This window comes from Cupressus sempervirens, chromosome 4 (genome assembly GCF_028749045.1).
Source record: "Cupressus sempervirens isolate cs-2001-9-10 chromosome 4, ASM2874904v1, whole genome shotgun sequence".
Classification (NCBI taxonomy): Eukaryota; Viridiplantae; Streptophyta; class Pinopsida; order Cupressales; family Cupressaceae; genus Cupressus; species Cupressus sempervirens.
The window spans coordinates 691,420,001-691,564,179 of record NC_143121.1 but is presented as its reverse complement, the minus strand read 5'-3'; the positions used below and the strand labels follow the sequence as shown (position 1 = coordinate 691,564,179).

At 34.9% G+C, this 144,179-nt stretch overlaps 1 protein-coding gene across 1 annotated transcript; it reads left to right on the top strand.

Annotated features, from left to right (window-relative positions):
- The first annotated feature begins 107,348 nt into the window (after positions 1 to 107,348).
- LOC149563160 (cysteine-rich receptor-like protein kinase 19) lies at positions 107,349 to 142,634 on the top strand. Its single transcript, XM_089826554.1, has 12 exons — positions 107,349 to 108,180; positions 108,285 to 108,419; positions 108,610 to 108,755; positions 109,072 to 109,282; positions 109,371 to 109,605; positions 109,711 to 109,861; positions 109,961 to 110,166; positions 141,025 to 141,187; positions 141,313 to 141,523; positions 141,611 to 141,845; positions 141,945 to 142,098; positions 142,198 to 142,634. The coding sequence occupies exons 1-12, from the start codon at positions 107,385 to 107,387 to the stop codon at positions 142,564 to 142,566; spliced, it is 3,012 nt and encodes a 1,003-aa protein (XP_089682680.1). The 5' UTR covers positions 107,349 to 107,384; the 3' UTR covers positions 142,567 to 142,634.
- Positions 142,635 to 144,179: the final 1,545 nt, after the last annotated feature.

The following is a 144,179-nucleotide window of genomic DNA, read 5'->3' as shown; positions in this document are numbered from 1 at the left end:
CATTAGCCCCATGCAGCATCATTGTGACCATGTCTTTATAGGTGTTTGTACCTCTTCCTCTCTCGTCGTTCTTGATTCTGTCTGCAGAGGATTTTGGCCCACCTTCTCAATTGCCTATCATCTCACCCTATCTACATTAAGGGGGGGTTATGCTATTTTTCTATACATCCTTGGTTTAATGGTTCGATAGTGTGAACTATGTATTCAATGGTTGATCCTATATATGAGGCAATTGTAGTGGCTGGCTACCTATGCATTTTGGTGAGATGGATCATCTACCATATAAACATGCTCGATTCATGCCTTCTTCTTCCATGAAGATTCTTCATATCAACAATTTCTTTTTGATGGTAGATTTTGCAACTTCTTCATGCTTCAGTGATGCTCTTCATGATCACTTCTTGTTCCTATTTTAGGGGACATTCCCCTAGTTGGAGGCTTCTTTAGTTCTTCACTAGGTTCCTTCCTCATTTTCAGAGGTTGCATCTCTTGCATTATACATGGGTACCTAACATGGCCTCGTTGTTGGGACCCATTCTGCATTTTCATCTTAGTTTTGTGAGCTTAAGGCATTCCCCTAAGTTGCACTTAAGGGGGGGTGTTAGAGTAAATAATTAATTACTTATTACTTATTTATTATTTTACTTAAGCTTACTTAGGTTAATGCATTTATTTAATATTTAGTAGTTAATATTTGTAGTGATGAGTTGTTGACAACATAGGAGTTTGTTCCCTTCTAGCATGTTCCACCTTTTTGTGGAAGTGTGCTTAGTTGTCAACCTTATCTTCTACCACTTCCTAGCTTATTCTACAATCCTCTATGAGGCCTTTATATTTGGGATCTCTCTTTGTATTTTCTCATCGCATTCTCATTGTAAATACAATTTCATTGTTTTGCATTATTTCTCTCTCATGTCCATTCAGGGTTTTTCCAAGCTCCACCTCTTCCTTCTTGGTTTCCCTTCAACAGGTTATTTGCATGTAGGTGATCTTGGTGACTATGGAGTTGGATTTCATCAACTCCTACATTCACATTCAAAGAAACTGGTTAAGGCCTCAATCCAATCTAAGGCCACATCAACATTCATGTCTTACCATTGAGAGTTGGTAGTTCCAACTTCCCCTCCATGGTTCTTTTCTCCATGGACATGAGAGCATTTGAGAGAGGTCTCTTTTCTGTAGGAACTTCATCATCCCTATCAAGTTCTTCAGCCTCATCATTCTTGACATCTTCAGAATGTGTCTCCTTTTTCTTACCCAACTTGCTTTCAATTTCCTTCAACCTCTTTGCTAGAGCAGCATTAGTTGCTCTTTGTTTTCTCATGATTTTTGCAAGTTCTTCATTAGTTACCCTTGTATGTTACTTCTTATTCTTCTTTAGTAAGAGACATGTCTTTGATATCACTTGATGCAATGGAGCCTAGTGGAGTGATTCTTTAATGATCAAGTAGTCCTTAGACCCTCTTCACTAAAGATATACCAAGAAAAAGTGTCCTTTGATCATACCAAATGTGCTTAATCACCTATCACAAGTGATCAAATAAGGATGTTAGGTTAGTACAACCAATCCTCTAGACAAGGAAAACCCAATCATAAGGAATACCCTTCAAACTAGACAACTTATCACAAATTTCCCAAAAGTGCACAAATTGACAATTTTTGATACAAGACCCCAAAAACACATAATAAGACTAGGGGAGACTCAATGATGGACTTATAGTCTTTTTAGGTCTAACATAAGGTAGATTGATGGTTAAAACCAAACTATGTAACATTTTCCTTATGTTTGCTTCACAAGTCCACCATAATAGGCTTGTAGCGCTTTTTCATGAAATTAAAGGTTAACTTTGGCAATATCCACATAACCTTATGAGTAATTCACACATTTAGATACATGTTTTGGGTTTACTAAACAAACACAAACACCAAGTTAAGGGGTTACATACAAATTAGGTTTTTGCCCATTTCTCCCTTAGGCAATTAGCCTTGTTAGGTCTCCAAATACCAAGGAGGTACACTTTCCAAAGGCCAAAAAATTTAACCAACAATTGGAACATGAAGAGGCAAACATAAAAATATAATAAACCTGATTTCAAGATGTGGTGTTACTTTTGGAGCAAGTTATTGGAGACATTGATCAATGTTATAAGCATACACATGGGTCTTGCATGCCTAGGACATCAAATTTCTATTTTCCACCTACACATAAAAACTTAAGACCAAATGCATCTTAAAGTATATAGTCTACACTTAGATTTCACTAGAGGCCATCAAATTCCCATGGTGAAATTCTTATTCAAACCCTAGGTATGAAAACTTCTAAGAACAACTTTTATAAAAATCCCAATATCTTTGAGTTAGTAGAATTATCAAGACCTCAAACAAAACGCATTTGAAAGGTAATTCATCCACCTATTTGTAAATATGGATTTCAAACATTGGTGTAGCTGTACAAGTCTGTTGGAAATATAATAGGAGTAACTGAGAGGGGAGAGGTGAATCAGTTACTACAAAAATGAATATCAAATCCCTTAGATGTCAATAAACTAATTCTGTCAAAACTTAATTCTACCGATGCTTGCCAAACAAAGAAATGTTGTAACTGTATAAAATTTGAGAATGCTTGGTAATTAATTAACATGCAAATCTTAAGATGTTATCTGTGATTATCATTACTTTAACTTAGTTGCAAACATAGAAATGAAATAGTATGAACACATTTGACACCAAGATTTAATGTGAAAACAAATTTGGGAAAATCACCAATTGCAACTAGTTACCGTTTCCACTCTTCTAAAGTGTGCCCTATCAGGAGGCGACCCTATTAAAGGTTACAAAACACACTTTTAGGTGTGAACCTATTAGAGGATTCAATCACCCTATTAGGAGTGGCCTTGTCAAATGTCTTTAGACAATTCAATAGAACTGTCACCTTTTTAGAAGATTTATAAATAGTTATTAAGCCAAATTTGTTAAGAGATTTAGATCACTGCTACAATGGTTAGAGAGCAATAATGAGATAACCTAATTTGGATGCAACTGAATTTTCTAATTAGAGATCTTAATTCTAGCTTTTACTTGATCCTTCTTGATCAAATGTATCCTTTTAGCTCCATAAGAATATTATGCTTATCCTTCTGATTAGCTTTCTCTTAACATCATCAAATCTTCAATGTATTCACACACCACTTCACACATTCTAACCCACAAATTGACCTCATACTTATATCTTTCATATTGTCCAGTCAGCTAGAATACAACTTAGAATAACTAATATTCATCTTCTCAGTCAGCTAGAACCAATAGATAAATTAATTGATCTCAATATGCCAAAGTAAGAAAATCCTTTGATAGCCAACCTTGATCGATAGTGACTAACTCAAAAATGATTTTTTTGTATTAACCAAGTGAAGCTTGGTCGACACTACATATTGCAAACTTCCTTTGGTAACTGAGTGAGTTCGGTTAACACTCATCATCTGCATACTTTCCTTTTCTGCCTTAGTGAACTCGATAGATATTGCCATCTGAACTAGGAAAAATCTAGATTACTCAGTAGCCATAGAAAACTATCTTCAATGCTTGAGTGAGCTTGACATACACCGACTGATAATGATATTACATTTGTTTAACATCAAAGAGAATACACAATTAATCAATTGTATCAAACAATCTCCCTCTTTGGCATTGATGGCAATACAACATGTCATAACACAATGAAATTTTTGGAATAAGAATAAAGTAAGGAACATATTCTTAGTTTCATTTTGATTCATATCCATGAGAACTCTCTCTGATAGTGTGAACTCTTTCTATCTTTAGTTTCTCCCTCTATTAGAAAACTTCCATATGCAGCAAATTCTTCTGATAGAAAACTCTGCCTTTGATATCAAACTAAGTGCAATCTTCTTCTTTGACATCCCTTCATAAAATTTCTATAACAAAAAACTTCTCCCTCTTACAAAAAACTTCTCCCAAAAATATTTCTATGAGATATGACAATAAACTTCTTCCTCTTTGACAACACATGCCAAAGACAATGATTAGTGAATGTCAATCTACATAAAGTACTTATTCATTTGCAATATGCCCTTATCAATACTGAACCAACTAATTGATTTTCAACATGCTCTAGTTGATGCATCACTAATCTTCATTTAGTGAGCTTCACATAGGGGAATGACCCTAGCTTACCTCTTAGATACAAAAATGCATCCTTAGGCAGCGGCTTGGTGAATATGTCTACAATTTGTTCTTTTGTATTTACATATTCCAATCTAACTTATTTACCTTGCACCAATTTTCTCAAGAAGTGATATTTTATAGCAATGTTCTTTGTTTTGGTATGCATCACTGGGTTCTTTGATATATTTATTGCACTAGTGTTGTCACAATATATGACTATTGGATCCTTGATCTCTATCTCCATTCCTATCATCAATTGTTTGAACCAAACATTGTTTGAACAATTGACTATTGTCGCTGCATATTATACCTCTACTATGGATTGAGAGATGTAATTTTTTTTCTTGCTTTTCCAAGACACTAGTCTTTTACCAAGAAAGAATGCTCCACCACTAGTGCTCTTCCTGTCATCAATAGCTCCTGCCTAATCAGTATTAGTAAATGCTTTTAAGTCTAAATTGCCTCCTATTTTGTACCATAAGCCATAGTCTTTGGTACCTTTCAAATATCTCATGATTCTTTTAATTTCCATCATATGATTTTCTTTGGGATTTGTTGAGAATCTTGCCACCATACCGACTGCTAATGCAATATTAGGCCTTGTGTACAATACACTGTAGTTTTTCAATCATTGATCTATATGTGGTCTGATCTACCTCTTTGGAATCATCATTTTTTGAAAGCTTATGTCTAGTAGACATAGGGGTTCCAACTAGTCTTGAGTCTTCCATTCCAAATTTCTTTAGTATCTCCTTGATATATTTAGATTAAGTAATGTAGATACCATCTCTCTTCTGTTGAATCTGTAATCCAACAAAGAATTTTATCTCTCCAAATATAAACATCTCAAATTTCTTACTCATTTCTTCTGGAAATGCCTTGCACAAGTCATCATTTCCTATGAATAATGTATCATAAACAAATATTCCTACCCACACAATCTTTGTGTCTGGTCCTTCTTTGATCTATAGACTATTGTTATCATGTGTTCTTTGAAAACCAATTTGTACCAAGTAATTATGAAGTCTTTCATACCAAGCTCTAAGAGCTTGCTTGAGACCATAAATTCCTTGTGTAATTTACAAACCATGTCTCTTTTGGTAGGATCTACAAAATCTTCTAGTTGTTTAATGTAGACTTCCTCATCGAGAATTCCATTCAAGAATACAGATTTAACATCCATTTGATAAACGTTAAATCCTCTATGAGCTGCATATGCAAGTAAAGTTCTAACACATTCTAATCTTGCAACAGGGGGAAAAGTTTCACCATAATCAGTATCTTCTTCTTAAGAATAACCTTTACATACCAAACTTGCTTTATTTCTAGATACTTTTCCATCTTCATTTAGCTTGTTTCTGAACACTCATTTTGTGCCAGTTACTTTTTTATCCTTGGGTCTAGGAACAAGAGTCTAGGTTTTGTTCTTCTCTATTTGTTCTATTTATTCATTCATTTCTTCAACCCAACTTTCATTGTCTAATGCATCTTTAATATTTTTAGGTTCAAATTTAGCAAGTAAACATGTACCTTTCAATTTTTTTCTTGTCATTGTTCCATCAGATTTGTCTCCAATGATCTGATCAAGTGCATGATGCCTTCTGGCATATCTTGCTAATACAATTCTTTGAATTTGGAATGAGTTTTATTGGTTTCATTATGAACTTTAGTATCAAGCTTGGGTCCCATTGTCTATGACTCGGGTCTATTAGACTCAGTTTACTCTTAAAGTAGCTTAGTAGGCTCGGATTGCAACTCGATTTCTTCAAACTATGACTCGAGTTGAGCTATCTGCAACTTGGTAACTATTGGAGATTTTGGGGTCTCAAGAGGTGAAGTCTCTTTTATTTTCAATAGATTTGGTAGGGTATCAGGTTCATAGTAAACAAATCTTCTATAATCCTCTGGCTCCTTGTTTCTTTCTTCTTCACTCTTTTCTGCAAACTCATCAATTCTCACATGTGCACTTTCTATGATTTTATGAGTAGAAAAACTCAAACATTTGTATGCTTTACTTGTACAGGAGTATCCTAGAAATATGTCTCCATCACCTTTGACTTCAAATTTTTCTTTTCTAGATTCTTTCAAGATATAACATTTTCTACCAAATACTTTCAAGTAACTCACATTAGGTTTGTAACCATACCATCTTTCATAAGGAGTTTGATTTGAGTCTTTCTTCAGTTGTACTCTATTCAAGGTATGAACTGCAATATTGATAGCTTCCTTCCAATATCTGATTGCAACATTCTTTTCTATCATCAATGTTCTTGCACAATCCATAATGGATCTGTTTCTTCTTTTAGCTATACTAGTTTTCTATGGTGTACCAAGGGCTGATACTTGTCTTTTGATTAATTTTTCAATGTGAATTCGTTTGAGATGAATTCACCACCTCTATTTGATCTTAACCATTTTGACTTCTTTCTAGTTTCTTTCTCTACTCTTGCCAAGTCCACTTGAATTTTTAAAAATCTTTAGATTTTTTTTTTAGATACATTACAGTCATCATTCTTGAATAATCATCAACAAAAAGAATTTAAAAAATTTCTCCACTATAACTCTATATTCCAATAGGTGCACATAAGACTGTATGTGCAAGCTTTAAGACTTCTTCAGAATGATATTTTTTGCTTTTGAAACTAGTCTTTCCCATCTTACCAATTTGTCAATTTTTGCATAGACCCATATCAGGTTTCTTCAAACTAGGAATACCTCTTACTCTTTTGTGTTTTCTTATCTTAACTAGATTATCAAAGTTTACATGACATAACCTTTTGTGCCATAGCTATCTTTCTTCTATATGAGAAATAAAACATAAACTTTCATTGAGATAAAGATAAAATAGGTAACCTTTTGTTTGCTTGCTAGATCCAACCATATTTCTTTTTCCATCCAATAGTTTGGCCTTTCCATCCATGAATTCTACCTTTAATCCAATGTTATTCAACTATGCCACACTAAGTAGATTATGCTTTAGTCCTTCAACCCAATAAGAATTATTACATATAATTTCATTAGTTAATGAGATACGACCTTTTCCTTTTATGCAACAATGTTCATTGTTTTCAAATCTTACACTACCTCCATCATAATGTTCCATGTGTTCAAATTTTGTTTTATCTCCAATCATATGATGTGAACATCCACTATCAATAATCCATGTATCATTTTTGCTAACATGAGAGATAAGTGTCATATTATCTCCTTGATCATCATATTCATATTTTACAACAATATACACCATTTCATCTTCACTGTTATCAAAATATTTAGTATAAAACAAGATTTCTTACCTTTGTCCTTGTAGTTCTTGTAATTTTTGAATTCCTTGTTGCCTTTTTACTTATTACTTTTCTTCTCATCCTTTTTTTCTTTATTTGGACACCTAGTAGCAACATGACCAACTTCTTCATAAGAAAAATAGAATAGAGGAATTTTTCCTTTATAATTTCCTCCACCTTTGGAGTATTTCTTTACAAGTAGGGCTTCAAAAATTTCAAAATCACTATAAAAAATTTCTTCTATTTCTTCTTCACTTCTTAATTGATTTTCATTTGATTTCTTTCTCTTTTCCTTGAGTGAGAGTTTGTCTTCAAATATGGACTCAATATTTTTGGAACTAGGAACATGAACATCATAGTTATCCAATTCAAAAGTTGTTAATTTTCCAAATAAAGCATCCAAAGTTATTTTGTTATTTAGATCAAATATTATTTCTTGAATAACAAACACTTTAATTGCATAAATAGGAAGAAGAGTTATGAGTAACTTATTTACAATTGTTTTGTCATCAATGTTTCCTCCAAATGCTTTGATTGCACTCACACTTGCTTTGATTCTTTCCACATATTTTGCAATGTTTTCATCTTCTCTCATTTTCATCTAATCAAAGTATCCTTTGATACTTTCTGCTTTGACTCTTCTTACATTGTAATCTCCTCCATAGATGTCTTTTACTTTAGTCTACATTTCATAAGCAGTTTTACAGTCTTTTACCTCATCAAATTCAACATAACTTATAGTAGATGCAATATCAATCATCATGATGTTATGATTCTTCTTTTTAGCAATATCTTCAACTGATAATGTTCCAGTGGGACTTGTGTATTCAATATCAAGATATTTACAACCTGAATCACTAAAAGTAGCTAAATGTAACCTCATAAATCTTTGCTATGCTGCAAAATTGTCTCTATTCAACTTAGGAATCTCTATTCTGTAAGACATCTTAATCTTTAGCTTAGGTTCTTGAAACCTTCTCTACAAGCACCAATAGATCTGATACCAATTGTTCGAAATATAAGAGGAGTAAGTGAGAGGGGAGGGGTGAATTAATTAATACAAAAATAAATCTTAGATCCCTTAGATGTCAGTAAAATAATTCTATAAAAACTTAATTCTACTGATGCTCAACAAACAAAGAAATGTTGTATTTTGATAATCTCTAAGAATGCTCAGTAATTAAGTAAAATGCAAATCTTAATATGTTATCTGTGATTATCATTACTTTAACTTAGTTGCAAACATAGAAAGGAAATATTATGAACACATTTGACATCAAGATTTAATGCGGAAACCTAATTTGGGAAAATCATCAATTGCAACTAGTTATTATTTTCACTCTTCTGAAGTGAGCCCTGTTAGGAGCCAACCCAGTTAAAGGTTACAAAACACATTGTTAGGTGTGGCCCTAATAGAGGATTTAATCACCTTGTTAGGAGTGACCGTGTCAAAGGTCTTTAGATAATTTAATAGAACTACCACCTTGTTAGAGGATTTATAAATAACTGTTAAGCCAACTTTGTTAAGATATTTAGATCACTGCTATAGTAGTTAGAGAGTAACAATGAGATCCAACCTAATTTGGATGCAACTAAATTTGCTAATTATATCTATCTTAATTCTGGCTTGTACTTGATCCTTCTTGATTGAAGGTATCCTTTCAACTCCATAAGGATAATATGATTATCCTTTGGATTTGTTTCTCTTAACACCATCAAATCTTTAATGTATTCACACACCACTTTGCACATTCTAACCCACAACTTGACTTTATACTTATATATTTCATATTGTTCAGTCAGCTAGAATACAATTTAGAATAACTAATAGTAATCATCTCATTTGGCTAGAACCAATAGATAAATTAATTGATCTCAATATGCTAAAATAAGAAAATCTTTCAATGGCCAATCACACTTGGTAGACACTAACTCAGAAATGATTTTCCTGTGTTAACCAAGTGAATCTCAATTGATACTACATACTAGAAAAGTTCCTTTGGTAACTGAGTGAGCTCGATTAGCACTAGTTCCATCCAATATTTCTTTCATTAACCAAGTGAGCTCGGTTAACACTCATCATTCATATGAGACATTCCTTTTGCGCCTGATTGAACTCAGTTTACATTGCCTTTTGAACTTGGCAAACTCTAGATTTCTTGGTAGCCACAAAAAACTGTCTTCAATGTTTGAATGAGCTTGGCATACACTAACTGATAATGATATGAAATTTTTGTAACATCAAAGATAATATATAATTAATCAATTGTATCCAACAGTCTATACACATTGTTACAACATCAAAATGATAGGAAATCTAAGTTATTTTTATTGATTTGTATACAAAAGTACATCATGATACATACCACCCAGCTGAAAGGGATTATGCAAGAATCCCCAATGGCACAATAGATTTTCAAACCATTTTTGGCTATTGGGGATAAAAAAAAAAGTTTTTGCAATTTTTGCTCAAAAGTTACTCGACAATTTTTGAACAATTTTTGCATTATATGCAACTTTTTTAATTTGTTGTTGTGATGTGGAGCCTAATCAGACTCAGAGGTTTATTTGACATAGTTTCCCTCCAGATTATTTCTACAAGGTTTTGGGAGTAGCTCCTCCAAGACAGGGTCCTGTGAGGTCCTAGGGTAGCACCCGAGGTGCACTCCCTGTTGTAGTACAGGGTGTGCTTGAGGGCCAACACCCTTCACAGGGGTTTTCGGGGTAGCGCCCCCAAAACGAAAAGTGCCCTTACATTATAAAAGGTGTCAATTGCTATTTCCTATTGGATGACTTATTCTAGCCCTAATTTTGTAAGTGAAAAAGGCTTGTATAAAATAACCTTAGGGGTATACATTTCATAATGTAATGGTGATATTGTAGCTTCTTGCGGCAGTATTGAGTTGTAAGGGATTGTCGATTGTAATCATTGGATAATAATAATATTGGACTTGTTGTTGGTGAACGTAGCCCAGGGATTGGGTGAACCATGTTAAATCTTGTTGTCTTGTGTTTTCTTATGTGCGATCTATTATTTTCTAACATTGGTTATATTTGCATGTAACTATTATTTCTGTCTGAGGTTAATCCTAAAATTTGTGAACAAAACATGTTCAAACCTTAATTAAATGATCCAACTAGGATCAAAACATGATAAAAACATGAAAACGTAAAAAATCCTAAGATTTTAAGCCATCTAACCACCGTTGACAATAGTTGACCAAGGGCTTATAATTGTGCCAATCTTGAACTAGATTTTACAAATGGGTCCAAATTCTTAGATGTTGATTCTAACCTATCCTATAGGTTCTTAGGACTTTGAAGATTCCTAATCTATTGTGGGTTCTCCTATAGCACCTTTCCATGTCACTTCTCTTCTTAATCTCCATCTTCACATCTCTATATATCTACTTAATTTCTCTTTCTCTCCCCTTGCTCCCCACTCCCCTCCCCCCTCTCTTTCTATCTCTTTGTCTTCACATTTCTCTATTTCTTCCTCTCTTTCTTTCCTTATGCTTTCTCTATAAATTGTTTCTATATAGTATTAATTAAATTATTATCAAGAAATTAGATCCTATAATCTATATTAATTTAAGTGGCCTTTGCATTCAACTATTTAGATTTTATTTACATCAAATAATGTTTCAAATCATACCCATCCCCTCTCCCTAAATATGCATCATGTCTATCTCCCTCCCTTTTCTCTAAATTGTTACCTCTTGTCATCCCCTCCCCCTAAATAAGTATCATTTCTATCTCCCTCCTTTGTCACTATCTAGTTATGTTTCCTCACCCCTCTCCCTACATATGTACATCCTTTCTATCTACTTACCTTTGCTCTCTCTCTCTCTCTCTCTCTCTCTCTCTCTCTGTGTGTGTGTGTGTGTGTGTGTGTGTGTGTGTACAAACACACACACACACACACACACACAAACATATGTATATATGTGTATATGTATGTAGATACATATATATATACATACATACATATGTATGTATGTATGTATGTATGTATGTATATCTACACTTCATCTCTCTATCACATATCTCTATCACCTCCTGTATCTCTCATTCTTGCCCTCTGATCTCTATCTTTTCATCTCTCCGTCTCCCTCTCCCTTCCACTCTATATCTTATTAGCTTTATATGTCCCTTATTCACTTTATCTCATTATCTACCCCTCCCTCCCTCACTCACTCTCATTTAAGTCTCCTTATATACCTAACTCTATATCTTACTTATATCCTTCCTTTCTATCTCCCTATCTATCTATATTTATCTCACCCTGTGCCTAGAACCCACAACCACATTACTATAGGAGCTTTGAAATGTCAAATCCCAAACACTCTTTGAAAAATCACTGAAAATTCACAACACTACACATAAGGTTTAAGGTAAGGGTATGTGCAGGATCATGGTGTGCCAAAAAGTGGCAATGTGAAAAAAATGGAGTTTTAAAATGTCTAAAAGTGTTTCAAAATCTGCTCTAACTTTTTGCCACCCATCCTGATACCAAAGCTAAAAAGTTAGGACCAAGCCTTTTTGGGTATCTGATCAATAATTAGGTATCTGATTTCATATTGGATACTCAAAACCTGATAGCTCTTTTTACATTGTATTTTTTTGGCTTGAGTGTTGACCTACATTCAGGTATCAGATTCTAGAACAAGTATACCATAAGGGTATTTTTTCTTTCAATGTTTTGAATGAATATTATTATATATTATTTATTTTTAATTGAATTTATTAAAAATTAGGTTTTTAAAAAAAAAAATTGTTGAAATTTAGATTATTTTTAATAGAAATTATGTTTTGCAAATTAATAGGTATGGCTGACCCAAATGATGATACTGAGGCACGAAACAATGTTCCTAGTAACATTCCACCAAACGATCCAGTACCCCTCAAACCCATCCACCAAATGATCCCCTACCCCCTAAAAACCCTCCTTGAATTGAAAATTTGATATTTGAAAATCTAGTTGAATGCATCAAAATGGGTCATAGTCATGAAATGTGTCGACCTATGACACCTTTCGATGCATTTCATGACAACATATGTCCTTGGGGGTCCCTAGTACCCCAGGGACCTATTTGGTTGGTTTGAATGTACCGAAAGGGGTCATACGATAACCTATGACCCCTTTCGATGCATTTCATGATAACATATGTCCCTAGGGGCCCTAGGACCCTTAGGGACCTATTTGGTTTTCTAATGTGTTAAAAGGGATCATAGGTTAACCTATGACCCCTTTCAACATATTTTATGACAACATATGTCCCTAGGGGCCCTAAGACCCCTAGGGACCAATTTGGTTGTTTCAAATGCATCGAAAATGCATTTCATGACAACATATGTCCATATGGGCCCTAAAACCCCTAGGGACCTATTTGGTTGGTTCTAATGCATCAAAAGGAGGTTATTCAATGCATTTCATAAAAACATGTGTCCCCAAGGGCCCTAGGAGCCCTAGGGACTTATTTGGTTGTTTTGAATGTGTCAAAAGGGGTCATAGGTTAACCTATGATCCCTTTCGATGCATTTCATGACAACATATGTCCCAAGGGGCCCTAGGAACACTAGGAACCTATTTAGTTGGTTTGAATGCATCGAAAGGGGTCATAGGTTAGTCATAGGTTAACCTATAACCCTTTTCAATTCATTTCATGATGACATATGTCCCTAGTATTTAGTTGTTTCGAATGCATTTTCGATGCATTTCATGACAATATATTTGGTTGTTTTGAATGTGTTGAAAGGGGCCATAGGTTAACCTATAACCCCTTTCTTGCATTTCATGACAACATATGTCCCTAGGGGCCCTAGGACCCCTAGGGACCTATTTGGTTGGTTCAAATGCATTGAAAGGGGTCATAGGAACCTATGACTCCTTTCAATGCATTTCATGACAACATATGTCACTAGGGACCTTAAGACCCCTAAGGACCTATTTTGTTGTTTTGAATGCATCAAAATGGGTCATACGATAACTGATAACCCCTTTTGATGCATTTCATGACAATATATGTCCCTAGGGGCCCTAAAACCCCTAGGGACCCATTTGGTTGGTTCAAATGTGTCGAAAGTAGTCATAGGTTAACCTATGACCCCTTTTGATGCATTTAATGAAACCATATGTCCCTAGGGGCCGTAAGACCCCTAGGGATTTATATGTTTGGTTCGAATGCATCAAAAGGGGTCATACGATAACCTATAACCCCTTTCAACACATTTCATGACAACATATGTCCCTATGGGCCCTGGGAACCCTAGGGACCTATTTGGTTGTTTCCTATGACCCCTTTTGATGTATTTCATAACAACATATGTCCCTAGGGGCCCTAGGACCCCTAGGGACCTATTTGGTTGGTTAAAAAAAAAGGATCATAGGTTAACCTAAGACCGCTTTCAACATATTTCATGACAACATATGTCCCTAGGGACCCCTAGCACTACTACATTTAACATCATTTTTTGACCAAAAATTTTGACCATCAACTAAATAAATTTAGGGTGGTCAAAATGTAAAGGCAAAAATGTCATTTTTTTACATATAAGACCCGTGTTGGTCAAAATTTTGACCAACACAGGGCTTATACATCCGCAAAGTTCAAAAAAATTTGTCCAATTATGTTTTTTGCGCTCAGTTTCATTTGACATTTTTGGAGCATTTTCGCATGGTTATCTCTGCATTTTCGCATGGTTTTCTCTAAGCCCAGTTTTGTTTCAAGTTTTCTCCACCCACTTGATTAGTGACGCTTGCTAGCCCTGGGAATAATATGAAAGGGGCCCCTGCATTTGCATCAATATAAGGGGGGAAGAATAGTAGTTTGAAACTCTCGATATTGTCTTTCTTTCATTCTTCCTGATGTGCTCGCCTTCAAAAGTTGTTCCATTCACGACCTCCAATCACACCTGCATCTTCGGTGGTTGAGGAGAGGGATTTCTCTTCGAGCATATTTCCATAGGTACATGTGTATTTTTGTTGTAGGCTTTTATGATAATATTGAAGATGGAAGTGAATACTATTACTATCATTATTATTTTTTATGCCAAAGTTCAACCATTGTTGTGTAATATAAATGGGAGAGTCTCCGCTCAAGTGTTTTTTCTCAGTGATGTTTTGATGATAAGTGTTAAAAAGAGTCTAGTTGCAAAAAGAATGTAATGTACTTGTTGTTTCATTTTACTGAAAGTGTATAGATGCAGATTTATCATTTGGAATGTTGGTCTATTGTAACAACTATTATACTTTTTGTTATAGTAATGAAAGAAAAGAAAGGAAATCTATATGTAGAAGTTGTAGTTGTAAAAGCTTAGAAGAAATAATAATGACAAATTTTTTGTTTTATAAATATAGTTGTGTTGGTATCATATTTTTCTTGTATTTTTGTTTTAATAATACATAATTATATTGTATCATTTAGACAACAGTTTCATATTCAAAAAAAGAACAAAAAGAAAAAATATTTGAGTGTGTTTCTCTCTTCAACTCTAGAACATTCAACTTAAACATCAACACATAAAGATAATAATTTGAAATCTGGTGTGTTTAGTGCTTGGAGTTGTACCCTCAATACCTAGGCCATGTGGGCTATAAAAAATGATATTCATGTGATTCTACGTTAGATGATGATGATGATAATGAATAATCACCATCTACTACTAGCTCATGTAGTGATAAAAGGTCTTCAATGCACCTCTAACTACAAGTATGCCATGGAAAACTTGTGATTGAGATGAATCCTCAAACTAATAGACTATCATGGAAATTTTTTGATGGAGATGACACCTACGAATACTGGACTATCTTCAAAAACTTATGATGAAGATGGAACCTAAATTTACTAGACTATAATTGAATTGATTTACTTTGGATCCTTCACCGAAAGTCTCTGTCATTTTCTTAGAAGATGATTTATCTTCTAGTTCAACCAAAAGAATCACTCTCCTATATTTCAACATTACATTTAATTGTTGCATTGCAATTAGGTCTTCCTACAAGAGTTTCCATTTGGATGAATAACAAACTTGTTGGTATTTTAAAACTACTAAGCAACAAAATGCTTAGTACCAAGATGACAATACTCTCATAGTCTAAAGACTAGCCAATTCTTATTATCCATTGTATGTGCACACCATTTGGGCCAAACTTCTACAAAATCAAGGGTGGTTTTCTACTCTTTTGGCTCTGCAAAACCAGGGTGGGTATACCCAAGGATGATACAAGATTGGGAAAACTGTATGAGAATATACTTAGTTTCATTTTGATTCTCATCTCAAATTCTCCAATACATGTAAAATTCTTGATATTTTAATAAACACATCCCATATAATAGATATGGCCAAAACTCTTCTATAGGTCTGCAGATGTTCTCAACAATAATGGCTAACTAAAGCTAAAACATTCCATGCAAACAAGTAGAGGCCAACTTTGAAGATCTATAGGAAATAAAAGTATAGTTGATTATAATTCTGCATTTTGACAATCATGTGTGACACATTTCTCTTTCAGCTGTATTAAATTTGATCAGTGCCTAAATCATTGGGGTTCAGAGTCTACTACAAATCTCTAGATCTAATTTGTTGCCTTACAACAAATTTTATCAGCAATTCTTATCAAAAATTGTCATTCAAAATCCTTTCCACTACTACAACAACCTTATCAAATTCATCAAAGCTTTAACTTAATCCATTGAGTTAATAGCCATGATAAACAGATATACAACCTAATTGAACTGCATTCAATTACACAAGCCTTTACTTAGACAACATCAAGATAACCAAGTAATCAAAAGGAGACAAAGTTCAGAAAGAACTGATATGGGGACAGTTCATAATTTGTATTCATTTCCCTTGAAAATTGTATACAATTTACAATAGACTCAGAATGACCTTCAGAAAGAAACACAGATCATTCTATATTCATGTATTCTCAAGATCTGACAGAGAAAATACATCACAAATTTTTTCTCAAAAATGGTGGACCAAAAACAGACTAAGTGTATCACTTAGCAAATAGAATTTAGACCTTTTCTCTTGCCCTAGAATTTCACTTATATAGTGTGAAATGCAAAAAGCTTCAGGCTAAGACAAACTGACAGGTGTCTTTTACAAGGAATATCTACATACACCTATCACAAAATGACAAAACTATGGGTAACAGAAGATATTGAAATCAAATCATTCCTTTCAGTGGGTCAGCTTTTGTTACATGTTTTGATGTTGCTAAGTTGGTTATTGATCTGATTCATCTTCATATGTAATTGCTAAATTAGCCAACGATGAAGCTTGTTCTGACGAGGGCACATTAACCTCCACCTGCAGGCTTCCACCACCTTCATTCTGCATGGTAAGGACAACTTCTACCTTTTCCTTTTCTTTATTTGTATTGGCATCTTGTGGTCCCGGTTCTACAACTGAAAGTGACAGGTTTTTCTTGTCTTCTTCTTCTGATTAGGTTTGAGTAGTGATGGTATCAATGATTTGGACTTCCTCACCCTGCACCTCATCATTGTCAGTTTCATCTACATCAAACTGTTCACTAGAAGGCATTTCTGCCATCCACCTGTCAAATAATGTGTCATCTGGCCAATTGAATTGCAAAATATCCTTCTGTTTCTTTATTATATAATCAACCTCATTATAAATATCAACAAATTCTTGTTTTAAAGAATCAAAGAATATTTTTTCTTTCACCATTTAGTCTATTGTGGTGGCCCACTGTGCATGCCCTATTTCATTTATGACTTGATTCATTCTTAAACAGAATAAATCATTAAGTTCCTTCGCCCATTCCTCTTTGCTTTTCAAACTATTTTTCTTATCTAGGGCATGAGGAAATAAATCAAATTTTTGGCTCTTATATTTGTCTAAGTAGCCTATTATTATCTTTTGTAAATGTATCCTTTTGCTATCAAAATCAGCAAGATCAAAAACAATGTCAAAGGTTTTATCAATCTAATCACGAGAATTATTTATAATAGATAGACACAATAAGGTTATTGCTTTCTCCCTTCTCACCCATTTGTTCGCAATAGGCTTTAGAGCCTCATAATCTGCTTTTAACTCCTCCCAGATGTTAATTGCCCTAGCCAATTGATCATGGATTAGTGGCCATTCAACCGTGTCTCCTAGATATGTAAGAGTTGTTCTTAGTTTATCTTCATATTTAGATTCCAGCTCTACATGTAAGGCCCACAATTTACTCTTTTCTTCTTCAAAATCCTCAATAGTGTAATACTGTGGACCTTGGGGTGTGTCTGGTATTTCAATGAGGGGGGTAGATTTGAAAGGTTCAACAGGGGGGTGAGGGTATGTTATTTTAGGCCTGGTGGATTTTCCCAGTAGCTTGTTCTCAAGCTCAACTCTCCTTTTTACCTCTTTATTGTAGGCATTCACAACTACCTCATATTTACTTTGTAATTCAAACATTTCCTTTTCCTCCCTTTTAGTAGTAGCCAAGGCAAACTGAGAATAATCCACATTCATGTGGGCTGCCTATACGTGTGAGGTATCAGCAACTCTCCTCACAATAATATTCCCTATCAGTCCTGAACCATCAGGTTGTGCTGATACAATCCTGGATCCTCTTCTTAGTGACCACATAACAAGAGCAACTTGATCATCACTAAAAGCAGTCCCTGCAAATTCCTTTTTATTTGGGTCTTGTAACTCCAATCTATTAGAAACAGAGTTGAAAATCAATGCATCTACAATATCCCAATTAGGCAACAATAGTATGTTAAAAGTTTTTACCATTTGCCTTCCCTCCTCAAGGGTAATGTTCTAGAATTCTTGCATTATTTGCTCCTTTATTTGGTTTTGGATGGAGGCTTCATCCATTTTTGGATGCTCTATTTTCATGTTCTTACATCTTTCCTCAAAATTGTGGATGTTTGCCCTCCAAGCAAATTGATGGAAAGCCCTAGACCTTACAAAACTGTCATCTGACAAAAATTGTTGGCTGGCTTGTTCCAAAATAGGGTCCAATTCCCTTCCCTTAAAATCAGCTACAATCAGCTCCAGGCTTGGCACAGGAGGTTCCTAGGGGTTCCCTTCATCGATCTCTGATTGAGTGACAAAAACTCCCCCTTGTGATCCAATTTGTTCAATTTGCTCAATAGTGAGCTGCTCCTCCCCAGTTCTCAAAGGGGTCTATGAAGGTGAATACTCCTCAACATGAGAATCCTCCTCTCTTATTATTTTCCTCCTCTTAGGGGAGGGCTCAGTAGGCCTCTCTTCCAAAACCCTACTAGTGGACTCAATTATTTGTTTTCCTTTGTCCACTGTATTCTTTTTATTTTGAACAATAGTATATCTCGGCCTTTTTTGGACAGTTAATTGACCTGCCCTTATATTGGGAGTAAAACCCAATCTTCCCATTACTTCCTTGGCCTTATCCGGGTAGAACCTAATAAAGAATTGCTTCTTTTCATTCATTGCCTCTATTATTTCCGAAAAATTATTCATAAGTTTTCTCATCTTATCTACATTTGTAACTGCATCATCCAAAGGACTATAATCTGGATCAAAACAATGAATGAAATCCAAAATTTTAGAAAAGACCTTCCACTTTTCTTTCCTAGTCTCTTGCTCCTGCAAGGAGTACTCATTCCTTATTAAGTCTTCAGGAAAATAAAATTCATGCTCAGTTTTACCAAGCTTAATTCTCTGCCTCAGAGCCAAATGATAAAATCCTTCAGAATCACAAAAACGAGGATGGGAAGTGGCCATCTTATAAGGATTCAAAATCTTGTGCAGAGAAAGCCAACCTCCTTTTGTGATTACAAAATGATGAGCCACTGTGCAAGTAGGAAAAAATGACCCCTTTTGTCTTTTCAATAGAAGTGGCTTCCTCCACTCCTCCCAGCTGCCACAATATCTCAGCAACTCGTACCTTCACAGGCACTTGGTAGGGTAGTACGTGAGGGATTCCTTTAAAACCATATATTCTAAATATAGTAGAAACAGAATATGGAATGACATCTCCCCAATTATGTGAAACTTTCAAACCACTTGGGTTGTCCATAGGCCTAATGAGATTCATTGATGCTTTGGGGATTCTGGGATTGTCCCTTAATAGGAGGCATCTCAGCTTTGAAGCGAAATACCTATCAAACCTGACAAAACTGGCATTCTCTGCATCCCAAGTCATATCTGCACTCCACAATTGAACTGGTAATGCTTCCCCACTCTCTTCTCTGTCTAATTCTATTTCTTTACTAAAATATGTTACTCCCTTGAATAAGAACATGTGCATTAACAGAGAATAATGGCCAATAGTTTTTTCCACCTTACCCTTAGCAATTCCAATCAGTCCAATGTGAATCTCCTCAGCTAAGTAAGAAGAAAAATCAAAAATTATATCCACACCAAAAGAGGAAATATGAGTAATCATATACATAAAATCCACAGGCATGAACTCTTCTTCATCTCTCCCAAAAAATTTACACAAGGACCTATATATTTCTATAGCCCTAGAATTGAAGTATGCCCTTTTGAAAGGCTCCCTAGAGGATGTTGTTATTGCTGGTAGTGTTCCAATTCTACCTATGTGTGCACTCAGCGCTCCTTTCCTAACTGCATCTCTCTTAGACATATACTCATTTTCTAACCCTTTCAAATCAATGGGCACATGATAATCAATGATAGGCCCTAAACTAAAAACTTCCCTAATCTCCTCTGCGCTGATTGTAATCAAGATTTCACCATCAGTTCTCCTCACTACCCTAAGGGCTTGGTCATAATTCTTAGCTACAGATTCCAAAAGATCATAATCCATGAAAACACTGGGAACCACCATTTTCCCTAGACCAAAATTCCAGATGTTGGCATGTGGGGCAAAAAGGTTCCTCTCTGAAAACCATTTTTGGAATAAAACAAGACCAGTTTGTGAAGTTGTTGCATCCCTATCCCAGTTTCCTTTGTCATACAGCCCATTTGCTATTTTCAGCCTATGATTTAATGAAGTTAGCCTCTTAACTTCTACAGTTTCAATAGTGGAAGAAGGGAGCAGTTCAAGAAAATCATCATGGACATTCCTATCCAAATAGTTCTCTTGACTAGAAAATGCTTTTTGTTTTCGAGCCATTTTAATTGACTCTCAAAGGAATTGAAACAACAGGAGGATTATAATGTAAGTACTTACTTTGAATTTTTCTCTAGTTCTTCTTAGTGTTACTGCAATCTTTTTGCGAACAAACTACTTCACAATCTTACAGAATCTAGCACGGTCTTCTCAACAACTATTTCTGCTTAGAAATGCTCTAAATCTTTGTTTGAGTACGGTGGAATTAAGAAAATCTTCTGTGTTATACTCTATTTTTCTTCACATGCAAAGCTTTCATTTCTCATAAATGCATAGGGTGGCATCACCTTCTATATTCAAATTTACACCGTGATTTACGAAAAATCCTACGATCTAGGGATGCAAGCAAAGATGAATCATGTTCCTCTTGACAAGCTGGCAGTCAACCCAATGAAAATTTTCCATGTGTACCTTTCCTTCATTGTTGGCACCTCTGAACTGGACCCACAGAAATTTGAGGACACGTGTCACTTAGGCGCTATCTCGCTATACATAAAGAGTGAGCACCTTGCCATAGCGAGATAGCACTTGTCATTGATCCTGATTTGATCATGCGGATGACATTTGATGCATTGCTCAAAAGAAATATTGTGGGCCCCTTGTCACCATGTCATTATTCGTAACCTTCGTGCAACTCGCCATAGCGAGATAGTGATGATCATGGATCTGAGATAGATCTGACGATTAGTCTTTCATATACTTTGTGAATAGGGCGTGGGTCCAATCATTGATGATGTGATGAAATCTTGGCTATATTACCTGTTTCTTGGGGCCCATATTTGTTTATTTCTCGGTCGGGTACTATGTTGTTAATGACGAGAAGAACAAGTTCCCGATAGCAACATAGTGAATCCCGGTGTCTTTTCTTTTCCCGATCTACACGTGTAGCCCATTAAATGCCAGCGTGTTCCAAAGCTTTATAATTGATATCTGATGGGGTACTTTTTGGGACCCACTTACTCTGAAAAGTTTTCATAATACTACTTTTCGTCTGGGCGCTATATCACTAACGGCGAGAGACACCAATTCTCCGATAGCGACATAGCAATTTTTGGTGACTCATCAAAATTTAGGGTCGGAAAGATAAAGGTGAGTGAAGTCATAACTACCCTCGTTAATGCATCTGACACATAATAAAACATCACGTGCACCACACAATCTGAAAAAACTTACGATCATCGAAAAATTTAAAAGTGACTGCCGGCCATTATTCTTGGTGAAGGCGTCATGTCACTAATGGAAAAGTGCCCAATTTCTCTGATAGCGACAAAGTGACTAATCGAAAAAGCTAAGATTTTTGTTGACGGCTTTTGTACCTCAATGTTGTAATTCCTTTTCATGTTTTGACATGTCTGTTGTAAACATGATGAAATATCTCTGAAACAATACAATCTCTTATCACCGTATTTCCACTTGACGGTACCACTTTCCAACTTAGTGGTGGTTGCTATGTCGCTAAGGGTAAAATACTTGTATCTTTTCATAGCGAGATAACAATTGTTGTAGATCTTTAGGGATCGGGTGGTCAGAAACACAAAAGAAAAGATGTGACTCAGGGCACAGAAAGTTTGAAAAGGATGGGAATCTTCGCATATTTTTATTTTCGTGCTCGAAAAATTTAAAAGAAAAGAAGACCTAGGGTTTCGAAAAAAATTTGCTTCAAAGACCTACAAAATATGACTTTTCTAGAAACCCTATTCACCATAGGTGGATCCCAATCTAAATTCTTCTATACCTTGGACAAAGGAATTTGATTATGCAAAAATTTAGACCAACAAAAGTATCATGGAAAAATTGTGATGAAGATGCCACCTGCAACTATTAGACTATCATAGAAAAATTGTGATGAAGATGACATTAAAAACTATTGGACTATCATGTGTACAAGTCACAAAATGATTCCAACATATGAAATTAAGTGTACTACATAGGATAGTGATGACTAAATTTCCATGCCCTCCAAATTTGGTGGTTGTAACATTTATACCAATTTCATTTGTGGGATACACACTCTTTAAATACTCCAGGAAATTCCTGAGTGTAGATGTTTCAATTCCTTAGTGTCAAAACTTGAATATATTACATGCTTATCATTTCCTCTAGCAATTCTTACTTAAAACATCATTAAAATAATTGTTCCCTTTGACAGTGTCAAAGAGTATATATATACAATATTTTTGAAGTTGTTTTGTGCTAAATGAACCTCTTGTGATCAAGTCTTGTAAATATCTTGGTTGGTACAACTACAGATTTCTTACTGGCTTTGTACTAGTACCCAAGATTAACATTGATGACATTAGTAGAATTCCAAGTTTTGCTCTTGTATTCCTATTAATTGTACTTGATTGTCGAATATGTTAAAGAAGAAACAAATGCCAATTAATTTACAGACTGTAACTGACCCGAATAGCTTGATGTATTTTTTAAATGTTGAGATACATATACTAAGAATTTTTTGTTGCTGCAGGCCAAGCCACAACTGACAGATAGGTCAAAGCTTCCAACTATTGTGGATCTTGTGATTAAAGAGTTGTTGAACTTGAAATATCTTCAGCAAGTAAGTTGCATGCAAAATATTTCTTTTGAAGGGCATTGACATTATTTTTAAAAATACATTCAGTTTATACAATTTTACGCATGTTTTGGTGGATAAAAACTTAACGTTCTTCCACATTTCTTGCCCATTTTATTGCATATCTGAAATAAGACATAATCTTGCCATTTTCCAATAGCTAAATGTCTTTAACTGTGATTGGAATTTGGCATAAAATGTATTTTTTAGGTTAGATTGTCAGCTAGTTCTAGTTGATCGCCATTTGAAAATTAGAGGTGCTAATCCTTTCATTGAAGATAAAATTTATAGTGCACTACATATCATCACACTTACCCAAAAAAGTTGAGCCAAACATTTGATTATCTAGATTGAAAGTCATTGTCCACTTCATAATCTTAGCAAGAAGAACACCATAAGTGCTTGTGAACCAAGTATTTATGATGAAGCAAGAAGGAAAGAAAATTAAAAAATGTGTTGAGTCGAGAGATAGACATTGGAAAGAAAACCATTGATTATAAAAAGTATTAAGATCAAGTTTAAAAATAATGTTTTAATTGACAAGCACAAAGAAAGATTAGTAGCTAAAGAGCAACAAATTTTCCTTGTACATCCATGCACTATCTCCATGATTCCATGTTTGGTCCTTAGCCTCTTTGCAATAACCACATGATCGATGATTGCCAAATAGTGCCAACATACTATGTTGAAAGGCCCTTTCTAGATCATATTTCAATGCAACAATTTATCAAACGATGGCTCTTTGAGGGGACAATGATCATCTTCAACCGTGTGACTTTGGCTCATTGCTTCAAATGTGTTAGAGGATATAGAAAATTACTGACTGTAAACAACAGGTATGTTCTTAGAAAAAAAACCCATACTCATTGTAAACAGAAGGTGTGGACTTAATACATATTTCATGAGTTGTGGTTCATAAAAACCCATACTCATCAGCTTGAATCATTTGTTTAATACCCAATGCAATGAGGTGATGCTTACAATTTGAATTCATAACAACCATTTCTCATCAACTTAAATTGTTTGTTTAGTACCCATTGCATTGACGTGACACTTACAAGGTTGAAGTATTGCAACTTCCTAAAAGGTCTGCCTACTCAATTCCATGATGATCCAACTTTCCTTGATCCTTGGGAGAATGATGTAGGAGCATCAAGGTCAAGGTTGAAGGCATGAGAAGACATTAAGGTCTCAAGATAACCAACATGACCATGTTAGAACAGTTGATGTAATAAGACCGTGTGAAGGTCCTTTTTGATATGTTTGTAATCATTTTAGTTACATTTGAAAACATTAATTAATAAAAACCATATGTGCACATATAAACATTAATCACAACATGTCCAATTTATTTGTAGGTATATTTTCCTATGAAGAAAGACCATGCCTAACAATATGAATCTAGAAGAAAATAATGAGACAATGGCTGCATTGTGGGCTCAATTCTGAAGAACACCTAATAAATGTTATTATCCTTGTAAAAAGTGTAAGGGTTTAAAGTATCAAAGAATTCTAATCACAACAGCCCAGAGTCATTGTAGTCAATATGGTCATGTTGAAGGGGGCCACGATTTTCATCCATTGCTGAATGTGGATTTCCTACTGGAGGAGCATGGAGGTGTGAATATCCAAGTTGAGGATAACGCTCCCATGGAAGAAAATGATAATGTGCCAAAGGACATGATTGAAGAAGATGGTATTGGGGCAAGTGATGAAGAGGCTCACAATGATGGTACTAGTGAATCTGATAATAATGATGAAGATGGTCTTGATATACCTTTACTTGAGAAGGCACACGAGCGCTTATACCCAGGCTCCCAAACAACTCTACTGTCGGCTATAGTGTTGTTGGTGAACTTAAAGGTTATGAATAGCATATCAAATGTAGCAATGTCACGTATGCTAAGGTATCTCATTTTTGTCATCTTCAAGGTTAGCATACAATTACTATTCATTATATTAACAATGCATATTTGTTGTTGTAGGTTGATTAGTGAGTTTTTGTTACAACCATCAAACATTTTGCCTCATTCATACCGAGAATTATCTAACATTATGGATCAGATTGGAATGAAGTATCAGACAATACATGCATGTCCCAATGATCACATTCTATATCATAAACAACATGAATTTGCAACAGAATGTCCTGATTGTCATGTTAGTAGATATCGGTCAGATCAAATAACAAAAAATGTGCCTCACAAGGTTCTTCGGTACATTCCCATTATTCCACGTCTGGAACAGTTATTCAGGGGCGTTAGCTTTGTACAATTTATGGATTACCATGCACGCAATAGAAGTCAAGATGACATTATGCGAATGTCTTTCAATGGTTCTGCATTTAAAGAGATAGAAGAAACATGGTCACACTTTAAAGAAGAACCTCGTAATTTGAAACTTTCATTGGCGACAGATAGTGTCAATCCATATGGAGATATGAGATCTGTTTACTCAGTATGGCCTATTTTTGTTATTAACTAAACTTTCCTCCTTGGATGTCCATAAAGAGGGAGCACATAATGTTGTCAATGATTGTGCCAGGTAATTTTTTCTTTTTTATAGTTATCTAAATTAATTTATAAATAGTGCATGACAATGGTTATAATAATTATGTAATGTTTATGTTCATTCAATTGCTAGGTAAATACCAAGTTAGAGATATGAACGTGTATATTGAGCCCCTAATTGACGAGTTGTTGAAGTTATGGAATGGCATCACTATGTATGACATCTCTAGACTGATAGGACATCGATAATTTCAATTCCATGCAATCCTTGTATAGACAATACATGATGCCCCTAAGCTAACTCATTTTTGTGGTATGTTATATTGTTAAGATCACATATTTTTGGTCTATTATAGTGCTTACACATTACTATCAAATGCTTAAGTTGTGCATGATAATTGTACATGATCCAGTTATACATGATCTTTTAGGTCTTCAGACAACGGGAAAATTTGCATGTCTAGTTTGCGGTTCGAAGATGAAATGTTGTCATTCAAGAAGTTTAGGAAAGTAGGTGTTTGATGAGTTTAGACACTTTCTCCACAATAATCATAGGTGTCGAATTGTCAAAAAACATCTTTTCAATGGGAAACAAGAAAAATCATCAAGGCCACAAAGAATGACACCTCATTTATGGAAGTCGGAATACGATCGACTAAATCATCGAGGTAATGTCCAATTTGTCATCCAAAGTTTACAATTTGTATTTTGATATTGTCTTATATTTACTAATGTTGTAATTGATGCTCGTGAAGGTCATCAAGGCATCAATGACCAACTTCCTAGAGGAATAAAAAGTTATCCTACTCAATTTAGTAGGTTACCATACTACAAGGATCTCCCAATCGTGTATTTGTTTGATGCTATGCATATTGGAAAGAATGTAACAGAGACACTATGAAAAATGTTGGATGGAAAGTGTGATAGAGAACAAAATTGCTAAAATTTGTACATACATTCATGAATCTAATCATGCACTAAAATTTTTCATTGAATCAAATAGGAATGGAGAGCGCATAAATACAAGTGCCCTTCCTTGGTTATTAACGGAGCAACAAAGTGATGCATTAAAAGAAGTCATAAAAAAAAAAAAATTCCAACAGGATTTGCTGCAAATATAAGCACTCTTCTATCAAAGAAAGGTGATTTTGGGCAAGGGTTGAAGACACATGATTGGCATACCTTCCTCAAGGTAAGTCATGCTTTCTATTTACAGTATATTGGTAAGATTGAATGTAGTACCAGTTGCATTATTTAATAATATATTGAAATGATCATTTTTTAATGATTGCAGTTCGTCCTATCTCTATCCCTTCCACAACAGTTTGACAACAGTATTAAACAAGTTATATATGATCTTGGAAAATACATGAGGTTAGAAGAGTGTTTTTTCTTAGAATTGTAGCTTTTTAACTGAAATCTATTGTATAATTTTATTTAAAATCTCCTCTATGTGTTTTTGCGTGTTGAATCTCATTTAGGTGGTTATCATCTAAAGAAATTGATAAAAAAGATATAAAATATTGGAAGAGAAAAATTCCACAGCTTATGTGTGAAATGCAAAAGTGTTTACCTCCAACGTTTTTCAATGCTCAAGAACACTATCTCATACATCAAGTTGAGGAGATTGAATTGTGTGGACCTGTACAAGCTAGATCAATGTGGATGGTTAAGAGGCATTTGAAATTTATGAAGGGCTTGGTTCGACAAAGAGCACGCCCTAAGGGTTCTATGATAGAGGGATATATGATATACCAGATCATGGTGTATATTAGTGAATATCTTTCAAAGTTTGCAGTAGGTATCCATCTAGATCGCATTTGGGATCCCAACTATAATGAAAAATTCAAAGGGGAGTACTTGATGGGGAAAGGTAGATTGAGGAGGGTGAGAGGTAACTATAATTTTTTTTTTTTTAATTTAACAATTCTTATCCATCATCAATATATATAAGTTGTTTCTAACTGGTGTAATTGTCTTCTTTATAGTTAGTCGTGAGTGGGATGCACTACACTTGTATATTGCAAACAATCTTGATTGGATGACAGTGTGGATTGAACAGTCTCAAGAAAATGGTCGCTCATTAACATGGGATGGTGTTACATCATTGGTTAAAGAAGCTCATTGTAATGGAGATCCCAATGTTACGCCAATGGTACTTGATCTAATATATGGCTTAAGAGATACAAAGGTATGCATAAGATTACTAATCATGAGACATAAGTTTAATATCAACTCATAGATCAATGAGAAGATTCTTGACATGTTTGAATAGTTGCAGGTCAAACAACAAAAATCTATCTACTACCATGGCTATAAATTTTGCACAAAAAAGTTAGGTGAAACGAAGAAAACGTGTGATTCTGGGATAAGTGTTGTCTTCGCGGTCACCAATATTTCATCTAGAACTGACATACATCCTCAACAATCTGAAAATTGATACTATGGCATTTTGGATGATATACTTGAGTGAAACTTTAATTCATTCAAAATAGTTCTATTTGTCGTCAAATGGTTTAGGTTACGACTGAATCAAAATGATCCTGATAGGACTGTTATTGAACACGATAGTGGATTTACTATGATTAATAAAAGGTCATTTGAGCCAGTCGAAGATGAGCCCTATGTTCTTCCAAGTCAATGCGAGCAAGTGTTTTACTTTGGTGTTCCAGAAAAACTAGGTTGGTCATTTGTTGTTAGACATGACCCAAGATGAAGGCCGGTAAAGTATAATGTGATCGAAGAAGAAGATATTGAAGAAGCACAAGAGGAAGTAAATGATTATCAGGAGCAACAGTTACCCAATGATGAAGAAGAAGAAGGTGGTGATGATTTTGGTCATGCTAACGATAATGGTGATAATGATGATGATGATACTGATGACGATCATGATCATGGTGACGAAGATGGTGATGATCATGGCGATGATGGTCATGATGATGGTGATGAAGATGGTGGTGGTGACGACGATGATCAAAGTGACGAGTACGATGATGGTGATGATGATGATGACATGGATGATGATCATGATGATCAATGAAATCTTCAGGTAAGATCAATGTCAACTATGATGGGGTCTTGTATGACCAAATATTTCTTTCCAAACCATATGTGCACATATAAACATTAAGTAGAAATGCCAAATATTTTTTAAGATATAAACATTAGTTACGCTAAATTTTTAACTTAAGACAAATGATTTACATATACAATCTACTTTATTATTAATATTTTTTTGGTAAGTCTATTACTTTAATTTCACTACTGATTTCTAAGACTTACTAATTTTTTCACATGGCGATATGGATGCACCATGTCAGACACATTCAGTAGACGTAAACATTAATTATTGTAAATTTTAATGTTAATATAGAAACAAATGTCCTATTATTATTTTCTTTTCTTTATGGCTTTGGAGTTATTTTGATGAAAGTATACGAATATTTGATGTCACAACTGATAGGAAAAAGCTACAATGGCCACTGATCAAATACAATCTGAAATACGGGCATCATATCTACATGACATTGGCCTTAGTACTGACCCTGTATTCATCACCCAAAAAATTACACAAAGATACACTGATGAGCTTGTTGAAATTATCATCAAGGGTGACAGAAGTGAGGAGAAAGAGGCACTGAGAATAGAATTGGACCGTAGAATCCAATCTTTGAAAGTAAGCAGTAATTCGACTAAAGCAGTAATAGAAGTTCAATAGATATTAATATTTTATAGTATCTTATGGATCATGATCTCTAATTTTATGTGTTCTTGTATAAACATATGTGCCAGTTGTGACATCACATGCTGAACATGGTCAGGGTTGTTTCACAGTACCTTCGTGTAAGTAACACTTTGTTTGTTTTGATCAACATTATAACACTTACCTTTTTTTTGTCGACCTTTCTCGCTAGTATCCCATTGATTTTTATCCATTGCAAATTTCTTTGCTAACAATATTCTATTCTTCAGCTCATGATGAAGTGCGGATTCCTCCTTCGGTTGGTGGTCCACTATTGTCTATTGCATTGTCGGCAACAAGGACCATGCAAACATCATCGTCTATGCCCAGTAGAACTAGTAAAACCTTGTTTTTCTATATTTTGTAATGTGCTATATTTTGTAATGTCTTTCTACCAGTTGATCAACAATGAAGTAGCACATTAGTGCTTAAATGATGTCTACAGAAGCTTGCATACACACAAACACATGCATACACACACCACGCATACATACATACACATATATATAGACACACATAGAGAGACATGGACATAGGCACGGAGGTAGACCAACAGAGAGCAGTACTAAAATTGTCATTTAATTGTTATGATGTTTTAGTTGATAGAGCAACAGAGAGCAGTACTACTGAAGTTGATCCATTTCCTAGAGCAGTTCGTGTGATTAGTACTGGTTTGTATGAAGGGACATTGTTGCTAAATAAGAAAACTATGTTTCCATTAAGAGAACGAAAGCTTCCAAGTGCTTTAAAATTGATATTTTTTAAAGTGTAAATTTAGTTTACTTTTACATTACTCATTTTGGACTGATAAATCCTTTATGTTTTTGTAGGTAATAATGCTTTCTTTGAACATCTTTTTCATATGACATTGAGACTGTTTGGACCCACCATACATAAAGGTATGTAGTTTCATATCATTGCTACATAATTTTTGTTTTCTTCTATTTATTGTAATATATTAAAGTTATTGATCTAAAAATCTATTTGTTTTTAAAAAAGTGGAATTTACAAGTTGGGGAATTAAAAAATTAGTTGATTGCATCCATTGAGGAGAAATTTGGGGAAAACATTTTTGAAACTGGCCTACTTCTGAAAAGAGCAGCAAAGCATATAAAGAATGTGAGGGATCAATATAGAAGGGGTCTTAAGGATAACCCAAAGTACGACCGTCCTCCTATGATTCCACCAATGGATTGGAATGAAATAATAGAAGATGCAAAGGAGAAAAGGCTATGTGAAGATAGAGATAATGAAGCAGCACAGGGCAAAAAGTGGTATGTCATTATAGTATTAAGTACATTGTAATCATGCACTAATTATTGATATTTGTAAATATATAATCTAAGATGTTTGAAATTGTTCATAGATTGCAGGACACATCCGTGGCTACAAAAGCGAGAATAGAAAAGGTTGGCCAACACATACTTGGCTCTGGTGGCTGTATGAATCTGCAATCTCGACTTGTAAGTAGAGCAATGAATTTTTTTTTTTTTTTAATATAATGTTGCAAACAGTTTTGTTTAATGAAACCATACATGGAAAACTGACATTATCAAGCAAAAACTAAAGGGCACAGATTTCAATGTGGAGGTCACAGATGAAGATAGAAAAATTGCCTTGAAGGAAGGCTATAAAGTTGTGGTTGTACGCCTACGTGAAGAATCTGTAAGCCTTGCCCAAGAATCCAGTGCACCAAATGATATCTCACAGGTAAATTGGTCAGATGAAAAGTAAATGAAATTAAATAGTTGAGAAGATTCTTTTTTGGTATTAGTTTTAAATGTAAATTGACTACATAACAATTTGCATAAAATTTTACTGCAGCCTTCATATCCTACCACAGAACCTACTCCTGATGAAGGCCATGATGTGCATTATAGTGGTGGAGGTATTAATTTGCTATTGGAAATTAATTATGCAATTATGAATACAATTTAACATCTTCAATTGGAATTTGACGTGTATCCTTTTTTTGAATATTTCAGAGCATGTTGAACATCATTCTGAAGGACTGGACCATGTTCCAAGTGTTCAACATGTTGACGCGGTGGCAGATCAAAATGTTAATGTAGATGATGTGGCATTGTCAGGTAAGAAAAATACATTTTATGTTGTACTCGTACTTAATTACAAACTTGTAACAGTTAGAAAAATAAAAAGAGTATGCCAATTTATAGCATCCACTTGTTCTTGCAACAGAGTCCCCTTTAGTGCAGCAACCTCCTGCTCCTCTAAAGAGAAGGAGCCATCGTAATTTGACATTACACGTGCCAAAAGTGGAGGAGAATGAAGTAGATATGGATGTCCCTATGAGCGCTTTTCTTAAGAGAGCTCAGAAAAACAAAAAAAAATGATGTTTTAAAAATCTTCTTTGATAAACCTTGTTGGATAATGAAAGAACTTTGTTTTAAGTAATTATGTATGAATGATGCATATTAATATAGATTTTTATTTTATGTTAATGAATATTGTTATGTGTTAATGAAGTTTTGATTAGTATTGTGTATTAATGATTTTTATATCATATTAATGAATGTTATGTGATTGTATTGATTGAATGTTATAGTTCATAAATGGATGAATTAATGAATGAAGTATGTAATTAGATGATAATGGATACTTTAGATTGATGTTAGGGGGAGGGGCGTGAGGCCAGATGAGCTTCCACCTTCACGTGGTTGGCCTTGTTAAGTAAAGAATATTATAGTATTCTTGAAACCAAGTGAAGCTCAAATTTGTTAAGTCTTCAAACACACATCCCAATTCTCTTTAATGAGACTGAAGTTTTTTTGCTTGTAATAGTCTCATTGTAGTCATCTTTTGGTTCCTTTAACATATAGTTCTTGATTAGTTTAAATCCCAATTATTAGATATTTGTCCACATTGGAGTTAGTTTGGCATAGAAACCTGCATATTTTATTATATATATTTAGTCAACTAAAAGAAATGTAGAAAGCATTCACATAGTTGATGTCTAACAAAAGAAGACAAGATGCATATACTATTTAGCATGGAAATCCTTCTAGGTGAATTGTGTGTGTATGTACACACACACACATATATGTATGTATGTATATAACTTCAAACAAATGTGTAGACTCAATTAGCAAGAGACACCACCTCAAATCCTGCAATGCAGAAGGAACTGACCTTTGAAATGAAAAGTGTTTATAATGTAGGTAGATTTGCCTTAGATTTCCTTCGAGGTCTTCAACAAATTTGCCTTGTACTTATGAATAATCCACCAAGATTTGAAATATTGTTTTTCAATAAATGCTCTAAACTTGGAATATACCTTCATAAAAATTTTGCCTTAGATCTGCTCATCATATTCAAAATAAGCCTTCACTTGTCTGTTCACTTAGGTCTAATTTAGGTCTTCCACAAATTTGGCTTATAATTATGCTCTTGAATCTTTTAAAATCTTCTTTGTATTCAAATGATATTTAATGAATTGATTGATACAAATTTCCTCATACTTGAATCCAAATATCATTGTTATTGTCAAACATAACACAGACATAAAATCATTTTGGTTATTCGCTTGTTATACAAGGTAGTCTTATCTTTTTAGTTTTCACAAGTCATGCACTTATGCATCTTTGGGATATCCACAAGCTATTAGAGATGTTTGGATGGTTCATGTCCTTATTTATTTTTTGTTGTTTGTAGGGTTTTTTCCATGAAGTCTAAGGACAGACATGTTGGATGTTTGTGATAGACATGTCCACCTATAAGAAAAGTATCAAATGTAGAAAAAATGCAAAGAAAAGCTTGTAAGGGTTTTAGGTGTCTTTAGGCCTAGTACAGATCGTAAGGGTTTTAGGTGTCTTTGGAAGGGTTAGTGAAGTTATAAAACCTTTGAAAATGTTATTGAAATATATTAAAGGCATATATGATTGTAAGTTGTCGAATTTGACACTTTGTGTCAACTAGACAACAAATTTTAGTTTATAACTAACTGGTAATAGTCAGATAGTTAGATAGCAGTGGTTGTTTACTATTGTTTGGTTATTTAGAAGGGATTTGTCAAGTGTTTGGGGGAGAAGTAGAGTTGGGGTGGTGAGACAAGGCATTGTGAAAAAATTATAATCAATAAAATAATCTTGTTCTCTGCAATTCAGTCTCTGTCCCATGGAACAGTGAGTTCCTATGATGTATCAAATGCATTTTGACTAATATTTAATGTGAGAACATTTTATTATTTTTGTTATCTTTTCCACGCATTCTTTTAATTTTCATTGCGGGTTGAGTAAGGAATAATAGACTGGTGCATTCAAACCAGTGATTGGTTAGGCACAGTCAATTGTACTTATTCTGAAGTTTCCAATGTAGATTCTCTCCTACCACTTGTAGTCACTGTTATTGGTGGGAGACAATGAGGTTGTGATAATTTATTTGTACTATATTAGCCAAATGTAGGAGAGTGGGAGAACTTGGTGCAAGTGCAGTGTTGGATGGTAATTGTTGATAGAGGTTTAGCTTGCATTAGACACCAATCTAATAGATAGTGGATCATTTCATGTTTGAAGATGTTTGGGGGGTGAATCCTTCATGTTTGGGGGGTGTCTCTATTACCAAAAATGAGATAGTAGAGCACTGCTAGTGTTATGGTGGGCAAAATATGTCTTTCATTGTGATAGACTATTTCTAAGTCATATGTGTTGTTTCTTGCTATTGTCAAGTAGTCTTTGTTTTCCTTGAGACCATGAACAAGACTATCTACCATTTTTGCTACTGATAAACTTTTGACTTGAACAATGATAAAGTTTATTAGTAATCATTATAGTGGAACTCATAAACCCTATTGATTTACTGAAGCATTTATATAATTGCTTGAATTAAAAGCAACAATAAAACCAGCATACAACCCATCCAGACTACATTCAGCCAAATAAACCTTATTTAAATGACTTCAAAGTAAACAAACCCATAAACTGGAGACAGAAATTGATGATCCACAAATATAGTGTAAATACCCCTTTGTATTATCCTTTTCATATGACTAATACAATAACCAATAGAAAACCAATTGAATGCCTAGAATAGATTGCCATTTCTATCATTTCAATTTGCTTATCAAAAAGTACAATGGAAGCAAACTCAAAACCTCTGCATGCTATTGGACCGACTGAATATGTACTCTTCTTGAAAGAAACAAAAAATTGCACAAGTCTCGAACCATCACAATGCCTTGAAAACTCATTTATATAGCATGAGTTGCAACAAGCAAAGGGCAATGGCGATCTAACAAGTGTCCAAGGAACAAAGCATCATACAAAAGACAAAAATAATCACAACAGAATGCCAAGTGTACCAAATATTCCTTCAGGTAGGCCCGTTCCAATTTCTGTTTTGAATCATCAACTTCTGATTTGTCTCTCATTATTTTGGCTCCTCAGAATACATGGATACCAAGCTGGCCAAAGAAGGATGATCTTGTGATACCTCCAAATCAGTTTTCTCCTGTGGGTTCTCACTTCTTTTACCTTGAGCAGGCATTATTACCTTTTCCCCTTCTTCTTTTTTCAGTTCTGGTGTAGAGGTGTCAATAACCTGTACCTTGCCTTCTAGTTTCTCATCATCATCTAAACTGTCCTCCTCTAACTACTCGTCCAATAGAAGAAGATCCACCATCCAAGTGTCAAATTGTATATCATCCAGCCAGCTGAACTGTAGGATATCATTTTGCTTTTTTAAAATATAACCAGCCTCCTTTTCAAAACCAACAAATTCTTGCTTCAAAGAATCAAAAAATAATTGGACTTTAACCAATTCCTCTGTCGTGGTGGCCCACCAGGCATGCCCCTTTTCATTAATAACTTTATTTATCCTTGTGCAGAAAAGGTCATCCAATTCTTTACTCCACTCTTCCTTATTTTTCAATTTCTTCTTTCTATCCAAGGCACAAGGAAATAGATCAAATTTTTGATTCTTGTACTTATTCAAACAAGAAACAATTTTTAGTTGCAGAGCAACTCTCCTGTTATCAAAATCTGACAAGTCATTAGCAATATCATACAATTTTTCAACATGGTCATGGGAAGACCTTATAACTGAATAACATAGAAGGGTGATTTCCTTTTCCCTTCTTCCCCATTTATTAACAATAGGCTTCAGGGTATCATCATGAGTTTTCGATTCCTCCCATATATCTATTACTTTTACCAACTGATCAAAGAATAAGGGCCACTCAATTTTGTTCGCTAAATACATTAGAGCCTTTCTAAGCTTATCCTCATACTGCATATTTAACTCTACATGTAAGGCCCATAGTTTGCTCTTCTCTTCTTCAAATTCCTCGTCTGTATAATATTCAGGCCTTTGAGGTGTGTCTGGTATCTCTATAAGGGGGGTGGATTTAAAAGGTTCCACTGGAGGACGAGGGTATTTTATTCTTGGCCTTGTGGATTTTCCCATTGCCTTTTTTTCAAGTTCAATTATCCTTTTTACCTCCCTATTATAGGCCTCAAGAAGTGTTTCATATTTATTCTATAACTCAGACATAACTTGTTCCTCCTTCTTAGCAGTGGCCAACACAAACTTAGAAGAATCCACATTCCAATATGCTACCTATACATGTGAAGTGTTAGCAACCCTTCTTACAAGTATATTTCCCATCAACCCAGACTCATCTAATTGTGATGGTGTCGCTCTAGATCCCTTTCTCAACAACCAACTGACCAATGCAGCTTGATCTTCAATGAATGAAGTGCCTTGGAAGTGTCTTCTATTTGGGTCTTGCAACTCCAATCTACTTGAAACAGAATTGAAAATTAATGCATCTGCAATATCCCAATTGGGAAATAATAAAATGTTAGATGCCTTTATCATTTTCTTCCCCTCCTCAGGGCTTATATTCTGCAATTTCTTCATCATTTTTTCTTTAATTTGGTTTTGCATGGAAGTTTCATCCATTTCTGGATGCTCTGTTTTCATCTTTTTACATTTCTCCTTGAAAACGTTCATGTTTGTCCTCCATGCAAACTATTGAAAAGCCCTTGATTTCACAAAACTATCATCAATCAAAAATTGATGACTTGCTTGCTCTAATACAGGGTCCAACTCCTTGCCTCTATAATCAACTATTGTTAGATCCAAACTTGGGAGAGGAAGTTTTGGAGGGTTACCCTCATCTAATTCTACTTGAGTGATAAAAATATCTCCCTGTGATCCCATTTGTTCAACCTGTTCACCAGTGAGCTGCTCTTCTCCAATCCTCAAAGGGGACTGGGTGGGTGAATATTCCTCATCTTGAGGCCTTTCTTCTATCATTACCTTTTGCCTCTTAGGACTAGGCTCTTCAGGTCTCTCCTCTTGGGCTATACTGGTAGATCCTATTATTTGTTTGCCGTTGTCTATAGGAAACCTTTTATTTTGAATTATAGTATATCAGGGCCTCTTTTGTACAATTATTTTATCAGTTCTCACATTTGGAGTGAGAGCCAACCTCCTCATTACCTCTCTGGCCTTATCAGGATATGAATCAATAAAAAATTGTTTCTTTTCATTCATGACCTCCATTATTTCAAGGAAGGTATTCATGAGCTTACTTATTTTGTCAGCCTCTGTAATAACATTATCCAAAGGATCATATTTATTATCAAAACAATGGATGAATTCTAAGACCCGGGAATAAATTCTCCATTTTTCCTTTTTAGTTTCCTGCTCCTGCAATGAGAATTCATTCCTTATAATATCCTCTGGATAATAAGAATCGTGCTTGACCAGTCCCAACTTGATTCTATGCCTCAACATCTGATTGAAAAATCCCTCAAAATCACAAAAACGGGGATGAGAGACAGCCATCATATACTGCTCCAAAATTTTATGCAAAAAGATCCATCCCCCTTTTTTAATCACAAACTGATGGGCCACTATTTAGGTAGGGAAAATTGACCCTAATTGCCTTTTCAACAAAAACATTTCTTCCATTGCCCCTAACTGCCATAAAACTTCAACCATTCCCACCTTCAAAGGAACTTGGTAAGGCAAAACATGAGGGTTCCCCTTGAAACCATAGATTCTAAAAATAGTAGAAACAGGGTAGGGGATGATATCTCCCCAATTATGTGAAACTTTCAAGTCATGGGGGTTAACCATAGGCCTGATGAGACTCATTAGTACCCTAGGGATTCTGGGATTGTCACTCAATATGAGGCATCTCAATTTAGCAGCAAAATATCTATCAAATCTGACAAAACTAGCATTACTTGCAACCCAGGTCATATCTACACTCCACAACTGGACTGGCAGTATTTCCCCATTCTCCTCTCTGTTTAGTTCCATCTCATTACCAAAATATGTCACTCCTTTGAACAAAAACATATCCATTAATAGAGAGTAGTGACCAAAAGTTTTTTCCACCTTGCCCTTCGCAATCCCAACTAAACCAATGTGAATTTCTTCAGCCAAAAAGGAAGCAAAATCAAAAATAACATCTACACCGAAGGAAGCAATCTGAACCATCATGTACATGAAACCAATGGGCATAAATTCTTGCTCATCTTCACCAAAAACTCGGCATAAGGTCCTGTATATCTCTACAGCCCGGGAAGTGAAAAGACTCTTCTTAAAAGGCTCTCTAGAGGCTGCAGTAATTACTGGCAAAGTTACTATTGTACCAATATGTGCCCTTAGTGCACCTCCCCTAATTACATCCTTCTTTGCTTTATATTCATTCTATAATTCTAGCAGATTTATTTGCACATGGTAGTCTGATAATGGTTCCAGGTGAAAAACCTCTCTAATTTCTTCAGGAGTAATCGAGACCAGAGGCACACCATCCTTTCTTCTTACAACCCTAATGGCTTGGTCATAATTCTTAGCAATGGCTTCAAGCAAATCATAATCCATGAAAAAACTTGGGACTACTAACTTTCCCAAATCAAAATTCCAGACATTAGCATGCGAGGCAAACAACTTTCTTTCCGAAAACCAATTTTTAAACAAGATAACGCCAGTTTGAGTAGTTGTTGCATCCCTAACCTAGTTCCCCTTGTCATATAGGCCATCACCAATTTTAAGCCTAGGGTTTAAGGAAATTAACTTTTTAACTTGTGCAAGCTGTACAGTAGATTCTGGGAGTAATTCTAATAAATCATCGTGGACATTCCTATCCATATAATTAATTTTCCCAGAGAATGGTTTCTTAGGAGGCATTTTGACAGTATTGAGAGAATTGGAATGCCACAGAGGTTATGATATGAGTACTTACTTGACTTGCTGAACTTGTTCTTCTTTGAACTTCTAAAATTTCTCTTGAACAACAGAAGAATAGTTTCACATCTTTACCAGGCTTAACACGACAAAATCAATTAGGCTCTTGTGCTCAAAAAATTTACAATCTCTATTCGCGAGGGACTGGAATTAATGAAAATCTTTGTGTTATTCTCTGTTTCTCCCACACGCGAAGCTTTCACTTGTCATAAATGCGCCGAACAGAAAAACAGAGTGGCGTCACACTTTCTTTTTTAAACTTGTGCCATTGATCCTTGAAAAATCCTATGATTTGGGAATTACAACTAAGTTGACTCAGCTTTCTTCTTAACACATTGGCAATCAAGCCAATAAAACACCTCCACCTCTACCTTTCCTTCAAGGTTGGCACTTCAAACCGAGCCCATGCATGACTACGCACACGTGTCATCAACTCGCTAACTCATTATACATAATTCTCGAGCACCTTTCCACAGTGAGCTAGCGATGATCACTGATCTTACTTTAATTGTGTGGTAGACAATTGAAACAACCTTTAAGAACACGATGGTGGGTCCATTGCTCGTTAACTTGGTATACCTAATTTTTGCATATCTCTTTATAGCGAGTCAACGAGCGTCGTCAATCTAGACTTGATCTTGTGGATAGCAATTTTACTTCAACAGTAGTGGGCCACACTTGCTAACTCACTATACTTAACTTCTGAGCACTTCTTCATAGTGAGTCAACGCCACCCTTTGATCTCGGCTCAATCTCACGATCAGAAATCTTCGTACCTAGTACATGGGAAGTGGGTCCATGATATCACTGTCCATGATATGGGCCCTACAGATTTCTACCAAGCATTGGTCAAAAGTTCGACCAATGAATGGCAGAAAATGCACTAACAATGCCAACATTTTTTGACCATCGTATTCGTCGAAGTTTTGACCAACCTACTGGATGGTCAAATTTTTGACCAAAAGGTTTTCAACCAGTGCCATCTATTTTTCCACCATGCATTGGTCAAAATTTCGACCAATGCTCGCAGATTTCTACCAAGCATTGGTCGAAAGTTCGACCAATGAATGGCAGAAAATGGCTCAACAACCTAGACATTTTTCGACCAACGAATTGGTCAAAATTTTGACCATCCAGTATGTTCGTCGAATTTTTGATCGAAAAATTATCGACCAATTTGTTGGTCGAATTTGGTCAAAGATTGGTCAAAAAATGGGTCGAAATTTTGACCAATAAAGGTCAAAAAATGAGCCCAAATGTACTAGTGTAGGGACCTATTTGGTTGGTTTAAATGCACTGAAAGGGGTCATAAGTTAACCTATGACCCCTTTCAATACATCTCACGACAACATATGTCCCTAGGTTAACCTATGACCCCTTTCGATGCATTTCCTGACAACATATCTCCCTAGGGGCCCTAGGACCACTACTGACTATTTGGTCAATTCGAATACATCGAAAGGGGTCATAGGTTAACTTGTAACCCCTTTCAATACATTTCATGACAACATATGTCCTTAGTGGCCCTAGAACCCAAAAGGGTTCATAGGTTAACCTGTAACCCCTTTCAATACATTTCATGACAACATATGTCCCTATGGGACCTAGGAACCCTAGGGACCCATTTGGTTGCTTTGAATGCATTGAAAGGACCTATGACCCTTTCGATGCATTCAATGACAACATATGTCCCTAGGGGACCTAGGACCCCTAGGGACCTATATGGTTGGTTTGAATGCATCAAAAGGGGTCATATGATAACCTATAATATCTTTCGACGTATTTCATGAAAACATATGTCTCTATGGGCCCTAGGACCCCGAGGGACCTATTTGGTTGTTTCCTATGACCCCTTTCAACGCATTTTAGGACAACATATTTCCCTAGGGGAACTAGGACCCCTAAGGACGCATTTGGTTATTTTGAATGCATCAAATGGGGTCATTGGTTAATCGAGGACTACTAAGGACCCATTTGGTTGGTTGGAATGCATCAAAAGTGGTCATAGGTTAACCTATGACCCCTTTCGCCACATGTCATGACAACATATGTCCTTAGGGGCCCTTAGACTCCTAGGGTTCTATTTGGTTCATTCAAATGCATTGAAAGGGTTCATAGGTTAACCTACGACCCCTTTTGATGCATTTCGTGACAACATATGTCCCTAGGTTAACATATGACCCCTTTTGATGTATTTCATGAAAACATATGTCACTAGGGTCTCGACGACCCCTAGGGACCTATTTGGTTGGTTCAAATGCATTGAAAGGGGTCATACATTAACCTATAACCCCTTTTGAGGCATTTCATGACAACATATGTCCCTAGGGGCCCTAGAACCCCTAGGGACCCATTTGGTTCGTTTGAATGCATTTAAAGGACCTATGACCCCTTTCAACGAATTCAATGACAACTTATGGCCTTAGGGGCCCTAGGACATCTACAAACCTATATGGTTGGTTCAAATGCATCAAAAGGGGTCATACAATAACCTATAACTCTTTCGATGCATTTCATGACAACATATGTCCCTATGGGCCCTAAGACCCCTAGGGACCTATTTGGTTGTTTAGTATGACCCCTTTTGATGCATTTCATGACAACATATGTCTCTAGGGGCCCTAGAACCCCTAGGGATCTATTTGGTTGGTTCAAATGCGTTGAAAGGGGTCATAGGTTAACCTATGACCCCTTTCGATGCATTTTGTGACAACATATGTTCCTAGGGGCCCTAGGACCACTACAGACCTATTTGGTTGTTTTGAATGCATTAAAAGGGGTTATACGATAACCTATGAACCTTGTCAATGATTTCATGACAACATATGTCCCTAGGGTCCTTAGGACCCCCAGGGACCTATTTGGTTGGTTTGAATGCATCAAAAGGGGTCATAAGTTAACATATGACCCCTTTCAATGCATTTCATGACAACATATGTCCCTATGGGCCCTTGGACCCCTAGGGACCTATTTAGTTATTTTGAATGTGTTGAAAGGGGTCATAGGATAACCTATGACCCCTTTCAACACATTTTATTACAACATATGTCTCTAGGGGCCCTAGGGACCTATTTGGTTGGTTCAAATGTGTCAAATGGGGTCATAGGTTAACCTATGACCCCTTTCAATGCATTTCATGACAACATATGTCCCTAGGGGCCCTAGGACCCCTAGGGACCTATTTGGTTAGTTTGAATGCGTTGAAAGAGGTCATAGGTTAACCTATGATCCCTTTCAACGCATTTCATGACAACATATGTCCCTAGGGGCCCTAGGACCCCTAGGGACCTATTTGGTTGTTTCAAATGCATCGAAAGGGGTCATACGATAAGCTATGATCTGTTTCAATGCATTTCATGACAACATATGTTCCTAGGGGCCCTAGGACCCCTAGGGACCTATTTGGTTGGTTTTAATGCATTAAAAGGGGTCATAAAATAACCTATGACCTCTTACGATTCATTTCATGACAACATATGTCCCTAGGGGCCCTAGGACCCCTAGGGACCCATTTGGTTGGTTTGAATGCATCGAAATGTCGATGCATTTCATGACAACATATGTCTCTAGGGGCCCTAGGACCCCTAGGGACCTATTTGATTGTTTTTAATGTGTCAAAAAGTGTCATACAATAACCTATGACACCTTTTTATGCATTTCATGACAACATATGTCCCTATGGGCCCTTAGACCATAACCTATGACCCCTTTTGATGCATTTCATGACTACATATGTCCCTAGAGGCCCTAGGGCCCCTAGGGATCTATTTGGTTGTTTCAAATGCACCAAAGGGATCATAGGTTAACCTATGACCCCTTTCGATGCATTTCATGACAACATATGTCCCTAGGGAACCTAGGACCTCTAGCGACATATTTGGTTGTTTCAAATGTGTCAAAAGGGGTCATACAATAACCTATGACCCCTTTTGATGCATTTCATGACAACATATGTCCTTAGGGGCCCTAGGACCCCTAGGGACCCATTTGGTTGGTTCAAATGCATCGAAAGGGTCATAGCTTAACCTATGACCCCTTTCGGTGCATTTCATGACAATATTATATTTAATAATAATAATATAATACTGCATATTTTAATATAATAATAATATATTACTAGATTATATAACAATAATAATTATATATACTACTATATTATATTTAATTTTAATAATAATAATATATTACTATATATGATAATAATAATAATAATCATAATCATAATCATATATAATAATAATAGTTAATAATAATGCCCACACTTCCCAAATTTTGGTTTCCCTCCAATTTTTCAAAAATTTGGGCTGGGCTATGAATGCTTGAAAGAATTTTCACTTCCCCTTATGGGGTACCCAATTTCGTATCAAAAATCTGATCTAGTATCAGATACCCGATTAGAAATCAGGTACTCGATTAGGCTTGGTATTTACCAAACCTATTTGGTCAACTCAAAAAACGTGTTTTAGAAAGGTTTCGCTAAAATTTAGACTTCGAGTAGCCATTTGACAATACTATTTTCATTGAAATTCAATGAAATGAAAAGGTTTTTTTTATCACTCAAGATTTCATCAATATAATTGTTGTCAAATTCTAAGCTCGATAAGTATTTATTAGTTAATTTTTAATGAAGATGACTATAAAGTGTTGATTGACATATTGATTGAAAAATAGCTATAGCTTTCAAATGGTATAACATTTTTGAAATCCAAAAGTTGCATCACATCCTATGCTTTGCCTAGTATAAGGGAAAAAAATTTAATTTGGTAATGTTTTCAATTAGTTAAGGTGGTCAAACACTAGAGTTTTTTTTATTCTATAAAATTTATTGTAGAAAATTCATATTTAATTATTTATTTGGAATAAAAATACCCAAAAAAAATGTTTCATATCTAGGCATGAGTCTACTTTTTATATCTATAATTATATTAAAAAATATTATCATTTGATTTTGATTAGGGTGGTCAAACATACACCCACTTTTTATTTTCACCCTAAATTTTTTGTAGTATAGCATTAAGATCCAAACTTTTGACCAATCAAATAATTTTTTCTCTAGATAAGGCTTAATAATTTAGAAACTACATTCAATTTCTTACAAATTATTTTCTTACAACTTTTTGATATAAAGTCCTAAACCACTTTAAAATTATGTGTCAAATTGACATAACCCCAATTTGTTGGTTTTTCACTGCCACTTAAGGCCATAGTTTGGTTGACCATGATTCTGCACATAACCTTAAGTAGCTTTATTTCTTGCCAAAGACCAACTTTTCTTTTGTGCAAGAGACATTTTAGTATATAAATTCCCCATGGCGTCATGTTTTTTTTTTTTGTGGAAACTTTACCCATGATTCTGAGGAAAGGTTATCAATAATGCTTATGTCATTTATTAAAACTCTGTGAATGATGGATTTTAATGTGTTCAAGATGATGCAATACTTCGTCCACGCATCTCTAATTTTTTTAAAAAAATAATCTCTAACAACTCAGTGACACTACCTAACCCAACAAAGCCTAGTTAGTAGGTAGTACTCAACGAGAAGAATATGGGTTGAGGATGTTGAGAAGGCAACAATTTCTCAAAAAATTTAATTGAATAAAATTGAATTACATAAAATAATAGCAATCCAAGAAAGAAGATTAAAAAATGTAAAAAATAATAAGTCATAATAAAATACAAAAGTCATGGAGTCACCAGACATATGTGATGACCATATCTTCTGAATTAGCCCTTTCTTCAATAAATGAAGCCATGATCATGGTGATCCTAAAATAAGTCGACAATGTCCTTCTCTATAGCCAAAATATTTAGCGATTGTGTGGTCAATAAATAACCATGACTACTTGTAATGTGTTCCTACTTGTAGGTGTGTATTCATAAAGTTTAGCTTTTTACAATTTATAGCTTTGAAATGAATGTGGTTAGCATAAATTATTGTTGGACGAGATTTTTGAAAGAAATAAAAATGTTTGAAAAGCTTTCTAGGCATTTCTATATTTAAAGGTTAGTAATTTTTCCAATTGGCAGCCTTTGTGGTGGGTTTGACAAGACTTGGCAAAACCCTAGGTACTCAAGGAAGCTTCCATGCTTGCCTACATTAAGTTATCATAAATAGACACATTATTACAAAACAAATGATTTAAAACTATTAATTAAAAGCTCTCACTATAGAATTCTTTGATTACAATCCCGCAAATTCACTTATATCTGACAAATACTCTATAAAATACAACTAAGAGTTTTTTCAATTCAAATATTGATTTTACATCTTTTTGATTAATCATTATCTTAATAAAACAATCTCTCAAAATTAATCAAATAAAAAATTATTACATGAAAAAAAAATTATTGTTCTTTTATAAAATTCATTTTAATCATTTGTGACTTTGACTGTCAAACACAAGTTTATTTTTTAGATATATGTAAAAATATTATAGAATTATTTTCCAATTTTTTGAACAAAATCAATATAGCAAATAAGATAAGATGAATACTAGATTAGAATATTAGACAAAGACAAATTCCACCAGTGTTGTCATCATGGGCGCACAGTTGGACACTACTTTATTATCATTCTCCACTTTTGGCGATGGGCTAGACTTCCATTTTGGCCAAATCAATTAATAAAAGTATATTAACGTTTAAATCTTGACTCGAAAATCATAACATAGAGAATCCCCATGGCTCTCCTTACAACGTCCACTTAAAAACATCAATAATTGTCTTGGTCAAAGAAAATTTAGTTTGACTAAAATCTCTACCTCGGTTAGGCTGTGAAGTTCCTTCAACATTTTTTTACCTTAATTTTAATAATTTATTTCCTCATTAAATAAAAATAGGGCAATGCTTTATCTAAATTTGTGCACGAGTGTTTACCCAACCATCGTCAATGAGCGGGTGGAATGCCATTTTCGCCTCAGGACTAGTTATATCTTGAAAATCGAGCAAGCAAAAATCATTTATCTTTAATATTATTGGTGGTTCCAACTTCAACTAATTTTACAGTAAGTTTACAATAAAGCACTTTTTACCAATTTTCTTCTTTTCTTCTGGACAACGTGGCAGTTTTTAAATCTTTCAAATAATGAATGGTGTTCTTTGCCGACCGCTGCATTTGGAAAGTTTCCCTCAAATATTGGCATGAATACATGTCTTCGGACTGTTGATGTATACAAGGTCAAATCATGATAAGATTGTTTTTAATTTATAAGGTCAAACCATAAGATTGTTTTTAATTACCCGAAGTCGTTTTCTTATTTGAAGAAGAGTGATTTGAAATTGCAAATCAACGATTCAGAATCTACTAGCAATCACAACTTGGTGTACAATGGGTACGCCAAATAATTCTAAGTACCTTTATTTGATTCTACCTTTATGTACTCTCTACCCCTCTATCCCTCGCTATATCTTTCTATATTTTTCCATCTATGTCTCTCTAACTCTATCTACCCCTCTATCTATTTCTATGACTTATATTCGTCTTCATCTCTTTATATCTCTATCTCTTGATGACATTCCCTTCCTCCTCTTCTATTCAGTCTATCTCTACTACTTTGTATATGTGTCTCTATTTCTCAATGTATCTCCCTTGCACTGTTCTCTATATTTCCTTCTATTCATATCTTTCTCTGCATCTATCTCCCTATTAATGTCTCTGTATAAATTAATGATCATTCATTTTAGACATATTGTTGTGATCCAATGAAAATAATAGTATCAAATATTTGGTGAGAAAGGAGGCAGAGATTTTCTAATTGGTGTTTATTTCTCAAAAGATGATCTTGATTAATTTTAATTTTAATTTTGTTAATAGTTTATTTGGTTTTTTCATTTGGTGTTCCTCTATTTGTTTATTTGGTGTGTTTCAGTGAGAATTTTTACGGATTTAGGTTAGAAAGGAGGGTGAATTGTCCCACTAGCTGAAAATGTCAAGGGTTTCTTATGCAGGAGCATCCTGGGTTGCCTTGTTATCCTACTCAATTTTTGTTCATTTTGCAGTTGGTGTTGAGTTACTGTAGCACTCTTCAAGTGTCGAGCTCCTGTCGCACTCTTCAAGTGCTGAGTTACTCTTCAGGTGTCGAGCTCCTGTCGCACTCTTTAGGTGTCGAGTTACTGTAGTACTCTTCAGGTGTCAAGCTCCTGTCGCATTCTTCAAGTGCCGAGTTACTCTTTAGGTGCCGAGCTCCTATCGCACTCTTTAGGTGTCGAGTTACTGTAGTACTCTTCAAGTGCTGAGCTCCTGTCGCACTCTTCAGGTGCCGAGTTACTGTAGCACTCTTTAGGTGCCGAGTTCCTGTCGCACTCTTCAGGTGCCGAGTTACTGTAGCACTCTTTAGGTGTCGAGTTACTGTAGCATTCTTTCAGGTGCCAAGTTACCCAATGTATGCCGAGTGCCAGTATTTGGATGTGATTTCTGTGAGCCGACTTGCGGGAATTATTTCATTTGCGACATTTAATTTAAGATCTTTTCTTGGGATGAGTCCAGACCGTTGTTGGATCGGGCCTCCTCTTATGTAATGTTCTAGAATGTTCTGTAAGCCGTTTTGGCAAGTATAAATAGAGAGTTTAGGCTTAGAGCTAGGTAAGTTTTAGAGAAAAAGTTTTTAGAAGAAGAAAAGCTTTGAGGGAGCAGAACTGAAAGTGCGAATTTGATGTTAGATCTTTGAATGTGAATGTATTGTAATTGGTTATAACCGAGAAGGCCTCACAGCTGGGCATGTATGAATTTATTTCGATGAATCAATAGAAGTATTTCCCTCTTCTTCTCCTTTGGTTGTTGTCCACTTGTGTTTACTTCCGTTGTGTTTACTCTTGCAGGGTGTTTTGGATAGCTGGGTGAGCCTTTGGCCCTATTTATTCACCTTTACTTGCATCAGTTGGTATCAGAGATTGAGGTTCGTCCTTGTAGAGATTGGATCATGTAGAACCCTGATTTGGATTTGGTTGTAGGGTGGCAGATCTGTGGATTTGACCTATAACTTGCAGAGGGTTACGATCTTGCAGGAACCTGATTTGTAAAGATGGTTCGCGGAGGAGGAAATAATGTTGATAATACTATATTGGATCAGTTGAGACAAATTGTAGCCAAATTAGATGTTGTGGAGACAGCCCAGAGGAGAGGAGCACATCTTGATGATGTAAGTGATGATGAAGCAGTAGCACCAAACCATAATCCAGAACCTGAAGAAGACCAAGATGAAGCAAGATTGTTGAGAGTATTGTCTAGAGCGAATTCAAAGCCTGGTGTAGAAGTTGTTCCTTATGATGGAAAATTGGACACCAATGCTGTGCTGGATTGGATCTCTGATATGGAGAAGTTCTTTGAGTATGAAAACACTCTTGATAATATAAAGGTGAAGATTGCAGTCACTAGGTTGAAAGGTCATGCATCATTATGGTGGGAGCACTTGCAAACTGATAGACAAAGAAGAGGAAAGGAGAAGATCAGAACTTGGCCAAAGATGGTGAACAAGGTAAAGAACAAATTCCTTCCTGTTGATTACCAAGTTAGCTTGTTGAGAAAGATGCAAAATTTGAAACAAAAAGACATGACTGTGAAAGAGTATACTAAGGAATTCTATAGATTGGACATCAGATCTGGACATGTGGATGATGATGTTGAGAAAATTGCAAGGTACATTAATGGATTGAGATCTGGAATACAATATGAAATAAGTTTTTTGAAGCTGGAAAGTGTAGAAGAAGCATATGAATATGCCTTGAAAGCTGAGGAGATCTTGACAAAGAAGCATGAACAAATACAAAGAGGTAGACGTGGTAGATTCCAGAGAGGCAGAGGTAGATCTTATGGAGAAAGTGGCAGATCTGATAGTTCTGTGCAGGATAAAGGCAGATCTGAATGGAAGAATGATGACAAAGGCAAGACTGAATGGAAAAGTGGTAATTCTTATCGAGGAAGAGGTAATTCTTATTCTAGAGGTGGATTTCATGGTAATTGTTTTAGATGTGGCAAAGAAGGGCATAGATCCTTTGAATGTAGATCTTCTGAAGGTGGGCAGAATAATAGAAATGTTGTGATTCAAGAAGAGGATGAGGGTTTACCAAGTGGACTTGAGGCTGGAGAAAATTTGATGGTGAGAAGAACCTTATGCAATAAGGGAAGTGATGAGTAACCTATTTTAAGGAGAAGTCTTTTCAAGACTAGATGTAAGATGGCTGGAAAATGTTGTAAAGTGATCATTGATAGTGGAAGTTCTACAAATCTGGCATCAGAAGAGCTAGTTACAAAGTTGTAGTTGCAGAGGCTGAAACATCACAAACCTTATCATGTTTCATGAATCAAAGATGAGCATAAGATATTGGTAAGTGAACAATGCCTTGTGAAGTTCAAAATTGGACATTACTTTGATGAAGTTTTGTGTGATATTATGCCCAAGGATTGTTGTCATATTTTGTTGGGTAGACCTTGGCAATATGATAGATATGTTGTACATGATGGAAGATTGAATCAATATACTCTTTGGGTAAATGGGAAGTGATCCGGTGGATATTTTCAATGAAAATTGAAGTGTCTTCAAATCTCCAATTTTTTGCACCATCAGCAAGATCTCAACATCCTGATTCCAATGCAACTTGAACGGAGTGAAAAGGATTCTATTTGTGCAAGTTATGTTTGGTCAAAGTTTGGTCAAATCGAGAATAGAGGCCGTAAAAGGGTGAAAAAGTAATCATCTCAAAATTATTTGACCATGGATTTCAAATGAAAGAGCTCGTCAAAAGCTTTCCAATGGCGTTCATTTCATCAAGAACGGAGATTGGATGTAAAAGTTATGATGGTTTCAAATTCAGGTAAAAGTACGAATTTTGATGATGTCATCATGACATCACAAAATCATAAAGAGAGGGAAAACATTCAAATTAAAATTAAAATGGTTATTTAATTCGAATTAAAAGAATGAGATAATGGGAGTTGAACTCCTAACCATTGGCCTCCTAAAATTAAGGCCAACCAATGGGCTATTTATGGTGCATGCAATGTTAGGGGAAGAGTTGTTATCTATTCATAACAGATCCGCCCAATCTTATCTAAACAAGGGTATTTGTTGAAAACAAACCCTTAATTTTGGTATGAGATCATAACAAAATAATGGTAAAAGGAGCAAATTCGAAAATATGTAATCAAAATAGGGGATTATGTTGTTAATTGTTTTAGCCCATTTTTGGCTAAATTTGATGTATAAAATGGGGGTAGTAGGCTTTGGAAAGGCATTCAGGTGGTGAGAACAGGAGAATGTTTAAGAGATTTTTGAAGACTATTCTACACGTCGAGGGCATGTTATGTTGATGTGTTTAAGGGAATAAGTCTTGGTGCATTTGTAATTGATTTTGGAGAATAATCGGATCGGTCGTACTCTATTGGAGCCGACCCAGAGACGTAGTCACATTTGTGGCGAACTCCAAAATCAAACTTTGTTTGCACTCTCTATCTTCTTCTCTCTCAATTCTGTTTATTTTACCTTAAATTCTTAAGTTTTGATGCATAATTTCATTTATGTATGCATGTAATAAGACTTCCGCTAAAATTTGATTTTATTTAAGCATTCAATACTGCAATTAGTCTAGATCCATTCATCAGATCAAGTGGTATCAGAGCCTAGTTGACTATTATTGCAATTGTTTTTTTTTTTTAATGCTAACAAGGTCTAGGATTCAAAAGGGTGAAGGCAAGCTTGAAAAATTTAATCCTGAGATCGGGAAGCGAAGAACTTTTCCAAAGATGTCTATTTCTGGAATGGAGGTTCCTGATGAGATCAGTGAGCAGAAATTTCGAAGAGCATTCCTCAAGATGAAGGCTAAGGTGGATATTCTTTTTCAGGAGAGACAAGAGCGGAAAGAACGTGAAGACAAGAAAGGGAATCATCATGGAGATGGTGACAAGAAACCAGATCCACCCTCTTCTTCTTCTCCTCCCTCTTCTCCTTCTTCTCCATCTTCTCCTCATTCTACTTCTTCTAATCTGTTTAAGGGTGGATATAAGCCTAAGATCAAACTAGATGTAAAATTTGAATTGCCTAAGTATTGTGGTGAACTTAATGCTGAAAAATTGGATGATTGGATTCAACAAGTAGAAGTCTACTGTAGAGTCCAAAACCTATTAGATGATGTTGATAGGATTCAATTAGCTACTCTTAGGTTAGGGGGTACAACTTTAACCTGGTGGGAGAGTAAGACAAAGGCAGAAGTTTCACAACATGTTAAAGTTAATTTAACTTGGGCAGGGTTTGTTAATGCTCTTAAGAAGCAATTTTATCCCCTAGGACATATGCAATAGTTAATGATGGACTGGCAAATGTTTAGGCAAGGGAAAGATCAAACTGTCCAAGAGTACACCCATGAATTTAGGAAAAGGGCTATTGCTTTGAATGTTCCTTTGTACACCCAAGATACATTGTTGAAGTACATAGGGGGTTTGCATTCCTACCTTAGACATTCTATTTTAGTATTGAACCCTTGTAATTTGGATGAAGTGTCTGTTCAAGCTACACACTTAGAGTCAAGGGGTAAAGGATCTTTTATTGATAAGTTTGATAATGATAACTCTGTAAAGAAATTGTCTAAGAATGCAGAGACAGAGAAAGGAAAGAAGGCAGCTACAGTCAAGAAGGATGAGAAACTTTCTTGCACTCATTGTGACAGGAAGGGTCATGATGAAGAACATTGTTGGAAGTTGCATCCAGAATTAAAGCCTAAGTGGGCTCAAAGACAGAATCAGAAGCAAAAAGGTAAGGAGAAAGCCACAAATTTTGTTATGGATCTTGGTTAAGATTCAGATGATGAGACTAAGATAACAGCTATGGGTGTAAAAGGTAAAGCTCCTATCTCTAGTGTTTCTATTCATAGTTGCGCTTCTTCATCTAAAGTTAATGATTTCCTTGAAGATAAGAAAAGGAATAAGTTGTTTCATTAAGGGTCGTTGATAAGAACACTAAAATTGATGCACTCATAGATAGTGGTTCTCAAGGTAACTTGATTTCTAAAAATACTGTAAGAAACTTGGGATTGAAAACTACAATACATAAGAAACCTTATCCACTAGGTTGGATTTGTGAAAATGATAAGTTGCAAGTAACAAGACAATGCACCTTAAGATTCACAATCACTAGTGAATTTGTGGATGAAGTACAGTTTGATGTTGTTCCACTAGATATCTGTGGGATAGTGCTTGGTAGCCCTTATCTTTATGACAGAAAAGCAATTTTCTACAGGGAAAAGAATCATTATCACTTATTTAAAGATGACATTCAGTATATTGTACATTCTCACAGGATTAAGACTGATCGTTCTTTTGCAAATAGAGGGCAGTTAAAGAGGGTAATTAATGCAAGTAAAGAGTTAACTCTTATGTCTGTCAGTACAAGTGGTTCTACACTTGAACTTGGAGTAGCTAACCAGGGTCAGATGTTGCAGGATGCACCCGCAGTACAGCATGAGGGAATGATGATTGAAAGCATTGATGGTTCCTTGGGTAAAAATGTTCCTGTTATGAAGGATCAATATGTTCTTGACTTATTCTCTTTCATTTCTACATTATTGTTCAGCTTGATGCTAGTCAATGTTTGTTGGTTAGTGGCTACAACGACTGATGTAGATGCTTATGGAAGTGATAGAATAATGTTTATGATCAACAATGTTGTTGTAGTCTTTATTGTGCTTGTGAGACAGGTATTCAAATGTACAGATGATATAGGACAAGTGGGGAGGCCAAGTCCTCACTTTATGTCAGAGTAAATGTCACTTTTGGAGGTCCAAAAGGTCTTTAGTGGGGAGGCCTGATCCGGTGGATATTTTCAATGAAAATTGAAGTGTCTTCAAATCTCCAATTTTTTGCACCATCAAAAAGATCTCAGCATCCTGATTCCAATGCAACTTGAACGGAGTGAAAAGGATTCTATTCGTGCAAGTTATGTTTGGTCAAAGTTTGGTCAAATCAAAACTAGAGGCCGTAAAAGGGTGAAAAAGTAATCATCTCAAAAGTATTTGACCATGGATTTCAAATGAAAGAGCTCGTCAAAAGCTTTCCAATGGCGTTCATTTCATCAAGAACGGAGATTGGATGTAAAAGTTATGATGGTTTCAAATTCAAGTAAAAGTACGGATTTTGATGATGTCATCATGACATCACAAAATCATAAAGAGAGGGAAAACATTCAAATTCAAATTAAAATGGTTATTTAATTCGAATTAAAAGAATGAGATAATGGGAGTTGAACTCCTAACCATTGGCCTCCTAAAATTAAGGCCAACCAATGGGCTATTTATGGTGCATGCAATATTAGGGGAAGAGTTGTTATCTATTCATAACAGATCCGCCCAATCTTATCTAAATAAGGGTATTTGTTGAAAACAAACCCTTAATTTTGGTATGAGATCATAACAAAATAATGGTAAAAGGAGCAAATTCGAAAATATGTAATCAAAATAGGGGATTATGTTGTTAATTGTTTTAGCCCATTTTTGGCTAAATTTGATGTATAAAATGGGGGTAGTAGGCTTTGGAAAGGCATTCAGGTGGTGAGAATAGGAGAATGTTTAAGAGATTTTTGAAGACTATTCTGCATGTCGAGGGCATGTTATGCTGATGTGTTTAAGGGAATAAGTCTTGGTGCATTTGTAATTGATTTTGAAGAATAATCGGATCGGTTGTACTCTATTGGAGCCAACCTGGAGACGTAGTCACATTTGTGAAGAACTCCGAAATCAAACTTTGTTTGCACTCTCTATCTTCTTCTCTCTCAATTATGTTTATTTTACCTTAAATTCTTAAGTTTTGATGCATAATTTCATTTATGCATGCATGTAATAAGACTTTCGCTAAAATTTGATTTTATTTAAGCATTCAATACTGCAATTAGTCTAGATCCGTTCATCAGATCAGGAAGAAACAAACATTGTTGCCTTTGATTGAAGTTCTAGATGAGGTTAATTGTACTGCTATAAAAATTTGCATGGTTAATGGGAAACAATTTGAAAAGGAAGTAAAGAAGAATCAGGTTTGTTTTGCTATAATTCCAAGAAAATCAAGTTTTGTCAATGGAGACCAAGTGCCAGAAAATAATGTTAACCGAGTGCCAATCAGTGGTGACCGAGTGACAAATGGTAGTATTGACCAAGTGCCAGGAGAAATTGTAGAGTTGTTGAATGAGTATAAAGGCATTATTGCTGAAGATATTCCTAATGGTTTACCTCCAGTAAGAAGTATAAGTCATTGTGTGGATTTGATTCCTGGAGCTAGTTTGCCAAACAAAGCACCATATAGATTGACACCTGCAGAGAATGAAGAACTTAACAGACAAGTGCATGAACTGCTGCAGAAAGGTTTGATCAGAGAAAGCTTGAGTCCATGTGTTGTACCTGCTGTATTAGCACCTAAAAAGAATGGAGAATGGAGAATGTGTACTGATTCTAGTGCCATTAACAAGATAACAGTGAAATATAGGTTTCCTATGCCAAGAATGGATGACATAATGGATTGTTTGAGTGGAGCAAAGTATTTTACCAAGATTGATTTGAAGAGCGGCTATCATCAGATCCGAATCAGAGAAGGCGATGAATGGAAGACTGCTTTCAAGACAACAGATAGTTTGTATGAATGGTTGGTTATGCCTTTTGTTTTGACTAATGCACCTAGTACTTTCATGAGGTTGATGAATGAAGTTCTGAAAAGATTTTTGGGTAAATTTGTGATTTTTTATTTTGATGATATTCTGATATTCAGCAAGACTAAGGAAGAACATCTTGAGCATATTAGGCAAGTATTGCAGAGGTTGAAAGAGGAAAAGTTATTGATTAATCTGAAAAAGTGTTCTTTTATGCAAGAAGAGATTGTGTATTTGGGGTTTGTGATTTCAGCTGATGGTTTGAAGATGGATCCTGAAAAGGTTAAAGCAATTTTGGAATGGCCTACACCTAAGAATGTGAGTGAGGTAAGATCATTTCATGGTTTGGCTAGTTTTTACAGAAAGTTTATAAAGAATTTCAGTGCTTTTTGTAATGCAATAATTGAAACAATGAGGGGAGATAAAAAAGAATTCAAGTGGACGCATGGAGCTGATAAGAGTTTTGAGACTTTGAAACAAAAGGTTGCTGAATTACCTGTATTGGCTTTACCTGATTTCAACAAAGTATTTCAAGTTGAATGTGATGCAAGTGGTAATGCAATAGGAGCTGTATTAAGTCAAGAAGGTAACCCTGTTGCTTTTTTTAGTGAAAAGTTGAATGATGCTAAAAAGAAATATTCTGTGTATGATCAAGAATTCTATGCCATTGTTCAAGCATTGAAGAAATGGAGACATTATTTGATGCCTAAGGAGTTTGTGTTGTATATTGATCATAAAGCTTTACAATACTTGGGAAGTCAACATAAATTGAATCAAAAACATATGAAGTGGGTTGAGTATTTGCAAAGTTTTACATTTGTGATCAAGCATAAGAGTGGAGTTACTAACAAAGTTGCTGATGCATTGAGTAAAAGACGTTCTTTGTTGACTGAAATGAAGGTTGAAGTTCTTGGTTTTGATGAGATGAAAGAGTTATATGATGTTGATCTTGATTTTTCTGAGGTGTGGAGAGAGTGCAGAGCACCAAATCTAACATATCACATAAGTAAGTATGATGAGTATTTCATTCAAAAAGATATGTTGTTCAAAGGTATTCAGTTGGGTATTCCTAGAAGTCCTATGAGGTTGAATTTGATTAAGGAAAAATATAGTGGTGGATTAGCTGGACATTTTGGAATTGATAAGACATTGAGTTTGCTGAAAGAGAAATATTATTGGCCACAAATGTATAAGGATGTTCAAAAATTTGTAAAGAGCTATGGAGTTTGTCAAGTTGCAAAGGGAGTCAGTCAAAATATGGGTTTGTATACACCTGTTACTATTCCTGAGAAACCTTGGACTAATATAAGTATGGATTTTGTTCTTGGATTGCCTAAAATAGTGAAAGGGTATGATTCCATATTTGTTGTAGTGGATAGATTTTCTAAGATGGCTCATTTTATATCATGTAAGAAGACATCAAATGCTGAGCATGTTGCTGAACTTTTCTTTAAAGAGATTGTGAGATTGCATGGATTACCAAGAAGCATTATTTCAGATAGAGACAGTAAGTTTGTTGGTTATTTTTGGAAGACTTTGTGGAAAAAGATGGGTATTGAATTGAAGTTTAGTTCTACATTCCATCCACAAATAGATGGACAGACAGAGGTTGTGAATAGAAGCTTGGGTAATTTGCTGAGATGTTTAGTTGGGAATAAGCCAAGTAATTGGTAGATGGTATTGGCACAAGCTGAATTTGCATATAATAATTCTGTGAATAGGAGTATAGGGAAGACACCTTTCGAGATTGTTACTGGAATGCATCCTAGAGATATATCAGATTTGAGAGATGTTGTTGGTGAACAAAAGAAAAGCGTTGCAGGAGAAGAATTTGCTGATTTTATGGAGTCTTTTCATAAAGAAGTGAAGTTGTGGTTGGAACAAAGTAATCAGAAGTATAAGGAGAATGCTGATCAATCTAGAAGACACCATGATTTTTAGGTTGGTGATGAGGTGATGGTTCATCTAAAGAAAGGAAGATTCCCAGTTGGAACATATAGCAAGTTGAAGATGAAAAAATTTGGACCTTGTAAGATCCTAAAGAAGTTTGACAGTGGTAATGCTTATGAAGTTGAGTTACCTGATGACGTGGATATATCTCCTATATTTAACATTGCTGATTTGTATAAGTATCATGAGTCAGAGGATGAAGTTGTTATACTAGATGATTATCCTAAGAAATAGATTGAGGAAGTTGAATAGATATTGGATCAAAGAGTTGGCAAGAGTACAAGAGGAAAATATTACTATGAATATTTGGTGAAGTGGAAGAATAGACCTATTGAAGATGCTTCATGGATTTCTCAATTTGAGTTGGATTCAGCTCAAGTTGGGACATCTCAATGATTCAAGAGAATCATTTCTTCCAACCTTGATTGTCTGATGCAAGAGCATCCTGGGTTGCCTTGTTATCCTGCTCAATTTTTGTTCATTTTTTAGTTGGTGCCGAGTTACTATAGCACTCTTCAAGTGTCTAGCTCCTGTCACATTCTTCAAGTGCCGAGTTACTCTTTAGGTGTCGAGCTCCTGTCGCACTCTTTAGGTGTCGAGTTACTGTAGTACTCTTCAGGTGCCGAGTTACTGTAGTACTCTTCAGGTGCCGAGCTCCTATCCCACTCTTTAGGTGCCAAGTTACTGTAGAACTCTTTAGGTGCCAAGCTCTCGTCACACTCTTCAGGTCTCGAGTTACTGTAGCACTCTTTAGGTGCCGAGTTCCTGTCGCACTCTTCAGGTGCCAAGTTATTGTAGCACTCTTTAGGTGCTGAGTTACTGTAGCATTCCTTCAGGTGCCGAGTTACCCAGTGTATGTCGAGTGCCAGTATTTGGACGTGATTTCTGTGAGCTGACTTGCAGGAATTATTTCATTTGTGACATTTAATTTAAGATCTTTTCTTGGGATGAGTCCAGATCGTTGTTGGATCAGCCCTCCTCTTATGTAATGTTCTAGAATGTTCTGTAAGCCATTTTGGCAAGTATAAATAGAGAGTTTAGGCTTAGAGCTAGGTAAGTTTTAGAGAAGAAGTTTTTAGAAGAAGAAAAGATTTGAGGGAGCAGAATTGAAAGTGTGAATTTGCTATTAGATCTTTGAATGTGAATGTATTGTAATTGGTCGTAACCCAGAAGGCCTCACAGCTGGGCATGTATGAATTTATTTTGATGAATCAATATAAGTATTTCCCTCTTCTCCTCCTTTGGTTGTTTTCCACTTGTGTTTGCTTCTGTTGTGTTTACTCTTGCAGGGTGTTTTAGATAGCTGGGTGAGCCTTTGGCCCTAGTTATTCACCTTTGTCTGCGTCAGTTTCATCGGAGGAGTTGTATGTGTCATTATTTTTCTTCAATGGAAGTTTTAATGACTATCTTTTGTGTATGTTTGAATACTAGCTTGGCAAAGTATCCAGTATGAAGTTCTTGTCATGAGAAAGTGAATTTCATTAATGAGCGAAATTTCTTCGCCAAGGCCCTATCTTTCCACAATGATTTGCTATTAGATGATGGGGATTTGATGAAAGTGGTGTACACTAATTTGTTGGTAAATGAATTCTATCAGTTTTGATGCAACTATCTACCAGTTTAATCACAAACCTTTAACATATTTATTAGTTTAAAAAAATACCATTATTAATAAAATTTAAATATTGTATACACATAATTTATTCTGTACACATAATAATTAATCTTGACTTCAGCCTCTTATCGATCAATATATATATATACATACATATGTATACATATGTATATATATATATATATATGTATATATACATATGTATACATATGTATATATATATATATGTATATATATATATATATATACATATGTATACATATGTATATATATATGTATATGTATATGTATATATATATATACATATGTATATATATATATATATATATATATATATATATACATATGTATATATATATATGTATATATATATATATATATATGTATATGTATAATCTTTAAATTATTTAAAAATATAAACAATTTGAAATATACAGCAATCATATATTATAATTAAAAAATTAAAAGTCCAATTCTTAAATAATTTTCTAATTTCTTTAATGAAAAACTAAACATATTAAAAATATCAACATTCTTGACATTAAAAAATCAAGAATAAATAAATTTCAAATTTTATGATTTAAAATGAGATGTAGTAAATAATATCTCATATTACTATTATTCTAGTCTTTCTAATTGTGTTTATTTTTTTGGCCAAACTCACCTAATATGCTATATTTACACATGCAAAAATTTCTAACATAACTTGAGAAATCTCCCCATATTCTCTTTATTTATTTATTTTAAATTATGTTTTCCTTTTTAGATATCCATTATTTCATTTATAATAGAAATTACAATCAAGTATGTTGTCTTCCTTGTTTGAAGTTTATTGGTTTTCATTGGCTGCAATAGTTGAAGGTTATTTCAATGACAATCCAATTCACTATAATTATTAGTTGTTTAGAAATATACAAGAAGAAGCAAAATAGTTAGGTGATGAACCCTCATTTTACTTTATAATGAGTTAAGATCTACTGTACATTTAATTTTTTTAATCTATTATTGTAAGTTTAAAAAATATATTTAAACTTATCTAAATCATATTAAAGATACAATTTTAGTTTAAAAATTAAAAAATTAAAAAAATAAATAAATAAAATAAAAGTCATTTATTTTGACTTGTATTATCATATATTTTATTGTGTTCAGGAGGGACGATAACGATTACATGGGTAATGGTGGATGAGTTGACACTCTCCATGGCCAAGCTCGACCATGCACTCTTTAAGGAGTCAATAGAGATGATAATGGAGCTCGACACCTAAATGGTTGGGAAAACCAAAATTTCTGAAATTTATTTGCAGCCTCTATTGCATATGCATTAATGGATTACTTCAAAGGCTCAAGGCTTTCAACTATGGGTAATATATATTTATATCTATAGGCAACTTTATGCTTTGAAAATGTGTGTCTCATAAAGTATGCCTGTCCAGTTCTGTACATTTATTGAAAGGATAACTTTCAAAAGCCCTCTCTAGGTTTTCTCGAGTCATGGAAAAACTGACATTGAGATCACGAGTCATGGAAAAACTGACATTGAGATCAGAAAGCTAGAAACTACATGTTTAAAAAATTTAAAACTTCACAATATCAAGCTTATGTTTTGTCAATTTTAACTGCGTGAAGAATACTAGGAACCCATCTGCCATCCATCCATTGATGTGACTTACAATAAACTGCACGCAAGAAGTACACATATAGATAATAAACATTGGGAACATTAGGCGAGATCAAGAAATTAACAGCATTCAAGATAAGTGGTAATGCCAATGTATGCTACAATCATTAATCTGCCACAACTTCCAAGCTTAAGTTGGGCGTAGCTCCATGTGGTAGCTCAGGTTTTAACCACTAAGATCTGACTCAGTTTTAACCTCCATAGGTACATGCAAAGGAGCTCATAGAAATAGATTCCATGGAAGCTTCCTGAGGAGCTAGATTGCAAGGTCGGAATGGAAGCAACAGGTGGACTTTTTGCAAACATGGGATATAGCTTCTACGGCTGCTAGCGTTGAAAATATTGAATTGTGAGCAGATGCAGTCCTTAAGCTTTAAAATGATGAATCTCCTTCCACACCTTATCCACCGTGTTGTTCACAATGCTCCCAGGCAATGCCAGTTGCATTTGTTCTCTCCTCCCCCACCCCCGCCCATCACTACTCCCTTTCACGTTCCACATGTTATTAAGGATTTTGTCCATGATCATGCTTCGCAAACCCCGATTGTTATCGAGCTCATCAATTGTGCTCGAGTGAATGTAGGTCTCCCGTATAAGCCATGATGATACCGCCATTTTTGAGGATGAAGAAGCCACCATTCAAGGCCACTTTTGCACCTCCCTCACGCCCTGGATCCCATCCTTGCCTTCCTTTCCCTACAATATCATAAATAATCACTTTTCCCTTCCCTTTCCTTTTCCCCTCCCATATGCTAAGTTGTCGAGGTTTGTTCACTTTCACTTTTCCTATGCCATGTCCTTCATACACATGTATCCTCCCACTCTACTTTCCACCCAGACTTTTTCATACCTTATGGTTTAATAATACGCTCGTCAATGTATGTCATGCGCTAGGGAGGACGAAAAAGTGAAAGTAGATCGATGCTTCAGTGTTCACATCGTTTCAATGGTAGTCATTTTATGAGCACAACTTTCCATCATTAGATTGGGAAATGCATTTATTAGGGACCGTTTGGCAACCGGAATAGAAGTGGAATAGAAGTGGAATAGGTATTTGTATATTCTTAAAATTTTCAATTTGTTGTTTGGATGCACCAAATCGGAATTGGAATAGGTATTCCAATTTTGAACAAAAAATGAGGATTTCTTGAGTCTGTGAATTCTGCATCAAATTCTGGGTGAACCAAACAAGAATAAGAATACAGAACCCCATTTTCTATTCGAGAATAAGTATTCCTATATTATTTTAATGTGATCAATAAATGAGTCAAGAATAGGTTTAATCTACATGATTCTAAAACTTGCAACAAAATATTCAACACAAGGGCTAGCTTAATAATTTGGAAAAAAGCTAAAAAATAATAATAATAAAACTTAACTACTCATGTTGTTAAGATTTTCACAAGGAATTGTAGATCATTAAAGATGTGTACATGGTGTTACGAAAATAGATCCGATATCTTTTTATTTGAATGTGAAAGATATTACATCTGATAAACAGTTTAACCATATAAAACTGTCTCTCTAACTGTTTAACCTAATCAGCTAAATACATTTATGAATAATTCACCATCTCCAAGATGAGAAGAAGAGAGTCCACATAGAGATTTCACATTGGTAAAATTGAATAAATTTAGTATTTTACAAATTATTCTGAGTAGGAGAAATTCTTAGAGTCTTGTATGGAATAGAGGAAAATGTTTGTTTACTCGTTAATTCTTCCATTTATTATATTATGGATGCCCACACTGTATAAAAGACTTCCTAATGTAGAGCCCTCTGTATTTACCTTCAGAGAATCTTAGTTCAACTGAAGGGATTCACAATAGGCTGGTACACCCTCAAGGAACTAAGAACATCTCAAAGATTTCAACAAAGAACCCTGACATTATACCCCAATAAAGACAAGATCTTCATTCACACAATCAGATTTCTATGTCTGATTACATTATTTATAACTTTCATTGTTGAACTTTTCTTGCCAAACCTTTTGGTGGAATTGTTCTAGATTATAAATAATAAAACATATTCAAAGATGATACCCATCCAATAAACCAATTGCAAGTTATGGTCTTTGTATCAAGACCCATTTTCTCTCTCATAAACTAGAAGTAAAATATGTAACCCTGCATAGGGCATCCAATATCTTTCAGAAAAAAACTTCAAATGACAAAAAACCAATTTCACATTATCAACTTGTGATTCTAGTTTCCAAAACTACAAGCCTTTAATTTTTCCAATGCATAAATTATTATATAATCTCATATCTTTGCCTGCAACTCCATTGAATGCATTTAAAAACTAATTTTCACTCAAATCTTCATAACTTTCACAAATCTAAATGAAAATGATTCAAACCAATTGGGAATGAAAGGTAGTTTATATATCTTTCTAAAAAATATTATTATAGGTTTTGATACTCCAAAATGTGTTCGTACCACATGCTACAACATGACTGTATTCAAGGAATCTCAAATCTGCAAATACCCATTTTCATCAAAATGATCATAACTTATTCATTTCTTCATAAATTTGAACCAAAAAAAAATAATGAGAAGGAGGATTCATCATTATATCTATCCATTACTATATTACATGGTTTCCATGCTGTACATGGTTGTACAAGGCTTGGAAACAATACTAAAACTAAAACACCAATCAAAACAACAACAATAGAATGCACCAAAAATGTATCAAAATATTTCCTCTTCTCAAAAAATTGATTTGGTTTGACCATACAATGGTACTTATATCCATTTGATATTATAAACCTTCCTAACTACCTCCAAGACCAACCATATACCTTTTTACATCATTTTTGTATTATTAGCAACTTTCTCAATGTTGCATTTTACAACTTTTTATGCGACTTTTACATTTTTGACAAAATGGCTTCATAGCATTTACAACTTGACCCAAATACAATATAAATGACTCAAATAGATTTAAATATCTCAAATAAGGAATCTTAACTTTCTCATGTTCTTGTACTTTAAGTGCTCCTACACCACTTCCACTATTTAACACTTGGAAGGGGTGCATATATGCTGCCCCATATTCGTTGGCATGAAAATGTATGTATGGCGTGTTTAATGATATACCCCCATGATAAGACACTTTTTTTTTTCACATGAATAAGTACACATGTTTTACCAATTGATTAGCACACATGCAAACTATAACAATGCTCTTATGAGCACAATCATACATCTTTCCTCCTACCATATTTGAGGTGAGCACTAAACTCTATCCTAGATCACGCGTTACAATTCCATGCTACAAGCCTCTAAAATATTGATGTTGAACTAATTATAGACCTGCTTGATGAAAAATTCCGCTAAAGGCCATGGATGACCATAAAAAGTGTTTCATCCGTTGATTTTTCCCAGCAAATTTTCAACGTATAACGCCTTACTCATGGGTCCTCTTCACTTCCTTGGTTGCAATAAATTGATGCATGTGGTTAACAAATTCACAAGCTAAATTTGTTAAGCTTTCAAAATGCCCCACAGTTTGGTTCAAAAGTGGCTTTTTTGTCTCTCGGATGGATCTTCATCTATCTAGACTCTGGTGCATTAGTTTGAGGTGAATTTTGGTTTGATTTTATAGGTACAAAAATATACAGAATCCAAGCGGTGGAACAATCCTTTCTTCACAGCCTAGTATGCATTTCGTCTGATATGATCTACCAACTCACTATTTAGATTCTCTTGTTACATCACAAATGATATCTATGATGGAGAAAAACTTCTAAATCTTCTTTCCATGGTAGACTCTTTTTTGTGTTCTTTGAATTTAACATTGGAGCACCTTAACTTTAAAAAAACTGCTAAACTAGAGCAAAAGTATCATTTTGTAACTTAACAGCAATGGAAACTTCTCACACTCTGAACTAACATTTGCTCAACATGTCTTGTTTTCCAAATGATGGAGGAAAGAGTGAGAATCATGAGGAAAGATAGAAGTTTTGTGTCAATGAGATTCTGGAGAAATATGTGGGTGGTTTTGGAAAAGCCCAATTGGTTCATGTTCTCATTATGTCTCTGGGATGGGTATTTGATGTCATGCATACTCTTATTGCAGTCTTTTAAGATGCTCAACCATCTTGTCAGTGTCAAAACTCTAAGAATGTAGATTTTGCAAGAATGTCACAATGAACCTTCCTCCACAGTGGTGTACACCAAAATCAAATATCTGTTAAATAGATCATAGTGTTTGGGAATGAGTTGATGGCAATGGAGCTTATGTTGTCTCCCAGTGGGATCTCATTTGTCACAACAAGTTCAAAGCTGGCCTTCCCACTTCCCTTTTCTTTATTGGGTGTTGGAGGAACAACGAAACTGCTCTTGATTGCAACTCTACTTGTATACTTTGTGAACTACCTACCATTCATTTGTAACACAAAATAATAGAAAAAGGTTTCAGATTTGCAAGTGAGTGTTTGCTTTCAAAAGATGACTACATGAATGTAAAATTAGAATTAAATCCAACCATGGAGAGCAATTTTATAGAAAGGAATGCATCTCCTTCAAAGAGGATCCAAAATCCAAAATAAGTTTCTATTGTCATTTGATCTCCCTACTTGTCATTGCAACTATAAAAAAACAAAACTTTGGCTATTCATAAAATGAAAAATGAAGAGAACAAAAGAAAAGTTTGATGGCATGTGACCTTAGGAATATCATATATACCCTCAAGATCAATTTCCCCAATATCCTAAACGACATGACTTTCATAGCCTCAAGATCAAACATGCCCTCAAGACAAATTTCCCCAATTTCCCCAATTATCCTGAATGCTACAACTTTAAATTTCTTGGCACCTTTAGAAGAAAATCACTAGCCTACACTTCAACACATTGTCTTTTTTTTTAATTCATGGTGTATCGTCCCACTCCTTGTCGACATGGTAGAAAGGGGTATCGTTATGGACCTCGAGGATGGGTACTATTTAAATAAAGAATGAATTATTCAGTTTTACATATACAATTTTTTAATGTATATTTAAATTTTCTAACATAATCTTTATTCTCTTATTTTTACATTTTTCAAGGAATCCAAATGGCTTTGGCTTGGATGTTTAGTCATTTATATCTAGCTTTCGATTTTATAAAGATGGTCACTCGCTAGAAGGTTTGATTACGATATGAACTTACCTGTTCTATTTTTTTGTTTCTTCATTAGGGGAAACGAGTCAGTTGTCGCCCATGTATTCAATGCCATTAGGTTAATAATTACCTCCACTCCCCCCCCCCCCTTCCCCAAATCCCCCAATTTTCACCTTAAAAAATCTCAATACCTACACACAAACATGCAAAAAAAAAAATCACCATAAACACCAATACCCCTTCTTTTTTTTGCATTTTGTTTTCTTGATACTTGAATGGTCCATTTGTGCAAAAAGTACTCTAATGGCTATTGGGGGATCTTAGTGGCGGGCATTGGACAAACATTTTAAAATGGTACTTTTTTATCACCTCGCACTCTATGAGTTCTACAAAGATCTTTGTAAATAAGGGAAAGCTGAAAGGTTGGCTTTAAGCTCTTCACTCACCTATAGAGGTTCACCAAAAAAAGGGAAAATTTTGGCATATGGATTAGGAACTGTAGGTGCACAAAGTTAGCCCGAGGGACTATTGGATTGTTTCCCCTATTTAGCTAGCATTTTATTGCCACATAGGTCATTTAAGCAAGAATACTTATTGGCAAAATACTAGAAAATTGTGTGTAATAAAGCATAAGGAGTCTAAATAGACCCCATAGACTTTCTCCAACTTGACCCTACACTTTTGGACATCAAAACAAATATTCTTCCTCTTTAAACCAACAAAAAAATATTCCCAATGTTCATGTAGCTTCATCTTGATCAACACTATCATAACCATTCTCCTAAAGACTTAAAATTCTATAAATTACAAGGGTCTAAGAAGTAGCAATTGATTTATTAAATTTATAATCAAAACAATACCTTATGTAGATTTATCCTTTAATATGATTATATGTTAATTTTCATGCAACAAAAAAAATCATATTTCATCATATTACACTTATTTTTAGTCCCTCTTAAACATAAAAAATTAAGGAAAATATTAAGTTTGAAAAAAGTACGTCAACTTTGACTATTTAAGACTTTTAGCTTGAGAATCAAGGCTTAGTGTGTGATGTTTAAGTCATCCACTCTTTTTCCTTCCAACAAACAAATAACATTTACACTATTCTTCGATAGCTGAAGTTTTCTTCCTTCTTTCTAAAAAAGGATTTGATCAATGGTAAAAATTTGTAGTCTATATCTTTGATATCATTATTATTTAATAATTTATTTAAAAATATATTGTTACATGCAATACTTTGCACTTCATTTTTAGCTCAAATTGTTTACTTCAAATTATAAATCTAAATTTCACTTGTCTATTTTCTTTATTCAATACTTGTGTGAATTAGAATGTAAAGTTATGATAAAGAATCTATTAATATGAATAAAGTACTATAAATTGACAAATATAACCCACCAAATTCCATTCTTTCAGCTCTATATATTTTGCTGGCAAGGTGACATCACCACCAAAAAACTAAAATATTATTTTGTTAAAGCACCACATAATAAAGTCATCTAAAGCTAAACTTTGATTTCATTAATGCTCTATTTTCCCAAGAATTTTTGAAAATGTGTTTATAGGCCTTCAATGCAACACAATGTACCTTTACATACCAAACTTTGAAAACATTATGTGTGTGTGTGTGTGTGTGTGTCTACATGCATACATACATACATATATATATATATATATACACATATACATACATATTAGTATATATACATACATATACATATATCTACATATATATAAATATATATGTATGTATTTAATATATATGTATATGTATATGTATGTATATATACATACATACATAACATACATACATATACATACATGTGTGTGTGTGTGTGTGTGTGTGTGTGTGTGTGTGTGTGTGTGTGTGTGTGTGTGTGTGTGTGTGTGTGTGTGTGTGTGTGTGTGTGTGTGTGTGTGTGTGTGAGTGAATGTATTACATCAAAGTTAGTTGTAATAAAAAAAATAGTAAGATAATAAATACTATGCTTTTTATTTTTGTAATATATTATTTAAATAATAAAATAAAGATAATACATATTATAGTTATCATTTTTCTTTATATTATTACTATATACTCAATAGACATTTATTCTTATTTCATATTTATAAATAATGTCTAATAGTATTATATAGGAGAATATTGATACAATTATATAATACTATGTTAGTATTATTAGAGTTTTTATAGTATCCATATGCAAGAATTTAGTATTAATATAATAATAATAATAATAATAATAGTATTGTTATCAATTCATTTTAAAAATATAAATAATAATAATAAAATATATAGATATAAAGGTATCATAAGATAATAATAGAAATGTTTATAGAAGTTAATGTACTAAAAAATAATATTAGTTATTTAATATTATGGTATGATAATGAGATTATAATTATAAAATAAATATAATAATGATGAGATACATACTTAAAAATTTACATTTATTATCAACTTTCAATATTAATTTGTTAAATATTTGGCTCAAGGGGAAGAGAGAGATATCTAATCAAAGCTCATGCATTATATCTTGTGATAGAATACATATCTTATTGTAAAAAAAAATTTGGCACATTCAAAGAGAAAGTGGACAACATTTGTTTAGACAAGTTGTGCATATTCTATGATCATAGAAAGCAAAACATTGTGTGGAAGATAATCTAACACAGTGAAGAAGAAAGTAGGCAACATTTTTTAGACAAATTGTGCATTTTCTATGATCCTTGAAATAAAAAAACAAATGGGGAAGATAATTTGACACAATCAACAATAAAATGGGCAACATTTTAGAGACAAATTGTGCATATTCTATGATTGTGGAAAGCAATTATAGTATATCTTTAGGGAATTCTAACAAATAATTTTCTCCCACATAATTTCATCACTTTGAATTTAGGTCAAAGAAATACCTATTATATTGAAGTTGACAATATGGATTGTCTCATTACTCTCTCCATCGTGTAGATTGCATGTTACAAAGCTTCATTGTTTCTTGCCCAAAACAAATAAAATGGTGGAATCATTTTTTTAGTCAATGTATCACTAAGGACCTCACTAGGTTGATATGTAGGTAAACCATGCAACATAGACTCATTTTTTCAAAAGTATTTGTAGTTGTGAGCCGTGTTAGCTTATACATTTTAAATTAATATCGATATAAATTTATAATAATAACAACATATCATTTTAACTTTAAATCAAATTATACTAAATAACCCTCACCAAAATTAGTTTTATGCATAAATAAAATTCTAAATCATAATTAAGTATTTTCAACTTCATACATCATTTAATCAAAATTAATTAATTTAAAATGCATATAAATTATTTCACACATTTACAATGTACCTATTGCACACTGAGGTGTGGCTGCTAGTTTATATTATAGGTATTCAGATATAAAAGGGTGCATGCTGAAGGTACAATATTTTTGTATGGTTATCTAATCTTGTGTTATAAAGTTTATTTTGCGGACCTATGCCTGCAAAGCTTTAATTGAATTGATATTAAATATTTCCATTAGAATCTTCACCGTCTTTCCACCTTGCTACATGTATGATGCTATTATAAGAGATAGAAAACATAAGAAATTAAAAGGTAGAGTTAGAGAGTGTTTTAAGAAGAAAAATAAAATCTGATCTATTTGTGCTTTTGTATTGTGAAGGGGGGTATTGAATAAAGTGTTGCAAGAATCTTTGATGAGTCTTTTAGTTTAAAGGTAGAGAATTTAATTGAAGATTAAAAAAAATATGGGTGGTTAATTTTTAAATGGAGCATGTGTATAGATTAAAAATATAGTTCATATAAAATAAAAATACATTTCAATAGTTATCTCTATTTTAGTTTTCAAAATTTTATATATTTTCTAATGATTTAAGAAAAAAATTGTTATTTATTTGATCAAAATTTTAAAAATCTCTAATTTGAAAACTAGAGAGGGTAAGGCCTCTTTGGTTAGATTTGAGAGTAGAAAAGTTAAAAGAAACAATATAGGCTTTATGAACATTAGTAAAATACATTTTTGACTGGCAAGTAAAGCCATGTTATGCTACATTGATGACAATAGTGAAGACAAAATAAGTTCACGAAATGTGTGTGTGTGTGTGTGTGTGTGTGTGTGTGTGTGTGTGTGTGTGTGTGTGTGTGTGTGTGTGTGAGAGAGAGAGAGAGAGAGAGAGAGAGAGCACAAAGTGTGGGCATGAAAAATCTAGTTTGGTGTTTATCATTGCAGTTGGTTTTCTTTTATTTTAAATCAATTTACTTCATACTTAAGTTTAACAAAAGGGAGAGATTTTTTATATTTCTTTATTGTTCTTATTGGTTAGAAATGGATGTTTGATAATGATAGGATGTGAGAATTGATAATTTAATGAGATGCTTGGTTCTTGTTTGCATTATTTGACATAATCTTGAATGAAGATTTTTAGAGTATATAGTTAACACTAAGACTTGCTGATAGATATTATTATCATTTTTGAAGAATTGGTTACATTTTTCTATAAGTTGCAAGTTTTAAATGCCTAAAGTTCTTATATGTATATATGTTCACAATGTTTGTGATTATAAGTGTGAATTTTCATCTTGTAGCATATAATGAACACAATGTAAGCAAGTAACATACTCATTATAATTAGTGCAGATTTCAACATTCTTCTCTTAACATTACAAATTTCAAATTATTAGGTACTATTTGTTATGCACGGGTTCATTATTATTATTATTTTCCCAAAATGATGATTTCCAAGTACACTTTGAGGGATATGAAAAGGAGAGGAGGAGATAGTGGAAGAGAGTGGAGATGGAAGATATAAATATATAAAGAAGAGAATAAAAAAAGGGAGAGAGAGGGAGATGTGTGAGATTGAGAGGGGCGAAGAGATAACAAGGTAGAAAAAGAGATTGGGGAATAAATATGGGGATGTAAAGATACTGACATGAAGGAGGGGCATAGAGATATATAGGAAGATAAGTGATGAGAGGTCCTTAAATTTAAAGAGATGGAAAGGGGGAAAAATAAATCAAAAGATTATAGTGAAACAAAGAGAGTGATGAAGAGATAAAGAGACAGAGAAAAGGATGCACACACACACATACATATATATATAGAGAGGGGGGGCAGGGGGATATTAATTTTAAAAAGAGATATGAGGGACATTTTTTTAGAGAATTAGGTCGATCAATCGAGATATAAAGGAAAGTGAGAAAGAAACAACTATAGGAGGAAAGAGATATTGGGAATATATATATATATATATCAAAGATATCACATGTCCATGATAAAGAATGGCCAATTAGATACATCATTTTACTAAGCACTCAACCATTCACCTTTAAGACCTCTTAGTAGTATACATCACATATAATGCTGAATTTTTTTCCTACATGATGAAATTCATCCACTTTACAAGAAAAGGAAGTAGATATTGACAAATAATGTAGAAGCATGATTTTCATATTATGATGGGGATCTAGAATATGAGATTCACAATAGTCAAATATAACCTACCTTTTACACACATTCTTTAAATTTGCAAAAAATGATTGCAATCAAATCTAAATCGTAGTTAACATATGAAAATTTGCTTCACATGTGAAAAAAAATGTAATTGTGAATCATAGCTAAATTCAATGAATGAAAGACATATTGCAGCTTATTTGACATCTGTAAACATTGAGAGATATCAATTTTTTACAATCTATCATAATTGTTATTATGAATCACATGTTTCTAGATTTAATTGTTTGAAATCTGTAATAACAAATATGTAAACATTCTTAACATGAAACATGGTTAAGTATAACCCATTATCAATATTGTATAAATTTAGTCAAATTATTGAGATAGAGATAAAGACTCAAAAGAAAAAGGATACAAAGAAGAGAGAAAGAGATAGATAGATGGAGAGATGGATACCTCGATAGAGAGAGGGGGTTAGAAGATATTATTCTATAAAAAAAGAATGAAAGAGGGAGAGATAGATAAATAAATAAAATGTAGACAATGAGATAGATTGACAGAATGAACATGAGATATAGAGAGGAGAAAATGGAGAGAAGAATGAAAGGAAAAATTGTTAGTTGACTTGTCATATCTATTCGACATACCTATTGCACACTAAGGTGCAATTGCTAGTAATAGTATATTAACATTTAAATCTTGACTTGAAAATCATAATGTAGAGAATCTTCATGGCTCTTCCAACAACGTCCACTTATAAACATCAATAATTGTCTTGGTCAAATTCTAATACTTGCCTTACATGTCATCACATGAGCTATTCAAGAAACATATACCTTGATCTTGCTTATTTTAGTCACAAGGTAGCAACAAATTAAGGGGATCTCTAAATTAATTGTTTCATTTTTAGCATTATAATAACTTATAACAATGAATTAATTAGTGATACTATATATATATATATATGGAAGACTTTATTTTTCAAATTAGTTTGAAATAAAATAAAAGTGAATATAAACTATTTGATATTTGACTAATAATATAAAGTTAAAGAAAATAACATTGTATAATAAATTTACAAATATTTATCTATTTGATAGATTTTATAACGTAATTTATTTTAATATTACAATTTTTTCTTTCTTTTTTAATGCTTGTTAGACACAAGCATATAGCATCATATATGATGTTTTAGAAAAAAATATATTATTTTTTTAGTAAGTTTGAACAAATAGTCCTTTCCATTAAAATTCTTAAAGCCTTTAGAAACCTCACAAGAGAACAATTGAGTTGTAATCATGATGGATTGTTAGTCTTTTATAAGATTAGGTGTGTGATACACCTATAGATCCTTAGAATTTGGAATATATGCAATTATATTATTGAATATTTATGGTTTATATAGGAAAAGGTTGTCCTACTTATGACATGATCATTGTTTTATTATAGGCATGCCATTATATGGTATTTGTGTAAGAATTTTTAAGCATGTATTATATCATATAGGATATGTAAGAGCTTCTATGATAGTGTAAGTGTATAGGATATCTTATGATGGATTTGAGAAAATGATTATAGGAAGTTAAGAGTTGGATTTTATTTTTTGACCTACATTTAGAACATTTTTCGAAAGGAAGTGTAGTGCAATCTTAGCCCTAGTATGTAGATGTTGGTAGTTTGAAGCTCAAAAAAATAAAATGGAGAACCATAAGGGTTTGATCACTAAGACCACCTAAATAAGAATTATTGAGAAGTTTCGCAAGAGTTCATAAAATTTCACCCTGTAAAACAACCTTCAAAATTATATAAGTTGGCTTTTCATTTTCTAGGGTGGAAGGAAAGGAGAGAGAAAATATTTCACAAGAAACCAAGTTAAGGAGTGTTATTTAGCAGAATGAATCTTATATGATTTAGTTTAGAATGTGTGGAATAACATTCATAGAATCTTTTCCTTCCCAAATAATAGTTCAAATTTTCATGTAATAGATATGATGCATCACAAACCCTTCATTTTTGGATAAGAGAGTAAAACATGTAAAGTCTACATTACAAAGAATATACTATTTGGATCTTATACTTGGAAAGTGTCTTCAAGGGCATGAATAAAGACATGACCTCCTAGAGGTTATCCCATCCTTTACAACATTAAACATGATATATGAATGTTCCTTTTGTACAAAGAATAAAAAAAAGACACCAAGAATGGGTTGTTTCTTCTAGAAAAAAATAACTCATATAATGGTTAAGTTAAAGAATTATAACTCTCAATTCTAATCTACTCAACAAGTGGGATACTAATGATGCAATTCATATTCTAGTCAAGATGCATTGCAAGGAGAAAAATCAATTCCTAGTTGCACAAAACATTATTGTACCCACATGAATATTTAGGATCAAATAGAAAATGGGTCAAAAAATAACACTTCAATTAATAACAAGAGAAAGGATACAAGAGTAAAAACCATGCATTTCATCAAGAGAAAACATAGCAAGGCTAAGAGTGAGCTCCAAAATACAAATATTACAATACTCTTCTCAAATAAAAATCCCACGATGTAAAATAGACCTAAAACGCTATGAAATTAAAATTTATTTTCCTACAAAGTATTTGTATCTTCTTGGAACAAATAATATGAGAATGGAACCCTTGACAAAATTTAGACCCTTGGACTTTATAGATACTGTAGAAACCTAAAAACCTTTAGAAAATAAAGTATTTTTATTTTCTAAAAAATTCCTGATGACATCATCATTTATTAATTAATTATTTATTTAATTTATTTATTTATTTTTATGCCATTAAATCCCTTTATCTTAATTAAAAATATTTAATTAAGGAATACCTCCCAAAAAAGTTTAAATCTTATTTAAACATTATTTCCTTATTTATTAATTATTTAATTAAATTGACCAAAAAAACCAAAATAAATAAAAAATTTATTTTTTGCCCAAAACTTGGCCAATTTCCTTAAGACCACTAACCTCTTCCAAAATCTTCTAATCCTTCTTTAATTTTGATTAAAGGCTAATCCCATCATTTCCTACCCCTAATCCCAACTCAAAATATTTAATTAAGATTAAATATTAATCCTCATGTTTATTAAAAAAGTTTTAATAAATATCTCCTCAACCCAAACCCTTGAAATAAATAAAACTTTATTTATTTCCTAAAAATCTAATTTATCCTCATCCTAAGAAGTTCTAGACCCTTCTAGAAAGTCTTCATCCTCGTCCTAGGAAATTCTAGACTATTCTAGAAAGTCTTTATCCTCATCCAAAGTCTAGACTCTTCTAGAAGATGTCTTTAAACCTAATCCTAATCCCCTCCTAACCTTGTCACATTCCCTAAAAATGGGTTAAGACTTACTAACCCAAGCCAAAGTTAACAAATATCTCCTCTTTCACCCACCCTCATTAAATGTCATCCACTTGCCTATCCCTAAGCTAATCCTAAACCATCCTAATCCATCCTCTAATCATTTGCACAATCTTAAGCAAGCTTTAAACCCTCCTAATCAAGCCCAAGTCTAAATTCCTCTCATCTCCTTCAAAATATCTCAACCATAAAACTTTATGAAGCCCACTAGGCCGTAAATGACTCTTCCAAGCCCTTTTATTGCTCTTACAAGCCATTATGAGGGTCTTTATGAAGATTTTATCCCTTGAGCCTCCTTTGTTGACTCATCCTTCCCCTTTCCTCCATCCTCTCACCCTGTGACATGTGTCACTCCCTGATTGGCTGTAAGAAAGCACAATCCATGTGCTCTCCTCTCATGCAATCTGAGCCCTCCATGAGCTTTTTCCCATCCTTGCATCTTAGCCCTCAATCCCTCAAGCCTCTTGCCTATAAATTGGATCCTTCCCCTTTGCAAAACAACACAATCCATGAAGTAAAGTCATAATGCCATTTTAAGAAGCAATTTTACATCAAAACCATACACTCACACCCAAATTCCAACTCCATTTGAAGCCCTTTTTGAAGCATAAAGCTTGAGCATACATCTTATCTATTTAGACAAAGCTACTCAACAAGAGAGCTTCTCATTGAGAGAACCCATTAATGGCTCATATTCTCAATTGAGAGCTCATCTTAGTCTATCTTGAAGTTTATGAATTTTGTTTAGTTTGTAGAAGCTTTATTTAAATTTGGTTTCTATTAGCATACTAACATTGGTCATATACATTTTGGCACACCCGTGGGACCCCGCATGGGTCATCTTCATTAGCTTTTTTAGTCAAGTTTTGTATGTCATTTGCTGATTTTGGCTAATTTTTCTTGTTTTTGTGATTGGTAGAATTGTATAAATTGGTTTTGTAGGTCCACATGAGCATGAATAAGACAAAGGAACTCATAGTCTATCTCATAGTATTTGCAGATTTTTCAAGCTTATAGGTGGACAAAGCACTTGGAATTCTTCTTCCTCTTCTTGTCTATATTCTTCTTATTCCATCTACTTCTTCTTCTTCTTCTTGTGGGAGATCTTGGCCATTTTATTTTTTAAGGAAGCAAAATCATACACACTTCTTTTTAGTGCTTAAAATGAACCCCCAAATCATACTTAAATCCATTAAAAAATTAAAAATTTGAAAAAAAGAAAAAAAAAATTAACAAGTGAAACTAAACCAATCCAATCATTTGCATCCTTGCAACATCAAGGTTTTAGATGCATTCATGAAAAGTTAGGAACACTTCATTTTTGGAAATTTAAAAAGAACTTCAAGTTTCCATTTAAAAAGGTTCAAAATCAACACTAAGTGCACACTAAAATCTAAATCAAACTCAAAGCATCAATCAAGGATAAAATGAACCTCATTTGCAAATATTTTAAAGTCCTTTTAAAAATCTCATGAAAACTAAGAGTCCTAAATGGTTGCCAAAAATTGTCCTAAAAGCTTTGTTATTTGTTTCAAACAAATGTCTTGTTGCAAAATCTTGAATGTTTCTTAGGTTTTTCATGCATCAAAACAATCTAGGAATATCATTTTTGGGCTTAAAACATGCAAACTAGAACACAAAATCTTGAATGAAAAGCAAAGTCCAAAGAGTCATTTTCACTTTTGAGTCCAAAACAATCTTGAATGATCTAAGGTTAAAACAAAGCACTTCAAAGTTCTTAAAACAACACACAAAATCTCAATCTTGAATGCTCAAAGGAAAAAACTTGAATGTTTAATCACTTGTCTTTGAATGCATGTTGCTAAAATCACTCTTGAGTGCCATGGATTAAAATCAAGTTTTTTTTTTTTTATGAATGCATGATTAAAACAAAAAAATCCAATCTTGAATGCCATAGATCAAATAATCATCTTTTGGAGCATAAAAAGAATCTACATTTTTGTAATCTTTTAAGTTATAAAAACAAATAAAAACGCTTTGAGTGAGTTTGTCGTTGGAATCACCCTCTTTAATCACCCATCAATTTTACCATTGATTGCAATCTCAATGCCATCTATGGGGATGGGTCCACCTAAGAGGGTGTTAAGTGCTCCACGCAAATTAAACTCCACTCACTTGGGTTTTTAGTGGTTTTTCTAAGTTAGAAAATTCCTTGAATGCGCATTAGTCTTGCTAACACTTCATTTGGGCATAAAAATTGAACAACTCTTGACGTGGAGGGCCTCCGGGCACATGCTTGACAAATCGAGTTTCACATATCTTTGTTTTGGGGCTTAAAACAAACTCACACTCAATCTTGAATGCCTAACAATCAATGAACATTGCATGGTTTTGACGCATTTTCAATGACGCTCGCATTTCTTATGTTGACGATCTCTCGACTTCCATTATGCTGACGATGCTGTCAAATTGGAATGAACATTGTACGCCATAATCACAAGTGTCTTCAATCATAGCTTACAAAATCTAAATCATCAATTGGAATAAACGCGTGTCTTTTAAAGCCCAAGATCATGTATGTGGTCTCCTTTTACACTTTTTAGGAGGCCTGCTTGGGGATTTCATCACCCCTTGGGACGACTTCAACTCCAGTGTTCCGACGGAGTATAAAAATCGGGAGGTGAATCCAAAGACACCTCTCTTGGAATCAAGATTTTGTCACTCAGGCTAAACCTCGAGGAACTTTATACCCTTGAGAAGTGAAAGAGGAGAAGTGGGTTACCGCTCCTCTCAGCTGTGTGACATCTTTTTGGTTTCATCTACGGATTTGGGCCTCACGTACCTTGTGTATATCGAGGACTCCCTAGCTATAAAAAATTTCATCCTTGTAGAAAGCTTCCTAGGATGTTGGTGTGTTTGACGTGCTTGCTCCAAAATTTTGTCTGCTTGTTTGTTCATAGCTTTTGAATGAATGTTTGCCAACTTTGGTCAAAATCCCAAAAAAAATAGAAATCTCCCAACTCAAGGCATACTTAGCATAGTCACTGCCTCATCAGAAAATCATCAAAGCTCCCCCGCTGCAACCGAATCTATCTAGTTCCTTGCTTTAGAACAATCCCAAATCCAAAGTCTCTACAAATCATCCCCCCCAGCCAGCTAGCAACCCAATCCAAAATCACACCCAAGCCTTTAGAGAGTTGTTATCATTCTGCTAGAATTTGCTATCCAATCAATCTAACCAATCCACCAGCCTCACCAAGGTTATCCCTTTGACAGAGCTTTTTCTAGGTTAATCTAGCTTTGTCACTTGTTATCCCTCATCACCTTGAGCTAAAGGTTGGGATCCACAAGTGGTCAATCTTGTGTCATGCCCATAGGATCATTAGTCTATCCTTAAGTTGACACAATCTCCACCAATCCAGCACTTAGGAAAGCAAAACTCTCACTTTTTGACAGCATGCCCTTGAAGTCTTCCATCCACAAGAAAGCCAAAAATCTCTAGCCAATCCTCCTTAGGTCTATCAACAGCTTTGACTGTCCCTAGGAAATCCTTCATCAACCAATCCAAAATCTGTATTTAATCCAAATCCAACCATGAGCTTCCGTGTTCATCCATATGCAAGACCCCATCCCCATCTGACTCATCATCAAAACATGAAATCCCAAACCTATCATGATGTGTTTGGTCGTATTGTCCTTGCTCCCGCCACCTCCTATTCCAATGATGATGAAAATCTTGTTGACTACGATGGGTATATTGAAAGCCTTAGAGGCCTTCCACCAACCATCCCCCAAATTCCAAGAGTTATTCCAAACTATCTAGTCATGCCATCTGATATCCCAGCTTCTCCTCCATCACCCAATCAACCTAGCTTCCAATCTTCCACCCTCATCACACCATCTATTCCTATCAATCCACCACCTCCACCTTTGACACACGAGTCTCCAAGGAATCTCCTAGAGGAAATACAAGAAAAGCTGCCTCCAACAGTCAATAAGCCATGTCATCTAATCCAACCATGTGAAGTAGTCAGTGATGAAGCTTCCCCATCTATAATATCACCGCCATCTCCCATAGCTATCATCCCCATACCATCCATCAAATTGCTTAAAATCCTTCCACTTCCTGCAAGCATCAAATTCCCACCACCCATCGAATCGCTCCAAATCCCATCCACATCTCCTCCTCCAAGCATTATCCAACTCCCATATAATGAACCTCATGCATCCACTCCCATCCATTCCTGTCAAGATCTTGTTCAAAAGCATGTTGAAATATCCTCCAAAAAAATAGTAGATCCCGCCATCCCACTTATTCCCCTACATGATCCACTTTTACCATCCCCTCTATATCTAAATCCTACCATCTTACTTACTCCATCTCAAGATCCCTTTTCCTCAGCCCACCCAACTCAAGATCCTATCCTCCCATCTCCTCTGCTTCATGATCATACATCTCCCATAATCCATGATGATAGATCCATCGAAAAAGAACTAATTATCATATCCGAAGCTCCAACTCCTTCAGCTAGTAATGGACTCACATCTTGTGCTCCAAATAATGAACATCATATTGAAAAAAGAAATGAAAATGTATTTCTAGATGTTGGTATCGCCGCTATTCCTGCATGGTCCCAAGTCCTTCCATCTCCACCCCAAAGTTCCCATCCATCTTATTCTGCATCTATTTTGGGCCCTCATCCTACTTCTTATCTCCAACCCTCCATTTTGGGTCCATATATCCCTTATCTAAATCCCACACCTTTTCCATCCATTTTGGGTCCTTATGTACCTAATATGAATCCTTTATCCCCTCCATCTATTTTGGGACCTACACCTTCCCCATTTCCATCTATTTTGGGCCCATATCCTTCCTTCCCTCCATCCATTTTGGGCAATTATATCCATCCATATCCTATGTTCCAATCTATCCTTCCATCCCCTCAAATCCACCAGCTAGATCATCAAAGGCACTCACCCTTGAATCCCTTCCAACCTTTAAACCCTATCACTCCATCAATTATCCCTCCATCTCCTCCATGCTCTTGTTCCCATCCCATGGCTAATAGAAGCATATTAGATGCCAAAATACAAAAGCATAAATCCAAAAATCCACAAAAATCCAAGTCTCAACATGTCCCTTTTAAAATACATGTTCAAAACAAGAAACATTTAATCCCAATCAAAGAAAAAGTCAAGAGGCCACAAATGCCCAAGCTAAAAAAGTCAAAAATCATGTGGATACCCAAGATGCTCATAAAAGAAATGCATCTCAAAGAAAAATCTCAATTGGCATCCATTCATGCTACTCAAAAAGCCTCATCCATCCATCCTTCATCCAAATCCCCATATAAGCATCCTTCATCCCCCCAATCCACTTTTAGTCCATATACTTCTTATCCTAAATTTCCCATCCTCCATCTTCCAACTCTACTTTTAGTCCTTATCTTTCTCTTCCTCCATTTTCTCCTCAACCTCGCTCAAAACCATCTTTCCAACTACTTTATCACCTCTCAAGGTGTGTGCCAATGATGATCTTTCCATTTTCCTCATCCATTTACCCACAAGCCTTATGTCTTTGCATCCATTATCTATCAAACTCCCACCCACCATTCCACTTGTTCAATCCAATCCTTTCTCATCCATCCTACCAACATCTATGAGCCAAAAATAGCTGAAGAAAGCCAAAATCATTCCAGCTAAGTTGAAAGTCAAAAGTCAAAAAATAATAAAGAAAAATAAAGCGTCCACTGGTGAAAACTTGGCAATTCAAGCGCCTTGGACAAGTACCATGATGAAAACTTGGCAAACAAGCATCATGCGTAATCCCGCCATCCCCAGCTTACCCTATCACCCTCATGCTTCTGGTCATCTGTTGACATCCAACTCCATCTTCCAATCTATCCACCTATCCTCCACCCTCCATCTTCCATCTCACACCATCCACTTATCTCCTACAGCTTCAGCCAACCATCCCAGCTATCATCCATCTCCCTAGCCCCTTCAAATTTTTCCATCCTAGCTTCAATCCTATCACATCCATCATAAGACCTCCTTCTGCATGTTATCTTCTAATTGGGGGCACTATATTCCTTGGAGATCTTGTCTTGTCCATCCTCCCTTTTCATTTGTATCTAGCTCTAGGTTATCCTCATGCAAACCCAATGTCATCTCTTTATATCCATCATAATCCTAGCTATCTACCATCCTATGCAGCCATCTCATCCTGCTCCTCTAGCTATCCTTGGTCACAAAATCTCTCATCATCATTGGATGCATCCTGCCAAATCCATATCTTTTGCTATCACCCCATCCTTAGCTTTCGCATCTTGTACAACATTGAACCATCCCGCTATCCTATCATCCTAAGCTTTTGCCTTCGTGTAACTATCTTGGTCAGCTTCAACTTGTAAATATCTTGGTTTGTCAGCTTGTACATCCTCTTTAGCTTAGTACCATTGTATCTATCCAGCGTTCATGTCAGTTCGTCCTTGATCAGCATCTTGCACCCATCGCACATCTTGGTTAGCTATTCCAATGCATCCTTTAGCTAGATCTCCTATCACCAAAGTGTTATCCTTCTTAGTTCAGCTTGTCAGACGCATCACTAATCTAGATCCACCAGCTTAGGTGCTCTTCGATAGATCCTTGTAGGATATAGCTTTCCTCATGTCTGATCTTAGTCCGTTAGTACCTTGTCCTACCCATCTCGTTGGCAAACAGTTCTCTTTTGGATTTTCACTTTCTTTCGATTTGGAGTCTTCCCTTTTGGGTCTTGAAGTATCTTTTCCAAGAAATCCTTTTGTTCCCTCCTCAAGGTTGCCATGATCTTCCATATCATGGTATACTGTGAATGGGGCAATCTGAGTGTAAGGTCTTGATCAGGTCTTTCATTTGTTTTTCTTTTCTGCTTGTGGGTTACCCAGTGTCGGTTCCACGCCGCTTCCTTTAGGAATCATGTGTGATGCTGGGGCAATCCTTGCGTGTTTGTTTTGAGTTAGTTCGTCAGTCCTCTGGACAGTTGGTGAAAAGGCCTTGATGTTCTTGGTAACCTTGGCAATTAACCAACAGTCCTATAGCAAATCTAGTGCTCAACTACAGGGTGGTACTTTTCTTTGAAGTATCCCCCCGCTCAAAAAGCTTCAATGGTTTTCCTTCATCTCCATTATCCCCCATCCATATCCAACATCCGTCTCTCCTACCCCAGCTTATGCATCTGTATCTCTTTGAATCACTCCTCACCTTTAGCTTTAGGGATCCACAATCCTAGTCTTAGGAATCCACCAAGCCTCATCTTTCGAGATCCATAATCCTAGTCCTAAGGATCTCCGAAACCCATCTTCCACCAATCTGACTCTTTGAAATCCTGTTGCATCAGCTTTTTAATCCACTCATCCATCTCCCCATCCTGGATTCCTTTTATAGCACTTCGCTCCTTCATCCTCTGCAATCCTTGGGATCTTAAGCTTGCTTCCTCTTGTGCCTCTGATTCTCCCTTTATCATTCTCCTATAGTGAGAGTTTGAGCTAACTAAACCTCTTCTCTTAAGCCAATCTGAGTCTTCTTGCTCATCTCAGATTCTTGTACTTTTCAAGAAGTCGTCGAGCCTCACTTTCTCTCCCCGTCGCCTTCTTGAGGGGGCATCTTGCAGTCCATTCTCTCCTCTTCTGCTCTAGCCTTGGGCATCTTATTTTCTTATCTTTGATGCCATGCCACTTGCGGCATCACATCAAAGAGGGGCAAAATGTAGACACCTAAAAATCTTTAGAAAATAAAGTATTTTTATTTTCTAAAAAATTCCCGATGACATCATCATTTATTAATTAATTATTTATTTAATTAATTTATTTATTTTTATGCCATTAAATCCCTTTATCTTAATTAAAAATATTTAATTAAAGAATCCCTCCCAAAAAAGTTTAAATCTTATTTAAACATTATTTCCTTATTTATTAATTATTTAATTAAATTGACAAAAAAAATCCAAAAATAAATAAAAAATTTATTTTTTGCCCAAAACTTGGCCAATTTCCTTAAGACCACTAACCTCTTCCAAAATCTTCTAATCCTTCTTTAATTTTGATTAAAGGCTAATCCCATCATTTCCTACCCCTAATCTCAACTCAAAATATTTAATTAAAATTAAATATTAATCCTCATGTTTATTTAAAAAGTTTTAATAAATATCTCCTCAACCCAAACCCTTTAAATAAATAAAACTTTATTTATTTCCTAAAAATCTAATTTATCCTCATCCTAAGAAGTTCTAGACCCTTCTAGAAAGTCTTCATCCTCATCCTAGGAAATTCTAGACTATTCTAGAAAGTCTTTATCCTCATCCAAATTCTAGACTCTTCTAGAAGATGCCTTTAAACCTAGTCCTAATCCCCTCCTAACTTGGTCACATTCCCTAAAAATGGGTTAAGACTTACTAACCCAAGCCAAAGCTAACAAATATCTCCTCCTTCACCCACCCTCATTAAATGCCATCCACTTGCCTATCCCTAAGCTAATCCTAATCCATCCTCTAATCATTTGCACAATCCTAAGCAAGCTTTAAACCCTCCTAATCAAGCCCAAGTCGAAATTCCTCTCATCTCCTTCAAAATATCTCAACCATAAAACTTTATGAAGCCCAATAGGCCATAAATGCTTCTTCCAAGCCCTTTTATTTCTCTTACAAGCCATTATGAGGGTCTTTATGAAGATTTTATCCCTTGAGCCTCCTTTGTTGACTCATCCTTCCCCTTTCCTCCATCCTCTCACCCTGTGACATGTGTCACTCCCTGATTGGCTGTAAGAAAGCACAATCCATGTGCTCTCCTCTCATGCAATATGAGCCCTCCATGAGCTTTTTCCCATCCTTACATCTTAGCCCTCAATCCCTCAAGCCTCTTGCCTATAAATTGGATCCTTCCCCTTTGAAAAACAACACAATCCATGAAGTAAAGTCATAATGCCATTTTAAGAAGCCATTTTACATCAAAACCATACACTCACTCCCAAATTCCAACTCCATTTGAAGCCCTTTTAGAAGCATAAAGCTTGAGCATACATCCTATCTATTTAGACAAAGGTACTCAACAAGAGAGCTTCTCATTGAGAGAGCCCATTAATGGCTCATATTCTCAATTGAGAGCTCATCTTAATCTATCTTGAAGTTTATGAATTTTGTTTAGTTTGTAGAAGCTTTATTTAAATTTGGTTTCTATTAGTATACTAACATTTCTCATATTCAGATACAACTCCTATCCTTTTGCAGATCAATCTTGATCATGATTTTCCAATCCATATTTTGGCATAATTTTCTTGTTATTAAAGTTCAATGGAAATTAATGATAACTACAAATAGCATGTAAATTACAACATGTATCAAATAGGATTTTTTTATAGATGTCTTGTGATGCTCTATATTACATAAATCTATCATTGGTGGGTCATTTTTGTGTGAAAGTAAAAATGTGCCACATGTCATGTCAGCAAGCACCGAGGATGAAAAACAATTATCTATTTTATCATGGAAAATTTGATATCTACGCAAATGAATCAAAATTAAAAAATAAAGGATATTATTTCAATTTGCAATAAGACACACGACCAATTTCATGAAGGAGTCTACGAAGAATCAATTGAAACCTTTAAACTGGCGAATTTCTTTAGTGAAAAATATAAAGTTTAGTGATTTCTCATTAATACTTGTATGTGTTTCATTTATGATGATCAATGATTGGGAGAGGGGAAACACTTGCAAAAAGGGGCAACATATGTATCAATACTTTTTTTTCACTCTTGATGCTCCCACTCATTCTCCTCCAATAATTTTCTCGCCCATGCAATGCAAATGCCTCCCCATATTTTCTAGGCTATGAGGGTGATGCTCAAGATGGTGGTTTTAATTCTAAGACTCCTACTTGAGGTGTTCCTTTTGGGGGATTTTTTGGGGGTGGCTCTAGTGTGTCTATCATTATCACAAGTCCTAATTTGAAAAAACAAAGATTGATTTTGATTCTCTTATGGTCGAAAATCCATTTTTTACAAGCATTATTATTGTTGGTTGCCCTACTAATGGTTCCTCTTATGTTGTGGTTAATTTTTTTGGGGATGGTAGGATGAAGGTTGCTCCTTTCCTTGTGTGTTGTTTTGTGGTTGTCTCACTAAACAAGTCGTCTATGGTTAATATCATCTATATGGCTTCTAAATGATCTTTACATGCTATTATCTACAAAATTATAGGTTTTGGCATTCTCTTGCTCAGCTTCCCCACTGGATCACTAGTCATTGACACCTCCTAAGTCATGTAATATTCACATCTTCCCTTTAGCTAAGGGGTTTTTTTTTCTTTTAAGTTTGAGAAGGCTTTAGATAGGCATATTGTCCTTCTAAGCATTTATTTACTAGAGAGAATCGATTTCCTTGGTAATGAAGCCTCGACATGAAAATTTCAACCCTTCTTTGTAAACCTTTGGAAAATTACCTATCTAGGTTGAGCTTCCCTACCCCACCTTCACCTTTTGTACAAATCTTATCCTAAAAAAAGTTGGTGATACTCTTGGGAACTTATTGATGATTAATGAGGACTCATCTAATGTTCTTTTCTCCATATGTGTTCATTTTCTTTTATATATTGATGTCACTAAGGCTTAATTTTGTAGATATTGAGATTAAATCTTAATTGGGCTCTTGAGTTTAGCCCCTTAATTATGAGGGCATCCCCTTTAGATGTAGAAATTGTTTTAAGATAGGGCATGTTGCTACTGATTGTGGGTAAGAGAAGTCTAAACTGACAAAAATGTCCTCATGGTCAAAGGGGGAATCTCATAATTAGTGCACTATTTATAAGGTTCCCCCCACCCCCCACTCGAATGGCAAGGGCAAGATATCATGTTTGATTCTAATATAAGTGAAACTGCTTTACAAATTGCTACTTTTCCAAGTAATGGTGTTACAAAATAATGAGATTCTTGTCTTTCATAATGGAGATTTGGCTATCTCTGTTAGAGTAAATAATGATTTATTAATTATTTATTCTTTTACTTAAGTTTACTTAGATAAATGCATTTAGATATTTAGTTGTCATCTAGGACTTGTTGATGAGTTTTTGACAACATGGGAGTTTGTTCCTACCTAACCATACTTATCTTTCCACCTATTGTGGATGTATGCTTAGTTGTCACACTTATCTCCTTGTGCCTTCTAGCTTGTTTTAGAAGCTTTCTTAACACCTTTATATTCAGGCTCTCTCATTGTAACATTTTCATTTTCTCATTGTGAAATATATTTTCTCAATGTTGAATTGCTCCAAGCTCTTGTTCTTTTCCTTCTTCAGTTTCTCTTTAGCAGGTTATTTGCATGTAGGTGATCTTAGCACAATGTGAAGTTGTCTTTCATCAAATTCTACATGGTATTAGAGTCTCCCTGTTGCTTCTTAGTTGAAGTATTTTTGAAGTCACGATTTCGAGACACAAAGCCTAGTTTGTTTGTGAATTTTTTCTTCAATTGGGGGGAAGAGTGATTTTTCATAGCACTTTGGGCATAAATAGACACTACCATTGAGTTCAGAATGCCCATTATAGTAAGGATTCATATAAAATTTTCAAAAAATTTGGTGACAGGAGCTCCGAAAGGCAAAAAAAATTTAGTCCAATGGCAATATGGACCTATACGGATGCATTAAATTGTGATTTTCTTTTAAATTGTGTAGCACTGCTAGCACACTGCCATGGCACAACTACTATGTAGCCAGCCTGCCACCCCAATGTTGTTGCCACCAGCCACAACACTATGGTAGCACCTGTCGCTGGTGTGCCACTCTACAACCACCGCCACTTCACTCCAACGACTGTGCCATCGGCCGTGCCACTGATTTTTCCTCCCGAGTGCCACCACTACTAGAAGCAATGTCGCTTGGGCCACTGGTGTGCTTATGTTAGCATGTTGGTCCCATACATCGACAATTTGACATCATACGTCAACAATCTAGCATCCAACATCACTTTTGCAGCTACTTACATCAACCTGATGTCATCACTATTGGAACCCCTACTAACATCACTTTCCAGCCTGATGACATCATTTTCTAGCTATTGATGTCATCAAATTGGTAGCCAAATTTTTTTCCCATCGACATCTAGTTGACAGCCATATGGCCGTCAATTTTTTCCCAGTGACTATATTTTCCCAATGAGCTAGTCTTTTGGAGCAATAGTTGGTTTTTTGGCCATAACATGAGCATACAGAGGTCTTTTTTCAATTCAAAAGAAGCACCAAAAAGATGACTCAGAGACAGAGACAATAATCCTAGTTTCATCACATTTTGAGTTCATTTGAGCTCCCATTTGTAAAATTGAAATAGAGGCTTTCATTTCCTCCTTCTCTCCATCTAGACTCTAGGTTCTTTTCTTAGTTTTTATGCTTTCTATAGTTGTTTTTTTGGTACTTGAGGGATATCATTGTAGGTTGTGGGGGGGGGGAGCATTTTATTTTTTGTAATTTTCTTCAGAATAAGACACTTCTACTTTCATCTTCTTCTCTCAATGTTGGATCCATCTATGACTTGGCTCACGCCACACAACTACCACACCTAGAAGGCACACATGACTAGGCTTCTCATGTCAAGAGGCTTATGGTCATATCTAGATGTGAACCAACCTATTCTCATGTTCCTTTTTGAGGTTCTTTAGCACAAGAATAAAATGGATGAGGCCATGGGATTGATTGCACTAAATATCTTAGATAGTCTTCTTTTTCACTTGGATGGTTTGACCACTTCGAGGGCTATTTGGACCAAATTCCAGACTTTTTTTAGCATAGTGAATGAGTTTTAGGCACTTTAGCTTGATGTAGAGTTGACCTCTTTGACACCAACCAACTTTCCCACTATTGAAGACTTCTTGATGAAGTTCAAATCACTGCATGCCATTTTGCAGGGATGTGGGAAAATCAAGACAGATGATGAGTGTATCATTTTGATACTCTCAAAGTTGAGGGGGTAGTATCAAATATTCTCTTCCACTTTCTACTCCACTATGGATGCCTTGGGCGACAGACACAAGATGCCTTCATTTGAGATTTTTTTTATCAGTTGACATGGGAACAGGCAAAGATCCAATAGGTGGATGCATCTGGCTCTTCTAGCCAAGCATTGGTTGCTCAAAATTCTAAGCGAAAATCAAAGAAAAAAGAAAAATCAAAGAAAGATACACAAAAAATAGATACTAAACCTCTAGCTGACCCTCATAAGGGTAAATATTCTTTGAAGTCTGTTGAGTGTCCAAGACCAAGAAGAAATCCAATGAGACCTATAGTTTTTGTGGCAAGGATGGACATCTTGTTTCTAGGTGTTGGAAGTGTTTGGAGGCTTTAGAGGAAGCCATGCAGGAGCATCATATTTCAACTCCTAAGTCTTCATCCACCCCTATAGGGAAAGGTCATGCTCTTTCTTCTCAAGCTATGACTTTCGAGCCCACCTAGATTCTTGATTTTGATGCCTCTCACCATATGATAAACACTTTGTAGTTAGTCACCTCACTTGCTCCCTGTGCTAACTCACAGATTGCTATTGGGAACTCATCACAACTTTCAGTTATGGGTTCTAGTTTTGTTGCACTAGCCAGGGGCTCTCTTCAAGATGTTCATTGGGTCCTTGACATTTCAATGAACCTATTGTCCATCTATAAAATTTTCCACTCTAGTTGTGGTAAGATAGTTGAGTCCTCACCACATGATGTGGTTATTTAGGAATTGCATGATTCTGAGATGGTTGTGGCTACTCGAAGTGTTGACTCTATATCTAGCCTCTACATATTTGATGGATTTGAGTCTTTTGATGACATAGGTTCATGTCTTGTTGCACATGCAACTTTAGTAAGTAGACTTTGGCATGATCATTTGGGCCATGTCAATTATAGATATCTTCAATAGATAAGTACATAGGCACTTGTTCTTGAGCTTCCCCAAATTTTCTATACAGGTGGTGTTTGTCAAGGTTGTGCACTTAGCAAGCAACATAGGGATTCTTTTCCACATGGACGAGCCACTCGTGCTTTGGTTCCTTTGGAGTTGATTCATAGTGACCTCATGTCATTTCCCATTCCTTTTTCTGGTGCCAGATATGTGCATACATTTATTGATGACTTCTCCAGATGTACATGGGTGTACTTTCTCAAGTACAAGTTTGATGCCTTTGATTCATTTCAGGTCTTCATGACATTTGTAGAGAAGCAGTCTGATCTTTCTATTTGACAGATATAAATGAATAATGGGGGGGAATACGTGAACCAAGCTTTTAGGGATTTTTACTCTGAACATGGTCTTCAACATTAGTTTTTAGTTCCCTACACTCCTCAATAGAAGGGTGTAGCCAAGAGAAAGAATAGAGCACTTTGGGAGATGCTAATTGTATGATTCAATCCAAGTCCATGGATTCATGTTTTTGGGCAAAGGCAATCAATTGTGCCAATTATATTTAGAATCAGATACCTCACAAGGTGGTTTGACATATAACTCCTAAGGAGGCTTGGTCTTAGGTCAAGCCCAATGTATCATCGTTCCAAAGTTTTTGGGAGTGCAGCTTGGGCATTTGTACCTGATGCTCAAAGAAAAGCAATGGAATGGAAGAGCTGACCACTCACTTTTGTTGGCTACTGCGAGGATGTTAAGGCTTATAGGTTGTTTGATCCTGATTCTAGAGAGGTCCTACTACTCCTCCAGTGCCTCTTTCACTTCCCACTACTCCTCCCTCTCATCCAGACTATTTTTAGGATGATGAGTATGATGATCTTGATGATCCCTATTTACCTCCACCATAGGATCCTCCATAGATGCCTAAATGGGCTTAGGCTACAATTGAGTCTGCATGATCTTTAGTTGGTAATCCTTCCACTTCCTGTCGCACCCGTTCTCATATAACAGGTTCCAATCTTATTAGTCATGCTATTTTTGATGATCCTCAGACATTTGTAGCACTAACAAGACATTCAAAGTGGGACAGTGCCATGGAGGAGGATTCTTCTTCTTTGATGAAGAATCATACTTGGGATCTTTGTACTCTTCCTAAGGGAAGAAAGCTAGTGCGGTGCAAATGGATCTATCGTACTAAGTTTTTTGTTGATGGCTCAATTGATAAGCACAAGGCTCATCTTGTTGCGAAGGGTTTTTCATAGGTTGAGGGTATTGACTACACTAAAACATTTGCCCCTGTTGCCAAGATGAATTGTATTCACCTTGTCTTATCCCTCACAGCTTTACAAGGATGGCCTATTTTTTAGATGGATGTGAAGAGTGCCTTCCTTCATGGTGATCTCACCAAGGAGATTTACATGGAGTAGCCTTAGGGCTTTGTGTAGGATTCCTCCTTGGTTTGCAAACTTCAATGCTCCATGTACGGTCTCAAACAGGCCCCTCGAGTTTGGTATGAGAAGATAGACTCTTTTTTTCTTTCTATAGGCTTCACCCACTACCATTCTGATCCTACAGTGTACATTTAGTGTCTTAGAGATGAGATTTTGATTCTTGTCCTTTATGTTTATGATCTTATCCTCACGTGTAGCTCATCATCTATGCTTCAAGATGTTCAACATGCATTGATGGACTAGTTTGAGATGACTGATCTTGGCTTCTTGCACTATTTTCTTGGGCTATAGATTGTTTAGTCCTCTACTAGGATTTTTGTTTCTCAACAAAAGTATGCTCTTGATGAGAAAATGATAACTAAGTTAGGTTTTCTTCCTAATCATCCCACTATTTTGTGGTGTGATAATCAAAGTGCCATTCACAATTCTCACAACCTAGTGGAGCACCGATGCACCAAACACATTGAGCTGCATATGCACTTCATCTGTTAGCTGATACAGGATGGTGCTATCTCTTTGGAGTACGTTCCTATTGACGTACAGGTTGAAAACATCTTCACCAAACCTTTTGCATCACCATGCTATCTTCAGTTGTGGTCCATGCTTCGGGTTATAGAAGTTGTCCCTAGGTGGTCTTGTTGAGGCCTTCCTTCCTTCATGTTTTCTAGCATGCTTGTACTTAGCTCTTTTGGGGGAGGGTTTTTCCCATGTAGTTTTCTCTCTTTCCCCATTTTTTGAGGTTGCATTTCTTATGCATTTTTATGTGGGTACCTTTCTTGGCTCTGTTGTTGGGACCCATTCTACATTTTATCTTAGCTTTTGTGAGCTTAAGTTATTCCCCTAAGTTGCACTTAAGGGGGGGTGTTAGAGTAAATAATTATTTATTCTTTTACTTAATTTTACTTAGATAAATGCATTTAGATATTTAGTTTTCATCTAGGAGTTGTTGATGAGTTGTTGATAACATGAGATTTTGTTCCTACCTATTTCCACCTTTTGTGGACGTATGCTTAGTTGTCATACTTATCTCCTAGCACTTTCTAGCTTGTTCTAGAAGCTTTCTTGAGGCCTTTATATTTGGGCTCTCTCATTGTAATTTTATATAATATTTTCATTTTCTCATTGTGAAATATATTTTCTCACTTTTTTGAATTGATCCAAGCTCTTGTTCTCTTCTTCTTTGGTTTCTCTTCAATAGGTTATTTTCATGTAGGTGATCTTGGTGCATTGTGAAGTTGAATTTCATCAACTTCTAAAATCTCTACTATTTTTGATTTAGCTAAATCTTCTTGCAATTTTGTAAGTACGGATCTTCCTTGTCCTATGGAGTTTGTGCTAAAAATTACAATTGGAACAATTGTTATGTTGTCATTGATGTCAAGCCTACTAGTGGGCCATTATCAAACCTATTAGATAGATATTTAGTAATAGTGTAGAGTGTCATATCATTTGATTAATGAAAAGGATTTGAAAAGAAAAGATGGCAAAGCAAGGTGAGCTAATCAAGTTTTTGAGAAGAGAGAAGTTTGTTAGGGTTTGACAGATCCAGAACAATATAAGAGTAAACAGTTATATGCAGACACAAAAGAAGAAAACAAAAGAATACAAATAGCATAGAGATTTAAAGTAGCTCACCCCAAAAATCGAGCTACATCCACCTACATAGCCTTCAACCTTTCTATTATATAGAAAAATGTACATCAAAATTACAATACATTATGAATCTCATCCACTTATATCAAAATTTTAGGGAAATCTCTAAAATTGACCATTTTAGGGTTTTACAACATTGTCAGTTTTCTTTTCCCAAAAAAAGCACAATTTTTTTTGGTTTTGTGTGTCAGCTAGAGCTTCGGGGCTACCACCCCTCATGAGCATTCACCACAACATCAACACCCACTACGTGATCAATTGCCACAATATCAACAGTCTCCTACTCTTGGAGACTAATTAGGCTCCACACCAAAATAATCTCCCACTTGGAGACTAAAACCAAATGACAATATAGTACGTGTAACTCCCACTAGATAAAAGACTTTTTTGTGTATTACCTCCATGATCATCAACCAAGAGACCCAATAGAAGTTGAGAAAGAAACCAGCTTCTCCTTGGAGAAGTTCTACCTTCATTATAAAATGGCATTTGAGTTGTCTATGCTTTGTCCTTGAATGAAAAGTAGATTTTTTTGCAAGATGAATGTCACTCTAGCTATGAATGTACAATGGGCAATCTTCTTGCTTCTGACCCAATTCCTCCAAAAAACATTATAACCAAATCATCTCCTTGCTAGCTTCCATAGTAGCTACATACTCAACTCAGTTGTTGAAAGTGCATTAGCCTTCTATAATCTAGAAATCTAACTAACTGTAGTGCCTCCTATAGTGAAAACATATCCTATAGTACTCTTACTTGTATCAATATCTACTGCTAGATCAAAGTTAAGAAATCCACTCAGAGCAAAACTAGATCATATGAAACATAATGCCTTTGTAGTAGTACCTTTCAACTATAGAAGAATCCATTTGACAACATTCCAATGTTCCATACTTAGATTTCTCATATACCTACTAACAACTCTCACTGCATGAGCAATATCTGACTATGTGCATACTATTGCATACATCAAACTGCCAACAACTAATGAATATAGGATGTTAGATATTTTATCTACCTCTTCTTGTACCCTTGGACACATTTCCTTAGTCAATTTGAAATAACTAGCTAAAGGAATACTGAATACTTTTGCATCTTGCATATTAAATCTTTTCAACACCTTCTTTATATACTCACTTTGGGGGACAAATTTAAGGTTTTATTTTTCTTGTCCTGTGTAATCCTCATACCAAGGATTTTCTTAGCAGCACCTAAATCCTTCATAGCAAATGACCTTTCTAATTTTTGTTAAAGTTCATTTATTTGTTGCAAATTATCTGACCTAGCAACAAGCATGTCATCAACATAGAGTAACAGGATATAATGTAACTCCCACTATCCAATCTCTAAAAATATACACAGTGATCAAAATGACATCTATGGTAACCTTGTTCAACCATGAAACTATCCAATTTTAAATACCATTGTCAAGGTCCTTGCTTTAGGCCACCCAAACTCTTCCTTGACCTGCACACAAAATTCTTCTTACCCTTGACCTCATATCCCTCTACTTGCTCGATGTAAATTTCTTCCTCCAAATCTCCATGGAGAAAAGTTGTCTTAACATCTAGTTGTTCAAGATGCAAGTCATTTGCAGCCACAAGACTTAGTAAAATTCTAATTGAAGTCATTTTTACAATAGAGGATAATATTTCATCAAAATCTATACCCTTTTTTTGTGGAAAACCCTTTGCCACAAGTCTGGCCTTATACCTTTTCCTTCCTTCATCTTCCTCCTTTAGCCTATAAACCATTTTTTAAGCAAGAATCTTTTTCCTCTAGGCAAAAGGCCTAAGTCCCAATTTTTTTTTTTTTTAACAAAGATTCCATCTCTTCTTTCATGCCCATCTTCCACTATTGTTTGGCATCCACCTAGATTTCTTCTTCATATTTTTCTAGTTCACTAGAATCAATCAATAAAATGGAATACAAAGAAGGAGAAAACCTTTAGGATGTCTACTTGACCTTGTAGAATGTTTAACACTTACAAGAGTTTGTGGGATAACCTATTCTTACTAAGCATTAGGTACCAATGGCTTTTTGTTTTAGGAGTCTTGTCCAACATTGCATATTCTTGTTTGACCTATTGATGCTTCTTTTCTTGCAACTATTCATTATACATGAACTTCTTATTGAATATATAACATTTCTACTTCTAATTATTTTAATATTTTCAAAATCTCATAATTGATAACCATAGTCATCTACTCCATATCCAATGAAGGTATATTTTAGATATTTATCGTCAAGCTTGGTTCTATTTTCTTTATCAACATGGACACAAGATTCACAACCAAATTTTTTTAGAAATGAATATTTTACCTTTTTGTAATCCATACTTCCTCTAGAATACCACCATCTAAAGGGGATAAAGGTCCCATGTTTATCAAATAAATAGGAGTGTTTACATCATCTTCCTAGATATGAAGAGGCGGACCAACATGCAATCTCATGCTCCTTACATGTTCCATGATTTCCTATTCATTCTTTCTGACACCCTATTTTCTTATGGGGTTCCTGGAACTGTCATCTACCTTCAAATTCCATTAATAGAACAATATTCTTCAAAGGTTGTGCTGCAATACTCACCTCCATTATCAGATCTGAGACACTTCAACTTCTTTCCTATCTCATTCTCAACCAATGCTTTCCATTTCTTAAATGTCTCAAAGACATTATATTTTTGTTTTAGGAAATATAGTCATGTTTTCTTGTCTGAATCATCTATAAAAATAACATGGTAATGAGAGCCCCCAAGAGATGATATCTGAGCTAGTTCCCATACATATGAATGCACTAGTCCTAACTTTTCACTCTTCTTTTCTTTCCCAACTCTAGGAAATCTAACTCTTTTCTATTTGCCATAAACACAATTTTCATAGAACTCTAAATCAAAAAATTTTAGGGACGTAGATTTTAGAGTGAAGGATTTTCATTCCTTTTTCACTCATGTGCCTAAGCCTATGGTGCCACATTTTTTAATATGTTCTTGCAATATCTAGAGTAGCTTTCCCTACATTAACATTATTTGTAGCAGCTAAGGTAGAATAAGTGTTACCAGTACATAGGTATAATTTTTCTACCTTCGCACCTTTAGTTACTACTAACGAACCTTTAGTGACCTTCTAGATATTTTTTGAAATCATGACTATAAAGCCTTCTCTACCTAGTTGTCTGCCATAAATTAAATTTCTTCTTAAAATAGGGATATGCCCTACCTCTTGTAGTATTCAGTCATTTCCATTTGGAAACTTGATCTTTATTTTTCCTTTCCCAAAAATAGGCTAGGTCTCATCATCACCCAAATATACCTATCCAAAATTACCTTGAACATAATCTTCAAAATATTTTCTATCAGGTGTAGCGTGGAAAGAAGTGCCAAAATCTATTACCCATGAATCATTAACGTTATCCAAACATAAGACTAAAATGTCTTGTAAAGTATTACTTGCAACATTAGCTTCCTTACTATCATCTTCATTTTCATCTCCTTGTTTGTTTTTCTAAGATCAAAAGTCTTTCTTCAGGTAACTAGGCTTTCCATAGTACCAAAAATTCCTTTCTTTGAATTCCCTCATGACTTTTCATGTGAAGGCCCTTTTCCTTTTTCCCATGTTCTTCCTTTGTTTTCCATATTTAAAGTGGAACTTGATGAGGTTGAAGTTTCACGTGTGCTTTTCAATCACATTTCCTCACTTAGGATAACACCAACAACTTCATCAAATTTCAAAATATTTGAACTAGAGAAAAAGTTACTTACAACCATAACCAAGCTATTCCATCTTTCTGGCAAAGAACATAAGATTAAGAGAGCCCTAACCACTTCATCAAATAAATTTTTTATGGATGACAATTGACTGGTGAATGTGTTAAATTCATTTAAATTATTCACCATAGATCCTTCCTCACCCATTTTCATACAAAATAAATGATTCACAAGAAATACCTTATTCGAAGCTGAGGGTTTCTTGTATAACATAGCCAATGTCTCCATCATCTCTATTGTCACTTTTTCCTTTGATATGTTGAAAGTTACAGATGGTGCAAGGCACAATCGAATAGATCCCAATACCTTCCTATCTAAGATCTCCCAATCTTCCTCAGTCATAGTTCCCTATTTCTTGGTTTTTCCTTCTAGTGGCTTCCAAAGATCCTTTTGATGTAGATATTCTTCCATCCACATTTACCAGAACTATAAATTCTAACCATTGAATTTTTCAATCTTAAATTTAGAATCCTCCATTGCTCCCACTAAAATCTAAAAGTCTTGTCAATCTACAACAACAAACCTTACTCTAATACAAATTTTTATGTTTTGACATATCTGAAACAATATAAGAATAAATAGTTATATGTAGAAATAGAAGAAGAAAACAAAACAACACACATTTAATATGGTTCACCCCAAAACCTAGCTACATCTACCTACACATCCTTCAAACTAAGGTATTTTTTAGTGGCTAATATTCGTAAATTGGCTAAATTTAGAGTTTTTTGGCTAGTAACTTGGCTAATAATTCAAGATTTGACACAACTTGAATCACCATAGTTTTATAAAATTTAGTTCTAGAATATTTAAAATTGTGCAATAATTTTGTTATTAAAAAATTTAAACTCAAATATTTGCCACAATATTCATTACATGATTAGTTTTGAGCCACCTAAATATAATATATTACTGGAGAAATTAAATTGAACTGACCAATAATTATCATAATTATTAGTTACTTTAGGGATATATCACCAATATTTAGTTTTCATTATTGATTTAAAGTATATGTCATGTTCCTCATAATGTTCCATGAGGTTAAAAAAATGTTCAATTTTGATTTATAATATTCCATACTAATTAATGAACTTCCTATTATTATTGAAATTCGTCAATATTTTATAAAAAAAATTATGATTCAAAAAAAAGGCCAATATTAATCAGATTTAGAATTAAAAATTGAGAGATTCGCCAATAGAAATAATTTGGTTTATTCAAAATAATAAAAGATTCGCCAATATTTTATATCTTTTTTTAAATTCAGCCTTCTTAAAGTTTACCCTACTTCAAACTTTCTATTATCATGCAAAAATGTACATCAACATTACAATACATTATGTATCTCATCTGCTTATAACAAAATTTTAGGGAAACCTCTAACATCAACCATTTTAGGGCTTTACAATGTTGTTAGTTTTCTTTTCATGAAAAAAAACCAAAAAAATTTGGTGCTTTGCGCTAGCCAGAGGATCGGAGCTATCACCCATCATGAGTAGTCACCACAACATCAACACCCATTACATGATTAGTTGCCACAATATCAACAAAGTTAAGTATCATGGAATTATAATGGGCACTTGATAAGTTAGTCATTGACAAGATGATGTGTTGTTTACTCATTACTTGAAGTAAAGAAGATAAGTGAATTGATGTATGAGAGAGATGACAAGAAGTTGAGAAAAACTCAATGCCTAACCAAGTATAAGTGTTAGTTAGTCAATGAAGGAGCCAAAACAAAAGATCAAAGAACTTAAGAAGAAGTTGTATAGATAGTTTAAGTCAAGTGATAGTTATGGCCTAGTAAGTTGGATTATTGACCAAGTGTTAGTAACAATTGAGTAGAATAGTGTATGTCAAGCTACACAATGATGACCAAGTAGAAGAACTTAGTGAATGCTAAGTGACAATAAAAGTTATAGTTTGTGAATGAATCAAGTTTAATACTAGCACAGTTGAATTTTTGGACTAAAAATGCATGGATGATAAGGATTGATGAGATGGCCTATTTGATGCATGAAGAGAATTTGTTACATGATCAAAGGCAAATATTTGATCAAAATTTTCTAGAAGTTTCAAGAAAAGAAAAGAAGAACAAAATGATGGAAGGATTTGATGAATTTGGCCTAACCCTAATATCTACAATAATGTTTAAGTGGAAAAAGATCAAAATTACCTATTTGAAGATTTATTAGAGATGTTTTCTAAGGTTGGTTTGTTGTTGATTGGAAATCTTAAGGAGAACATGTGAAAAATAGAGTAGTAGAGGAGAAGTGAGGAGATTAGTGAAGTTTGATTGGTTTAAGAGATGTGTAGTGCCTGCCCCTAGATCGCATTTCTGTTATCATTGTCAATTTGCTTTAGGTTGTTTTTGTGCATTGATTAGTTTTAGAGATACTAGATTTGTAATATTATGATATTATTTCATGACTTTGATCACAAATGTATCATTTATTGTTGCTTAGTTGATTTCATTCATGTGTTGTTAATGATATTTTAATGATTCCTAGTTAGTAAATGTGGTTTCTTTCATAAAAATGTTAACATGATGTCTTTAATGATGATTATGTTGTATTGATAGAGATGCATTATTATATGTACGCATTTGATATTAGACTTGTGATTTTTACGATACTTACCCCATACTTGCATGTGTATGGTGCGTGTGTTTATTTTATCTTTCTATCTGACGTGTTTGATGTGGTTAAGGGAGGGAGTCGTAGTCACCTGCTAGTCGGGATCTACACGATGAACCACTCCCCGCCATTGTCTGTTTAGTTTAGATATATTATATACATGTACATGCTCGTCTTTTATGCAGGATGCAGGTACCGGGCATCGACTTCCCTGAATTGCCAGGATGAGCATGCCCTATTACAAATACTCAAATGGTGAGAATGGGAAGATAATGATCAGGTCCAATCCTAGCCATAAGCCTATAATACTTGTCCTACAAGGAGGACTCCTAATAGACTGTCTACCCTTTTTAAACCCGTGAGTATTTTGTGCGTATGTTGTTTTGTGAGTCTTTGGTGAATATCTATTAATTAAGTCTAATTAATAGATTAAATTAATAATTTAATTTAATAGAAAATTATTATGACTTTTTGAATATTTAATTATATTTAATTAATTGAGAAATTAATTAAATATAAAGAATTAAATTGAAGATAAAAGTTTTAAGATTAAATTTAGAACATGATAATATTTATTTAATTTAATAATAATATATTTAGAGTTCATTTTTAAATAAATGCTAAATATTATTGTTATTTAAGTTAATAAATATTTATCAAATTAAACGTTCTAAATATATTAAAAAGTTAAATAAAGTTTAAATTTAGAACGTGATTATATTTATTTAATTTAATAATAATATATTTAGAGTGCATTTTAAAATAAATGCTAAATATTATTGTTATTTAAGTTAATAAATATTTTATCAATTAAGTTTCTAAAAAAATGAAATTAAAAGTGAAAAGATATTTAATTATCATAAAGATTATAGTTCGCATGATTTATGCATGAGTTGAAAATAAAAGAAATTAATTTAAAAGATAAAATATGTGAACTTGATTAAGATATTTTATTGTGCATGAGATTAAAGTTAATAAATTAATTTAGAGTGAAGTAAAGTGGAAAGTTAAATAAAGTAATTTAACAATTCACTTAAAGTGCATGAAGGTATAATAAAAAGAATATTTTAATTTAAAAAGGAAATTAATTGTGCATGAAAGAATTAATTAAATAAAGTAATTGTTATTTTAGAGTTGTGGAGACAGAAACCCTAAAGGTAATTAGATTCTATATTAGAGGGATTTGAGGGTTCATTTTGGGGGCAGAGTTTTTCAGACACAGGTTTTTCAGGGGACACACAGGTTTATGGAGAGCAGTTTGAAGGGTTTGGAAAGAAAATAATTTTACGTGGCTTGAAAGATTTTGCTCGCGGTAGGATTTTGCATCTAGTTGTCAAAGGTTAGCATCAGATCCAGGTAGGATCTCGTGGCTTGACTGTATAGTGGTTTTCACCCTTCAAGTTTCTGTCTGCTCCATGTCTTTTGCATGTGTTGTTTTCCTGGTATGCAATATTGTTCTTGTTTGAGAAATATCTGTACATGGCTTAGATGGATACTACGTTGAATTTATTTTAGAGGATTGCATAAGATTGAATAAGAAATCAAACAATACGAGAATCTATTAGATAATTGAAATAGGGTTTGAAGTTTAAAAGTAAATTTTAATTGAGAAATTTGAATGTTAGACAAACCCTTTTTATCGGATGGTCTGGGAAGAAATTCAAAATTGAAATTGAACTTTGTAAATTATATTACATATATGTCTAATAGAAATTTTTCTATTAGACCCTATTTGCAAGATATGTTAAAATATATATATATATATATATATATATATTCATATTTTAAAATTTAATGGTAATGTGGGGAAATGGTTTTTCTTTTATTTTTAAAAAAAAAATTAAATTAAAAAATATATATTTATATCTATCATATTGGAAAGTGGGGGCCACGACCTCCCCCACTCCCCCCTGGCGTACGGCTGCCGGTAGTCCCTGCTGACGTAGGTACTGCGCAGGCGAGCTGCCGCAGGCCCTACGTCAGCAGGCCTGTCGCACGACGGCAAAGCCTTTTAAAAGCTTGCGGTTGCTTTGATAAGCAATGCGCTTTTTACATTAGATAATTATAATGTATTTAAAATCATTTTTTCTTTAGTTTATTTTATTTTATTTTATTAAGTTTTAAATTAAATTAAATTTACATTATTAATTATTAATAGTTTTATTAATAAATTTATATTGTTAATTATTAAAATTTTATTATAATTAAATTTAGCAAATTTTTAATTAATGAATGTGATAAATAAATGTTATTAAAATTTATAATTTTTATAATTAATTGATAAGTATTGTTATTAATATTATTTAGTAAATAATAATTAAATGGTATTAGAATGGGTTGTGTTTAAATATATGCGTATTAATTAACTTAGTTAAAGTCTTATTTGACTAAGGTTAATTAATAAAAGAAAGTTATTTGAATCAAGTATTGCATTTTTTTTTAAATTATCGATAATGACGATCTTAATAAACTAAGAATCTTATACACTTAAAACGTTTATTGAAATGCGAATTGGAAACATTATTTTTGACTCAATTATGTCTTTTCAAATCAAACCCAACTATAAAACTGTATTGTTTTGCTTGTATGGTCTATGCTTTTGGATTTTGGTGTTGATTAGATGTCGACCAGTCTAGGATGTACACCAGAGGTTTTGTGAGATTGCTTGGATACTATTATGTGGCTAGATGTTATGATGATTCTTGTGATTCAAATTGGAGTTTATACTTATGAGATTTGTTTTGTGAGCATTTATGTGTATTTGGATTTAGTTTGATCCATCTTGTTATTAGGTTGCCTGTTAAGGAACCGAGTTTGATCTTTATGGGTGTTGTGGTATGGGACACAACTATGTTTTTATGTGCTTAGGAGAGGTTGTCTAGGTACGTGACTTGGGAGTGGCTTGCATAGGGGTCCGAGACCCAAAGTGGTCAGTACCAGGGTAACCTAATGCAAGTTATGTAATAAGTGATAATCTAGTAATTAAAATTTATGGGGGGAAACACACTAAAAAGATAAGTTAGAGATTTTTGATCTACCCATGCCTTTAGTGCTTGTATAGACTAAGGATGGGAATGAGATGAGTGCCTCGTCTTCTTGAGAGGGCTTTCTAGTTTTCCATATGTGTGATGTTGAGGGTCCGGGGTTCAGAGTAACCAGTCCAAGGTAACTCAACGCTTGAGGGTCCGAGGTCTATTAAGAGATCAGTCCAGGGTAACTCAAGCAGCCATGTGATGACACTCCCTAGTGTGTAGCTTGAGTCTCCTCTGTAGATTTGTGTATCTCTGGTAGTGTACTTATTGTTGGATGTGGTGTATCTATTGTTGGATGTGTTTATTGTGGTTACTTACTTTCATTGATGATGATTGGTGTTTCATTATGTTGTACTTTTGACATGTGGTTTTTGACTTGAGATGATTATCTTTCGTTGACTTTATCTTAGGATCTTGGTATTTGGTTTATACTTGATTTGTGTATGATGTTTGGTTATGTGGTGTCGGTATTGGATTGAGTGTTCTTTCTTTGGATTATTTTATCTTCTTGAGTAGCATGTGTTACCTTTGAGGTAGTTTTGGCTATTAGGGGTACCTTTCCTAGGAATGTTTTATGTTTGATTAGCCGTATGTGGATCGTTCATTATCTTCCCTGCACGGTGGGAGTGGAAGCCTGACTAGGTAACCACGCGGTCGGGAGGTAGTGCCTTCTTACCATTTGAGTCCCCCTTCACATCGCCAGTTGTTGGATGTTTGTTGCAGGAGATGTACCTTTATCATTCTTATTTCTTATCTCGGAGACTTCTTTTCAGATGATGTATATATATGTGATCATGTATTATGATGTATTGTATCTATTTTCACATACCCTGCAACATGTGCAGTGGATGTTATTGATTGGATGTACTTTCATTGTATTGTTTATACTTATGCATTTGCTTATGTGATTATGTATCTATTATTTCTTTATGATCTTGAGACATTATACTTGAAACTTAAACTAATTAATTTAAAAATTATTAAATGTGACTCAACGTAAAGGAACTCTTGAGGAATTGAAACTGTATCTATATTTGCATATGTGTATTTGATGTGTATATTCATATTGCTTCCGCATTAATGTTATCTTGATGTTGTTTAAACTTTTAAAAAAAAAAAAAAATAGTTCAGTAAACATTGTAACATGTTAGGTTTAATTCTCTTGGGTTCCTGAGTGGGGCGTTACAAGATGCCAAGTATATTAGTGATGGAGATGATAATGGAGGCTAGTCAATGAATCAATAGATGACTAGTCACCACTTTACCATGATTAGTCACCACAACATCAACACCCATTACATGATTAGTCGCCACAATATCTAAATTTGTAAATTGAGTTGTGTTTTGTAATGCCTCGTCAAGGAACCCAAAAGAAATTAACCTAAGGTTTCACTAAGTTTACCAAAAAAAATTTAAAAAGATAATAACATAACAAGAATAGATATAAAATAATGGAAGCAATAACATACACATAACGCATACCACAAAACAGATTACAATTCTTAGGGGTCCCACAATGTTGATTCACATTTAAGTTTAATTAATACTAAAACCTATATATATATAACACCTATATTAAAGATTAACTACAAGTTTAAATCCATTTAAATAATATACAATTATCCTAAATGCTACTTGGGAATAATTAAAATGCACAATCATCCACTATACAGGTCATAGGGTATGAAAGGTTGAAAGAATATACATCATAAAATAGATTACATCATTTCTATAAGATCCATGAAATAAAATGCATATAATAGGTATAACCATCCATTACAATACATAAAGATAGAATTAAAGGAGATCCAAAACAAGGAACTCCAACGATGGCATTGAATTAACGAATCTCAATGGTAAAAGTAAAAAGCACTACCACCTGACCTTGTGGTAATCCAAAAAGGGTCAACTCCCACTGTGCTGAAGAGATAGTCTAAAGTCCCAAATAGGATAACAATCCCAAAAGTTAAAAGTAATATCTAGGTTAAGGGAAAACCTAAAAGTAATCTAACTTAGGGTACCAAGACACAAGTGACATCTAAACCTAGAGGCAACAATGACTTGTAAGATATCTTCTATGTAAGTGGGTAAGTGTCATTGCACATGAGTCAACTCTAAGGTTACCCTAGCAACCTGACTGGACTCCACCCCCCTAGTGACTCTATGTAGCACTAGTATCCTTTCATACTAATGAGGCATACTAATGAAGCAAGGTCACAACCAAGCATCCTCTCTACTCAAATTCTAGTCTGTACTAGCACTCGAGGCATGGGTGAGGAAAATCAATGACTCTTGTTAATTCGTTTAACTCCCATTTAATGTAATGCTATCACTTATTTAAACAACCTACAATGGGTTACCTAGGTAGCCTCTTTGGGCTTCGACCTCCATTGCAAGCCACTTCCTGACATTACATAAAGATAACCTACCCTAAGCTCAGTAAAGCAAAAAGATCTCAAAAGGCCACATACCATACATCACTTCTTAAACAAGCAAATGTCAAGTATTGAAATCACTGGTCAAAGTACAAACATCACTAATATGATCATCCTAATAGGACTGATCCAAGAAAGTATACATAAATCAAATCTTGTCATTATATGTAATCATCAAAACAATAACTCCCGGCCTTTGGTAGACATCCTAAATTAGTCAACACTCTAAGTCAACCCCAAACCCAAAACATAAGAAAACATACAATTAACAGTATGGTTTCATAGTTTTCTTTGATTTTGAGAACCCACCGTTTGAGTTTACAATAAGGTTTGAGTTTTCATTTCAATGAAGTTTTCAAACTAATGAGGTTTACAATTTTCCCCTTACAACTTAACCCATTTCCCATTAAATCAAATCACACAAGTACCATTAACTCACAAAAACAATGTCTCATTAAGATTATAAAATGAAATTAAATAATTATTGTTAAATAATCAAATAATTATTATTAAATAATAACTAACAAATTATTAATAAAACAATACAAGTTTACTAAAAAAACTTATTCATTATTTTATAGTAAAACAATTTCATTAAAAAAAATTACCAATTAACATCCAATAACAAATTAATTAATTATTAATAATATTAATTAAATTAATTTCAAAAAATTTAAAAACTTTGATTAGTATATCTAATAAGTTATTAAAATTTAATAATTAAAAAAATAATTGATAAAAACATTTTATTAATAATAAAATTTTAATTAAATAAAATTTAATTAATAAACATAGGCGTGTTTAAAGACCCTCTGGCCTAACCTGAAAAGGCTGCTACTAGCAGCTCTACCATCGCAACAACAGAGTACTGCCTATGGAGTACCAACTATCATGACAACAAAGTCTACCTTGTGGTGACTCTAATGGTCGTTAGTAGTAGTCTATCTACCACACAGGGGAAAGAAAACAAGGGGAGGGTGGGGGGTTGGTGGCTCCTGCCCACCAATTTATTATTATTATTTTTAATCAATAATATTTTTATTTTATAATTATTTTTTAATAAAAAAATTCTAGATTTAATTTAATAGATAAAACCCAATGAATCAATCAAATTTGCATGCTATAATTCAATTTCTTTCCAAAACCCTTCCTGATTAAAAATACTCAACTATTAAAATTAATAGAATGAGGGTTTGAAAAACTCAATTTATCAAATACATATTAATTCGATATGAATATCAATAAAAATATACAACAAAAAATTCATCTTAAATAAAACTCTGAAAATAAATTTATCAGACATGAAGAAGACAAAAATTTGAAGAAAAAAATGGATTCTATCTCAATCTGATGTTAATACGCAAACACACGAAGCACATGAGAAATCCTCTTTCTTCTAAAACCCTTCTTCTCAAAAATTGCTCCTTCGAAACCTAATCATTGCAAAATGAGCTCCAGAAATTTGATAAAGAGTTCTCTCCTAATTTGGAGCTTTGATTGTGCAATCACGTGAGGAAACTCGTTGATCAGTATCTTTTAATATTTTATTACCTTTTACATTTTCATGCACAGTTTTTGCAATTTAAAAAATATCTTTATTAAATTAATTTACTTTCTCTCTTTAATTAATTTTCAAGTGATTTTTTTATAGGAATATTTATTAACTTAAGTAATAATACTATTTAGCATTTATTTAAAAATGATCTCCTAAATATATTATTATTAAATTAAATAAATATTATTATACTCCAAAATTAGAACTATAACTTTATCTTTAAATTTAACTCTTTTATTTAATTAATTTCTCAATTAATTAAATATAATTAAATATCAAATTTTCTTTTTAAAAATTCTATTAAATTAAATCATTAATTATTTTATCAAATCGATTTAATTATAATAGAAAATAAACCAAAGACCCACAAGACTAAAAAAGAAAACCCATAAAAAAGTACAGAAAACTAGATCAAACTCAAGGGTTATAATCATGAATTTACATCACTTGACAAATTCGAAAGGTAGACAACTCAGATTCTTGCCCTAATTTTTAGGACAAATGGTTTAAGAATAGGATTTAGACTCAAGAGTTATCTCCCCTCTCTTACCATTGAGATATTGTAATAGGGTATGCTCATCTTGGCAATCCAGGGAAGTCGATACCCGATACTTGCAATCTGCATAAAATCCATACATATACATACACATATATTATAAACTAAATAGCCAATGGCAGGAAGTGGTACATCATGTAGATCTCGACTACCAAGTGACTACAACTTCCTCCCTCAACCATATTAGAAATATCATACATAAAATAAAACATGTAGGTACACCATACATATGTAAGTATGGGGTAAGTATCCATAGAAAAATATGTATAAATAATCCATCTAACTAACTTTATGAAATAACTATAAACAATCCTCGTCATCAAGGAATAATCATGCATACATGAAATAACTAGTACCAAGTAATCTCATCATATAATCAACTGAGCAAGAAATAATATCCAACAATTTGGAAAAAAAATACCACTAATCATCAAACATAATTATAAAGCTTGGCCTAAAAGAATTTGGCAATAATAACTAAAAAGTAAACTAGGGGTAGGCACTACACATTCCATCGATCAAACATGTTACATTCTAACTACTGTGGCAGTAAAATCGTTTAATCAAAGTTGACTTAACAATCATTTTGTAAATCTTTTAATCAAGGTAACATTCTAATTGAATCATCTTCAGTCTTCTAACAAGGCCACTTCTAATAGGGCGATTGAATCCTTTAATAGGGCCACATTTAATAGTGTGTTTTGTAACCTTTAATAGAGTTGGCTCTTAACTAATCTCACTTCAAAAGAGTGAAAAAGTGGTAACATCTTACTTGGTGATTTTTCCCAAATTGGGTTTTCATGTTAAATCCTAGTGTCATTTACTTCTGTGAGTGTTACTTTATGCATGCTATTTTTTATTGTTGTTTATTTTATTGTTAGATGGTACACATACACAAAACATAGAGTTAAAGAATATTTTTAATGTATTTATATAGAAGCCAAAGAGGGGGGTTTGGCCCCATGGTACAAAGGATTGGAGACCAACCGGAAGTTACACCCCTAATATCTAACCAATCCCTTTTCTAGACATATAAAACGTCAAAAACATCTTAATGTTTAACCACCTAATATTAACCTATAAAACACTAGCATCCACTTTACTACTATTAATATTAATACTATGCCAAAAAAAGAAACAACAACCTATAATACAAACACTACTTATAACACTATTAATATCCATAATAACTAAAAATGCCACCAAGGGCACAGAGTTCATAGTTAAACATAACATTAAACAAAATAAAGAAACAACAAGCTTACAGGCTATCTCCCCTCCTTCTCCTCCAAGTTCTCCTTCTTTTCATCAAGATCCTCCATGGCCGGTTCTTAGGCTCCTCCTTGACAATTTTTTCCAAAAGAGTCTTCAACCAATCACCTACTAGGAAGCTGTGGAGGGACCAGATGATCTCACTCTCTTTTCCCTCGTCCTTCTTGTCCTTGCTCACCTATAGAAAATAAAGAGTTGTGGTCACTAAGTGTATGAATTTAGTAAATAATTCCATTAGAGAGTTAAAGAATGTTAAATTTCTAATGATGTGTTATATAGACCAAGTTGTTTTATGAGATTAATTAAGTTGTTAAAAGTTGAATTGGTACATTTGGACCTTAGGATAACTAATTCACCACCCTCGCCTACGTGCCCCTCCCCCCTCTCAATTATTCTAAATCATTCTAACACTTTGTTGCCCTTGTTACTATAAGAAATTCTATGCCCTCTACTAGTGATGGCTCTACCTCCCTTGGTGCTCCTACTTGCATTGAATGGTGTTGGATTTCACTATCTAGTTGAGCCGGTTGTCCATGTCTTTGTTGAGTCCAATAGATATGTTGACTTGTTTGCCTTACACTTAGTGGCAGCCAAGTCAGAGAGGGATGGATAATGATTAAAGGAAAACATTTAAAGAAATATCCATCACTTTCTTTGGACAGGCCCCTTACCTCCCACAAGCTAGGAGATAAGGGGAAATCTTAATCCCGGTGTATTCTCTTTTTTGTTGGGCAGTTTGGTTATTTAGTGATTATCCTTTCTTGGCCACTTCTTTTTGTTGGTGGGGGTTGCGCATTGTTTGGCACCCACTTCTTTGTCTTTGTCTTGTTTTGTCTTTGTCTCATTCCTCTTGGTAGAGTGTATTTGTATATCTTTTAGGGTGGGTTGAGGTGCCTCAGATTTTAACCTACTTTGTAAAAGAGCTTTAGGGTCCCTTCAAAACCTATTTTACTTAATCAAAAATAAATAAAGAAAAATTGGTAGTAGTTGCAATTGCTTTCTTAATTCACATAATAATTATATGTAAGTAGCCAACTCATAAAACTTAATGTTTACGATCAAAACTGTTGTCATCGTAGAAAGTCTCTCCTCTTAATTAATTAACCTACCTAATAGCAAAAGGATTCCTCCACCCTAATTATACTAATTAGACTAATTATAAACCGCCAATTCTTATTCTTAAAACTTTAAAACAGAAACCTTGTCTACAACTTCGAAAAATTTTAAATGCAGATCCATTATCGTCCACATGGTTCTGGTTTCGTAAGAGTAAAACACGGAAATGGCTATGCAGCCAATTATAGATAAGTTAGCAAGAGGAAGCTTTAAAGAAACACGTAGCCATTGCCATTGCCGCAAAACACGGCCAAAGACGGTGCGTACAAAATTTAATAAGAAAATTAAGAAAGCTGGTCCTCTTGACCAAATCCTTGACAGAGACAAATTTAAATACTACTCTGAGCAAAATAGTTTTTCTAGAAGCCCAAACTAGTGGCGACGTGCACCAAATTTCTACTAATCCCCGTCTCAAAAGCTGAAAGAATCAAGTTTGAGTTTTTTAAGGAAGGATCCTTGGAAATTTTGATTAGCTGACCGTTTCCAAGGTGAATCCGTGTCTTCGTATCGAACGTTGAGAAACAACGCCTCGACCCATCAAATTCATCGCAAAAACTGATTACATGAACCAACATTTCCTATAAACGTCTAACAGCGCTGCAGAGCATAGTTCTGATCTGAGTCTCAAGAAGAACAAGATGAAATCCAGCTCGTACTTCTCTATTCTTCTTTTGTTCATTGTAATGAATTTCTCGTCTGTGACAGCCGGTTACATATGGTCTAATTGCAACAGTGCTTTGAATTTCACTAGCGGCAGTACATATTCTACCAATCTGGATCAGGTTATAACAGATCTTTTTTCAAGTACATCTCTAAGCTCTGGATTTAACACTTCAACCGCTGGTCAGCCTCCCAACAGGGTCTATGGCCTCATGCAGTGTTTTGCCAACGTTTCAACATCAAAATGCTCAGACTGTGGACAACAAGCGTATATTTCTCTTCAGGAACGTTGTGGCAACAACATAGGTGGTCGGGTGTTCATGGATGAATGCTTTCTCGGCTATGACAACATTAATTTCATTTCAACATTAGATACCCAATTATATAGAGCCAACTTTAACCGCAATAACGTCTCGAGCAACAATACGGATGAATTCAACGCTACAACTTCTACTCTTCTCGCTAATCTGTCTAAAATTGCGGCCCAATCTGCAGATAAGAGATACGCTATTGGATCGGCCAGCTATTCCATATCCAAGTATGTCTACGGCCTCGCTCAATGTTGGAGATATTTATCCAGCGAGGATTGTACGACATGCTTGGCTAATGCACGGAGCCAAGTGGAAGGTTCTGTGAAACAAGGAGCTAATATTCTATTAGCAAGCTGCACGCTAAGGTTTGAGACAAGCCCATTTTTTGACACTACAGACGCTTCACCACCGGCTGCAACAATTTCCCCACCGACTGCAACAATTTCCCCACCGACCGCAAAAGGTCAGACCCAATCAAAGAATATATGCCTCTATTTCATCTTTCATAAATGTTGAATTTTAATATTCTCTTTAATATGTTTACATTGGAAAGAATCAATATTGCAGGCAAATCTTCGAAAATATTGCCCATAGTTTTGGGAGTTGTCGGAGCCGTGATTATGGTGCTCGGTGTTTGTCTGATTGCAATGAGAAAAAGACAGAGATCTTCAGCGATTGGGACGACAGTTACGCAGGACGAAGGTGCTGCTTATAATTTCCATCTCTGTGTTTTCTTTACGGCTTTTTCACATGGTTTAACTGTTTTCTGTGTTTTGGTTGTATTGGACATTAAAAGTTATGGCAATTCTATCGATCGATTTTTGATAAAATGATAACTCTAGCTTGTAACATGAAATTTTCTAACTGTTTTCTAATTTTCATTCATTAACAGAAATGGAGGCATATTCAGCCGAATCCGGATTACTCGTACATGAGCATCAACATTTCATCATGAGCTTAGAGTCATTGGCGGAAGCAACACAAAATTTTGACGAAGGTAACAAGCTTGGAGAGGGTGGCTTTGGACCAGTATACAGGGTGAGTCTATATTGTATCCTTGACCTGAGTTAACACTTGTCATAGATTAAGTGGGCTATTGTGGGGAAATTTCTTATGAAAGTGGCTATCCTTTCTATAAATTGCATCATTGACTAATTCTTTGAATTTTTCAGCATTTGATCTTCATGATCTGCATATTTTGTGAAAAAATTTCACTGTATTCTCATCATTCTAAAAAAGAATCATGTTTGACCTTTTTTTTTTTTTTTTTATCCTTGATTCATTTTGTTTAATGAAATGCCAACACCAATTCTTATTGAGGTTTCCGAGATCTTATTCAGTTTTAATCTCACAGGGAACAACAAGAGACGGAAAGGAAATAGCAGTTAAAAAGCTATCTGCCAAATCTAACCAAGGTAAAAGGGAGTTTATGAATGAAGTGAAGCTGATGGCCAATATTCAGCACCGAAACCTTGTGAAGCTGTTGGGATGTTGTGCCGAGGGAGATGAAAGATTGCTTGTCTACGAATACTTTCCCAACAAAAGTCTCGACAATTTTCTCTTCCGTAAGTTTTGTGTTTATCTTTATTGGCAATATTGGGAAAATTGTTAGAGTCAGATTATGATTAAAGTGAGATGGAATTGGGATTGCAGATCCAGAAAAGCGTAAGATATTAGATTGGGAAAAGCGGTATAGCATCATCATTGGAATTGTCCGTGGCCTTCTCTACCTTCACGAAGATTCACAAATGAAAATCATTCACAGAGATATTAAAGCAAACAATATCTTGCTCGACGACAAACTCAATCCTAAAATAGCAGATTTTGGTTTGGCCAGACTTTTTCCTGAAGACGAGACCCAAATCCAAACCAGAGTTGCAGGCACATAGTAAGGACTACTGCATTGATCTGATCTCATGGGTGCTTCTGCCTTCAGATAAATGACGTTTAAAGTTTGAACTTTTCTTAGAGTGGGTCTATTTTTGTGTTACAGCGGATACTTGGCTCCAGAATATGCAATGCGAGGACAGCTATCAGTTAAAGCCGATGTTTACAGCTTTGGCGTGCTACTGCTTGAGATTTTGAGCGGGAGGAAACACACAGATCCGAGTCTTCCAGACGAAATGCAAAATCTTTTGGAATGGGTAAGAAATCCAGTTTATCACCATGCATTATATTTGGGTATGATTTTCAATACCATAAGTCAGAATCAAAACATTAACAATGTATGATATTACATACAGGCATGGAGATTGTACAGAGGAGGAGATGTGATAAGTTTGGCCGAGTCAAAAGTGAAAGAGAGTTGGCCGAAGGAGCGCGTGCAAAGATGCATTCACGTTGCACTTTTGTGTGTTCAAGCCGATGCGACATTTCGACCGACAATGTCGAATGTGATAATGATGATTTCAAGCACCGCGGTGGGATTGCCAAATCCAACAAAGCCGGCGTCAGCATTTGTGAGTGTTTCAGAATCAAGCAGAGGATTAGAGTATGAAAATGACACGTCCGTAATGACCTCGTCGCAGGCGTCTGGAACGACCGGTTCATCTGTATCGGGAGTTCCATCTGTAAATGAGACTTCCGTTACTGGCGTGGGACCGAGATAAGCAGGTGTTGAAATCTGTAGTATCGCGATCTGTGATAGAGGCGTGAAGATTCGAACCCTGGTTGGCTCTCTCTGTGGGGAGAGACGTGAGGCTTACGTAGTTTTGCTAGGTCAAACATTGAATCGTTTTTGGTGCACACCCACAACCTATTTTTTTGTTGTTTCTGTTTGTGCACTTCGAGTCCTGTCAACCTCACTTAGGTGGATAAATGAAATAGTTTTTGAAATGTCATTGCTGGAGTGGGGTGGCGTTGTATTGTTAGATTGAATCTTTCAAATTATTATTTTCTATTTATATTATACCTGGTTGATAATTTGTTTATGTAAATAAAATATTAGTCAAGGTGGATCCAAGCACGTGTAAATTTATCAATTATATATTTTGAAAAGAGTAAATATATATTTTAACACATAAATAAATATTTTTATGTTCAATAGAAAACATCTTATAATATAATGTGTGTTTAATATGTACAATTATTGAGATAGACAATTGTATATGTGTTGGATGTTTTGCATTAATAGTTTTTATCATATCGAATCTGACTATCCTTCATATAAAATGTACTATTGACCAAAGTTTAAAAATACAATGGATTTTCCTTAAATTTTCAACATTTGTTCTTCATGATCTGCATTTTTTGTGGTAAAAAACAACAAAATTTTGAAAAGGATAGATTTATTGTGTTTTTGTGAATCTAGAAAAACAATAAGTTTGATATTTTTTTACCTTTGGTACATTTTGTATGGAGCTTAGCCAATGCCTAAAACATGAGCATGCTAAAGCATTTTCCATAGGTTATTATGAAATGTGAAAGATTGTTGAATTTTTCACAATCAATCAATATTAATAAATTGTATTTTAAATAATAATATTTTGTTGTTATAATAAAACTAATTTTCTTTGCATTCAGTTACAAGTAAAATATGAACACTACATCTAACAAGTTTTATGGTTAATTAAAGGCTCATTGAGACTATTGTGCATATGGGTTAACTTCTAGAATAAGAATATATCGCTATTCTAACAACAAATGATAATTAAAAAACTAATATAATGATTACACCATTTTCATGCATGTATCACAAGGACAATGACATTAGGGATGATATTGTCAAATATGTTATCAATTTCATAGATGTTAGTGGCACTTTAATGGAACCCAAAAATCCACCTTTTCCACCAACATAAAAGACATTTGGAAAGGATAGGTAGTAATTATGATGAAATGGTGTTTTATTAGAGTAGGATACAGGAATTAAATATAATTGTGCAAGGTATACATTTAAAATCAACCACATTAGAACAAGAATTAGGCAATATGGATTCTATATCTCAAAAAAAGGAATACTAGAAAAATTTCCATTAAGAACTATGCTAGTTATACACACTCTTAGAATATTGTCGGTGCATGAGTATGTCAGCAAAAATGGACACTACTTGATGTCAATTTTGACATTGCATTCATGTTTGTTATGATATTTCTGAAGGTAAGGGATTCTAGGAAGATAGTGTAGGCTCTCATAGCCAAATTGGTGTGGAAGTAGTGGTAAAAATGACTAGGGGGCACGTTCAAAGTCCATCTTGGGGCAAGGCTTGATCATGTATGGTAGAATGTGGCTTAATTTTGGGGATGGTAATGAGACTAGTTGTAGGTTTTGTTGTTTGGTGTGTTGTCATGGATGTTATTGTGAGGAGACACATTAAGATGTTTATATTGTTGACACAAAAGTATGTACCCATGCCTGATGTGTTATCCCTAGGCGACCTTGTGTAAAATGGAAACAACCTCCAAGTGTGGGACTTGTGTTTTGAGGTTGAATCTCTAGAGAAGGTCAACTTCCTTACAATCAAGATGCATCTAAACTGCCACTTTTAGGGAAAACGGAGAAGGAATGCATGAAAATAAAATGCTAAAGGGAGAGGGGGAAATACAATAGATTGAACTATGGTTACAATCTTTCCCTACAACTACACTACACATCAATCAAACCCTCAAAACTTACACAACTCTCATCTCTATTTCATCTCCTAAAAACTCATATGTACATCCAAACAAATGAGATGCTACAAGGTGTTGGATACAATTGTTCAATTGTGTGTTGTCTTTGATGTTACACAAATGTCATATCAGTCATCAAATAGAGTCTACCGAGCTCAGTTGGTCAGTAAGGCAAAAGACAGAGTCTACTGAGCTTAGAAGGTTAGCAAAGAAGGTTTACAGTGTCTACCAAGTGTTCTTAGGCTTTACCTTGTGCAAACAGTTGTTACCAAGCTTTCAAGGTTAATCAAGGAAATTTAGTTGTTACCGAGCTCACTCGGTCATCAAAGGGAAATATGGCAGAGACAGTTCTTACCGAGCTCTCATGGTCAATGAAGGAAATTTAGTTCTTATGGAGTTCACTTGACAGCCAAAGGATTTTGCAGATTTTGCAATGTTAATGGAGTTGAGATGGTTAACTCAAGAAATTGTTTCTGGAAGCAGTGCTTACCAAGTAGGGTCGGCCAATGAAGGATTTCATTATTTTGTGAAATAAAGTTTTATTTGTTTAATGTAATAGTTGTAGCTAACTTATGTATGGTTTATTGGTAAATGCAACTTGTGAATGAGCCGACTTGATAATCTAAATGGTATATATAAGAGGTCAAGTTGCGAATTCTAATTGTAAGTGATGGATTTGATGTAATGTGAATGAGAAGGAGGACTGATTATTGTGAGAGCAAATTTTGAAGGATGATTAGAGATCATTGAGGAGTGGCAAAGCTATATTTGATCGAGGAGGATCTAATGCTGCAAAATAGAGATCTATAATCAATAAATTCAGTTGCATCATATTTAGGTCAATTCATTGTTACTTTCTAACCATTGTAGCAATGATTTCAAAATCTCTTAATAGAGTTGGTTTGACACCCATTTTGTAAATCCTCTAACAAGGTGATAGTTCAGTTGAATTGTTCTAAAGACCTCTACCAAGGCCACTCCTAATAGGGTGATTAAATCCTCTAACAAGGTCACACCTAACAGTGTGTATTGTAACCTTTAATAGGGTTGGTTCCTAATAGAGCTCACTTCAAAAGAGTGAAAATTGGTAGCTAGTTACTTGGTGGTTTTTTCCATATTGGGTTTTCATGTTAAATCTGGTGTCTCTTGTGCTCATGTTATTTAGTTTTGCATGCACGCTAATAATTATGAATGCTTAAAGATGAGTAACAAGTTAATCTACCGAGTTACAACATTTATGTGATGTATTTACCGAGTGACAGCAGTAACTAGTTATTTAAGCCATCTAAAGGATCAAGATTTGTTTTTGTGGTAATTGAATCTCCCCCACCCCTCTCAGTTACTTCATCTATATTTCCAATAATTGGTATCAGAGCTCTTGGTGCTTGTAGGAAGAGATTTCAAGGATCTAAGCTAAAGATCAGGATGTCTTACAAGAAGGAAACTTGAAGACTTAACAAGGACAACTTCTCAACATGGCAGGGGTTGATGAGACTTCATCTGGCTTCTATTGGTGATTCAAGGCTGAAGTACCTTGATGAAAAATATGCAGAACCTGCTGGTACATTATCTATCAATGATATTGCTAAAAAGAAGACTCACAACAACATGATGATAGATATTGCATCTGCTCTAAGTTATGAAGAATTTGATGACATCAAGGATTGTAAAACTGCTTTTGAAATGTGGAACAAGCTGAAAGAGATCTATGGAGGTGATGATAATGTAAGAAGAGCCAAGGCAGAAAGTTTGAGAGGACAATTTGATCAAATGAGGATAAGAGAGGATGAAAACATAGCAAAATATGTTGAAAGAGTTAAAGCAAGTATTAGTGCAATCAAAGCATTTGGAGGACATATCAAGGAGGAGACAATTATAAGTAAAGTTCTTAGAACTCTACTTCCTATTTATGCAATCATAGTTTCTACAATTCAAGAAAGAAGATGTGAAGCAAATCATAAGATAAATTTAGAGGCCATAGTTGGAAGATTGATTGCACTCGAGCTAGACAACTATGATAATTATGTTCCAGCTACCAAGAAAATTGAATCAGCATTTGAAGCTAAGCTTTCACTCAAGGAAAAAGGAAAAAAGATAAAGGATCCTCAGTCAGATAGTGATGAAGAATTAGAAAAAAGTTCAGACAGTGATCTCGAGGTGGTTGAAGCTCTGCTAGCAAGGAAATATTCAAGAGGCAAAGGGAAATACAAAGGTAAGGTTCCTCTAATCTTTTTTTCTTGTGAAGAAATTGGATGTATTGCTACTAGGTGCCTAAATAAGTAGAACAAGGATGAGAAGAAAGGTCACAAGTTCAATGGCAAGAAAGACTTCAAAACATTCAAGGATAGAGGTAAGAAAACATGTTTCATGTCTAAAGATTCTAATGATTCTAATGATGAAGATGAAGACGAAATTGTTTACATTGCTACAAAGGATGCATCTGATAATGATGAGGAAATGACACTCATTTCTCATGTAAGAAAAAATGATGCATGGATTATAGATAGTGGTTGTTCTCATCACATGATTGGTGATAAAACTAAGTTTGAACATTTTGAAGACTATGATGGTTGCAATGTGAGATTTGGTAATAATGAACCTTGTTGCATAAAAGGAAAAGAAAGAATATCACTGACCAAAGAACTTGTATGTGATAATGCATATTGGGTAGAACGACTAAAACACAATCTATTGAGTGTGGCACAGCTGCTCAATAATGGATTCAAAGTGAAATCCATGCATGGAAAAGCAAGATTGTTGGATGGCAAAGGAAAGCTGATTGGATCAGGCACTCAAAAAAAAGGTAACTTGTTTTATCTTGAACTTGGCAAATGTTCATGTTTTATTACTCAAGTTGAATAAATTTGGTTATGGCATAGAAGGTTGTTGTTGTCATTTAAGTTTGCACCCTTGTCCAAAGCCTATGCATGAGGACAACCTAGTGAAACATGGAAACAACCTCCAAGCTGTGGGACTTGAACTGTGAGGTTGAGTCTGCAGAGAAGGTTGGCTTCCTCTTACTATCAGGATGCACCTAACTACTCTTAGAGAGGAAAAGGGAGAAGGAGAGCATAAAAGTAAATATAACTAATCTAATCTAAAGAGGTGATGCACCAAAATAGAGTATTCAGACCAATCTTTGCCCATATATGCACTATTGAACCAGAATGAAACTAAGGATATACATATTCAAACTTGCTTTAATCTAATAATCACATGCAGATTAGAAAACCAAGATGAATGACACAAGGAAAGAGAGATTCACTTATATTATCATTCATAGGCCAAGGAGACACGGTCATGTAGATCATAGATCTCTACAAAACACCAGTAAAAGGAAAATAATTCTTGCACTTTGATACCAATGGCTGAAGGAGATAAGACAAAAAATCATGTAGTTTAGAGGCACGGGGGAATTTACACTAAGAATCTGCAGAATAGTAATAGAGAAAATAGAGAAAGGTCGACCCTAAAAAATTCATAAAATTTTGCCTTTATAGCTTAGGCATATAACTGGGATGTCCTCCAATAGTAATTACTTCGCAACAACCTACCATTAAGTCCTGCAGAGAACAATCATGGAGAAAATCTGATCTGGATACAGATCCAAATGCAATGATATCTGATCTTAGTCGGAACAAGGCCCCGAGAAGACAAAAACGGCACCATAACTGTGCTCTAACTAGGTAGATAAATAGATCAGGGTGGTAGAGTGTTCTTCTTTGTTTCACATTTACTCCAGGGTGGTTGAAATCGATCATGAAGATCAGATTCATGCAAAACCCTTGATTTCCCCTGTTTCTATCTCATGAATCAACAAGGTCAGCAAATCAACCTATCTTGGCACCAGGATGAGCCAATTGGACCAATAGTCTTTTATCTTTTGGCCACCCTACAAAGTCTCCTCGAGTTGACCATGTCTTTTAACTAACCGCACCAGCTCAACCCTGACTGCGGTGGTCTTACTAAAACCTTGACCATGGCAATTATTCTAACCATTGTCATTAATTGTCAATGTTGCTTAAGCCACTAGGACATGTGTTGTCGAGGCACTATGTCGCTATGTGTATCCTTCAAGCAATTTTCCATAGTGAGATAGCGCCCGCTGTGGATCTAGACAGATCTGACAATCGAGAAGACTTGTTGAATTACTACACTTTGCCCTTAAAACTTTTGGGCCCACAAACCAATGTCAACACACTTAGCAACCACCTGGCACAACCTGGCATCATCCCTGCAGTTCACAAGAGAACACGGGTCCACCTCATTATGTGTCACTGAGGTGTTATGTCGCTATGGGTAATATCCTTGCAACTTTCTATAGTGAGATAGTGTACACCATTGATCCAGATTGATCCAAGGGTGAGGAAACCTTCATGTGTTAGAGAGGGGCATGGGTCCAGGCTACTGCTGACATCAAAAGATCTGCACAACTGGCAACGAATCAAAATCCTCCTTCGATCAATGTCACTTTCCACATTGCCTGAGGTCCCACTATGCTCCTTTACCGACTGGGCGCTATCTCGCTAACGACAAGAAAAACAAATTTCTCGATACGCCATAGCGCCCTTTGGTGCCATCACTTTATTGCCCACACGATAACCTCAGCCTTGCAAATTACAGACCCACTTGACAACTGCCACCGAGGAGGAGCTGTAGTATTACTTCAAAAAAGGGGGGGAGCCCATGATGTCATCTGTGCCACATGTCGCCAAGGCGCTATGTCGCTATGGATATCCTCTGAGCAACTTCCCATAGCGAGATAGCACCCATCGTTGATTTTTTGAGATCTGGCGATGAGCAAGATGGATCCGATCTATTAGTGTACCAACCAATGAGAACTAGCTACGTGCCAACCTATCTGACAAGTCCTCGCAGGGCCCACATTCTACATAGTCATACCTCAGCGAAAGAAAAAATTGACCACTGCCAATGTGTGCCAAAATTCATCACTGATATCTAACGGGGCGTACTTAGGACCCACCTGACAACTGATGTTGCCATAGTAACACTTTTCGTCTAGGTGCTATGTCGCTAATGGCGAAGAACACAGATTTTTCAATAGCACCATAGTGCCCTCTGTGGATCTATCAAAACTTAGTGTCGAAGAAACAACAAGGAAAAGGAGGACCCAACTGACATGCAGCTGAAAGGCACTATGTCGCTATGGAAAAATGGCGTGCAACTTCCCATAGCAAGATAGCGTCGACCGTTGATTTTCTGAGATCTAACGATGGGGGACTTGCAGGCCCGTAGAAATAAACTTAAGAAATCAGGAATATCATTAGGTTCAATCATTTAATTTTTTCTATATTCTTGGGATGTTTAAAAAATAACATTAAACTGGGAAGTGACTGTTGGCAGGCAAGAATTTAAAATTCAAATATTTGGCGAGGGGTACAATATGTAACATTTCTAGTGACTCACAGGGGATGCTAGTTTGCTATGCATAAGACCAATGGCCTAAAGCATCCATTGGGCTATAGAGTCAAAAAAAATGTGGATCCTACATACACTGTGAAACCCTAACCCTACCTCTGAGAGGAAAACCCTAAAACCCTTGTCTCTGCAACTAGAATCAGAGATGAAACCTTTATCTGTAACCTTCAAAATTTCAAAACTTTTTGTCTCACAGAGACAAAATCTGTGCTCATGCACTTCTTGGAAAAGCAGGGAACAACTAGAAATGAAACTATGCTAACTATGTACATGGAATCTCAAACCCTCAGAAACATGGCTTGAGATAGATCCCATTGACTGAGATTGGTAGAATCTCACCACCAGGCCTACTTAACTGAAAAACATTGGCCTGCTTACAACTTCCAATCAGATAGGGACCACTCCATAATGCATCAAACTTTGAGTGTCTTCCTAATTTTGCCTTATTTGTATCCCATTTTAGAACCAAATCTCCCTCCCTAAAGATTTTGACCCTAGCCTTCCTGTCAAAACTCTTTTTTACTTGCAACTAGTGTGTCTTTGGGGTCTGCATGGCTTTACTTCTCTTCTCTTCTAGCTCCATGAACTCTGCCATTCTTACTGTCATGGCATCATCTTCAATCAACTCCAGCTGATGAGCTAGCTTTAGGGATGGGAACTCTAATGAAATTGGAAGCCTTGCTTCTCTGCCATAAACTAACACAAATGGTGAATTCCCTATTGACCTTTTAGGCATTATCCTGTCAACCCATAGTGTAGTTTTAGTTTTTTATGCCAACACCTCTGGTTATCTTCTATTGTCCTTTTCATGATCTTGACCAGGTTCTTGTTGGACAACTCAGCCAAGCCATTACCTTGAGGATAGTAATTTGAGGATGTGCTCAAATAGATATTATGATCCACTGCCCATGCACAAATATGAGCTCCAACAAAAGACTTTGCATTATCTGAAATAATGGTTGAAGGGGCACCAAACCTGGTCACAATTCCATCAAGGAACTCAACAACTGAAGATTTAGTGGCATCCTTCAATGCAATTGCCTCTGTCCATCTAGTGAAGTAATCTGTAGCAGCTAAAATCCATTTGTGACCTGAATTAGGAGGATTGATAGGACCTATGAAATCCAATCCCCATTGAGCAAAAGGTTGGTCTGCCTGAATAGGATGAAGGGGAAGATCTACAATTCTTTGTTTGCTAGAGAAGAAGGCACATTTTTCACATTTCCTCACATACTTATGACAATCATGAAACAGTGATGGCCAGTAATAACCAGCCCTCATGATCTTCATTGCAGTTGTCCTTGCTGAGAAGTGGCCACCATCAGGATCATCATGAAGTTCTTTGATCATTCTTTCAGCCTGGTCTGCACCAAGACATCTTAATAGGGCTCCATTAAAATCTTTTCTGAAAAGGATACCATCAACTATGACATAAGGAATTGACTGTAATCTATACTGTCTCCTTTTAGTTCTATCTAATCCTTGAGGGTATCCATTCCCTAATAAGAAATTCATCATATCATCCATCCAATTCCTTGGGTCGCTATTTCTTACCTCTTGTTGCTCTGTCAGTATCATAGTAACTTCCTCATCAGATTCTTGAGATGATAAAATCTATTTACACAACCCCCTCCCTCTTACCAGCTTGGTGATTTGGATGTCAACATCATATTCCATCACTTTAGTAATCTAGCCAGCTCTTTTCTCACTAATATCTTTGCTCAAAAGGAAATCCTTCACACTGGCATGGGGTGCTAACAAATGAATCTTATTATGAGATAGGAGGTGTCTAAATTGCTTTAAAGCTTTGATGACTGCAAAGGCTTGCTTCTTTCCATAGCTATATTTATCTTCATATTTTTTAAGCCCTTCACTAAAGAAAGCTATGGGCTGCTCTTCATTCTTGTCATTTGTTTGAGTCAAGACATCAAAAATGCTTGACTCACCACCTAGGGTATAAAGGATGAAATCTTTCTCAAATTTTGGATTCATGAGAGTAGGGGCTAAGGCTATGGTTGTCTTGATCTCTTCAAAACTTTCCTTCCCTTCCTTGGTCCATGCAAAGACCATACCTTTCTTGAGCATAGTTGTAAGAGGTTTCACCATGGTAGAGAGATTAGGGATAAATTTTCAAACAAAATTTATCCTACCTAAGAAACTTTGCAGCCCTTTCTTGTGTTTAGGAAGAGGAAGGGCAAGTATTGCTTTTGTTCTCTCTGGATCAATGGTTAAGCCATCCTTAGATACAATATGTCCTAATAATTTTCCTTGGTTAGTAGCAAAGACACACTTTCTTGGGTTAAGGGAATACCTATCTTAGATGATCAAAATGCTCTTCTACATCCTTTGAATACACAGTGATATCATCAAGGTAAACTAAGACAAACTTGTCAATCAACCTTTTGAAGGCCATCTCCATTGCCTTCTGAAATGTAGCACCTACATTGGTTAGCCCAAATGGCATCTTACAATAAGCATAGGTACCCCATTTAGTGGTAAATGCAGTCTTGTACCTATCAGAATCTTTAACCAGCACTTGATTGTAGCCAGAAAATTCATCAAGAAAAGAAAATCTCTTTGAACCACTGACTTTGGACAAAATCTGCTCCATAGAAGGGAGAGGATGGTGGTCTTCAAGCGAAGCTTGGTTAAGGTCCCTAAAGTCCACACACAATCTAATTTCTCTGTTCTTCTTCCTAACAGGGACAAGGTTTGCTACCCATGATGAGTGTTTGATAGGGAAAATTATATGGGCCTCAATCAATTTGGATAGCTCCTTTCTCATTAAGGGTTCAATCTTGGGATTCACTGGTCTCTATTTTTGTCTTATTGGTTTTACATCATTAATTAAATCTATGGTATGCTGAAACAACCTTGGGTCAAAGCCCTTTAAGTCATCATATGTCCAGGAAAATATATCATTAAACTCTTGAAATAGATGAATAAAAATTTCTTGTTCAATTTCACAACATACCTTCCCCATGTTTAAGGACTTTCCATCGGCAATCGTGACTGGAATGTGATCATCCTCATCAGTGGCTAGGTTCATGGCCCTACCTCTTGCTTGGTCATCAGGATTGAAAACACTCTCTAGAGTAATGAGACCTTTAGGCAGCTTGTTAGAGCTAAGATTAATGATTTGGTCACCATATTGATCTTGTAGTCTTTACTGATTCCTGCCTGAAAACTCTGCTTCATTCTACAAGAAGCTCATAATTTGCTCATCAGACTCAAACACTTGCCAATGGATATTGTTATCAGGGATAGTAGGCCTTACAACCACTTTGATTTGTTGCTTCTTCACCTCCTCAAGATTCCCTGGCACATCATAAGATGCACCTATTGCTGCAAGTCTATCAGCATGTCTATTTTCTTTTTTAGGGATGCTTTGAATATTAAATGCATTGAAACCTTCAAGAAAATCCCATACCCTATTTTTATAAGACTTGAGCAAACCATTCTTGGTGGTATTTTGATTTCTCACTTGATTAACCACCAACTCACTATCTCCATACACCCTTAAGGCTTGAATTCCTCTTTTTTGAGCAAGTAGGAGACCTTGAATCAAGGATTCATACTCGGCCACATTATTAGTACAACTGAATTGGAGCCTAAAGGAGAAGTAGTACCTTACTTGTGTAGGAGAAATCAACATACACCAGCCCTTGATCCATTTTGATTCCTTGATCCATCAAAGTACATACTCCATATTCCACTCATATCTTCTTTCTGTCTCCACAAGATTGGGAACTAGAGCATCTTTCTCCAATATACAATATGTACTAAGACCTATCTCAACAGTTTCTGGCATAGGGTCAAATTGATACACATTATCCCACTCATCCAAGAAAAAATCAAGTATCTCTGCTAGGGAAGTGGTGGGCTCATTCACTATGTCATTCTCATCCATCTCTAGGATAGGGCAATTTATGTTGATGGAATTAGGGGTGTAAGATTTATTATGATGGAGGGCTTGAGGCTCTGCTCTGATTGAAGCATTGGCTCCATATCTCATCTTGAAAGACATATATGACCAATTGGAAGATATGAAACCAACTATTTGGGCAGTAAAGTCTCTTGACAGATAGATGGAAAAATATGGCTTGACCTCAACAACAAAGATATCTTGGGTTATAGTGCAACCAGGGCATGCATGTAAGACCATCTCCACATTTCTAAGGATCCCTATAATCTTGACAGTACTACCATCCAATTGTAACACATCCCAAATAATGGGCTCAAATTTCATTCCCAAAGCACTAGCAACACACCTAGGCATCACTGAACTGCTAGGCCCTGAATCAATCATGCAATTATGGACTAGTTTGCCCTCTATAATTAGAGAAACATAAAATGGAGGAGGTCTAACCTTTTTACTTGTTTCTACCTCCCTTGATGGTTGTACTAGACTTATGGCACTTTCCATGCTGAGAGTCTGATCCTTTGGTTCAATCCTTTCCAATTCTTACTGCAGCAACCTCTTTTGCATGGGTATAGTAGCAATAGCATCCCACATGGAGATATTCACATTTGTCTTCTTCATTTGCTCTACCACACTGAATGGCATAATAGGTGCTTTGGTAGAAACTTTGGGAGTTGCAATTGTATGAGGTTGAGATGGAATAACTGAAGGATCACTTGTATCTTTTCTACCATGATTTTACCTTTGTTGCTGAAAGGTACTTGATTGATTATTTGTTGCTTGCTCATGAGATATTGCATTTGAAGTTGAGGCCTGATTGTGAGGAGGGGTGACAACATCTTCCATAGCTCTTCTTTTGCTTCTAGTGTTATGAGCAATGGAATCCTAGTTTACATTACAATGCTCCTCCATCTGATGATTCATAAAAGAGCAATCACCCTATCTTTGCATATCTGAGGCATCTTTAAATTGGTCCTCCTTATATGATTATTTTGCTACAGGTTCTTTGACTATAAAAGCCATAAAAGATTCAGCCTTCTGACACATACAATAGGCATAGGAGTAGTTACAAGAGAGACACAAATCTTGATCTTGAGCTATATTGTTTTGAGGGACTATGGCCCTACTTTGGTTTACATTTGAGGTTGAAGCATGGCCACCCTGCCTACTCTGATCAAAAGAATTGTTCCAATGATTAGGATTTGGAGGCCTACCATTGCTCGGAGTTTGATATTTCCATTGATGAGGCTTACTACCTTGAGCTTGCTATCTTTCTAAAGTCACCACCTTGCTGCTTACTTTTTGCATCATAGAGGAGTTATCCTCCAGCTTCTTCCCATGATCTTGCAATCTTTTCTCAAGGTTCTTTTCTCTTTTATCCATGTTTTGCATCAGAGATTGCATCATCTCCTTGATTTCATCTATCCCATTTGAAGATGTGGAAGCTTGAGGGACTAGGACAAGGGATTGTGATGTAGAAGTTGTGGGAAGAGGAGCCATTGTTGGTTGATGATTTGGAACATCAAGAAAGAAGGGCATGGGAAGCCTTGGAGCTAGCTTACCTCCTTGTATCAATATATTTTCTGCCCTTATTGCTATGTCATAAACATTAGGCAAGGTATCTCCTCCCATAGTTTGGATTGTAGTGGCAATATCACTGTTAAAAGCTTTAAGGTAATGCAAGAAGGCATCACCAGGGGTAGGCTTCACTAAAATAGGTATTATATCCCATGTCTTTTGAAATCTATAGTTAAAATTAGTCATACATTCATGGGGGGCTCTTTTTATAGTGGTCAACTGCTCTAAAAGTGACAAATAGTCACTTTTATCCTCAAAATGTTTGTACAATCCTGCTCCTAATCCATCCCCATCTATTATAGAACCATGAGCTAAACCTCTATACCATTGTAGTGCTTTTCCTTTCAAGGATGAGTCTAGGAGCCTAACTGCAACATCATCCTCTGTAATACCATGGATGTTAAAGACATTTGCAACCTCTTGAATGTGTTTTGAGTGGGAGGTAGAAGTTTCACCAGTAAACTCTAGTATACTTTTGAGGGCAGCTATTGTTATATCATGTCTTTGGGCTAATAAGAGAGGGCTCCCACCATTAAAGGTGGAAAAAGTATGAGCTCTAGGCAACGCCATATAGACAAGTGATCTATTGATATGTATTGATGGCAGTATAGGCTAAGATCTAATAGAAGGAGGAGTAGAGATAGATCTTTTAGGTGTATTTGTTTCTATTACACTCCTAACTGGTGATAAAGATATTCTAGTCCTCCTTCTTCTAGGGTTTGAAAATGAAAGCTCTTGATACTGAAACTTACCTCTAGAAGATGCCCTTGTTTCAACTCTGGGCATGAATCGCTACAACTTTGGTCTGGAACCAGATATGTATTTGAAGCTCAGAGTCACCAAGTACTTTGAAGAATAAGCCTCTTGAAGGCTTAAACACTGAAGCCAGTACTATCTCCTCGGTATTGATCTTGAAATGTTCCCTTTTGACACTAGTAGGATTGAAATCTTCTAAAAAGTTGTCCCACTGGGTGTGCCAAAAAATGTTGTCACTTAGGTTTGCACCCTTGTCCAAAGCCTATGCATGAGGACAACCTAGTGAAACATGGAAACAACCTCCAAGTTGTGGGACTTTAACTGTGAGGTTGAGTCTTCGGAGAAGGTTGGCTTCCTCTTACTATCAAGATGCACCTAACTACTCTTGGAGAGGAAAAAGGAGAAGGAGAGCATAAAAGCAAATCTACCTAATCTAATCTAAAGAGATGATGCACCAAAATAGAGTGTTTAGACCAATCTCTGCCCATATACGCACTATTGAACTAGAATGAAACTAAGGATATACATATTTAGACTTTCTTTAATCTAGTAATCACATGCAGATTAAAAAACTAAGATGAATGACACAAGGAAAGAGAGATTCACTTATATTATCATTCATAGGCCAAGGAGACACAGTCATGCAGACCATAGATCTCTACAAAACACCAGTAAGAGGCAAATAATTCTTGCACTTTCATACCAATAGCTGAAGGAGATAAGACAGAAAATCATGTAGTTCAAAGGCACGGGGAAATTTACACTGAGAATCTACAGAGCAGTAACAGAGAAAATAGAGAAAGGTAGACCCTACAAAATTCATAAAATTTTGCCTCTATAGCTCAGGCATAATTGGGATGTCCTTGAACAGTAATTACTTCTCAACAACTTGCCATTAAGTCCTGCAAAGAACAATAATGGAGAAAATCTGATTTGGATACAGATCTAGATGCAATGATATCTGATCTTGGTTGGAACAGGGCCCCGAGAAGATGGAAATAGTGCCATAACTATGCTCTGACCAAGTAGATAGATAGATCAAGGTGGTAGAGTGTTCTTCTTTGTTTCACATTTACTCCAGGGTGGTTGAAATCGATCATGAAGATCTGATTCATGCAAAACCCATGATTTCCCTTATTTCTGTCTCATGAATCAGCAAGGTTAGCAAATCAATCTATCTTGGCACCGGGATGAGCCACGTGGACCAATAGTCTTTTATCTTTTTGCCACCCTAAAAAGTCTCCCTGAGTTGACCATGTCTTTTAACTAACCATGCCAACTCAACCCTGACTGCGATGGTCTTGCTAAAACCCTGACCGTGGCAATTATTCTTATAACTGTCATTAATTGCCAATGTTGCTTGAGCCATTGGGACATGTGTCATTGAGGCGCTATGTCGCTATGCGTATCCTCCGAGAAATTTCTCATAGCAAGATAGCGCCTATCGTGGATCCAGATAGATCTGACGATTGAGAAGACTCGCCAAATTACTGTGCTTTGCCCTTAAAACTTCTGGGCCCACGAACCAATGTCAACGCACTTGGCAACCACCTGGCACAACCTAGCATCATCCCTACGGTTCACAAGAGATCACGGGTCCACCTCACTACGTGTCATTGAGGTGCTATGTCGCTATGGGTCATATCCTCATAGCTTTCCATAGTGAGATAGCGCCCACCATTGATCTAAGGGTGAGGAAACCTTTGTGTGTTTGAGAGGGGTGTGGGTCTAGGCTACTACTGACATCAAAAGATCTACACAACTGGAAATGAATCAAAATCCTCTTTTGATCGCTATCATTTTCCATGTTGCCTGAGGTCCCACCATGCTCCTTTACTAGTTAGGTGCTATGTTGCTAATGGCGAGAAGAAAAAAAATTTCGATAGCACCATAGCGCCCTTTGGTGCCGTCACTTTTTCGCCCACACAATAACCTCAGCCTTGCGAATTGCAGACCCACCTGATAACTGCCATCGAGGATGAGCCATAGTATTACTTCGAAAAAAGGGGGGCCCATGATGTCATATGTGCCACGCGTAATCGGGGTGCTATGTTAGTATGGATATCCTCTGAGCAACTTCCCATAGTGAGATAGCACCCATCGTTGATTTTCTAAGATCTGGCAGCAAGAAAAATGGATCCGATCTATCAGTGTACCAACCAATGAGAACTGGCCATGTGCCAACCTATCTAACAAGTCCTCGCAGGGCCCACATTCTACATAGTCATACCTCAGCTAATGACAAAATTGACCACTACCAACGTGTGCCAAAATTCATCACTGATATTCGATGGGGCATACTTGGGACCCACCTGACAACTGATATCACCGTAGTAACACTTTCCATCTAGGCACTATGTCGCTAACGAAGAAGAACACAAATTTTTTGATAGTGCCATAGTGCCCTCCAGGGATCTATCAAAATTCAACGCTGAAGAAACAGCAAGGAAAAGGAGGACCCACCTGACATGCAGTCGAAAGGCGCTATGTCGCTATGGCAAAACAACGCATAACTTCCGATAGCAAGATAGCGCCGACCATTGATTTTATGAGATCTGACGATGGGGGACTTATAGGCCCGCAAAAATAAACCTAGGAAATCAGGAATATCATAAGGTTCAATCATTTAATTTTTTTGATATTCTTGGGATGTTTAAAAAATAACATTAAACTGGGAAGTGACCGTTGGCAGGCAAGAATTTAAAATTCAAATATTTGGCAAGGGGCACAATATGTAGCAGTTGTGTCATGTGAACTTTGATAACTTGGTAAAAATAAGTAAATTAAAGAAAGTAAGAGGCATTCCTAACATAAAGAAACCTGAGGTTGGTCTATGCAAGAATTGTCAAATTGGCAAGATGGGAAAGACTTACTTTAAAAGCAAGAAGTATTAGTCTGAAGAAATTGTGCATACTGATTTGTGTGGACCTATTGGCATTGAAAGTTATACTAGTGAAAAGTTCTTCATTCTTTTTGTTGATGATTACTCAAGAATGATGACTGTCATGTACCTAAGAGAGAAATTAGAAGCTTTTGAAAAGTTCAAATAGTATTTGGCCAAAGTAGAGAAGGAAATAGGCAAAAGACTAAAATGTTTGAGGTTAGATAGAGGTGGTGAATTCATTTCACATGAGTTCAATAACTTTTGCATTGAAAGGGGAATCAAAAGACAGATTTCAACACTTGGAACTCCTAAATAAAATGGAATAGTTGAAAAAAGGAACATATCTATTATGGACTATACAAGAACCTTAATGATTGAAAAGAACATTGCTATCAAATACTAAAAGGAAGCTATCAGCACTGCAGTTCATACCTTGAACTGAGTACAACTGAAGAAGGACTCGTTCAAAACCCCCTATGAGTTATGGTATGGCTACAAGCCCAATGTAAGTTACCTAAAAGTATTTGAAAGCAAATGTTACATTTTGAAATAATCTAGAAAAGGAAAATTTGATGTAAAAGGTGATGAAGGAATATTTTTGGGATATTCTTGCAAAAGTAAAGCATATAGATGTTTGAATTTGTCTACTCACAAAGTCATAGAAAGTGCACATGTAAAAGTTGATGAGTTTGCAGAAAGAACTGAAAAAGAAAGAAAAAGGGAACCTAAAAACTATAGGAGATTTATTTTCATTGAACCTGATACAGTGCCAGGCACATCTGTCAATCAGAAATTGTCTACTCCAGAGTTTTTTGTAATCAAGTTGCAGGAAGTTCAAACTGAGCTAATGCCTACTGAGTTGCAAGGACCCGAGTTGCAAATAGAAGCTACCGAATCAACAGCTACTGAGCTCGAGCAACTAGAACTAGAAGTTGAAGCACAGAAGGATAACAATACAAGTCATTCAAAAGGCAAGGAGCCTGTGTTAGCCAAATATGTCAGGAAACATCATACACCAGATCAAATCATTGGAGATAAATATGAAGGAACAATGACAAGAAGTAAGTTGAAAGGAACTTGTTTACTTACTAATTTTAAACCTAGAAATGTCAAAGATGCATTAGAAAATGAAAGTTTGATTGAAGCTATAAATGAAGAGATAGAACAGATAGAGAAAAACAAAACATGGACTCTTGTACCTAGGACTAAAAACAAAAATGTGATTGGAACTAAGTGGGTATTTAGAAACAAGTTAAATGAAGATGGTAAGGTGTCAAGGAACAAAGCTAGACTAATATGCAAAGGATACTCTCAAGAAGAAGGTGTAAACTATGGAGAGACTTTTGCTCCTATTGCAAGATTGGAAGGTGTCAGAACCTTACTTGCATATGCTGTATACAAAGGATTCAAAGTTTATCAGATGGATATCAAGCCAGCATTTCTCAATGATATACTGGATGAAGAAGTTTACATTGAACAGCCTGAAGGTTTGCCTAATCTAGACAAGAAGGACATGGTCTGCAAATTACATAAAGCATTATATGGTCTGAAACAAGCCCCTAGAGCATGGTATGAAAGATTGCATAACTATCTTATTCAAATTGGTTTTCAAAGAACTAATGATAACAGTAGCTTGTACATCAAGGAAGGACCAGATAATAAGATTGTTTTGGTAGAACTATTCGTAGATGATACTTTGTTCATAGGAAATGATGATCTTTGTAAAGAATTTTTAGAACAAATCAACAAGGAATTTGAAATGTCAATGTTTGGTGAGATCAAATTCTTTGTTGGTCTTCAAATTCATTAGGAATAAGAATGACATCTACATCATTCAATCTAAATACATCAAGGAGATACTAAAAAATTTTGGTATGGAAGACTGCAAACTAGTTGGGACTCCTATGTGTACTGGATTGAAACTTACCAAGGATGATGAATCAAAGGAAGTGGATCAGACATTGTATAGATCTATAATTGGAAAGTTGCAGTATGTAGTGCACACAAGACCAGACGTTGCCCTTGCAGTAGGAATTGTAGCAAGATTCTCAGTAAAACCAAAAAAAATACATGATGGCAATCAAAAGGATCATGAGGTATTTAAAAGGAACTAAAGATTATGGATTATGGTATAAACTTGGAGAAAAATTGGATTTAAAAGTGTTCACTAATGCAGATTGGGCAGGGAATGTTGATGACAGAATGAGTACAAGTGGAGGAGCTTTCTTTCTTGGAAAGAGGTTGGTTTCTTGGACAAGTAAAAAGTGGAACTATACATCCCAGTCTACAACAGAGGCTGAATATGTTGCAACAACAGTAAACTACTCAAACATTGTGTGGTTCAAACAATTATTGGAAGGTATGAAGCAAGAAATCAAAGAACCTATTGTTATGTTTTGTGACAATACAAGTGCAATAAACATATCCAAGAATCTAGTGATGCATTCAAAAACCAAGCATATTTCTATAAAGTATCACTTTGTCAGAGGATTGGTGCAGGATAAGGAAATCAGATTGGAATATGTCCATACAAAGGAACAAATTGCTGATATATTCACAAAGCCTTTACCTAAAGATGCATTCTTGTATCTAAGAGGTAAGTTAGGGGTCATTCCCCTATCTAAAGCTCACTAAAATACAATTTTAGTGATTCATCAATAGAAACAAAATTGAAGATCTATCAGTTGATGTAGCAAAGTAATGAAGATATTGCATATGAATCAGTACATAAGGTACATTGTTATTTATTTGGTTTGTGTTGTATTTGACATGTGTTGTTAAAGAGGGAGAGTTTACTGTCATATCTTTCTAAAATTTGCAAGAAAAAAAGAGTTCTTGTAAGAGGGAGAGATTATTATGCAAGAGGGAGATTACTATATTTGAGAAGTTTTGTCGAATGAAACATAAGAGGGAGAAGCATTCTGTCATAAAATACTTGTTTTCAAATTTCATTCTACTATGACATGTTGTGTTGCCATCAATGCTAAAGAGGGAGATTGTTGGATACAATTGTTCAATTGTGTGTTGTCTTTGATGTTACACAAATGTCATATCAGTCATCATACAGAGTCTACCAAGCTCAGTTGGTCAGTAAGGCAAAAGATAGAGTCTACTGAGCTCAAAAGGTTAGCAAAGAAGGTTTATAGTGTCTACCGAGCGTTCTTAGGCTTTACCTTGTGCAAATAGTTGTTACCGAGCTTTCAAGGTTAATCAAGGAAATTTAGTTGTTACTGAGCTCACTCTGTCATCAAAGGGAACTATGGCAAAGACAATTCCTACCGAGCTCGCATGGTCAGTGAAGGAAATTTAGTTCTTATAGAGTTCACTTGGCAGCCAAAGGATTTTGCAAATTTTGCAGTGTTAACCGAGTTGAGATGGTTAACTCAAGAAATTGTTTCTAGAAGTAGTGCTTACTAAGTAGGGTCGGCCAATGAAGGATTTCATTATTTTGTGAAATAAAGTTTTTTTTTTTAATGTAATATTTGTAGCTGATTGATGTATGGTTTATTGGTAAATGTAACTTGTGAATGAGCCGACTTGATAATCTGAATGGTATATATAAGAGGTCAAGTTGCAAATTCTAAGTGTAAGTGATGGATTTGATGTAATGTGAATGAGAAGAAGGACTAATTATTGTGAGAGTGAATTTTGAAGGATGATCAGAGATCATTGAGGAGCAGCAAAGCTATATTTGATCGAGGAGGATCTAATGTTGTAGAATAGAGATCTGTAATCAGCAAATTCAGTTGCATCATATTTAGGTCAATTCATTGTTACTTTCTAACCATTGTAGCAGTGATTTCAAAATCTCTTAACAGAGTTGGTTTGATAGCCATTTTGTAAATCCTCTAACAAGGTGACAGTTCAGTTGAATTATTCTAAAGATCTAGAAAGGCCACTCCTAAAAGGGTGATTAAATCCTCTAACAAGGTCACACCTAATAGTGTGTATTGTAACCTTTAACAAGGTTGGCTCCTAACAAGGCTCACTTCAGAAGAGTGAAAATTGGTAGCTAGTTACTTGGTGGGTTTTCTCATATTGGGTTTCCACATTAAATCTGGTGTCTCTTGTGCTCATGTTATTTATTTTTGCATGCATGCTAATAATTATGAATGCTTAAAGATTAGTAACAAGTTAATCTACTGAGTTCCAACATTTTTGTGATGTATTTACCAAGTGACATCAGTAATTAGTTATTTTAAAAGACATCTAAGGGATCAAGATTTGTTTTTTTAGTAACTGATTCACTCCCCCCTCTCAATTACTTCATCTATATTTCCAACACAAGGAATGTGAATTCACTTATATAGCGTCCATAAGAAAGTAGATACAACATACAAGCTTGAGAAAATAAGAAAAGACACCATTTTAGCACAAGGAAAATAATATGCACAGATACAAAATAGTGAGAATAGGTAAAAAATAGAGAATTATACCACTTTAAGGCATATGGGAGTTACACATACAATGCACAAATGTTGTTGCAAAGAACCAATAGAGAGGAACTCATAAATTAGATACAAGATTTCCTTTTAAAGAGTTCAAGCATAACTCAAATGTTACATCAAGTTTAGACCCAACCACCATGGAGTTAGATTACAAAGGTGAGCCATAAATGAATTTCAAAAAGAAATCTAATCCTTGAAACAACTTATTCAATGAAGTGACATGAAAGAGCCAAAAGAGTGTATCCAAAAAATTATAGGATAAATAAAAAAGATTTGATCCTTCCAAGAAATAAAAAGGCATGGGAATACATTAGCATTGCATAACAAGGCCCAAAAATTCACCCAACATTAAATAACTTTCCTTAGAAGAGTGTGTTGGATGCTAGTGATCAAATTGTACTACTATCAAAAAATGTGGGAAGGGATAACACATAGTCTTAACCCACCCACGTATACCTATGGAGTCAACTTGCATTGAAAAGATCAAATCTACCCCAAAAGGTGATGGACCATAAATGTAGATCTTTTCATTTGAAATGGACAACTCAAATGATGCAAAAATCTCCCAATGAATGATTAAAAACAATTGATGATGAAGAAACCTTTGATCTGATGGTCAACACATTTCCCAATGCATAGTGGAAGAAATGCCAAACATCTTTTGCTATTTTGCAAGCCACCCAAAATGGCCTTTGTGAAATAGCGCAATAGGATAACATGAAACTTGATAAAAGAATAGACCGAGCCACTTGGCCAAAGAAAAGATTGAGCTAGTAACTGAGCTACTCAGGAGAAGAAAAGATCAAGCAACTCTACCAAAGAGCACCATGGACAATACAAAAAAACAATACAAAAAAGTAACCACCAATTGATGTGTTAAACCACCAAAGAATCCATCTCATTGAAGATCTCTTAAATTGGTTATCAGTCATGGGTTGAATGGGGGCAAAAATAGCCAGCATTCTCTGCAAATTAGAGGGGATGCTTGCCTACTAAGCATAGATCAATAGGCTTAAACAATCCATTGGGCATGGATTCACCAGAAAAGAATGATGTGTTAGCCCACATGCAACTTGGAAAAATGTACAACCTCTACAACCAACAAAACTTACTGTAAAACTTTCTATCTTTAGGGGGGAATTAGTTGTTCTCATGCATGTCTTGGAAAACTAAAAAACCTACTCTAATATGTAGAAGTATAATTTACAAAATAGAAAAATCAAACAAAACCATTGATTGACTTGTTGAAGTAGCTACCCTTTCTTAAAAGTTGTTTTTTTCTTCCATGGATGCAGGTAGTCAAAAATATCAACAAGCATGACAAGCATATTGCTGCATGGAACACCTTCCCAATGTTGAAAATTATGAAACTCTCCAACATTGGGGTGTTATCAATTTGAGCAAGACATAATTTTCCTTCTTTTGAAACTTACCCTCATGCTTTGAAGCAAGCATGATCAAGGGCAACGTGTTGATTTGTTGCAGAGTTGGATGCCTTATGGGATATCCTCTTAATGGTTTTGGGTCTAAGAAATCATCCTTAAATGTGTTGTTTCTCTGCAACTTCTAAATTCTTATGGCCAACAAGGGTTAGCTTTGATGGTATGGCTTGTATGTTTGTCTCTTCATGTTGTTATTGCAACATATGTTCCTCATCTAGCCCATGTGAATCCTTTAAAATAAGGGGTTGCACCTTCTACACGTGTGTAGGCTCTTGAGATGTAGGAGAAAGAATAGGTTGTGTCTCGTTTGATGCCTATAGTGTACCAAACAACACGCTCATCAACTTCACTTCTAGATCTTTCTAACTTCTTTCTTTTTGTGTAGTGAACTCCCTTGCAAGAATTGCCTCATGGTTTTGTTGTTGGGCTTCCAACCTCTTTGCAAGGTCTACCTCAAACTACCTTCGTTGTGCTTCTAGTTGCTGCAATAATATTTCAAAAGGGAGACATAAAGGGTGTAGGTCAAGGATAGTAAATGGGCACTCACCTTGGTTGAGGACATGTGGGACATGTTGGAGAGAATTAAGGAAAGGTAGTGCTCGTCAACTTCTCTTGTAGTTCTTTCTCACATCATTCTTTTTGTGTAGTGAACTCCCTATTGACAATGGGCTAGCATCCCTCATAGGATTTGTGACATGGCTTAACTACCTCTTGTGGTTCTATAAGACTACTGGTTGTATCGGGCATTAATAAGTCAATATTTTGGTGCAATGACAACCCTGTCCTTTCTAACAATTGGTATTTTTTAATGGAGATTCAGCTTTTTTGTCTAATATCTTTGGTTAAGAACTAAAGACTAAAGACTGAGTTGTATCCATTCTGCCAAATTCAATTAACAAGACTTGATTCCTAGTGGGCTCTTTATGAGCCATTCAACTCGACCAGTAGACCAAGGGCCCTTTGATGGTATTGATATTTTGATTATGACTACTATTAGATTTTATGTTTAGGGGAGAGGATATGAAGTTACAGCATTCAAATTTAAGGTTCATCAAATATTTGCATGAAATCTATTATGCAAATCTTTGTTTTCTAAGTAGTGCCAATTCTTTGAGATTTTTGTTTTGGGTATTAAAGATTAGTTATACTAATCTATTTTGGGTATTAAAGATTAGTTATATTAATTTGTTTAGAACTAGTTTTTAATATTGAAAAAAAAATGGCTGAGTTTGTGTTGTTGATTGGTTATGTTGTTTATGTATTGGTAGAAGCTCTTCCTCATGTTTGTACAAATGAGCCACCACCTTAACATTAATTATTTTTACTATTAAAAAATACTCTTTTTCTTGTTTTCTTGTATAGCTAATTTATTTATTTTGAGTGGATGTCTAACACCTATGTTATTTTTCATGGTTTGTACAAGTGAATGTGATTCTTTCACATGTTACTTTTCTAGTTTGCAAGCTCTACCTCAAAGTGCCTTTGTTGTGCTTCTAGTTGCTGCAATAATATGAAGGGATACATAAAGGGTGGAGGTCGAGGATAGTAAATGAGCATTCATCTCAGTCGAGGACATGTGGGACATGTTGGAGAGAATTAATGCAAGGTAATGCTAGATGTTTATACCAATTTTGTCTAATCTTTTATATATCACTATATTGAGCTAGCCAGTATAACAAATTTTTTGAACTCTATTTTTTTATAGTGCATGGGTTTTATGAATTAGTTGCATGCTTCTTTGACCTATCATTAAAACCATGTATTTTCTCTAAGATTGGGTCTTTATCTATCCATCCCATTAGGGGCTTGATATATAATTTAAAAATCAATGTATATGTGTGGCATTGTACACAATACCATATTAATGCATTAAAAACTAAAAAAATTGTTTTCAACTACTAGGGATAATGTGATTAATTTTTGGCCATATCAGTAAAAACCAATTATAAGATGCACAAAATTCACTAGATTTTTTCCTTTTATAGAAAAAATTGAGACATTAAAATAAAATTTTTAAAATTCCAAAACATCTTAAAAAAAATTAGTGAAAATGGAGTGTCTTGAAATCGTGGAGGCTAAAATGTATCACGAAAAAGAAATACGTTGTAGATTTTACCCTTCTTATAGAGCTAGAAGAAATTAGGATGCTTGGTTATAAACACTGCCTTTAAAAAACAAGAACTTCATTATGTTGGAATCTTTAATGGATGGAAAATATTGTATGAGTTATCAACCTCCCAAAATTAGAAAAACCCCATAAAACTTATGTAGACACCTAAATGTCCCTAAACACTTATATTAATGTAGTTAATATTTCATATAACACTATAATTAATATTTCATGGTGTCTAAAGTGATTTAACAAAGTGAAATGGTACAAATATCAGACACCAAACCTACCCTCTAAGGTAAGATACTTCATGAACACGAAGCGTACCTCATTCCATGATGGAGGGAGACCTTCATGATTAAACCCACCTCTAAATCTCATTGGCTATTCATTCTTCTTGAAGAATCTTCTCATACTCATCTCATCAACGACCTTTGTGACCTTTTTCCATTAAAGAACTAAGAGCTAAGTAAATATTTTTGATCGCTTAAAGTAAACTATCTTTTATTTACTTATATATTAAAGTATGAATTATATTAATATTATTATTCAATATCAATAAATTTCTTTCAAAATTAATTAGCCCTATATTGTTATAATTTCAAAAGAGGAGAGAAATTGTGAAATTTAGATGTTGTTTGAAAGTTAAGGCTAGCATGATATATGTTAATGATATTTGAATTCCATCACATTAATACTATTTGACCATCTCAAATTGGCACAAAAATACGAAAGAGATGTCCTGCCCACAAATTTTGCTAAGAAGTTTTGACTTTTATTTTTATTTTTTTATTTTATTTCTATTTAGTACCTTCTCTAACACATTTCTTGTTTGTCAACATTCATGATGTAACATTGGTAAGACCTCACCACACTAAAAACATTTTTCATGGATATTTATCATTAAAAAAACTTTTACTTACTGCATCAAGTTATAAGCAAACATTCATATTTCATATTCATTATATTGTTTCCAAAATGACTCAATTTGTCAATAGCGCTTTGTACTCCATACTGCTCTATATTGATTTGATCCTAGTATAGTTTACCTTTAAGTGAATATTAAGATTGTATTTGTTATGTATATTACTGTACATGTTTCATTCATGTCTAATCTTATTAAAATACCATTGTTTATTAAATTCACATTACAACGGTTGCTACATTAATTCACATTTCATGTCCAAAGGATGCACCCCAATGGCTATAAGTTCTTAACTATCAACAAAAAACTTTGATACTAGGGGAAGATACCCAATAGCCGTCGGGGGATCCAATGACTGTGAGGCTTTTGTGATAGATACCCCCCCATAAACTTTTTAAAAGCCCCAAAAAATGATAAGACATGTACTAATAGTTGATAAGACATGTACTAATAGTAGATCACACATGTACTATTAGTTGATATTTTAGCTTTCTTGGTTATTGATTGGTCCGTTTGTGGTAAAAGTACTATTTTTTTGTGAGTAAACATAATGGACGAGTGTTTTAAAATGATATTTTTTTACCACTTTGCATTCCACAACATATACAGATAGATCCATAAATGTACAAACATTAAAACCTTAGCTTTAAGCTATGAGTCGTCTACGGAAGTACACTAGAAAAATTGACATAATTTGACTTACACTTTAGAAGATCTAAATGTACGAAATTAGCCTAAGCAACTACTAAGTCTCTTCTCGTATACCTCCTTTGTTATTTATGAGAATCTAAACTTAAACGGCTACACGCTTTTGAGAAACGTTGCTTTTCAATGTGAAGATGGCACATAAATTGAAGGAAGAAAATGGTCGGTAAAAATAAGAAAAACGAGATGGCGATGAGAATGGCGAACATGGGAAAAAGTCAACTGTCACAGAATGTTCAATTAACGTGGACAGTATCTATTCATTTCAAATAGAAAAACTTTTGTCGTAAAAATAACATTTTAAAATGGTCAAATGTTTCTCCAGTCAAACAGTGCATGTCCAGTGTTTGCAAATCCTCAAGGTATTTAAAAAAACAAACATTCGCAGTAAGACAAAGATGAACGCATCGCAATTGCGTTGAATAAAATCTATAATGCCACGTCACAGTGAAAAGCTAAATATTCGGTTGGATTTAATTCGAGGCGCACTGAGGAAGCATCGTAGGAAATTTACAAGTACGGGTGACCCCGTGACTTTTTTCGCTTTTCGTTTCTGCTGTGAATTAAAAGTTAGAAACGCGGCCTCGGCCTTCTTCACTCGTTTGCTTAAGGTTATTACAATTGTCACCACTAACTATACTTATTTCTAAAATAATAAATGAGGCGCAGCTCTAACCTTCCTATTCTTCTTTTCTTCCTTCTGACTAATATTTCATCTGTGATATTCGATTACAGGTGGTCAAAATGTGTTCAACTACTAGGGATAATGTGATTAATTTTTGGCCATATCAGTATAGACCTATTATAAGATGCACAAAATTCACTAGATCTATTTTTTAGGAAAAAATGAGATGTTAAAATAACAATTTAGAAATTTCAAAACATCTTAAAATAAATTAGTGAAATTGGAGTCTCGAAATCATGGAGGCTAATATGTATCATGAAAAAAAAATAGGTTGTAGATTTTATCCTTCTTATAGACCTAGAGGAAGTTAGGATGCTTGGTTCTAAACATTGCCTTTAAAAAACTAGAACTTCATTATGTTGGAATCCTTAATTGATGTAAAATATTGTATGAGTTATCAACCTCCCAAGATTAGAAAAACTTTATAAAACATATATAGACACCTAAAAGTCCCTAAACACTTATATTAATGTAGTTAATATTTCATATAACACTATAATTAATACTTCATGGTGCCTAAAGTGATTCAACAAAGGGAAATGGTAGAAATATTAAACACCAAACCTACACTCTAAGGTAAGATACTTCATGAGCATGAAGCATACCTCATTCCATGATGGAGGGAGACTTTTGTGATTGAAACCACCTCTAAATCTCACCAGCTATTCATTTTTCTTCAAGAATCTATTCATACTCATCTCATCAACGACCTTCGTGACCTTTTTCCATTAAAGAACTAAGAGCTAAGTAAATATTTTTGATCGCTTAAAGTAAAGTGTCTTTTATTTACTTATATATTAAAATATGAATTATATTAATATTATTATTAAATATCAATAAATTTCCTTCAAAATTAATTAGCCCTATATTGTTATAATTTCCAAAGAGGAGAGAAATTGTGAAATTTAGATGTTGTTTGAAAGTTAAGTCTAGCGTGATATATGTTAATGATATTTGAATTCCATCACATTAATACTATTTGACCATCTCAAATTGGCACAAAAATATGATAGAGATGTCATGCCCACAAATTTTGCTAAAAAATTACATAATTAAAAAAAAAAAAAACAAAATTCTATTTAGTACCTTCTCTAACACATTTCTTGTTTCATTGGTAACACTACGCAACACTAAAAGCATTTTTCATGGATATTTATCATTCAAAAAACTATTACTTACTACATCAAGCTACAAGCGAACATTCATATTTCATATTCATTATGTTGGTTCCAAAATGACTCACTTTGTCAATAACACTTTGTACTCCACACTGCTCTATATTGATTTGATCCCAGTATAGTTTACCTTTAAGTGAATATTAAGATTGTATTTGTTACATGTATATTATTGTACATGTTTCATTCACATCTTATCTTACTAAAATACCATTGTTTACTAATTTCACATTACATCAGTTGCTACATTAATTCGTATTTCATGTCCAATGGATGCACATCAATTGTTATACGCTCTCTTTAACTAACTTTCAACAAAAAAAATTGATACTAGGGGAAGATACCCAATAACCAGTGGGGGATCCAATGATCGTGAGGGTTTCATGATAGATATTCCCCCATAACATTTTTAAAAAGCCACAAAAAAATGATAAGACGTGTACTAATAGTTGATAACACATGTACTAATAGTAGATCACACATGTACTATTAGTTAATATTTTTTAACTTTCTTGGTTATTGATTGGTCCATTTGTGGTAAAAGCACTATTTTGTTTGTGAGTGGGTATTGGGGGATAAACATAACTAGGTATCAGACAAGTGTTTTAAAATGACACTTTTTTACCACTTTGCATTCCACATCTTATATAGTAAACATAACTAGCTATCAGACAAGTGTTTTAAAATGACACTTTTTTACCACTTTGCATTCCACATTGAAACCTTAGCTTTAAGCTATGAGTCATCTATAGAAGTACACTAGAAAAATCGACATAATTCAACTTACACTTTAGAAGATCTAAGTGTACAAAATTAGCCTAAGTAACTATTAGATCTCTTCTCATATACCTCCTTACTTATTTATGAGAATCTAAACTTAAACAATTTTTGAGAAGATTAGATATGTCTTGTACGTTGCTTTTCAATGTGAAGATGGCACATAAATTGAAGGAAGAAAATGGTGGGTAAAAAATGGAAAAAGTAGATGGTGATGAGAATGGCGAACATGGGAAAAAGTCAACTGTCACAGAATGTTCAATTAACTTGGGCAGTATCTATTCATTTCAAATAGAAAAACCTTTGGCGTAAAAAAAACATTTTAAAATGGTCAAATGTTTCCCCAGTCAAACAGTACATGTCTGGTGTTTGCAAATCCTCAAGGTATTAAAATAAAATAAAACTCGCAGTAAGACAAATATGAACGCATCCCAATTGCGTTGAATAAAATTTATAATGACGCGTCACAGATAAAAGCGAAATATTCAGTTGGATTTTATTCGAGGCGCACTGAGGAAGGATCGTAGGAAATTTACAAGTACGGGTGACCCCGTGACTTTTTTCGCTTTTCGTTTCTGCTGTGAATTAAAAGTTAGAAACGCCGCCTCGGCCTTTTTCATTCGTTTGCTTAAGGTTACTAGATAGAACAATTGTCATCCAAAGCAATAAATGAGGCGCAGCTCTAACCTTCCTCTTCTTCTTCTCTTCCTTGTGATTAATGTTTCATCTGTGATATCCGATTACAGGTGGTCAAAATGCAGTAATGATTCGACTTTCACCGACGGCAGTACATATTCTGCTAATCTGAACCAGGTTATGTCAGATCTGTTTGCAAACACATCCCTAAGTTCTGGGTTTAACACATCTTCATTTGGTGAAACGCCCAACAAGGTCTACGGGCTTCTACAGTGTTTTGGCAACATATCAGAAGACAAATGCTCAGACTGCGCAGAACAAGCGAAAAGCTCGGTGATGGAGCTTTGCTCCAACGACATAGGCGGCCTGGTATTGATGGATGACTGCTTTTTGCGCTATCACAACTCTAATTTCATTTCAACATTAGATACGAACGTATATGTTTACCTGTGGAACACCCAAAACGTCTCAGGCAACGTGGATGATTACAAGGCGACAACCTCTGCTCTTCTCTCCAACCTCTCAAATCTTGCTTATAATCCTGCAAATAAGCGACTCGCCATCGGATCGGCCAACATCTCCACAAACCAAACCATCTACGGACTCGTTCAATGTTGGAGATATTTATCCGTCAACGATTGCAAAAAATGCCTGTTTACAGCCAGGAATACAGTGGAGGATTGTTGTTCTGTGAAGAAAGGAAGTCGGGCTCTTTTAGGAAGCTGTGTTGTTAGATCTGAATCATACTCATTTTTCGGTAAGACAGAGGTTTCTTCACCACAAGCTTCGCCATCCACCCCTGCAACTACTTCTCCACCGCCCCCAGAGAGCCAAACTCCAACACCTGCGGAACCCCCAAAAGAGAGGCAGACTCCAACAACTGTGGAATCTCCCACAGCCGGGGACGGACAAACCCAATCAAAGAGTAAGCACACAGCCACTTCCTTTAGCATTTGTTGGATTATACCTTTGATATGTTTTTATTGAGGAGAGTCTACACTGCAGGGAAGAGCTCAATAGTACCCATTATTTTAGGAGTTGTGGGAGGCGCCATTCTGCTGTCAGCTGTTTGTCTCATTGCAATGAGGAAAAGAGTAAAATCTGTCATTTTTGCGAGCCCAGTTACCCGCAGTGAAGGTGCTGCTTCCAATTTTTTCATCTTTGTAATTAATTTTCTGGTTTAGTTTACCAGTAAATTTTCTAAACTTTACCAGTTTTCAATTCTGTACAGGAAGGCATGTATATTCTGCCGAATCAGGGTTACTGATGCAAGAGCATCAACATTTCATCATGAGCTTAGAGGAATTGGCAGAAGCCACACAAAATTTTCATGAAAACAACAAGCTTGGAGAGGGGGGCTTTGGAAGTGTATACAGGGTGGGGCGGCTATTGTCTATCATTGATCTGAACTAACCCTGTGTTCATAGATTATTTAGGATATTATACGGAGGAGAAATTTACAAAGGGGGTTTATGAGCTTTAAATTTGTTCCAATCTTTCAGGGAACAACAAGAGACGGAAAGGAAATAGCAGTTAAAAAGCTGTCTGCAAGATCTACGCAAGGCACGAGAGAATTTATGAATGAGGTGAGGCTGATGGCGAATGTTCAGCACCGAAATCTTGTGAAGCTGTTGGGATGTTGTGCTGAGGGAGATGAAAGGTTGCTTATTTATGAATATTTGCCCAATAAGAGCCTGGACACTTTTCTCTATGGTAAGTTACATCCTCTCTTTTTCTTCATTACATGTGATATTTTGCAAAGTTAATCTCGAAGAGTGATAGATAGATTAGGGGTTACAGATCCAGAAAAGCGTAGACTGCTGAATTGGCAACAACGCTATAACATCATCGTTGGAATTGCTCGAGGTCTTCTCTATCTTCATGAAGATTCCCAGCTGAAAATCATTCACAGAGATATTAAAGCAACCAATATTTTGCTTGATGACAAACTCAATGCTAAAATAGCAGACTTTGGTTTAGCGAGGCTTTTTCCAGAGGACGAGACACAAATCCAAACAAGAATTGCAGGCACATTGTAAGCAGCCCAGTCATGATTCAATTTGCTTCTAGTTTCAGGTTGAGATTAGTAATTAATCATTTAATTTTTTCTGAGGGGTTTTAATTTGTGGGCCAGTGGTTACATGGCTCCCGAGTATGCAATGCGAGGGCGGCTGTCAGTAAAGGCCGACGTTTATAGCTTTGGAGTGCTGCTGCTTGAGATTGTCAGCGGAAGGAAAAACTTGGATACTCATGATTTAGATGAGGGGATACAAAATTTATTGGAATGGGTATCAAATCGAATTTATTTGCTTTAGCCTTTCAACAATGGTTTTTCAATTCCACGCACTAAACTCAGAAGAACTGATGTCTGATTTGTGGTGATGCAGGCATGGAGACTGTATTTAGGAGGAAATGTGATAAATATGGTTGAGTCAACAGTAAGAGATAGTTGCCCACAGGATCTGGTGGTACGAGGCATTCATGTAGCGCTTTTGTGTGTACAAGCTGATGCCACACTTCGGCCAGTTATGTCGAATGTGGTCCTGATGATATCGAGCAATTCGGTGACATTGCCAAATCCAACAAAGCCAGCGATTTTCAGCGGCTCAGATTCAAGTAAAGGAGTGGGATTGAAAAGGCATGAAAAGGAAACGCCAACATTTACGGAGTCGCAGACGTCTGGTACGACTGCTTCGTCTGCCTCGGGCGTTCCATCTGTAAATGACATCTCCATGACTGATGCTGGACCAAGATAATGAAGGGGGGTATTGACATTTTGATTATGACTACGGTTAGATTTTATGTTTATTCAAGGTTCATCAAATATTTGCATGAAATCTGTTATGCAAATCTTTCTTTTCTAAGTAGTACCAATTCTTTCAGATTTTTGTTTTGGGTATTAATGATTAGTTATATTAATCTGTTTAGAACTAGTTTTTGATATTGAAAAAGAAGATTGGCTGAGTTTGTGTTGTTGATTGGTGGTGATGTTTATGTATTGGTAGAAGCTCTCCCTCACGTTTGTACAAATGAGCTACCACCTTAACGTTAGCTTTTTTAATGTTAAAAATACATTTATTTTTTTTGTCTTTTTGTATAGCTAATTTGTTTATTTGAGTGGATGTCTAACGATTATGTTATTTTTCATTGTTTGTACAAGTGAATGTAATTTTTTCACACGTTACTTTTCTTGTTTGCAAGTTGTAGTTGTCTCTTCTACAACTAATGTAATTGTAGTCTTGACTTGTCTTTGTAATAATAGTTGTCTCTTTTACAACTAATCTAATTGTAGCCTTGGCTTGTCTTTGTAATAATTTGTTTTCAACCAGTAACGTAAATAAATGTCATAACAATTGATAAAAAATGCTGCTCAATTATTAAGGACCCTCTCCCACATCTTATTGGTAGAGGTGGAAGAATTGGAACTTTCAAGTGAAAGATGTGGATTTGTATATCTTATCATTTTATAATTATCAAAAAATTGTTGAAAGTTGTTGGATGAAATAGTTTGAAATTTGGTTGTAGTTTGTAAAGCTAATATTCAAATGTCAACAACCATTCCTAAGACATATTTTTCTAAGTGTGTAAAATATTTGAAAAATCAAATAATTTGAAAATATTGTTATGCATGCAATATTGAGGTATCAATGGATCTTGTATCTAATTGTATATTAAACAATAGCATCTCAATGGAGATTTAACTCTTGATAGCCTAAAAAAAATTCTCCTCTTTTCTCTTTTGTATTGTTCAATATAAATAAAAACTTGAACTTTACATTGATATAGTCCACAATAATACTTTTTAATTTAGAAATGTCTAGTATTAAATTCAAAATCACAGTTCCTATTTTTTCTTAGAATTACTTTATTGAGATGGAAAAAGTTATAGGAGACTACATTAAATGTGGAAGTTTAGAAAGATAAATAACAACACATGCAATAATTTCAAGTTTCTTAAATCTAAGAAATAGAAGTGTAAATTAAAAAGAATTCAAATCAACCCTTCAATTACTTAATGTTGAAGTCTAGGAGCATTAAACTTTGGTGATCCCTGATCAATAATAAAATTTATTATCATAACAATATAAACCCTCTAATATTATTATAAATTAGTTTGTTGAGAACACTACAATAGTATGTACATGTGTTGACAAATTATACAACGCAAAAACAACATAAATTTAGATATTGGGCACATAAAATAGGAGCATAAATCTAAGTTTCAACTAAAGAAAACACTCATTTAAAAAATAAAAAAAATTAAGAAGAATAAATTAAAGCATTTCATAATATTTACTTAGATATCTATTCGAATTGTTACATCATCACAAAGGTTCATTAAGATTTCAACCAAATGTGCAATCTTCTA

Excerpts from the sequence above, each read along its gene's own strand:
- LOC149563160 (XM_089826554.1), top strand. The coding sequence starts at position 107,385 with ATGAAATCCAGCTCGTACTTCTCTATTCTTCTTTTGTTCATTGTAATG. Across the intron at positions 108,181-108,284 it reads TTCCCCACCGACCGCAAAAG|GCAAATCTTCGAAAATATTG; the intron begins GTCAGACCCAAT and ends TCAATATTGCAG. Across the intron at positions 142,099-142,197 it reads TACAAAATTTATTGGAATGG|GCATGGAGACTGTATTTAGG; the intron begins GTATCAAATCGA and ends GTGGTGATGCAG.